At 38.0% G+C, this 132,410-nt stretch overlaps 2 protein-coding genes across 11 annotated transcripts in view; both read right to left on the bottom strand.

The window, feature by feature from the left end:
* Positions 1 to 11,265: 11,265 nt before the first annotated feature.
* RGS12 (regulator of G protein signaling 12) lies at positions 11,266 to 100,210 on the bottom strand. 8 transcript variants are annotated; one of them, XM_061467963.1, is made up of 18 exons: positions 100,012 to 100,206; positions 91,984 to 93,930; positions 75,688 to 75,807; positions 53,947 to 53,968; positions 45,936 to 46,105; positions 43,461 to 43,553; positions 42,124 to 42,267; positions 37,943 to 38,122; positions 36,572 to 36,725; positions 35,519 to 35,595; positions 33,406 to 33,606; positions 32,394 to 32,467; positions 29,079 to 29,205; positions 28,041 to 28,137; positions 26,472 to 26,548; positions 25,805 to 25,958; positions 23,066 to 23,683; positions 11,266 to 11,959 (listed from the first exon to the last, which is right to left on the bottom strand). In XM_061467963.1, the coding sequence occupies exons 2-18, from the start codon at positions 93,838 to 93,840 to the stop codon at positions 11,595 to 11,597; spliced, it is 4,530 nt and encodes a 1,509-aa protein (XP_061323947.1). In that variant the 5' UTR covers positions 93,841 to 93,930; positions 100,012 to 100,206; the 3' UTR covers positions 11,266 to 11,594. The 8 variants fall into 8 exon arrangements, with proteins under 8 accessions (XP_061323947.1, XP_061323891.1, XP_061323938.1 ...); XM_061467907.1 differs by lacking the exon at positions 11,266 to 11,959 and having other exon boundaries at positions 21,564 to 23,683; positions 100,012 to 100,201; XM_061467916.1 differs by lacking the exons at positions 11,266 to 11,959; positions 23,066 to 23,683 and adding an exon at positions 25,045 to 25,225 and having other exon boundaries at positions 100,012 to 100,209.
* Positions 100,211 to 113,157: 12,947 nt separating this feature from the next.
* MSANTD1 (Myb/SANT DNA binding domain containing 1) overlaps positions 113,158 to 132,410 on the bottom strand; it is a 32,509-nt gene continuing 13,256 nt past the window's right edge. For 2 of the 3 annotated variants that reach the window (XM_061467887.1, XM_061467882.1), the window contains 3 exons: positions 131,656 to 131,920; positions 122,750 to 123,034; positions 113,158 to 114,198 (listed from right to left, as the gene is read on the bottom strand). In XM_061467887.1, coding sequence (XP_061323871.1) covers positions 113,958 to 114,198; positions 122,750 to 123,034; positions 131,656 to 131,920 — 791 coding nt within the window. In that variant the 3' untranslated portion in view covers positions 113,158 to 113,957. Of the gene's footprint in view, positions 114,199 to 122,749; positions 123,035 to 131,655; positions 131,921 to 132,038; positions 132,141 to 132,410 lie in introns of those variants that run through there. The other variant, XM_061467895.1, reaches the window with a different exon arrangement.

Genomic DNA, 132,410 nt, shown 5'->3' with positions numbered 1-132,410 from the left:
TGGGGTCCAAGTCTAATGACAGGCATGGAGTGCATGAGGAACTTTTCCACTTCCCTCTAACACCTCCTGCTCAGGGCTGCCCTGACGCTGGAGAACACAGGTCACATCTGTCTCTGGAATCAGGTCACTCACGTCCAAAACCAGAGTATTCACCACTGGCCAAGAAGTGAGCCTTCCACCTCCTTTTCTCTGTTCTGGAGTGCTGCCTAGAGAAAAGCCATTGCATTCCTATTGCTAAAGCCGTGTGCAAAGGAAAAAAGTTGAGACCATTTCACTTGTTTGCTTATTTCAGCAAGAAAAAAGAAAAGCTTTGGCTCAAATCAAACTGAAAAGTGGAGTTACTCATATGGGCCTTAAACACTGTAGCACACAGCTTTCCACATAGCCACACTGCAACCGCAAACACCCCCTCCTCTCCTCTCCATGGTAGCTTCAGAAATCCCAGGGGAATAAATCAGCATGGTTTTGGCTTCCCTCTCCCTCCTCTCCTGCACCAGACTTTGCTGTTAATCTTGGTAGTCCCCAAGCTGCGCATAACCTCTGCCACACCATAGCAGAGCAAATAAATCCTACAAACCATCCTCCCCTCTCCTAGAGGCAGAGGCTGGAGAAGTGCAGCTGCAGGAGGCTGGTTGCGGAGCAGCTGGGATCCAGCAAACATGGGTTTGGCGCTGCTGTGCTTAGCACATAATCCTGGGACAGAAAGATACGCCTTCACCCAAATGTTTACTCCTCCTCCTCACTCCTCTCACCTCCCACACTCCTCCGGCACCTCCAGCAGCTCTCCTGGCTTCCCTCACCCGCAAGCTCACAGCTCTGGGGGTTTCTGCACTGATTTCCTTTCTCTTGTCTCCAGGGACTGAAAGTGTTCTCAGATCTATCGTGTTATTCTTTTCATTTCAATCCCTCATTGCCTCCATCTCTCCCTCCTCCCCTGATAGGTTGGCTGTGGATGCCCCATCCTGGCTCACAGCCTCCACTGCCTCACTACTGCAGAGCAGCAAAATGAATGTCTTCCTTTCAAGCATGAGGCAGTGTGGCTTTATTGGGTCTTCCTCTGCCTTCTGCCTTCTGCAGGGCTCAAGGCCTTCCTTTGGCAGCTCTGCAAACCGTCATGCTACCATCGCAGCTTCCTGTGGAGATGGATCTGTCCCTGGACTCCTGCATTTTCTCTTCCTTGGTGTTAAACATCCTTCTTTACCAACCCTACATTCTGGTGCTTATCTGACACTTCTACCCTCTTCTCTCACTGCTGCCCCTCAGACATGGCCTCTTTGGTCTTGCATCTTCTCTTTCCACACCACCATGTCCACACTCAGACTAACCTGAAAGTATCAGACCTTGTCAGTGCATCCCCATTCAAAGGGTTGCTGTACTTATCTCCTTTCCCTGGCTGAGAGCTTCACAGCCTTTCCTCATGGCCAGTGTCCTGCAGGAGCGGACACAGCACCCTCGATAGTGCAGCATCCTCGATAGTGCAGCGCCCAGAAGGTGCAGCCTTTCAAACAGGCTCTGCAAAAGCAGCAATACCCTGAGGCATCCCCCTCTGATATCAGCACTTTCCCCATTTTTTCTGCACTTTCCATGTAGATATCGTTCCATTTCATCCACTCCTGCACCAGTCTTTCCTGATAACATTTACGTTATACACCAAAGAGGAATGTAACATACTGAGGAGGCTGCAACTCTATGAGCACGACCTCTCATGTACTTCTTCCCATTGGTATGGATGGCTTTGCCCTGTCAGGATGCAGTCATTTTACTCTTTTCAATTGACCACTACTGTGTGCACTGATTTTATAATGGCTTTGTGCTTTCTTCTCTGTGAAATCACATTTTTAGCCAGATGCAGCCACTGCAGTTGCAGGTATATACCTGCAGCTGTACTTACAAATATTTCTTTCATGCATCCAGAGAACTTTAGTTCTGATCTGAAAAATCAAATCATATAAAAATAACAATGAAAGAGCTGGGCTGGAGCTACAGAAGCAAAAACAGATTGTGATTTTATACCCCTAATCACGCAAATCTGTGAGTGGTTTAAAGCTCTGCTACAAGCCACAATGCTCAGAACCTTCATGAATACACCTCAGACATGGATCTAGTTGCAAAAACTACCTGAGATTTTAGAAGTCCGTTTCAAGATTGTACTTAGCTCATATGCCCAGATGTCATGACATATCTAGAATACTATGCCTGCAACCAGTCTAGGATGCGTTTGCATGAAGAGACTGTTCCTCCTACCGTACGAATAAGAGTGGGAAGTAGGTAACTGCATTTCTCAGGGGCTTGGGTATAAACCCTTGCCGATAACCCTGGCTGAAACAGTAGGCCCATATACAGAGGCGTATGACTTCTTTTTTAGCCGTGTACTCACTGAAAACTGACAAGAAGAGGTGTAGAGGCACCCACCTTCCACTGATGCCAACCCATTTAGGTAACTTCAGCACAGGCTGATTTGCAATTGTTAGGCTTGTACATTTTTAGCTGTGCTCAAATTCCTGCTATTCCACCCACTTTCTTCATTAGCATATTAGACGCCCCCATAGCTTACTTTAAAATGGTCTGTAAGTCAGGCAGGTGTGAGGGAAGGTGGCTCCACTGCTGCAGCTGAAGTCGTCCTTTTCAAAGTGGGAAAAAGCACTAACAGGGAAGAGACATCCCCACAGGAAGGACGACAGCCCCACAGCCTGCCTTGACTTCAGGGTTATTTCCAGGGTGCAGAGCAGAGTTTGCAAACAGTGCTGTAATTATTCTGATTGCAGCCCTAATAATATCCTGTTTTGGATATTATACACATATATATATATATATATACACACATACATATATACTTTTTTTTTAATGTGTATATATATGTATGGGAACCAGATATCTCATTAAACATTCACTTTCTGCTTCACAGGTAACCCATATGCCGAGGGTTGAAGTGCCAAGTGACACCCGTTGATCAGCCTTTTGACCATGGTGACCAGGAGAAGACACACAATGAGGTGCCCTCTGCTAAACCTACACCCTGCACATGGAGCACTCCCATCACTTGGTGTCACTGCAGCAGCTGCCCAGGGCAGGCAGGGACGCTTGGACACTGGATGTTACAATATCATCATAAGGATACTCTCCTGAGATTTACCCATCTGTATTGTCAACCTGCTAATCTACCACAGCATCTGCCTAGGCTTTCCCTGGGGTTTTTGCATTACAAATCTGGTGGCAAACCTCTAAGGGACTCCTCAGGCTTCTCCTCTCCATCTCCCTGCTGAAGCAGAAGCAGAACTCTTGGAGCTCAGTCCAGTGTTTGGGAGAGCTGGTAATGTGACCAGTAGGCAGAGAAATAAGTCTGCCTCCTGGATGTAGGAACATGGATGTCCTTTACCAGGGCTCCCCTCTCACTACATACAAAAGCCCTGCTGCTAATGGCCTCCTCTTCTCTGTTACCTCCCTCTGCTCTCATCTGTCCATGGTCTCATCTTGTTGGACACTGCTGCACACTTTTTTCAGCAAATCAATAGGAATTCTGTCCCTGACAAAACCTAAAGGCCCTTTTTCCCACACTCCCAATAGTAAGGCAGACAGAGCTGTCCCAGGAAGAACCTGAGTCCATCCTGGTGAACAGCCCTCTCTCCACTGCACAAATCCTGGCTTCAGAAGTGACCTATGTACCACTCCCTACCTCCCTGCTGGCCTCAAGAGCAGGCTGAAGATTGCACAGTGTGGCCAATTGTATTTCCTTCTCTCTCTTCCCCCCCACTTCCCTGTACCTCCTTGCAATTGCTGCAGAAATGTAATTGCTGCTCTGTGTAATTGCTGCAGAAACAATCTGAGCTGTCATTGACTTACATTGTTCACACATCAGGAGAAACTGGCAGATCAGAGTCACCCCACCTAACTTCAGGGACCTCCTGCATATGTATTTACATCTGAGGTAGGTATCAGGGCTCTCAGTGTAATTAATGGAGACTAGAAAAAACTGAAGAGAGAAATCCAAGGTATGAGTTGCCTGTCCAAAAGTATGTTTCAACTCAAGGATGAAGCAAATCATTCTTTATATGAATGGACAGTATTAAACAATTAACTCTTTATATCCATAGACAGTAGTAACTATATCTCTAACATATATATAAATACCTGTGTTTAGAATACAAAGGCAGCTTTGGAATAGACACCTAAAGTTAGGCAAGAAGATCCAAACTGGGTTCTCCTAAAAGAAAAACCATGATTTTCAGATCAGTTCTGTTAAACACATTTTGAATTAAAGCAGACTTTCTTTTTCTCACTTGAGGACCAATCCTGTTAATTTCACAGCTGTCTAGCAAGGAAAATTACATCTTATTGCACTGCAGAGTAAGTCCTTTCCTGGTATAAGCTGATATCATTGCAATGAGTAACAGCAAAATCTCATCCCTCTGTGTCTGTCCCTTTCCTACAGGAGCATAGAAAATACCCAGGCAAGATGCAATGGGGGAACCAGCATTCTCCAGGAGACTGAAGCAGTGCAGTGTGTTACCCATCTGCACCTTCCAACAGGAAGATGAAGATCTGCCTGCATGTGCTTTCCCCTCCTCACCATGGAGTGAAGCTGCAGCATGTGTTGCTCTGGTTTTTCCAATACACACACACATTTTACTCAACACTCAAATGAGCAAGCACAAGATCACAGATACGTGCCCACCAGCACCGATTATCTCCCTGTTGCAAACAAGTTTCAGCTGTTTTGCATACAGAGGGCTGATCTCAGCCAGGCATTGCCTCATCCTGGCCATAGAATTGACTCTGGAAATTTTTAAAGGATGGAAGAGGTTGCAGGTACATAGATATTATTGATATTTGAGTTCGTGCTGTTTGTATACTGGTAAATACCAGCAAAGAGTTACAGAAAAGGATGTTTGCACATGTCTGTAAATGAGGGACAATAATACTTAAAGGGTAGCTTCCACTCATTACTTGTTTTCATCTTTCCAGGAAAGACTCAAATAATCAAGATAGACCCCAGTTACTTCTCTCAGGAATGGGGAGAGGCATTAGTTTCATTTTTGTGCCCTGGTCGAAGACTATGCAACTCCAAGTCTTTAATTAAATGAACTTCTAGCTGGTCTTTCCTTTCTTTATCAGCCTGATCTGGAACCGAGGCTCAAAGACGTACAGCAACAAAGTCATCTACTGTTTTGAGATTGTGAGCAAATCTTTGCAGGGAGAAACTCAAACAAGGCACAGGTTGGTGCATCCTGCCAAAGCAGACACAAAGTATTCAAGAATCCATTTCCAAAATCGGGATTTCTTGGCCTTCTCCAGTGAGACGGGTGAGTGGCCATTACTGTACTCAGAATCACAGAATAGTTAGGGTTGGAAAGGACCTTAAGATCATCTAGTTCCAACTCTCCTGCCATGGGCAGGGACACCTCACACTAAACCATGCCACCCAAGGCTCTGTCCAACCTGGCCTTGAACACTGCCAGGGATGGAGCATTCACAGCTTCCCTGGGCAACCCATTTCAGAGCCTCATCACCCTCATAGTAAAGAACTTCCTCCTGTATCTGACCTGTAAGTCCCATGTTTAAGTTTTAACCCATTACCCCTTGTCCTATCATTAGAGTCCCTGATGAAGAATCCCTCCCCAGCATCCTTATAGGCCCCCTACTTGTCCTGACGCTGCATACTATGTGCATTTGGAAATGCTCTGGAGTGCCTGCAGAAGTGGGATTCAGCATTATCATTGGGAACTGGTGCAAGATTATCATGGGGAGCAACACAGTGTTGGCAGGGACTTAGAAAAGTTGTTTCATCCCATTCCCTACTATTGGCACTTAAACTTCTGAATGCCCTTTTGCTCTGGCTCAGAGCATTCAAAGAATGGACAAGAGGATGGTGAATGAGAAGGGAATGGTTTCAGGACCATTGTGTTATTGTATTCTGGTTAGTGCCCACAGACACTGAACTACCAGGTCCCTCACTTTTTTCCACTCTCGCTCTTTGCTAGACAGAGCATTTGTATATTTTATCAGCGTCTGCTGCAAAGGCAGAGCAGTTCTGACGCATTTGTCCACTCAGAAACCACAGAACTGGACAACCCACCGAGACTATGCAGAAGGGGAGCCAGAGAGGATTATACTGTACCTGGAAAACATTCAGCTACTGTCTTACCTCAGGTTTGCAATCCCTTTGTGTTGCTAGAATAGAGCAAAAGGAATTAATTAAAGGCTAAAAACCTAACCCACTATTATTAAATTCCAGAGGATAAGCTATTTATGGGTATATAAATATTTGGCAGAAATTAACAATCTTCTTTTTAAAGGAATTCTTTATGTAAGCTAGGTTTAAGGAGACATCTTTGCAAAATCTAATAAAATGCAGGCAAGCTTCACGCTGTCCCATACTTCCATTGAAGCTGTAATGTCCAAATGGCAGCAGGTTCATAGAATCATAGAATCATAGAATAGTCAGGGTTGGAAAGGACCTTAAGATCATCTAGTTCCAACCCCCCTGCCATGGGCAGGGACGTCTCAATCTAGACATCTTTTCCCTACATTGAAATCAGGTATCAATGAAACTTCATCAGTTCCAGTGGTATAAATTATTTACTTACTATATAGACAATTAACATTTTAAATGAGTTTAACACACTTAAGATTCTATAAACATTATTGTGCAGTACAGGATTTCTCAATTGAGACAAGGCATGAGAAATAAACCCAATGTGCATTTTCATATTAGAAAGTCATTATATAGACATCTAAAGACAAGACCACAAATAAAACAAGAATACAAATCAAATTCTGTACAAGAACATTTTAAACTGTACAACAGAATGATCCCTTGAGATGAAAAAATATAAAGTATTTTCTTTCCTTATCTTCCTCACAAACAACTCAGAAAACATGTTGGGTCATGTGTAACGGATTGGATTTGCTAACATTTAGTGTAATGCAGGCAAGATTTGCAGACACCTGATCATCCAGCACTTCTCAGAAGACAAAGGTCTTCTGAAAGAAATCAAGAGTAACCTGGTTAAAAGTGACACTTGGTCTACAGTGAGGAAACATTTCAGTAAGATCAATGAAAGATTTTCCTGTGTTTTAATTGGCATTGGATTAGGGTTCAGTACCCTATGATGCTAAGCTGGGATGCTGTTCCAAGAGCACAGGCAGAGAGAAGTTGAATGTGCCACTTGTTTTTTGCTGCAGGGTAAACACCCACATTATCCACAGAGCAACACCGTTGTCACACAGCCTTGCTACAATCACACAGAGCTTGGAAACCTGCCTGCTGATGCAGAACATACGGTTGTTTCTAAACCAAACACAATGAGCTGCGGTTGGGAGTTAGAAGTGCCTTGGACTGCAAACGGTTTTGGCTTCTCACACCACTTGATAAAGACCTGCCATTGGGCCCTGGCTTTTGCCTTTGTCTAATTAAGCCCTTGGAATCTTTTCAAAACCTTTGAGAAACTGTGCAAAGATGTCTCTGGGTGTTTGCATCACAGATGCTACAGCACGGTACTGCACATCGCCAGGCCTCCCGGTACCGAGTACCTCACGGGAGACCAGTTTAAATGACAACATTCACTGGGCTGCAGAGGTCTGGGATGAGCAGTAGCACCACTGCTGAGAAACAACTACTGGTTTTGTGGGGAAAATCAGGCTACTTCCCAAAATCCAAATAAGTTAAGTCCTGATTGTCTCTGCTACAAGAGAGACAGACTACTCAGACTACTGGCTGAGCCACGTCTTTTAACAGTTTTATGTTAGGAACAGTACATTCCAGCATCAGAGGAGAAGGAGCAATAAAGCAACGCACACTGCAGCAAAGGCAAGAGGCCAAAACTTTTAGGCAGAGAAGTAGTACATGAAGGACCCAGCATCCTTGAATGATGCTAAATATCCCCCAGAAGACTTCAGGGGCATGAGAAAGGACATGGTACAGCCAGGTACTGGCTGCTTCCCACAGAGCAGTAAATCTCTTGCAAAGTCTCTTTGCAAAGCTTGTTTATGTGATTTCAAAAACCACTGGTTATCTGTCACGCAGTCCCCTAGAGCTAAATTGCACAGCGGTTTATTTTGCATGTGTGTAATATCACAGATTTGTTGACAAGGCACACTGCTAGAGTAATACTAAGGGGGAAGTCTCATTGCAAGTTGGCCTATATGCATATATTCTATTCTTCGCAGACCTTTAAAACAAAAACGACAACAAACCTGCAACTTATGTTCTGTAGCCCATGAAGCTGAAACCACTGCCAGTTGAAAATCAGATACCATGACAACAAGGGAAATATAAGACATCTAGCACATTCAGTAAGATTTAGAACTGCAGGTTTTTCTAAGTGTAGGGGTTGGGGTTTTTGTACCACTGGTTGTTACAGTTTCAGATTTGAGGACTGGTATAGGTCAGTGGGTCTCCCTCTTCCACATAAGAGGATGGGGAGACTGAATTCCCCTTCTATTTATCAGCATGGGATTAAGGAGACATAACAGTAATTCTCTGTACAATCAGAGTTTCAACAGGGGAAAACTGGAAAAAGTAAAAGAGAAAGTCACATAAAATCTGCTTATATTTTAGAAGCTAGCTGGCGAGATCAAGGATTAAGCTATTGAGCAGCACTTCAATTGGGCTGCTTTTTAATTGCAAGTAGATTTTATTAGTAGTGGAAATCACAGTATAATGAGGCAACTTAAAATCATATTACGATGTTGAAGTCATACACTGATTAAAACTGGACAACATCCTTAGTAAAATCTTGGAAAACATCAGCCAGAGACAGGCTGTCCACATTCATCTTTATTAACTCCATGATCTGTGACAACTGATTCCAGCAGGTTTAGATACCATATTCTGCCAGATACCGAATAGAAGAGCTAATATTATTAATTATTTCTAGGTCTAGGAAATTAATCTCCATAAGTCCTAGTTAAGAAGTCATTCTTTTAAACAATATGCCAATAACTGCCATGGCAGTGTGGTGGGGAGGGGAACAGCTTTTCCCATGTCCCTTTGTTTACAGGTTTTCCAGGCATTGTGCCAAGATTTTTCCCCATGTTAACGAAAACTCCATTCTTTCACATCCTTCATTTTCCTGCACGCAGCTTGACTCTCCCATGCTGCCAAATTCCCTTTGAACCCTTGAAACAGTCAAATCCACTTTGCTGCACCCAGAATCTAAAAACTAGCATTTTTGTATGCTTTTCTCTCCTGAGCACCACAGCTTGTGGAAAGGAAACAGAAGGTGAAGATCCAGCTCTGTGATTTGAACCTGACTTTTACTAGCTTCACCCGGCGGCCCCTAGTTCTTGTGTTGGAAAAGAATGTGACAGTCAGTCCCTATCCACCCTATCCATGGCACTCAAGGTTGTCCAGCCTTCTTTATCTCCCCTCAGTTGTCTTTTTCAGCTGAAGGACTCTGTATTGCTCACTAAAAGTCTTTTAAGCACACTTGCACAGTGTAAGACAAGCAACCCCATTTCATCTCAAAGACTGACCAGAGATTAATAGAGACTGTAACGATTGTATTCAAATGTCAAGCTTTTATCTGCATGTTAGGATTTTATTTTCCAGGACACACAAAAAGTGCAAAAAGCATCTACCACAGGTCCAAAAGCCCGCTCTTAGTTTGGCTGGTGTAATGGTGGTCTTGATTAGGACAAAGCTATTGATTTTCCAGAAGACAGGAAAAGATTGTGGCCATTTATCTGTTCAAAGAAATACCCTTTTATGGGCAATTAGCAAAATACTACACAAAAAAATAAAAAGTTGGGAAAAGCATTTTAAAAATACACAGATACTTCAATATTTTCATATCGTTGGGCAATGACTGTTTTGCTACATTGTGTCCCACAGAGATGATGTATAGGACAATACAAAACAACATATCCTATGGATCAGTATAGAAGCTTTCTTCCTTTATCCTCACCACAGGCAGAGTCAGAGTGCAGGGGTATACTAGGGCTGTATTTTAACAGTACAGACCCTTACAGCATTTTATGCAGCTACATCAGTCTCCATGCCTGTTTACTCATCCCTAGTTCTGCCTGCTGTGTTTCACCCGGTCGCTGGTATCATTACACCACCTGATTCTAGCATGACTGTCAAATTAGCTTTAATCTTGCAAGTTTTAGGAAGAACAGCTGTTTTCACAGCATACATCCTCATTCAGTCACACACTGAGTTGAGCCCAGTGTTAAAAAGGATTTTCCTTAATATTAAGAGCAAAATCACATATCTGTAAGAAAGAATTAAAGTATTAAAACTAATAGGTCTTGGGTCTATTTAAATCACTGGCGTAGTGGATGTATAATGCTTAAGCTTTAGGAATCTTACTTTAGCGCCACAAAATCATGTAACTTTGGTGTACTTTTCTCTCATCTTACAGATTTGAATTTAAGAAACTGAGTGACCGCCTCTGCCATCTTCAGTTATTCAGGAAATTCATGATTCTTGGTGTGCATGAGGAGCAAAAAAGAGAAGTTAATGAATAGCTACTGTGATGCTTTAAACTTACTGCCTGTGTGGATCTGCAGTCTAGGATCTAGGATGTTTTAATTATTTCAAAGCAGTGAATCACAAGAAGGTCTCAATATATACACTTGGTACTGTTTCACATTGATGAGCAGAGGTCCAGTGCTCTCATTCCTTCATGTCCCCTTTTGCATGTCCAGACCCATAACCTCTCCTGAAGAAACGGAAAAGGAAGAAAAGAGCGGGTGGCAAAAGCAACATGTTCAGTAGTCTTAATGGTTTTTTTCTTTCTCAAAACTCCCCCAGGCTAGAAGGTTAACTGAAACTAGAACTGACAACAAGAATGAGGTGTGCTTAACCACTTTTCAAAAGAGCAACGTCAAAATCCACCTTTCCCCAAAGCTCAAAGACACCAAGAGCAGCGATGAGGAGGGAACCGGTGACCCTCCCACCACTGTGTAATTAGTATATACATTTCTGGTATGGGAACATCACCAGTGTCGGCTACAAAAGCAGCTATTATTTCCAGCAGAGGAAATGCACAGGGGGTTTTTTGCTTCTTGCTGCTTGTATAACAATGGCCTTATTGCACATATCCAACCAGGCAGTACATTAGACAAGACTGAATTCCACCTGGACCTCTTCCCAAATGTGATGAAACAGAGAAGGAGATAGTAAGAAAGTAATCCTAATCTTTTTAGACCAGTAACTGATTTTACTTCAGAAGCCTACGGACACACAGGGAATCCTGCAGACAAGTTAAAAAAGCATTACAAGATCAAAGTGAAATTATCTTAAATAAAAGTTTTGGATAGGGGAATTTAAAGTTAGTTTGCCTTTATTAAAGACAAGAAGGGTAGGGGTGGAAATCATAACTTTAATTGCACTGTGCAGTGGAATCATCCCCAGGAAAATCATATAGAAACCGTAAGAGAACAAAACCAAACAACTCAACACTGTCCTTGAAATACAATTTGTTCATTCTATGCGTTCTGACTCGTGTCAGAAGAGATGGTCTGGCAGGCTGGTTGAAAGCAACTGGGTATTGAAAACAACTTATAACTTGCAGAAACATGTCTCTGAGGCATATCTCTGTTGCTGCCAATGCCAAGGAAAATACCAGAACTCTTAATTAAAACCAGATTTAAACAAAAGTAGCTTTATACTGATTCTCAGTGCCCTTATTCTTCTCACTCTTGACAGTAATCAGAGAGGGAAGGTCTGAGGTCCTATAAACTCCAGTCCTCATCCTCCCTTGGCAAGACCTCAGTTCAGAGATGTAACCTTCAAAGCTGAGGTTCCCTTCAGAATCATCACAGGAGCGTGTGCCAGTGTCTTCCAGTTTGACTCCATCCACATCTATTATCCTGTTCACAGGGAGCTCCATTCCAGAGTTGTCTCTTGCAGCAGGAGGACTAAAGCTTCTGCTGGACTTTGCTTTGTGAGATGTCTGCTCACAAGAGCTTCCTGAAGTCCCTTGTGAATCTTTCTTCTTTCTGTGGTTTGCACCTAACAGAAGAATTAAGAACAAAAAACACAAGACAAAAGTGTTATGTACCCTCTGGTTTTAGCAGTTTTCAATATTGCAACCTCCTCTGAGGTCCCAATGGTAGATAGTCAGCTGGGATATTTCTCCACTCCATCAAGCAGTCCTACTGACGTACGAAGCAGGTAAATAGTTGACCTCAAAGATAAATGTAAAACATTGCTTTGTATCTGTCTTAATTTAGCATTTTTTTCAGAGGTTTCTAAAAAACTGCATTAAAAGTAGCAACTTAGTGAGAATTTGCACATCTCTAAAACAAAACCCTCCCACCATTAAACACAAAGGTGAAAGAGGAGAATATAGGGCTTCCGCTGGGGCAAAACAAGACATGTTCCTTCACTTGAACTGGTTTTTGACTCCTGCTGAGATCTTATTTTCACTTGGCTAGAGATTAATTCTCTATGAGACTAAGAAAGGACAGTTTGAAGTTGCAGTTCACTGTCCTGAACCTCAACCAAGAAATTATGGGCCATGCTTTACAAGACAAGAAGAAAAGAAAAAACTCAATCTGCTGACATTAAACATTAAAGAAATACCAAAGTTATGCACGACTTTTTTAACCTTTAGACTTTTTTTGATACAGTGCCTCTAAAATCACAGTTGTTAGAATTTGGGCAGTCTATTCTCTAGAACTACTCATGCAAACTCATTATGATCCCAAGTTAAACCTAGATTAAAACCTTGAGCTCCACAAAAGCTAGTTTTGCATTAGGTGTGATGCTGCAAACTGCTAGGCACTTGTTACAGCAAATGCGGGTGAAGCTGGTTTGCCTGTTCCAACAGGCAACAAGACAAGAAGACTGAAGCATGAGCCAATGCCATGATCCGCATCAGGTTATCAACATGATTTCTGCAGTTGAAGTGCTCCCTCAACTATATACATTTATATAATGGTATAAAAAGAGGCAAAATTTTTAGGGAGAGAGAACTGCTTTTATTAGGCCAACTGATATCCAAGAAGAAAGAGGCATTTTCAAGGCAGACCTGAGTAAGGGCTTCCATTTAATCTCCTTTTTCCATGTATATCAGCTAGTCTTTTAAAAGACATCATCTTATCCAATACGCCTGACTCGCACATTTAGCCACGCAAATCCCATGGGATTCATGTGGTTAAATGCCATAGCTGGCTTTGAAATGTTTTATTTGCATTTGTTCCACAGAGTGATGTGTACAGATTTTTTTCAAGAAAAATAAATTTCAGTGTGCAATCATCATAATCAAGAACTTTTTGATACAGAGAAGAGGAAAAACACAAACGAAAGGACAAAAAAGCAATTTCAAACTGTTTCAATCAAATTACTCCAGGGTCTTCTCAAGGGTTAAAGCTTTCTATCTAATGAAAATAAGTTAAAATTTTAGTGCTCTGGCTAGACTGCAGCCCCACATTAATAATGTGGATGTTCCACATCAGTAATGCTTGCCTTTTTTCACATCCACGGGAATTAGATCAAACACCAAACCAATCAGCTGAGCAATAGCAGAGGGAAGGCAGAAAGCCCTGCTAGCCCAGCAGGACTCCAACCCACTAAATTACAGCTAACATTTAATGGAGCTATATATTAAGCTTCATGTTTACACCTTCCTCCTGCAGTTGAACATCGGATTAACTTTAACTGCTTTTTGCATGGCTGAAGTGTATAATGCTATTTTTCTATTCCAAATTGTTTATCTTAACATGAATGTACAGAATTATACTCTTGGTCTCTTTAATCTACTATTCTATGCCCTTTGAAGACCAGTGAATCTCTTTCAAGTTGTTTTAAAAGAGATACTGATTTCTAAAAAGCCAAATTAATGATAAATTACAACAAACAGTTTGTACTGATAGAGTGCGAGTCATCCAGTTGTGCCGGTATTGAGAATACGTCCTTCTACTAAATGCAATGTAAAGAAACAACTTTGCTGGTGGTGTCAGGTCTCATAGCTCTGTTGACTTGAACTAAGCTGAAACACTCTCCACAGTCAAAAGAGACAGCCTTCATTAACAGGCTATGACAGATGAAAGAGATGGAAACTCCTACTAAGGAACGCTATGGAAGGTGTAAGTATCGCTGTTTTTATTTGGTTGCTAAGTCTTTATACAGCTAAATATAAGAAATGCCATTAAGTCTTGGAGTTATGTGCCACTGAGTCACGCCATGAAGCATCTGGGCTTGCAAGTTTTCCAATAGGAACAAAGCAAAAACAAAGCCAATGTCAGCTCTACGGCTTCACAAGGCATAAGCCCATCTGAAGACGAATAAATCCATTTTATTTTCTATTAATGCTGTTTTCAGGAGCAATCCCTCTGAAGCACCTTAATAAATTACTACTAGAGGCAGGAGAGCAACAGAGAAGGTCTTATCTAAGATTCTGGTTCAAAAGACTATGGAATTACTAAGGGATGATACCATGAAAATGATTTCTGTTTTCCTGGCAGAGCAGAAAAGATCTTGGCTCATTTACACCAAACAGGAAGATGATTTAAGAGTAGCACTACATTGAAAAAAATACTTTCATGTGCCTTCTTTTCCTCATTTTTGAAAACAAAGCATTTATGAAACAAGGCTGTTTAGCACAAGAAATAGGAGAGATTCCCCCAAATAACTTGTGTATATGTGTATCTCACAAGATTTAAAATGGACTCAAGGTTTTCATGTACTCAGTGGAGCTTTATAATGAGGCTTAAATGATGCTTACACTTCTGCACTGGCTTCTTTCTCATATTCTCTTTTTGAGTAACACTTGAGAAAACTTAGCTATGCAGGGCATCATCTAACATGCTGAGAGCTTTCACTGATAAAATTTCCCTCCACATATTTATGCACTGAAGTGATGAAAACCTCCACGGATACCTTTGTGGATTGCTTTGCCTTGCACAAATCATGTCAGGAACTACATTTTCCCACATCTAATCTGCTAAATGTCCTACCTAACTCCAGAAGGGAAAGGAAACCAGTGCTGAGAGCACTACTTGACCAGATTAACTTTCAGACTGGAATAGCATCATCGCGCCTATTGGTAACCTTCACCTCCCCTGCTCAGCATTCCACAGAGCTCTAAGGGAATTTTCTGTGCATCTGATTCCATTAATATGTTCCAGCTGGTTTAAAGATGGGATGATGCATCTCATCTTCTGTCTTTAAATCAGAGCAGCTAAATGATTGCTTAGGAGGCTAAGTACAGTGGTCTGCACCTTTCATAATGTTAATGATCAGGCATGGTTTTGGCTCATCTCCTGACTTGCTTTACCAATATTTCTCTTCTTCTGATATTTTGCTTTTGTATATCATTCTAAAAGTTGCTGAATTTAACATTATAATTATTCAAAAGTGTCTTCACAGAGGAAGACAAAGAGATTTTTTCTGCTTTTGTATAAAATATTCCTCAAGCTCTAAGTAAGGTCTGAGCACGAGATCAGAAGACTATTTAGGACCAAGGGAGCATTTGGCCATATTCCAGGTAAAGACAAAGCCACCTGGAAATTTCAGGAAGAGCAGTAACTGTCAAATTTAGATGACAGGATCAAATAAACATAACTCTAATGCAGATGTTTGGGATTTAAAAGTCCACCCACCCTATCTTGCAATGTTAATGTTTCTGTACCATAATAGATACTGGATCTAATAATCGATTAATTTTCAATGCGCCAAATCTTAGTTATAATTCACTTCTTAACACATAATTTAAATCTGATCTGAAATTCAGCACCTATAGATTAAAATCATCAATACCCAATATAGCTCCATTCACCATATTTACCATTTTTTTAATCAAAGCAAGTAGATGTTTTTTAACTATCCCTGTAAGAGGTGAGCTCTATATTTCAAAGTCTGTAGTCAGTGGATTTCATATATGACAAAATGTTAAATTCTATTCTGTAATTTTCCAAACACAATTTCGTATGGACAGATACCTCTTCCATATAGATTCAGCACTTCACTGAGCATTCTACCTTTGCTAAAAATCTTACTTTTCTTGTCGAAACCATTTACTGTTTAGGTGGTGCTCAGTTCTACTGAAAGATAATAAAAATGCCCTGCTGACTTCTATACCACTGAACCCAGGCATTCAACTTCCGATGTCAGAAAGGTTCAGTTGAAAAGAATGAGCTCCAGTTAAATCATTTTGTGCTAACTTACAGCAGGTAGGAATCTGAAGTATCCCTGGCAGTGTTCAAGACCAGGCTGGATGGGACTCAGACAAGCCTTGTCTAGTGGAAGGTGTGCCTGCCTGTGGCAGTGGTGTTGGAACGACATGATCTTTAAGGTTCCTTCCAACCCAAACTATTCTATGATTCTATGATCCTATTATTTTATATTACTTAAAATTCTTATGAAAAGAAATCACCAAAGTTTTCATCAGTTCCTGAAATTTGTTATTTGCACTCCCAAATATAACCAGTCATTTTTGGTCTCAAAATTAAACTCCGGTGTATATCGTAATGCGGGATATTGGATAGACACTGTTCTCATCTCCGATTCCATACATCAACATATTCTAAGATGATAATATGCTGCCTGAGAGACCATTTGTTCAGATGAGACTTAAGAAAGAGCTTTGCTGTGGTCACTTCTGGAGTGGGTGTTCAATGTCCTAGAAATAGCACAAATAACTCTTTTCCTTAAGATACATCTACACTGGCAGTTTCATTCTGGAAAAGACACTTCTCCCTTCCTGTCCTAAACTGCTGGGAAACGGTAATTCAAAATCTAAGCCTTCTCAGATGTGGATTCTTTAAAGTGGTGGATGAGTTCCACACTGGCTGACATACTGTTAATCTTTGCAAGTTTGTAAACTGATTTATGCTTCCGAAGGGAAAAGGATGCTTTACATTTCAGATTTAGAATTCTGCAGGTTAAATTTCTTTTAATAGTTTCCTTCCTTTTATCTCTTAACTGATATAACACTGAGGAGAAACAGGATTGAATTAAAGATTCCTACCTACAGTTTATGCTAAATCTTTTCAACGGAAATTTTACTTTATAAGCTGTATTTCACTCGCGTGATGAAATATCAACTGCAGCATATGCTCGGTGCCTTGAAATATGACTCAGTGACAGAGAAGGCATCAAGCTAGGACGTGGATTACTCTACAAAGCAGCAACACTCAGCATTACCGGCCTATTTACTTTTGCCCTGGAAATTTCTGGAATACATTTGCAGCATTAAGTTTAGAAAGGGAGGATAGAAATTCCCTCATCGCACTCATCTCAAAAGCATTCATAAGAAGAACAAAGCACAAAACATCATTCAGAAAGACAAATTCTGAATATTACATAGGAGAGGGAACTGGTAGGACTACTGCTGCTCACCAGTGGCATGTATAGGCAAAAATGGAAACACTGCAAACTGTGTTTGCTGAGGGCAGTGATCTTTTATATACACTGCAACAGCTGCTGAAGGGAACTGCACACAACCTCATTGAAAACCAGGAGCAGCCCAAGAATAGATAAAATGCAAAGTTCTGAATTCTGATCCAGACGGACACGTATGCCCTCAATAACACCAGCCAATTTGCTTAAACTTTGTTTCTCCACTGCTAAAACTGAAACAATTTTTAGACTGCTTTCCAAGCACTGACAGTGACATCTCTGCAAGTCTAAAAGTATTCAGCCCTCAGTGTGACCTTCCAGCATTTCTTGTTAACATTCTGTCCCGGGTTCATTCCACATTCATTTTGTTTTTCCATCAGTAGTGGTAACAACAGGTTTAATTATTCCACAGAGTAGTATGTTGGGAAATAGAGGATTGAATTACTCGAATCAGTTTTAATTTAATCTGCCTTTCGTTATGCTATTTTTCAATTGAGAAATCTGAAAATGTGGTTTAGCAGGGCTACTGGTTACATTTCAACTAATAATTTAACTAAGTTAATTTCATCATCCAAACGCAAGTCATGCGTTTGCATAGATCTGGTTTTAGCCCACATACATTTGGTTCAAAGAGCAGTTGTAATTTTTCTAACATTTTATCTAGTTGTTGATAAAAGTTGTTACTCTTTCTACAACACGTATCTGACCGTTTGACTGAAAGCAGCTTACGCTTCAAGTAATCATTCCTCCAGGCCTTCCTTGCTTCCCGGCTGTCTACTCTTCACATAACTCTCCTTCTCCTTTGTTTATTGTTGATCTCCATCATGTCCTACATGTAATTCTCCCATTTAACCATGCTCTGATTAAAAGAGGATTAACAGATTCCGGCCTCAGTATTACTGAATCCCCACGAGGACTTCTCTATATTGATCTAGAATCCAATTATCTTCTATAAAATTACACAGCACCAGTAAGGATGTAATTAACTGCAGGACAACAGCTTTGTTAAAAAACAATCATTTGCATTAGTTTTACGTCTTTTAAGACATAATCCCTTCTTTTTCTTAACATTTTATTTCATTTGTGTTTTCCTTACTGTTGTTATCTTGATTTACACTGGAAACACCGTTGGACTGTCTCTAAAATATGTTATATGTCTGGTATGATTTTTTTTTTACTATCCACACATGATTATTTTTAATCTCCTCAACTATAACATGGTTTATTGTGCTTGGAATTCATTACCCTGATAAATGAAAAGTACGGCAGCCAAAAAGTGGAAGTCACAGAAATACAGCTGATGTTACGTGCTCTCTATTCCTCGCCTGTAGTGTACTGCATCCTCTCTCTGAATAATGAAAAGAGCAGTCGGGAAATTATTTTTTTGTCTTTGGTAACAATAGGCAGCCCCAGGCTCTGGGAGTCCACCCTGCCTTTTATTTCTGCATAATTTATGTCTCAAAGCAAAACCACCCTAGCACTGGTACTAACTATCCCATTTCTGAAAGGATTCTTTCCAGTAAGAAAGGAAGCAAGTTTATTTTGAGGATACAATTGTACTTCTATTTCAGAAATAAATTGGTGGCTTCAGAAAAAGTTATGTAACTTTAAGTAGTCTAAATTCACCCTTTATCTTCCACAGCCATATTATTGAAGTATAATTCCAGAAGGTTCACCAGGCTTTTATTTTCCCTAGCTGGCTCTCTACTTAACCAATACTATTGCATCCCTATTAGAAAAGAGATTTGAATAAACTCTTTGACTAAATTGCTGTATCTGGTCTATACATGTGGTCAAAAAAATACCTTCTTGGCACGCAATAACTCCATTGACTGTCATTGTACTTTCATTTTAAGAATATTTCTCACCCTAAATGTTAAAAAAAAAGGGGGGGGGGGGGGGAAGAGGATTTTTTCTTTTTTATAATGGAAGAACAGTTTAACGGAACCAAATCTACTGTCTGTGCATTTCAGTCTGGATTGCTGCAATTGCCCTGTCTAAGGGTGAAATGGTACTCCAATCGCTACCAAGCCTAAATGCCCACCAAGTCTGTAGTAGAGGTAACAATCACAGTGCCCCACTGGAATATCACTGAATAAATAACTTGGTGCAAAGCCCCTGGCTTGATATTCACAGCTCTTGATGGGAGTAAAGGTTTGAAAGACTGCCTCTCCCCCTGACAGCTATTTTTCACTTGGGTAATGAACATGCCTAACCCCCTAAGAAAAACTGGACAACATTCAAATTACCTAGACTGTACAGTGCAATTAAAAAAAAAAAAAAGCATAAACCCAGAGATTAAATCAGTATTTATCACTTTCAAAAAGGAATGCATCGCTTCAAGCAAATTGCACCGCAAAATAATTAGGTTATTTCTTTCACAGATGGGTACCAGCAGCATTATCTGTAGAGACATGAAGGACATTTCAGAATTAGTCTTTAGATTCCAGAAACCCCTGATTTTTAAAGTGGGAAGTTTGCCGAGACTAGCAGGCTTAAAATAAAGGCATTTTCTGTTGATGGGAAACACAACCAGAATCAGTAATGATCCTTGTGTGCAAGCTGATTTAATATTTAGTTCACAACCAACTATTACTACAGTATAAACACATTTGACTTCAGAAAGTTAAGATCCGTGTTTGAAAAACTGTTCTCAATAGCTCTGAGCGATGCAAACCTCATTTTGCTGGTTTCCATTATTTGTATTTTGCTGGTTCCCATTATTCGTATTTTGCTTTCTAGACCTTTAAATGAAAAAACAAAAACCTCAAGAATCACCCATTACAAGGATGGATATTGGCCTGGCTTTGCTACACCACATTGTGGTTAGCAAATTGTCCCCTGCAGCTATATCACTCCCCCACCCCTTTTCCCAGTATATATAAACCCGATGTATAAAAGCCTAGTGCACAGTGAAAGCCTTCATGTCATTTGCCCCTATACCAATTTGAAACCAAGACCATAGACCACTTAGAATTATGCAGTCATTAATGTTTCTATCCAAACATTTCAATTCAAGAAACCATTGATAGGAGATTATGAATGGACAACCATTAAAGCACTTAAAAAAGCAACCAGTATTAATGATTTAGTCCTTTGAAATATTGATTCTTGACTGGAGATTACTTCCAGCAGTCTGCACATCTCTGAATAGTTTTTCCATGCATACTCCATGAAATCATGGAAAAAGAAAAGTTTTGCTTCAGCCCACACTTTTTCCATAAAATCACTGGTCTTTTGTGGAATACAGTCCCCATAAAATAGTGCATTGGGAGAGGAGTGTAGAATAGTTACTGTATGCAAAAAGGTTGTAGCAAAACAGGAAAGTGATTTAGATCTTTATTTCAAATTTTTGCTATTCCTCAAAAAGAAAAAAAAAGTTTTAAGGTTTTTAGTTCTGAAAAATCATTTTGTTTGATTACGTAAAGGTCTCTCACAGGTGATTACAACAGAGAAATAAAACAATCACCAGTGAAAGCACAGTAGACCAGTTGGAATACATAAAAATTAGTATCTGTATAAAAACATTAAAGTATGTAGGGTATTAGTTATCTGCTGTGGAAAAGTCTGAATAATTTGACAGGGGAACTGCTACAGGTCTTTCAACTGCTTCATTTTCTTTCATGATGGTCCATGACCATGTGTGAACACAGTGACTTTTGGAAAAACTACAGTTTTAGCCCCCAGAGCACAATGAGACCTAGGTAACAGCACGACAAGCCTCTGCTATGGTTCTTCGATATGGCTTCACAGTACTGTTATGTAGGACCCATTTTTGAGAACGGAAAGGATAACGCAGTCTCCAGCACCCATCCAACCCTTCATTTCTTACCCAAGACTAATAAACAGAGAGGCTGTTATATTGGTTACTTCACATCGAATGAACAGAGATCACCAGCTCTTTCCTTAAAGACCAGGGAAGAATTGCTTTAGTTTAAAATAAGAAGGAAAGTAATGAATGTAAAGTTTAGCCCAAGAACCCAAAGACAGAAGAGATTCTCCTTTCAGGAGTTCCTGTTATGACCCAAACTCCTGTCTTATCTGCCTTGTCAATGCCATGGATTTCACATGTGACCCATCAGCATCTCAAGACAGCATTTGCCCTTTGATATCTGATCATTAATAAACACGTTTGTCAACTTTGTCTCACAGTAATTGCTAGTTCATATCTATTAATCTGTTTGTTATTAGAAGATAATTTCAATCAGAATTCTTAATCCAAGACTGAAAGGACTGTTTTTAAATAAGGAAGAAAATCAGAGCTTAAAACCAGTTTGTGTAACTAGGTCTAGAATTTATTACTCCTGAGAGAACAAAGATACAAAATACATGTGAAAGCTACACAAAGATTTCTACAAAGTAAAAAGTAGAAAGTGGGAAAAGGGAAAGCTACAGTTCAGTGGTTACACAGAAATGTATGGCATGCATTAAAATACTGCAAATTCATGAAGTTTTTTTTAAGTGCAAATGGTTTTTTTTAACAGTTCTTACTGAAAAATATGCAAATTGATACCTATGTTGTACACTTGTCATATTATTAGAAAGATACCAACACAAATCTATGCATTTACACATCAATATGCCTGAAATACATTTTGTGGTTTTGTTATTCATAGGCACTGGTTACAAGTCTGTTCAATACTCAGCCTCAGAAATTAAGTGGTAGCGCTTATAGAACATTTCTCAAATACTACTAATTTGCATTGCCATTTATAAGCATCCAACAACCAAAGAAGTATTTACAAATCATCAACCATACAGATAAAGAACAGTATCAAATACTCTGTGTAAAAAGATAAATAATTAAAATGTATATTCCCACATCACAAAGAAATGTGATCATACAAATTATGGCACCATATGTTTGTGAAACATCAAAAATAAATGTATAGCACATAGATACCTCTTCTTATATTTTACATTAAAATGTACAGTACAGTGACTGTAAAATGTCAATGTCATAACACCCATTGTCTTCAAACTCTTGTTTCTGGCAACGGCAATTATTATTAGAGTCCGTGTTTATAAAGGAATTCCATACTTCAGCCTTGGGCTAATATTGCTCTGTGATATTGCTAGACCATGAAACTTACATCCTAGAAAATGTTACATATTTTCTTTTAAATTTTCTAATAGAAAGAGCTGTTTCACATGTGAATATTCTGGGAGAAAGTGTGATAGAAGCAATCTATTTCTCTGTGTAGAAAAGGATGGGTTAAAAAAAAGCCTGCAACGTTTTTATTTTTAGTCACAAATACTTAATTTATTAGAGAGCTATTTTTTAAATTAAGGTTTATCCATTTCCAATTTCAATCATAAACAGTACTGCAATTTTCAACACATAATTAGGGTTTCTGCTAAAGCACTTAAACTTCCAAACCCCAATCATGTATTTCATTATGATCAATAGATCAGAAAATCAGAAACGCAATAGTGAGATGGAGCTCAAAACACTGATCTCCTGTTTTGTGCTCCAAGGGTAAAGAAGGAGATAGAGTATGGATGTATTTGAAAGGTTTGCCTGCATGTGTCCATTTCTGGCCACATGTCAAATCCAAACAGACGTACTTAGTTAAAGGCAACCAGAAATATTACAGTTAGCACAGACTAAGGCAATGAAAATATTCTTTTTTTTTTCCTTTTTTCTTTTTGTAAAAAAAATTAAGGTGCAGAGAGAATTTCCCTTCTTGTTTTAATGGGTGCCAAATACTGATTAAGAGTGCCAAGGAAAAGTAGTTTTACAGAAAAGGAAACACTATTAAAATCTAGAAATACCTGAATTTGATCTTTGATATCCAGACTTTTCCTGATTACCTGTAAAAGGAGTTGGGGGTGGGTAGTTGGCTTCTGCGAGTTTACTGACGTCTGACGGTGGTGTTGGCGGTGGCGGTGGTAGCAAAGTGCTGTTAGGGCTACTAATATCTCCTTCAGCCACAAGAGTCAAGTCTGCCACATTCTCATCATCTACCATCTGTATGCCTTCAGCTTGTAATTCTCTTGACTGCCTTTTCCATATTGCTGCATTGTTTTCCTGTGCATGCGGAATTGGAGACAATGCAGTATTAAAAGGAACACTGAAAGTCTTCTGACTGTGGAGTGCTGTCAAAGCAGATTTATGTTTATTTTCTGAGTAACCCTTTTTCTTAACTGAATTTTCATTAAAGTTTTGTACGGACTCCTGTTTTCCACTTGGTGATGTACACCCATCCTTGCCATCATTTTTTGAAACTCGCCTGTTGAGGCCTTTAGGGCCTATGGGAGTAGATGAGGATGGTTCTGGTCCAGTGGGCGGTAAACGAAGGAAGTCAGGAAGAATAAGATCTTCTTTCCTTAGCAGTCCACGTTGGTCATCTGCTCTGTTACTTTGAGCTTTGGATATGAGTTCAAAAAATTCTATTGGGGAAAAACCCAAAATTGACAAGTTTTTGTCAGAAAGTGCAATGTCATTAAAACACAAATTTTCAGCACATTTATTTTCCATGAAGATCTTCAATTCTTTCAATGCTGCCTTGAAATAAGATCCCATGTTAATTAGGAACTTTTTCAATTGCAGCAATGTTCGCTAGCATCACTATAATTAAGACCATCAGGATTGCTATTGTAAGAGGTTTGCAGTTTAAAACAGCTGCAATTCACTGAGCCTTGAACACATCTTCTATTTTACTCAGTTAATAAATCTGAACACACACACACACAGAGGAGTTTTTAATTCTTAATACAAAAGGCGGCTCTGGTCTCACTGACAATGGGTGCACATTTTTATATTCTGGATGGTTTTTATCCATCTTAACTCAAAAATAACCATGCCATTTGAAAGTTCAATGATTCAGAATGTTGTAAACTTCCTAGTTATATTGACTTTCTCTCAGTTTAGTAGTATTTATCACAGTTTAAATTCAATTCACGGTGTAGATTTAATCCAGGATGTTATCATCATAGGACATGATCAGATGATGATTTAAGTACCCCCATGTTATTTTGTGCTGCAATGAATCAGTAGCGTACAGGTAGTCAATAACCATTAAAGAAGCCATTACTAAAAGCGATGGGGCAGCTTTTTAATAGAATTTTTAACACAATTACAAGGAATTTTCTGATCACGTCCTTAATGATGTCCCATGGTTTAATATGTTTCTATATATAAATAATACTCACAGTAAATCACCACTGTTCTAGAAAGTCTCAAAACTTGGCAACAAGAAACTTATCAATCATAAGCCAAGAATTATACAACTCCTTAAAAAAGAAGCATCACAACAATTAACAAAATCTTTGTTGCAAAACATATAAATATAAAAATATGTAATTCTTAATACAGGGTCTCTGCACGTCCTAATTTTTCAACAGAGCATTGAAACTACAGATTAAAGATGCTTAAAAGGCCATCTCCAACAGATGCACTAAAATCAATAGCTTCAACCTAGCTTATAAATACTGTTTGAAGCCAAAGCCATTACAAAATAAAGCACAGACTGTTAGTATCAGTTTTAACTTAGCACAATATGAAGTCATACACTTGCACTTGTATGACCGTATTCCTATCCTCTATTCATATTTGGCATTCATAAAAATGACATTTTAACATGCTTTGTCAAATGCCATAAAACCTGAACGTAGCCAAGATGGAAGCTTCAAAATGCTTCTTATTGCCAAAGTTTTGCAAAAATGGCAGTATGCATATTAAAACATGCAACATTTCTAATATGCGTAGTACAAAAAGGTTTTTTTCTGAAATAGCAAACTTCATAGAACAGTTGTCTTTTTTTTTGGTTTTGGGTTTTGTTTTTCTCTTTTTTTTTGTTAGTTTTCCATTAAAGTACGCTCTACAACATTTGATACGCATTTTCCAAACTTGGACAAATTACACAAAAATCAAAATAAAATGTGAAAGCCTCGAATTCTGAAGTTTTCAAATTATGTTACTTTTACTCAGCCCTAGGAAGAAAAATGAAAATATTAAAATATTGAAAACAAGTTAACAAAATAATAAGCAACAGAAAATAAGTTAAAATGCACTAAGGTTTTCTAATAACATTTATATTAACAAACATCTATCCTGCAATAAAAGTTTCAGCCATAGCTTTTTGTTTTAATTCTAGTCAGTGGACATTTATTCACAGATGAACATTCATTCACTATATAACTGTGCATAACCATGCTTTGGATATGCACGCTATGTAACTTCAGCAGTAAATTTTAATCTGTGTGGCTTGCAAAGGGTATCAAATGGGATATTCAACTGCAATTGAGTAATTCCTCTGGATTTTACCTAAATTAGGTAACTTTCACTGTTGAAAATCCCACTAGGCAGCTACATCTACCTTTAGGTATTCTTAAAATCTCATCTGCAGCTTCAAAAACTTCACACTTCAAACACAGTATCAAACGAAAATGTAAGCATCATGACTATGATTTCCACAATACACTATTAAACACATGATATGTTTTGCTACACGTACACAAAATTCTACTTTTTCTAAGACTACTTATGTTAATACTATAAAGTTCACATACCCTCTGCTTCATCCAAATTTATTTTCTGACATTTTTTTTTCCCAATCTTTGCAATAGAGTCTTCTCTCTTTGACAGCCGGACTTCCCTAGCATTTTTTCCATTTTCGCCTTTCATTTTGATAGAATTAGACTTTCCTAGACTTCTTCCCTCTCCCTGCATTAGAAGGAAAGTTAAGGTACTACTTACATTTAGACTATATCATTGTATACATAATATGTTCTAAGTGAATAAAAAGATTAATTTGAAAATACATTTCTCTTTCACCACAACGTTTTAATTTAATCTCGATTATCGTAAAGAACTTTGCCATAGTAGTACCCAAAAATGTATAAATAAACATAATATGATTTACTCTGAAGAATTCACATAACAGGAAGGGCCTTTGAATTTCCAAGTAATTAATAATTTCAAATATAGATAAGCCAACGAAACACAAAACAACAAACACAACACAGTGAAAGAGCTACTTGATTCATCATGAAGACAAAGTTCTCACAAATAAATGCTGTTGACAGTGGGGAAAATATCAAATGAATTACAGCTATACTCAAGCTAGTTACAGAATTTGGCGGATTCAGAATCATGGATGAATGCAGCTTTGAGTATAGAATTACAGAAAGAAGCAAAAGATGATCTAAGGGACAAAAATCATTGCAGAAGACTTACAGTAAATACTTGATTCCTTGAAGTAGTTACAGTTGCAGTCTGTTTTACTGATGCACCTTTTTGTTTATCTGTAAACACTGAACATAAACATACCTTCTGTAACTACAAATTTGTAACTTCCCAATGAAGAAATATTTAAGTGACAATGATGCACAAACCAGATTATTTTGCTTTAAAATTTCCCACAGATGTACTCAGAAAATAAAGAGTGAGCAGAGTTGACATCCCTCATATTTTTCAGTCAAAACCTAACAGAATCTTCCATTCACCTTCAAAGTCTCCTAACACTGGCAATACTTTTAAATTTGAAGATGCTGACATTTCGTTATTCTCCTAAATGTTCAGTTGATTTAGAACAAATAGCTTTTAAAATCTTAGCTAATAATTCAGTTTGCAATTCTCAAATTTAGAATTTAAACAATCAGTCGCAAAGGCCACATAAAGTTCATGTTGAATCTTTTCCAACATGTTTCATGCATTGTTTTGCAGACTTTTCCATATCCTTCTCATCTACTTCTAAGTAATGAAATGGCTCCTTCAAATTACATCTGCCTACAACAAATACACTGTTGCAGACTGAGCTGCAAACACAGAACCATGGCCCTTTTTCACTGGTATATGCCAAAGAATCAGCCTACTGCTGGAATGGTCCTCTATGATTTAGGCTTTTGTAGCAGTTGACAGCACATAGGATGGCAGTTTTACTTGTAATCCTTAAACTAAATATCTGCAAGAGTATTTGGATTTGTATCTTTTATCAAAATGACAACTGGTTCTGTTTCCTAGAAAAATGACAAATCTGATTCTCTTCAATAAATACTTCCATCTTTATTCTCATATTTATTTCTCAAAGAGAATTTCTGCTCTAAGTCAATTTAGTTTAACCACATTGCATTTCATTTTTAAAACTAAGCATTCTATGTTCAGAAAAAGGTCTCCTAATGAAAGCAAACCTTCACCTCAAGGCCTCTTACATTAATCTAGCAAAAAGTCTGTTAGCTGTTATGTTGATCAAATACAGTTTTTCAAAGTACTTTTTTACATAGGGAAATCACAAATTATATCCTTTTTAATATTATCTCCAGAAGTCACTAGTTAAAACTGGAGATGCAGACTCTGCTACTTTACCATGTTAAAGAAGAGTTTTGCCACAGCAGTACATGCAGCTGCTGCAAAAACTGCATCTGTTTTACTTATACAGTATGTTTCTTATGAATAAATTGCCAAATTCACAGAAGCTATTTGGCATTTTATTCTTATCATTATTACTAGGTTCTATATCCCTAAATGGATGTGTGTATCTATGGCAGAACGCCAATAAAACATTCAAGTATTGCTAGTACAAAATTTCATATAGCAACAGTCAAGGACTTGCTATCAACAAATTAATTTATTCTTCCATCCTTAGAAACTGCACTCCATTTTAGTTAAAAAGAATGTATGTTAGATGTGACATATCTAAATTTAATCACAGTTATCTCACCTGTGCATCAACAGAAGAAACTAACCAAAGTCAAGGTTTATGAAACTCAGTTGACATGATAAATAAAAGCTTTTATGCCAACTTACCTCTACCCTTCGATGGCTCTTTTTCATCTAGAACAACCCGCTGACCATCCAGATTAGAAATAGGGACACCAAGATCAAGTGGTTCCTGCTCACCATTCTAAAGTCGGATCACAGTTTGTATATAATAGAGAAAAAGCTGTTTTCAGAGCAAATTTATGCAGTCTGACATTTTTTGAAGGAAAATAGCAAAGCATTTTTAGGTTTCAGTATTACCTCAATAAATCTTTTTATTACCATTCCAAAAATGCTTATTCTGTTTGTGTAAAACTGCCTTGATTACAGTGAGTGTTACCCATTTATGTGAGGAGAATGGTATTTGGGGAAAAGAAGATACAAGTAGAAAAAAACATCCAATTTGCAAAATGGCACAAATACTCTAGGATCATCAGTATGTTCAGGAAAACATATTTTTCAGAGGAAGTTTGAGATTATTTTACATTCTAAATTACTTGCAATTTGTAATTTAGCTAACTTTATACCAATAAGTTTTTCAGCTGTTTTAAAAACATGCCCTGGTTCAGCCAAGACAGTATGCAGCCCAGAAATACCACAAAAGGAGCTTTCCACTTCTTGAATTTCCAAAATAATAGAATAAAGAGAATGCTGGTCATGTTTAGTAGTAGAGAAGTTGAATCAGTTGGCTTCTGCAAAAATTTTCTGCAAGGGAATTTGAGGCAACTTTCATGATTCCCAGGATAATGGAACAATAGCTTGTTAAAGCTATTAATCTCCATCAACTAACTTTCCCTGGCTAATAATGGGAAAAGTTGAGCTCTGGAATAAGCTAAATTCATGCTCTATTATTTAGGATGTTGGATTTATTCTGAAAGAGAATATGAAACAGATGCAGACTGAAGCTTTGAGGTAATTACTATTAAGCATGATGGTTATGACTACTACGCATTTCCATCTCAACATGTAGTTATAAATAAGGATTTTAATACCTAATTATAAGGATAGGAATAATTTCAGGGACTACTTTCTGATCTTCTCCAGACAAAAGATATTGCAGCTTGAATTACATCAAAAGATACTTACTAGTCTTGCCACAAGTTCGTTAAGATTTAAACCATATTTTGCAACCACAGGCCTTAAGACCTCTGTCACTGGTTTAGTGGGTTTAGCCTTCAAACCAACTGATCGATTGATTGGAACAAGATCCAGGCTGAAACACATCAATTGTAATATTAAGTATGAAATATTCCAAGAAACAAAATCTACAGAATATACAAAATTCAATCTACAGCAAAGTTGTACTAGTTTACAGCTAGTGACCCTGAACATTCATTAGCACAAATCTATCCTAACCTGAAGGTATAAAGCACTTTTAACACAAGTAAGACTTCCACCATTTCACTCGCCAGAGCTGAGTGAAGGCATGAGCCAATCTAATTGCAAGGTGATCCTCAGCCCAACTAGATACATTCCATAGCACTTTCATCTTTAAGGTGAGATTGCTCTATTTTGGTCCAGAAGTGCTTCCAAAGTGATTTCATGACTGTACTATACCTTAGATGCAAGAAAGAGATTTCTTTCTATTTCCAGAAGAGACTCACAATGTCCTATTTAATTTCTTGAGGTGAGCTTGGACAGAAATTTTTAGTTTTACTTTAAGCACTGGAACAAATACAAGGTAATGCTGGTTTCTGGCTAGATGACATATCACAAAAATTGTAAGAGAAGCTTTTATGCAAAAGCTGTAAAATCATTCGGTTGGAATTTGAAGGATAAAGACCGTTCAGACTCTATTCTGCAATTTTATGACATCAAAAGAGAAAAAAAAAAGATCAAATAAGAAGAAAATCTTTAAGCCCAAACAACTATTACATTTATGTTTATTTCCCCGCACAGATCCATGGTTAGCTTTGGGCTTAGTTTTCTTTAAATGCTTCTCATCTGTGCCCTGATTCCTGCATAACATACACATTTGACTATGACAGCATTATAGCACAAAACCAAAGGAAAGCTTATTACTAACAAAAATCTATCAAAAAAAAATATTACATCATCAGGAGAAATTAAAGTTATTAGTGATTTTGTCCAACACAATTCAAGGTAAACCCCATCATTTCTTTTACACAAATTAAATAGGAGATGTTTAGTCTTATTGACTTTTCCCTTCAACAAGGGACCTTGATAACTGAAAATCTGTCTTTCATATTTTCTCTAAATACAACTGCTACTAAATAGAAATGATCAATTTCAGTCATGAACTGGTGTGGAGACAGTGTCCTCACAGGAGAATGGATAAATTGGTACATAAACTCTGAATAATCCTGAAAGATACAGCAAGGCCATGAGAGGCCCCAAGAAGCTTAAGCAAGCAAGATAAGAAGAAGCTGGAATTCATTGAGTTAATGAGAACTGTGGACTGTTGGCAAGCTTTTGAGGTCAAGTTCTCACACCTGTGCTTAACCAATTATATGTTAGTCACTAAGGGTCTTCAAGACATGTATCCAATCATAATATGCCAAATCACTGTTAAGTGCGTGTAAGAAAAAGTGTATAAGGAGTTAAGGCTTTGCAATAAATGGCTTTTGTCTGATCATATTGATCTCTGACTGAGTCCATATATTTTCTGTGGCAAACTGCTATTGACACAGAAGTGGCAGACATTCAGGTAACCAGATATACCCACGTAATACTTCTCTTATGTCTGAAAATATTACAAATATTGGAGTGTTTTTGTTTACATAGTGTCTACCCACAGAAGGAAACAATGTAGAACATTTCTACATTTTAATTAGCACACAAGTAACATATGGTGCTGCCTACTTACTGTTCCTTTTTAATTTGAAACCTCAACAAACTAACACCTAATAAAAGACTGCTCAATCTCCATTTCAAAATTGAATATGCTATGCTAATATTCATTAACCTGAAGTACCCATACATAGAAATAGCCCTGCTTCCTAAAGAAAAGTTATATAAGGGCAAGATGAAGAATGCCTGAAAAAATACATTTTATTAACTTCAAAAGCACAACTCAATAATATAACAAACATTCTACTTCCCAACCTTTCCCTCAAATATTTAGTTCAGGTGTTTTCATCAAACTAGTTTGGTTTTTTAGAATTTAGGAACATTAAAACATTTTCTGGCATTTTGGAAAAAATACATTATTGGGAAAAACTGCATGCTATAAAATATTACATAATACTACTATATAATATACTGAATTATATTATACCTGTATCAATAATAATATTATAACATTGACTTAAGATTCAGGGTTAAAAAACTTTACTCAAATGAATTTTTATACAATTAGTCTTACTGTAATCTGCCAGTTAGACACATCACTACAGATGCAACTGAATGGGAATATGTAGTCAATCCATATATCCATTTAATATCAAAACCCTGTTCTTTTATTGTTGCATTTAGGATTAGACTAGGAGACTGGCAGTTTGATTCCCTTTCATTCTTGTGCTGCTTCAAACTGCTAAACATGTTTCTTCCTAATGTGGAAGGGCCCTCTGCGCCTCAGATCTGTCCTTCATGCTTGCGCACAACTGCTTCATCTTGAGACATCGTAATAATAATGTAAATATCCCTATAGTGGAATGCTGGCATCAAAATCCCACTTGTATCCAAGACAGCAGTACAGAAAGCTTCCATTTCCATCATTTTAAAACTCACCATATGTTTCTCTACTCAGTTTGAAACGTTCCTCTAGGACCACATTTCTCCCATTGATCCTTACCCCAGTTGCCCTCATCTGAACTACTTTTTAGAGGTATCTCACCATTTAGAAGTAATCTCACCATTACCTGTAGAGGAAGCATTTAGTAGCTGGCTCTAAAACTAAACAAATCTAAGGGATATCAGTGCCTGTAATCTCACCATTACCTGTAGAGGAAGCATTTAGTAGCTGGCTCTAAAACTAAACAAATCTAAGGGATATCAGTGCCTAAATGTAGGCAAGATACTTAGGCACTTGTGTAACTCAGAGAATCCCCATGCTAAATGCATCTCTTATATGTGTGTTATTGCACACAAATGGATTTTAACAGAAACTCAAACTGTGAGTTAACAGTGGAAGTCAATCGTTTTCAGTAACAAACATTGGTCACCTTCCTTATTCACTGGGACTTTTTGCTTGATATTAAGACCTATTTCTTCTAATGTCCCTATACAATGAATAAGAACCTTAGCTCCCTTAATGGTGGATTACAATCTAAGATGCTGCATTACATGGCTAATTGGATTTTTTTACTGGATTCAGACAACTTCTTCTCTGCATTAACTACTGTTTTGTTGCACAGGTAACTGACAATATACTTCAGTGTGCTTAAAAAGAGTAAAATGGAGTGGAAAATGACAGAGGAAGACAGTAATTTTGACTTTTACCGAAATAAAGTGCGTTTTTCTAAACGTAGGTCCCGAGACTCCAGGATGCTACTGTCTTGGTGCAATACAAGTGGCTACAGAGCACATGTCAGGAACAAAAGGAGACAGAGCAAATTAATGTTAAAATATGTTAAAAAAGAACAGCTAAGTGGTTAAAAATTTATTTCAAATAACTCTGAAAATTATTAACATAGGCTGTATGCATTCTAGAGGATATTCATTTACAATATGCAACCTGATTAAAGTGTATTTTACTTTATATCATATAGTTGTGAGACAATGACCAAACTTCAATTTCCACTGGAGTCAGCAGGTATTCAGGAACTCAATGTTTTAAACCAAGCCCAGGTCCTTCAACTTAAATAAACTACTGCATAGAATGATGCATTAGAAAATGTGGCAAGTTAACAATCTTTAAGAGATTTAAAAGAACAGGCACATAACTATGCACATTCATTGATTTATGTGATTGCAATAACCTAGATTGACCGTAAGTACAAATTTAAATTCATAAATGTTTCACATCCACAGCTTCTTTTAATTGGAGATAACTTCTGCTGGAATAAGAGCTATCACACACCACTTTTCCCAACACAGACTGCTGTCTTGGAAAATTTCTTCAATATTAAAAAACATACCTTACTTCTAGCATGAATTCCTCTCATTCAGCTTTGAACTATTGAATTTCCTTATGCTTCTTTACTTTAATAAAGTTTCATCTACTATGACACATTTGTTTTCTTTGTGGATACCTTCAATTAAGTACAAGCTAACCATTCCCCTGGACAAGCCACATGGGCTAGATACCTAAATTAACTTCTTATTATAAGGAAATCTTTGTCATCAGCTGCCTTCTGCTTTCTGCAGTGTAGATACCACAACCAATCACAATGACCCACCAGTCCTAGTTTTACTAAAGTTCTTCTTCAATTAACTAGGATTGCCAATGTAACAGGTAGAACCATGAGACATGTATTACAATTGAGAGAACAAACTCAGGAATATGTGATACCTTATCACCTCCAACTAAAAAGAGGTCCACTGCAGCTATGTTAATGCCATGTTTCTCGCAGACCCCAGAGAGCATCTCTTTGATAGAGAATCCGGATTTAACAGCCATTTTGCTAGATGAACCATCCGGAAGGTTTACACAGCAGTATTTGGGAGATTTCTCTTTATCTGGTACAAATGCAGGTACTCTTGAGGGTTCAGACTTGACAGGAAAAAGGAAAAAAATGTCAGTGCCCAATGGGAAATTTAGGTATATGCATAAACCTTAAGAGTCTGTACAAAGCAACCAAGCCAAGAAGCATACTTTCTACTGTGTATATAGTTTAGAAATCCTTCTAAATATCTTAATTATCAGATAAATTTAAATTCTGGAGGAAAAAGTATTTAGGTAAAGGTAACAGCACTACACAAGTCTAAATTTATTTTAAGAAGAGATGAAGTTCTAGACAAAGAGTGTGTAAAACAGGTTACAAGACTCTCAAACTATAGTACAGAACTCTTAATCCAAAAGTGCAAGTAAATAAGATCTTATTTAGATTCCAATCTAATCTGAAGCGTCTATAGTTAATAATGACCTTCTGGCGTAAAAATTACTATTGGCACATTGTGAATCAACATTTAAGGAGATGAGGAACACCTTTAAACATCAGGCTCCCCAAACAAATTTCCTCTTCTTTTAACACAACCCGAGCGCTACACATACAAATACACTACAGAGAAATTAAAATATTAAACAATTTACTTAATGACCGTGCACCTTTGTTATTAAAGGGAACGAGTATGGGGTTATGGGTAAAGGCTAAAGATCACAGCATTAACCTTTACTCTAGAGTAACAGTAGAATAATAATACTACTACAAAATATCAAAAGTATCTTTGAAGTGAATTTCTGTTCCATTTTTATAACTTAAAAGGACACTACAGGTTAGATATAAGGAAGAAAATCTTTACTATAAGGGTGGTGAGGAACTGGAACAGGTTGCCCAGAGAAGCTGTGGCTGCCCCATCCCGGTCCGTCTTCAAGGCCTGGCTGAACGGGCCTTGGAGCAACCTGGTCTAGTGAGAGGTATCCCTGCCCATGGCAGGGGGATTGGAACTGGCTGATCTTTAAGGTCACTTCTAACACAAACCATTCTATGATTCTATGATTGTTGCTTTAGGAAGGTTTTCCATTTTCTGGTTTTTAGGATAAGACTTTTCTGCAAACGAAATAAACATCACTTTGCCATGCTTGCTTCCCTCATCAATATTTGTAACATAGGCAGAATTACATAGTTGATGAAATCTAGTTTACTAGAGGGATATCAAGACTAAGAAAATACTTTTAAAAATTTCAATTTTATAGCCTTTCTCTATATCAACACAGAGAAATTCAAAATATTGCACTTATGTTCTACTTTTAATATTGTTTTAATTTTGCATTTCATTAATTTTACACTGTAAAGTTAGAACTTGATAGTTAGAAATCATGTTATACTGGTTAGAAATGGTTAGTGTCTTCATCCGTTATTTTCCTACCTACTATGACAAAATCAGTGTTTGCAATGAAATCCCCTACTTCTCTTTTCTCATATTTTAGGAGTAGAGTTAAGTCATAACAATAAGAATTAAAATTCATAACTTTAAAAGAAACAGAAAGCAAAGAAGCACAACATATGCAAGTACCACAGAAATGAGCCTAATACGACTCGTTTACAGGCAAAGTAGAGGGAAAGCTTATCCAACCCTAACTATTCTATGATTCTATGATGTCCTTCAGAATAGAATCTCAAAGCTCTAGTAGGTGGACGAAACTCTTTATAAAGAGCTACAGTAGCTCGCTTTGAAAAGTAAAGTTTTATTCTGGAATTCTACTGGTGCCCAAAGTTAAGACAAACAAGATGAAATGGATACCTTTTCTATAAGCACACAGTAAGAAGCAGTATATAAACACAACCTCTGTTACATTTCTAGTATTCTAAAATTGCTTAATGTTAAACCATTCCCTCCCCCTGTATCACTTAAAAATCCTTTCTCAAAGTATTACTTCAAAGAAATTACTTCACACTACTTAAAGAATAAGTAATTCGCTGTTTTCACCACTTCCCCCCTTTTTATTAAGAGCCAGCCATTACCAAGTCAAGACTAGCAGTTGATGACATGGAGCCTTGTGATTCCCGTCTGTATGATAATCCATTGGACTGAAGGGAATCTGTGGAAAGAATCAGCAATCAGTAAAAAGGCTTGGTTTTATTATTTATTGTAATACAGAAAGCTATTTCAAATATGCTCCTCTGCTCAGAAAAAAAAGCTTTGTATCAAAGGAAATATTACCCAATCTTCATACTGTGCAATAAAACAAATGCCTCTGATGTCTTTTCACATGTGAGTATAATGAGAAAACTTAAACTATCCATACTATCAATGTCATCTTGTGGGTCTGGCCTGCACTAGAAAATAGAGAAGAAACACAGTAACAATATGGTCCAAATCTAGTGCTTCAGTGGAATTTCTCTATTATTTTTAACTCAATGGAAAGAGTTTATGCAAAACTTTCAGTTCTTCCTTTAGAGGCCATGTACAGGTGCTTTCATAGAGGAACTCTTCCTTAAACTCTCACAAACAGATAAGTAACAATACAGCAGATTACAAGGGTTTTCCCAACTCTGACTCTTTGATCATTTTAATCAGGAAAGGTGGAAAACAGGTAGTGAATGTGTTCAAAGTGAACATACCAGTGTGGTACTAATAAAAGAAAGAAACAGAGGGTAATGAAGGTGGAGGAATTTTCAAATAGCTGTAACTATGGCACTATTTACATATAGAACTCCTCAACACCTCTGTAAAGAGCTGAAATTATCTTACTATGAAAACAGTAGCTCTCTGTTTGAAAAAGCATTTTCCAGCACAAAGAAAAGCAGAGTCTACTGAAAAGCAATGGAAAAAAAAACAACTCTTGAAAGTCAATAAAAATGAATTTAAATATTTTCATACTTTTATCTATTTATTTGTACAACTGCTTCCACAAAACTTCCAGTGATACTAGCCACACTATGGCCTTCTGACTTGACAGTTTCTTTTTCCTGTGTCACACCCAAGGATGCACTTAGACTGAAACTAACCATGATGAGATTAGTCACATCTACTGCTGAAACACCTTTGAAACAAAGTGGAACATGATTACTCACCATTTGGATAATCACCATTTTCTCTTCTCTTCTGTGATTTCCCCAAACTCTTACTTCTTGACCATGAGAAAAATGTTCCCCTTTTTTTCTTCTCAGTGTCCTCCTCTCCTGACTCTTCATTTAAAGATCTTCCTGACTTCGATTTACCACTTAACTACCACCAAAACAAAATTAAATCATTGGTTGGATCACAGTTGTAAGTATATTATCTAAAATAAACCTTCCCACGCTTCTTCCCAAAAGAAGAGTGTGATGGTCAGGTTAGCTGTCGTCTTTACCCCACTCACAAGCGTATGTGCCAGCAACCCCCTCAGCAGCAAAAAAACAAAGCTCAAAAAAACCCTCAGTGGAAATAAAAGGAAATACATAGATGGAAATGTGCTACTTGGTAGGGAGCAGAAAACAGTAGCTGGAAACAAGCCATATGAAAGAACTCTCCACAGCTCACCAGAATGCCTAAGTTAATGTGGAAAGACCATTTGCCTTGCTTTTAAAACAAAGAATTTCATTTCAGTATTTCACATAGTTTTCTTAGGCTGGGCTTGAACATGAACTGCATTTAAAGGCAATGAAAAAGTTTGGTTTAATATTTACATGTATAGTCACAGTATTTATTAGTGCTGAAGACTACAAATGTCAGGAATGTTTGATATTAGAGTAAACTTGCTTTTAACAAGCTATTCCTGTTAGATTATACAAGTATTCCTTAAAATACTACTTTTAAAAAGGTTCCTAGTCATAAAAATGTGTGATAGCAGATGGGCTAATGTGTAGTGATTGACATGAAAAATGCAAAGTTATAATTTACCCATGCAGTTATGTAATACTATGGTGGTATTATCTACATGAAGAAAAAATAAACTCTAAATAACTTCAGGAGATCAGTAATACTACTTGTCTAATTTTAAGCAACTGTATCTGGTTTACACAGAATTATCTTAGTGCAGTGAAGGCTAAGAAATTAAAAAACTATCCTTTCCAAAGGTGAGTTAGATTAGGTTAAGCCTTTCCCCAATACCTTCTGATAAAATATCTGCTCTCAGCAAAGGTTAAAATATTACATCTTAAGCTCACTTTCAATCAAAATTATCTTCTAAACTAATGTATTAAAATAATCCTCATTTTTTATTTTATTTAAATAATAACAAAGATCTAAAATTATATTCAGGAAGTCCATAGCTAGAAATGCAATTCAAAAGTGTGGATTAAAAGACCTCAATATTTTCCTAAGTACATAAAGGTTTTGTAATTCTATTTGCCAGCACCGCTAAACTAACATTCTTAATGGTTTTTATACTTTATCTTTGATCTTCCAAAGAACTTTAAAAACATTACTTAACAGTTTTCAGATAAGAACAACAAAAAAGTAACCTTTTTTGGCGTTGTGACACTGGACTTCTCTGAACTGATGCTGTGTTTAGAGGTGGGGCTGCTGGGAACATGCTGCGGATCTGGAAGAGGGCGACCTTCGACTTCAGCTAAGATGCATTCTTGGTAAAGTGGGGATTTGAGAAAGCGAGTATAGCTATCAAACTTCATCAGGTTAAATATCTGAAATGAAAATGCAGTGGATAATGGTTACATAAGCTAACCTAACATCAAGAAAATGAAGCTATTTCGCAACAGCAAACTCCCACAAAATTAGGACATAACAATTCTGCTGTAAACAGCAGTAGGCGTGACTTTGTTTAGACCTGGTTAAATACACCGCACCAGTTTAAAGTGAAACATAATTTGATCTATTCCCTTAGCACAGGTTCAGAAAAATGTTATGTTTTGTGCAAAGTGCATGAGAAGCTGAGAGCTGTATTAATGTAAAGTTCATGTGCCCAATCATAAGGAAAACAAGATCAACATCTTTGGAAGATTCAATAATCAAGATGCTGTAAAATCAAGACCCTGCAAAAGAACATTTTACATAACATAGCTGCTCTGGGCAAAACCAACATTTGTCTTTAACTACATAGGAAGGAAGCAGCACTACACCAGTCCTGGAGCAAATGTCTGAGGCTAATTCAACCAAAGCTAACTTCATGAAAGTAAAGGAAGAAAAGTTCTCTCTTAAATGCTAAAGAGTGTTTAAATTTCTTGTTCCAGTTTTGCAAACCTGTTATTTTAAGTGAATCCATAGTTCTACCTTTATATGCTCTCCAATGATTCACTTGATCTGAAAAAACAGTATGAATGCTACCTTCTTTAGACATGACAAATTCCCTAAAATCAAATAAAGGTATAGGCAACACAACGGTTTATGGCATTCCCAAGAGTCTACAGGGAAGTCACAGTAGCCCAGTTGCTGATGGAAATCATTATTCAGATTGTGCAAAGACACTGTTCTCAACAAGCACAGCCCAAAACTTTTCTGGCAAATAGCAAGATGGAACAGAGATAATTTGATCCTGCAGCATCACAGAAACCTAATTCAAACTGAATGCTGACTTCCACAGTCTTGCCTTCCCCCTATATATTCCCATTTCCTGTCATGTTTGTTGGGCTTTTTAATGCACTGTTTTCTGCATGGTAAGCTATGGAAAAAAATACTTCTGTAGAGTTAGTTTTACCAGCATAACCTGCTGGAACAGGTCAGCACAAAGTCTGATGTGTCCTCAGTGAAGTGTCAAATTGATAATCCAGTGTCAAAGATGTCTCACTTAAAAAACTGCTCACAAAGGGGAATTGCTCTCTCATGCTATGAAAACTAAAATCTTTCTCTGACTACAGGTACATAGGCAGAGCTGAAAAAGGCAATGACAGAACACAAGCAGTCTTTGGGCCACAGCTCAACAAATTATTCAGTACACAACACATATAGATTTGAAAAATTTCTTGTGTTCTGCTGAGTTGAAAGACTAATACTGTGGTGCATTGCCAAAACAACATTAAATACAGAGGGGCAACTACAAGGCATCCAAATGCTTCAATCTCAAGGACCCACAGATGTGCTGCAGATGCAAGGTTATTGGGGAAAAATGGTACGAAAAATGCAAACACTAAAACAGATGCAAAACGCAGGGTAAATGAAGAATACAAAAGACTTCACCTTTTTTGAGGTTTTAAGAAAATTAAACTTACAGAGGTTAACACTCCTTGACAAATAATTGTATTTTAAGCTAAATGAAATTTGTGACACCAAAATATGACATGATTCCACAGTACAGCTGTGGAACAAATATCTTAAATTAAATACAATTTCAGGATGAAAACCAAGTCTTTTCAGAGTTGCTTCCTGTCACAGAATCTACCACCAGAAGATGATAAAATTATTATTCCATGTTAGGTCAGAAGAATAAAGGAAAACAATTGCAGAGAACCAAGAGAGAGTTACTGCAGAGATGAAGTCTGCAGAGTAAGCATACGTAATACAGTAAAAACATTCCAACCTTTGAACTTTCCTGGATGGATTGATGACAGGTTAACTATATCACCTTGAGCTGATCATAATCCGCCCTACTATGTTGCTAGCCCACACTACATCCCCAATTTCCTTTATTTAGCACTACTATTAGGATTATTTGGAAAAAAAAAAAAAATCTAGCAGATGCTATTTCTTGTTCTTAGAAATGAGAAAAAGAAATATATCTTAAAAAATCATTATTTGAACTTTATACATAAGCAAGGGTAGAAAAGCATACATATACACCTATGCAACTCTACATGAAGTAAATGATTTTTATTCTTATTTTTATTTTAGTATCTTCCAGTGACCTACACTGTCTTGCATCCAGCAACACTCAAAATGCTTGTTCTTGTCCTCAGAAACTGTGAAATCCTAACCAGGTGTTTTGGCTGCATCCACACGGTCATATTACAACACTGCTGATAGGATCAAGAGCAAATTTGTCGGGCTATGGACAGAAAGCAGCTTCTAGCAACATTTCCAACAGGCAGAGCTTGAAAGATAACAGCCTCAGCAACGCTTTCCAAAGCACTTTCCCACACACACTTCTGTAAATCCACAACAGCCTTACAGCAACACTCCCTATTCTCAAGCATCATGAACACCCGACAACCAGCACAGACCACTCTATGCTCACTACTGAAATCTAAAAGCTCTTGTCAAAGATCACAAATGCAGAGCTTTTGCATTATGAAGATGGTGTCACCACCATGACTTCTTTCCCTTAGTGAAACCAAGATACTAAGGGCCATCAAGATTGCTGATGACTCAGCACTGACCTCAGCCAGGCCACACACCACTAGTAAATCAGCTGGCACACATAGCTCCAAGTCCACTTTGACAGAAATAACTCTCATTCTACTTCACCTAATTTTACGCTGTGAGGAACAGGTTTGACTGAGGGCTCTGATGGGAGAACTAGAGAGGCATTGACAATTTGAGATAAGCAGGTCAGGTCCACACAAGCCACGTGGCTGGGATTAGACCCACAGCAGCACTCCACATCAGCATTTTCACCCACCGCATGAGCCCTCCAACCTAAGGACAAGGTGTTTTCAAAGAAGGAAGAAAATGTGCCTCAGCCCAGCCACCATGCTCATAAGAACACTTTCTTCTCCACCAAACAATTCAGGTACGGGCTCCATAAAACCAAGATGAAGAGTGCACAAAAAAAAGTCTGTAAAGATTGCGGCTGGTAATTCACACAGAAGCCTCAGGCTTTGGTAGGGGAACTGGGGGTAGCTGTAGTGCTAGAAGCTACTAAACCAGCAATTAGACCTACCTTTCTATCTCCACTTCACACATGTAGAGAGGTACTATACCCACCTGCTCAGATTGCCTCAAAAGCATGTGATCTGATGCTGCACAAAGACTAAGATTGTGACCTGCTTCATTTATGCAGATTTATCTGCATAACTGAATTATAATTTATAGATTTATATAATCTATAATTATAAAATTATAGATTTATGTAGTTAAATCTATATTCTAGATGTCTAAATAACATGATCTCAAAATTATTTCTGCTAATAAAATGTTAGGGTGGGAGAGTTACCAAAGAGATTACTTAGGAGAATAAAGCAGAAACTTAAATTCTACAGAATATGTACAATTTATCCTGTTGTTACATAACTGTTCTCTTCTGAACATTAATATACATCCACTTCAGAGGTCTTTAGACACCAGCAGTTTTAACAAGCTCTTTGTCTAACAGTTCTATTAAAGCTTATGGGAAGGACTCCCTTAACACAACAGACATATTTTACAAACCACTTTGACCAAAATTAGACACTATTTGTGTAAACAACTGTCCACTACAGAAAAGAATAAGTAACCATATGCAAACACCATATGCAATGGTGTTGCAACACATGGAATTATTTACTTGCACTAAACCTTCATTTCAATAACAGCATTTTTCTGTTATTTTTCTGTTAACAGCAATTTTCTACACATATACAAAAACAAGTCAAGCAGCTTTCCATTATATAGCCTTTTTCTATTCTCCTAACAGGACCTATATCGTCTTCACTACAATGCCTTTTTATACACAGTAAAAAACACAGCATCTGAAACTACTTTTATTGATTTTAAAGTACTTCAAAAGAAAAGATAATTGACATAACTGTACAGCAGTCACATTATGTATGGTTACCTGAAGTTGCTGTTCCTTGAACATATCAGGATGTGGAGAATTGAGAATATCATCTGCCAACTGTGCCTGGCTATCGATATTAACGGGGGTTGTAGCTTTGCTACACAAGAACTTACTGAAGATCTCCCGAGCTCTGTAAGAAAGCTACAGAAAAGAAATGTTAAATGTATGTTTGCTTTAAAACCATATTTTTAGACAGCCATTTCTTACACTGATATATTCCACCCCAAATATACACAGCCATTCCAGTTTCCTTCATACACAAGCATTTTTTTCTTAACAGCTTTTGTTAGTTTAGGCATACAAATAGGGTTTTCCCTTTAAAATTACAAATATTCATTAAATATTTCTTAAGCAGTAAAAATTGCCATCTAAATAAAAATTCGAATTTTCAAACTATGAAAATAATAAAAGTGAAGCACATCAAATGCTGTCTGAGCAGGGAGAACAGATTTTTTTAGATTTTAGACCTTTTACATAACAGTTATTATTTAAATAAATCCTCTCAGCTTCAAATTCTTGAAGTTAGAAAGAGGTAAGTATACAGAAGAATGTTTATGGCAAAAAACATTCATGTTCTATCTTTACCTTGTTTACTTTGAAACACCCACATTCTGGATATAGTGAGAAAAAAACCCCACCAAACCTAGCTCAGAGTGCTTAAGGGTGGTGTTCAGAAAATACAGTTCGAAGACAGAAGAAAGTAGGGGAAAAGCCTCAGTGGGACACAGGAGAGCAAAGAGGGACATGAAAAATTCAAGTGTTTCCACAGTGTAAACCTGACTAGATTTGGGTGTGGTGTAGATAGAATCGTTGCCAACCTGCACACGATATAAACTGCACTAAAACTGCCTGACCAATGTAGGACTATCTTAAAAGGATAAGATGAAGATTCTCATAACTTGTGAACAAATATGATTACACTTACGACAGCAGGTATAGCTAAGTTAGTTATAAACACAGTATATTGGCTACTAAAGACAGTCTAGCTGAAAAAGCACAAGAGGCTAATTTTTACCTCTTTGAGACGTTAAATTAACTTGCCTTGCAGTCCCTTGGGCTGGGCAACTGCAGCTAGCCATTTTTCAATACCCAGTAAATCTTAGCTCATTTTTACAGAGCTAACTCCACACTGCACTGCAGTCTAAACATATCAAACATCTTCAGCTTGGGACAGTACTCCCAGGGGACTGAGAAAAGGAAACTGAGGCTCCAACCTTATTTTAGTGAAGGCACAGTACAAAGACCAAGCAGAGCTCCAATAATTTCAATAACCTTGAAGAAGTAACAGTTTTTGAAGAAGCAACACCACGTACTGAGATACAACACTGACTTACCTCTTTTTTATCATGTGCAGGTACATGGTTAAAATATTCACAGGCCTGCCAAAATAAAATATTTTCTTCGCTAAATTCTTTCCGTAGAAATTCCTAGAGGAAAAAAGTGAACAAATAGATGTCTCAGAGGAAAGTTCCTTGCCATTTCAAGTAACTTATTTATAATGCTTGGTAAGTTTGCATAAAAGTGACATTTCAGTCAGTATCACACTCCAGTTTTCTTCAACACAGGGTTTTAAATCTACTAGCAAGCTCTCAATTTATACTGAAAGCTCTTCATGTACCTAACCTGAGACACCAAATGTATTAAAGACAATCCAGAGTAGTCAGGGGACATTTCTTCATTTTGCATAAAATTACAGATTAAAAGAGAATTAAATTTGTGAGCAGGAACTGGAACTCAACTGCCTACCTCCTCACTCAGCGCCTTCACTATGAAACTACAATCTCCTGCTTGCTTTCTTTAAGGCCACATGATTTGAGCACAGCTGGCTGTACAATTCTGCTTCATCAAGAAGACTGAGTGGTGCCCCTGTTGGAACATTATGTAGTAGCCTAGCAGTTGTCACACATGGCTGGGAAGCTGGAGACGTTGTTGTGAACCACTTGAGGAGGGAACTTGCAATCAGGTCTCTCACTTCCCGGATGACTGCTCTAATCACCAAACTATTATGCAAAATGCGAGTATTTGCAAAACATGCAAAATCTCTTCTTCTTAGAGAGTATTTCCTGCTCTTTGACAAAGCTGTCCTCAGGAAAGGCCTATGCTGAATCCCAAATGCACCAAGATGCTTGCTATGCAATTGTGAATTAAATGCTGATGCTTCAATGTTCTTGAATATTGGCAGAAATCTGTAACTGCGCAGTGTTACAATAGTCAGGTTGCAAGCGAATCTAAGCAATGGCTCTGGATTTCCCCCCAGCCTTAAGAAAATGTTGGTGCACACAACAAATTTCAACATTCCCTAACTGTTCTTTAAATTGGGTATTTAGCACATGCAGTTTTGCGATGTTTATAATTTCTAGTTAGAATAAATTAGGGTAAAAAAGTTAAACTTCCTGAATATCTGAGGCTGCCTTCTGCTGAAATGAAATGTAACTTTATTTAATCAAACGACATTAGCTACTTTCTCATTTTTTAATACAAGTTTTGAACTTCCATAGGACTGAAAAATTACTGCAGCTATTTCTAAAGTGCACATAAGTAAGTTTACTGATGGCTTAAAAGTAATTAGAAAAGACAACTAAATTTTCAGTAGTGCTGCCACAAACCACATCATTTATCAGGTGGACTCTAACATCAGATCAGAATTGGAATTTTTCTTTCAGTCTGATGAGAAGTCTCAGTATCTAAGCAAAAATACTAATAATTCTTGGGCTACTCTGCTAAGAAAAATGAAGAGACAGGAAATATAATATCCACGACATATTATTTGCTTTCATCATCTCTGTTTTCTCAAACAGATGTTCACTGTTAATGTGTCCTTTGGGTCCCCACGACAGTAATGATGGAAGTCTGCTTATTAATCATTTTGATATTGTAATACTTTTATATCAAGTAAAGGAGTCCTTCTGCACTACTGCAGGTTCCAATAATCTACATCTACACCACAGGTTTCTTTACATTGTCTGTGAAAACCATTTTGGCAGCACAAGCTGTCCTTGTGCAATACATTTGGGACCTACAATGCAAAAATATACAACAATTTGGTACAACAATGCAAAAATATATACACCTTAATTGCCTTACATATCATAGAATCATAGAATAGTTAGGGTTGGAAAGGACCTTAAGATCAACTAGTTCCAACCCCCCTGCATGGGCAGGGACACCTCCCACTAAACCATGCCACCCAATATAAAACAGATCATGGTATTTACAACTTCATAAACGTGCTGTGAAGAAGCCTAATTTATACTTTGCAAACACTCAGCACTATCCTGCAAGCTGCAGCTTTAACAATGCTTTTAGCTACCATGACTGTTTCCAGAAAATATTTCTAAAAGCATTTTGAAGTAACACAAGCAACTGTATCACTGAAAAAAATCTTCTATCTGGCTTCTGAGATTTCAGTAGGTAAATGTAAATATATTACCAATTCTTGGGAAACTACTGAAACTGCTGCCTTTTCTTTTTTTGTACAAAGGCTATACATACAAATACAACAAAATGTAACTGCCTTACAAAACAGAGAAGCTTTCTAAAAGCTTAGGTACAAAGCAAAATATAGTTTCCATTTTCATATGACTTTCACCATTCAGAAATGTATGGCAACATGTGTATTGCTATGAACTCTTATTTAACTGTGAATGAGTTCAAACGTCGAAATATGCTCAGATAACAATTATGTAAGAATGAACTCCTATCTCTTGTCCTATGTAAGGATAGTGCCCGGAAAGAAGAAAAAATACAGGAAGATTACTGCAGCAGTATCAGGTATTTTGAAAGGCATCTTATGGTCTCTCAAAACTTACTGAGAAATACTTAACACCAATAGGATCCTGAAGAAGACGCTCAAATGAAACAGCCCAGCTTGCAACTCTTCTTTCTTGAAGTCGTCGACAGCTCTGTACACTGGGAAGACTAGCATTGCTACTGAGGCTGTTTTCACTGATGCAGTCTTTTAGATCAGTACTATTCAGCTCTGTTAGAAAGAATGAACAAATCTGTCAATAAAGGATTACTCACTTTTACTCTTCAGCATTGTTTACTGGATTTATTACACCTCCTGCTCAAGCTCACAGTAGTGCAGACTTCAAAATATCCCTCCCCTCTTTTATTAGTCGCATCAGCATAGAAAAAACAAAGCCAAACATCTCTCAATTTTCTTCTGTTCCACTGCAAAGAAAATCAAACAAGTGTCTTCAAAGCAATCCCCTGCCAGAAGCAAAAGGGGCAGGCACGAAAGGAAACCTTTTTTTTCTTGCTTTGCAAAACAAATTTGTGCTTACATTCCTCACCCTGTGGACTGCTCCAAGGAAGGTAGACCTTCCCTTAAACAGGAACTCCGAACTTCTTCATGGAAATGAAAAACTTCTGTTAAATACTGAAAATTTAGGAAAAAAGTCAACTACAGAAAAGGACACAAAGGAAAATGAGGTAGTAATAGCTGCCTTCCTCATCCACAGGAAGTAGAGGTATCAATTTATAATGGTTTCTGATAAGAACAGGAATCTGTGACTCCCTTCCAGACTCAAGCTAACATAGTGCAATGATCTAGGGGTCGGAAGCTGAGAAACAACCAGAGTCTTTAGATCTTGACAAAAACAAAAGTGCTTTTTTTATTCTGAAAACAAATTAACAAGAACCCACAGAGAATTCAGGAAAAGACAACCTTGTGCAGCAGCCTAACAAATAATTTCAAGTGTTAATCCCAGATCATCTTTATCACATACCAGTAGACAGAATATGCACAAAGGTATTCTCAAAGTGACCACCTGCTCATGAAAGTGCAAAAGAAACAGCTGCTCTAAGTAGAAGGATCTGTAGATAACATGCTCCTATTCACAAATTTGCTACTTGTTTGTTGCATGACCTTTTACAAACCACCATTCTCCCATCTCTTGGTAAACACAAGTTTAAAACTTCTATAGTTGTACTCACACACAGAGGTAAATTGAGGTTTAATTAATTGTGAAGACACAATTAAATAAAGCCCTGAGCTATCTACTGTAAAGGTGGTGGGGCACTGGAATGGGTTGCATAGGGAAGCTGTGAACGCTCCATCCCTGGCAGTGCTCAAGGCCAGGTTGGACAGAGCCTTGGGTTCCATGGTTTAGTGTGAGGTGTCCCTGCCCATGGCAGTTGGGGTGGAACTGGATGATCTTAAGGTCCTTTCCAACCCAGACTATTCTATGATTCTATGTTTTGATCTCATAATGGACCCTGCTTTGAGCAGGAGAGGTTGCACTAGAGAGATGCCAAACTGGATGCGATTCTGTGATGATGGGATAAAAAAATGCAGACATTAAATTATTTGAAAAATTAGTAGTAATTGATGTGAGAAAATAATACTCTCAAGTAAATTAGGTGGTATCTTCAATTGTTCTATGCCAAATGGAAAAGCAAATGTATAGCTCGCTATAAATGTAAACTGATTGAGAAAGCTGAATTCACAACCAGTAAAAAATGGCCTATTATTCACAGGGACATTTTTATTGGTATTAATTAATTGGGGTTAATTACCTGGACTAACTAAAGCAAGGAGTAATTTCACTAAAATTATTACTTTATAAGACCTCCTGAGATCTCATTTTCTTTTATATATATAGTTACATACATATATTCAAAGCACTTCGCGTTTCCAACTTCTATGTTACAAAGCATTACTGCATAGAATGTTTTGTATACCTCCCTAGAAGTGTAAACTTTGATGAAAGGACCATTCAAAGATATAAGATTAGGGAAAAAGTTATAAAATAGTTGTAAAGGTAAGATTTAAAAAAAAAAAAAGTTCTGAAATTTCATTTTTAAATTTACACCATAGCTCGGAAATATCTACTAAGAGTAAGAGTCAACTACTGAGAATTTCTATGAGCAAAGCTGTTGTTTAAGACAAAGATACAGAATTAGATTAGGCAAGAATGAAAACGCAACTTTGTATTTTCAATAAGGATAACATTTAAGGACCATAATAACACATAAGATTTATAAATATTTTTCTTTGCCTAATCATCATATAAATTCAAACTAATTAAAAGCACTCAGCAAATAATGCCAAATTTTCTTATAGCAAATACTTTTTCCTTTAACACATATGAAAGACTATAACAAAATCAACTCTTAGCTTCATTAGAGAATACCTGTCACCACAGCGAAACTATTGTGAAAGAAGCTAATGTGAATCTGAAGAGAATGATATCTAAATTTATTATCTGAAGTATTTTGCTTTAACTCTGCAGGGGGATACATTTTATTTTACACTCCAGAATATAAATAGACACCAACTTCTTGATAGATCTGAAACAGTTTCAGATACTGCCTCACTCCTAGAGGGTTCAATCCCCAGTGCTCTCCAATGATGAATGATGAACATTTCCTAGTTCCTCTCGGGCAAAATGAGAGGTAAACTCATCCCACAACCCAAACCATTTAAACCTACTTGGCTGAAAGAGGGAAATTAGGGAGTAGCCACACAAAGTGGTCAATGGTAAATCCACAAGTGACAGCACCCTAGGACTCAGAAGGGATTTCATACAGTTGTATGCCCAGCAGTTATTAACAGGTCAACTTCGCCTTCCTCCCTCTAAGTGGTGGCTGTTCAATTTCCCTGTGGCACACAGGAAGGCCAAGCTGCAATTACAGTCTGAGTGTTGACACCAGTGGGTGACTGCTAACTACCTTTAACGGCTAGCAGCTGCTTGCTCTCTACCTTGTCAGAGTTACACTTCCTCTTAACTACCTTGGGTTCTTACTCCCCTGTTACGCTGCCCACTCTGGAGATCCCATGAAAACAAATGAACCAAAATCAGGCTGCATTTTCAACAACTTTGAGAGCTACCAGCACAGGTCCTCCCAGTGTGTTACAGCAGCATTAAAGGATTACTCATTCACGGTACACTGTGTCTGCTCGAGTGAATTTTATTCAGCTAATTCAGATTTTTTTCAGAAAGAACTGTTCGAGTTCATACTTAACCCTGACACTACTTTGTTTCCCCTTTAAGCAAAAATGTGATCAGTTTGCTTTTAAAATTCATACAGATTTCTGCTGGAGTACCTGTCAACCTGAAAACAATGCAGAAAAAGGTTGTTTCCCAGAAAAGGCTTAGTTATTCTAATTTCTTATCACATAAGATAACTATTGCAATTAAAACCTAGTGCAGATACACCAGTTAGAATCTGAGAAAAAGAAAGGTCAGATAGGAAGAAAAACTCACCAACACTAATATACAATTTATCTAATTTATGCTTAAATGAAGACTGTATAAGCTGTAACTCCTGCTCCACTCCTCTTGCAGAGGAATGTTTCCAGCGTAAGACTTCAGTATCAGGTTTCCTGACTCTCACAACTCCTGTGTTCCTAGGTATACACAGACAACCTTGGAAAGCAGGAAAGGAGAAACTTTCCAACCGAGTCACATATTTTGTCTAATGAGCACTGTGATAACCATTAGAGGAAACTAAGAGCTCTGATTCCCACACGCAAACATTTTAACCACAAGGCTGCTGTGCAAAGTGACCTCCTGCTTCTTGTAAAGCATTTAAAAAGAGAAAATCAGCTATCAGGAACCACAGGATGCCAGAGAAATGTACTATAAAAATCCCAGCTTAGGTTCATGGACAACTTAGCAGTGCTGTGAAGTTTCCTAATGCCTGCCTTCCTTTCTCCTTGCTGTGTATAAACACCAACTGATCTTACAGCACGTGTTAAAGGAGGCTCCTTACTCAAGCATCCCAAATCCCAGGGACCTAAATTTATTTCTGTTCTGTTTGAGAACCACCATACCTAGCAAGGAAGTATTACTTTCTGTGCTAACTTTTTAATTTATTGCCTTCTTCAAATACAGGATTGATGCAGAATGCTTTCTAAAAGTCCTCAAGACCCCATACTTTACACATTTTGTATTTACATATTCAGTGCATAAATTATTACCTTTATTTCACAAAAATAGCAGTAGGTAAGAAAATGTAGGCCTTTAATGAACTAAATTCTTGAAAGTATTCAGGATAAGATGGCTCTGAAGGTTTTTATTTAAATCATATAAAGAAGTAAATCCAAATATTAGATTAAGGATATTAGGATTAAGGATATTTTTGTATGGATTTGTTTATAATATACATATATATTTTTCAACCCTCTAAGACCTTTTATTATTGTGAGAAGCTACACATATCACTTGTAATCATCAGAATGTGTACATTCATATAATTAAGATAATCCAGTTAATCACTCAATACGTTACCTGGATAAAGCTGATAAGAACCACTGTGGTGCCACTTAATCAAATACTTCAAGGCATTCACTGAAAGCCATCCTTCTGAATCCATACCAAGTTCAGCTGTAACATCCCGGAACCCATTGGGTGCAGATTATCCTTATTGTATGGCACATCGCTCCTCTGCAACTTTGGGATAAGGGAAGCTAATGCATCCCCCCTCAGCAATTCCTGGTAGCCTCTAACACCGTTCTAAACAAATTGATTCTTTACCCTCATGGCTTCAAGCAGAAGAAAGCAATAGTATACTTAACACAAAGCATTATAAAATGCTACATAAATAATTTAAAGAAAAGACCTTTTGCCACTGCTGCTAAAGGAACTTGAATTATTTATGTTACGGTGGAACACAGCTACAGAAGCATGCGCTGACAACGTAATTGACAAATAAGTCATATACCTGTTGGAGGAGACAATCCTTCTGTATTTGTAGTGTAAAAAAGTATAAATAGTGTTTTGTTTTATTTTGAGCTTCATTGTGGATATTTTGCTCTACCTTCTTGAGTTACTTGTCAGAATAGAGTTTTACATTATTTATTATTGTAAACATCAGATTCCTACCAAAAAAAAAAAATCTTTAAGAATGCTTTTTCTTCTGAAAATTCCTTCCAGGTGATGAATATTAAAAACCAAAAGCAGCAGAAACTACAGCAAAGTAGTATCTTCAGAAAAAGACAGGTTTTGTAACGTGTCTGTTATGCTTAAGCATTTGGAAATAATAGATCAGTTTTGTGGAACTGATCTCTGTAGGGAATAGCAGGTAAGAGCTGACTTAGGAATTCTCAGTAGCTCAAATACCTCACCACATGTCTATCTGGGAAATGAATGATCATGTAGTTCTATCATATGTCCTTTGACCTTCAGGTTTTCCCTTAAGATCAATGTAAAAGTGCCATCTAGGTATCAATAGCCAAAGTCAGACATTAACTGGGGACTACTGACCATCCCTGTGATGGTTTAGATGGCACAGTGCTCAAAACATCAGCCACACAGCCATAGCCTGTATGCTGTGTACACACTCACTATTACTACAGGCAGCAGGAACGGACAGCTTCCAAAATGGGAAGTAGGAGAAATCAACTAATTAGAGGTTGTTGTAGTAACATAAAATGGTTTCTGTGATTCTAGAGCACAGGTGCTGCAGATTAGTTGATGCATAGCAGTTATCCTGCCCCTAAACAGTATCACAGCTTGCATTCTGACTTTCCGCAATTTATTAAGCAAATCAATTACAGTTAAGAGTTGCTACTGGTCAGCATCTCTGGAAACAACACTAATTCAAGAACCTGTATCGTTTACATGTTACCTATCTTGCAAAGCCCAAGCACACAGTTTTGTCATCGCAGGCTTGTGCAAGCTTAATTACCATGTAAAGTAAATGCATCAAGAGGTAGATGGTTCCCAGTGCCTGGCTGTAATGAAATCAAAGCCATATGACATGAAGCTTTATTGACCTTCAAAATAAAATGTACAGGGAGCTGTTGTGCCTCCTATTATACTGAAGGGATGCATATAAACACACAATAATTACTTTTTACACTTAAATTTCCCTTCCCAGACTAAAGCTTAACAACAGTATCAGCCTTCCAGTATCTGAAGGGGGCCTACAAGTATGCTGGAGAGACTCATCAGGGACTGTAGTGATAGGACAATGGGTGATGGGTTTAAACAGGGGAAGTTTAAGTTAGAGGTAAGGAAGAAATTCTTTACTGTGACAGTGGTGAGGCACTGGAACAGGTAGCTCAGGAAGTTGTGGCTGCCCCATCCCTGGCAGTGCTCAAGGCCAGGTTGGACAGGACCTTGAGCAACCTTGTCAGTTGGAAGGTGTCCCTGTCAATGGCAGGAGGTTAGAACAAGAGGACCTTAAGGTCCTTTCTAACCCAAACCATTCTATGATTTTATATGTACAAATACTAACATTAGAATTTAGTCTAGGAAGGGAATTATGGGCTACTATACTAATAGTTGCACTAGTGAAAATTTCTCTAATCTAGACATGCCCTAACAAGTGTAAATCTGTGGATCTACTAATGAATTAGTGAGATTAGAGAAGATTGAAAAAAATTCAGTGCTGTGACATATTCAATAAATGTGAAAGCCTGAAAATGTAATTCAGAAATTAATCAGAGCTTTTCACTCAATGCAGCTTTAAATGAAACTAGTAAGGATTTTATTTCATTTCACTTTTCCAGGTTGCAGTCTCTCCGGTTCTTATTTTGTGAATCCACTTTCTAAGTACTTAAGCATTGATTTAATATTACTCAGTATAGTTCAACTACCAGTTTTTATACAAATTACATCCCTCCTCTTTTATAGCATTCAACAATGAAGAGAGAGTCCACGTAAAATCTTCAACACTAGCTGAACAAAATAGGTCATACAACTCAGCAGAAAAATGCATATAACTTACTGCCTGTTCTTTCACATCTGCAACCTACATGGCCTTCAGATCCATTACTTCAGAAAACTGTATAAAATTTATTGTGAAAACATGGAAATTGAATTGGAATGACATACAAAACTCATATCGGAAGAACTGAAAATAAGTCAGTAAAAACTACAGGTTTTGTAGTTTAAGTTTTGCAAGGAATCAGAAATTAGGGCATAATGGAGTTTTGTGAATAGTATTTCTAATTTTGCGTTTACATAGAAAAAAAATTATCTTTACCTTTCAAAATATTTCATCAATTTCATTGCACTGGGGCAACACAGATTGTCCCCTTTTTATACCACAAAACTGTTTTGTACTGTTGTGAAAGAACAGCAAACATAAAAATATGCATGTGAGTTTCTTTGCAGGATCTAGTAAACCAACTCCTGCCAAGCAAGAAAAGTGAGAAAAGCCATCTCCTGTATACCCTAAACAGATTCCTTTATTACATTAAGGAAGCATACTTAACTGTTTCAATTAACTTTAAAGGTTCAGAGAAATCATCTTCTAATGTTTAACAAAGAGTGGATGTCCTTTAAAACATTAAAGCCATGTGAAAATCAAAACAAACAAGGTTATGTGACATAAAGAGGAGTTTATTTAGGAAGTACTCCAGAACTGCAAAACCTCCATACTGGGATTTTCCAAGTATCAAATTACTTACCCCCTTCTCAAAATGCATCACTCCGTAAAGAAATTTCAACCTCATCACGTGCACCAATACAGCTTATAACTTAGGAGCTAGAGCATTATCTCTTCAAAAGGAAACAGTATATGTAAAGGACAATAAAATAGAGTCCAAGATTTTATCTACCATCCTATTATACAGAAGTCTACCAGCTCTGCCTCTTTATTAGTATGAATGAAGAAGCCTAGTTACAATAAAAACATGCATATAGAGATGTGTCACCAAAAAATTATGCAAATAAATCAGTGAAAGGATGTGAACACAATCCTGCAGTATTTTCATTAGCACAATTCCCAAAGAAGGCACAGAGTTCTGCACCACTTTGGACAACCATCCTGTAATATGTCACCTTATTTACCGTATATTGTATTGTTCAATGTGGAAAATTGATTTTTTTTTCATTATAAAAGTAAAAATAAGCTTCAGCTTACCTCCATCAGAAACAGTTGCTGACTGCAATAAGAAAGAGAAAAATAAGTGTTACTTAAGTTTCATGGTATTAGAAATCTCCGAGCTTCACATAGTATTTGAAATGTTAGCTACTTTTATCATCTTACTAACAACAGATAACACAAGAGAGGAAAATCTAAAGAAACCAACTGTTACTTTCTCATAGATGTTTCCTCCCAACCATGAAATTCATCCCAGGCCTTTTAACCACTGTCCTGGAATTTGATCTCACTAGTATTTATTGCACAAAGTACTTCCTGCTGTGAATAGACACACTGCTTTCAGCAGTCCTTCTTAGATGAATAGTGTCAATCAGTTGGTGTATGTGAGAAAGCAGGTATCTTAAAACTGAACTGCAAAGACTTAAAATGAAAACACCTCATTAACTTTATTTTGCTGCAGATGGGAATCAAAATTAAAATTCAATACTTTGTCAGTCAGGTGACTCTGAAAACTTGCCCTGCTGATCATTTCTGACTTCCACAGAGCCAAGACGTTAAGAGTGTTTCCAATAAGCCAGGCAAGAACTCCTCACCTCCTCTACTAGTACATCAAGTTTTCAAGAACAAATAGTCTTCTAGTGACATGGCAAAGTTTATGTGCTTATCTGCCCTAAACTTCTCATCTTTGATCTCAAATCACCTCAAGGCAGCTAATATTTCTACGCCACCATATAGGTGACCACTTCCCAAACATGCAACCCCAGCTGAGTGAAAGACTGGAAGGACAGCTCATTTTTTAATTGATTTCTAATGGCTATTAAAAATTACTATTTTCTATTTCACTGCAAGATCTTGCACTGTTGTTAACACTATCTGAAGAACATCACACGTTATGAACTGCTGTGTCCTCACACCGTTCACAGCAGCAGATCTACTATTTAATGCAAGTCTAAATTAGTTCCTATTGACATCATTCGTCTTGGGCTACTTCAAATGAACACAAATACATCTTTCATGGGTAAGATTAAAAAAATGAGGGCTCTTCTTTAACTGCACTAAAATGAATGCTTCTGAATCTGTGAAGCATATTAATATATTCAAAAGTGTAGCCAGGCCTCTCACTATTTTTAATAGCACTGTTTCAGGTATCAAAAAAGTGTTTCTGCTTTGGGTACAGTTCTTCAGTGAGGCTTTGGACATCTTTCCTACTACTTTGCATGTAAGTCTAGTAGCATACTATGCATTCAGAAGCTGTAACTTAATTCATGTTTGTAATTTAGAAAATCTAATTTACATTACTGAAATCTGTATTATAAATATGATTGTTTCTAATTTCTTATTCACATACTGTACAGAGCAGCTGATGAATAAACAATCTCAATGTCATTACTCAAACAATGAAAAGAAGGATGACTCAAAGTCAAGTAATGGTATCAGTTTGCACATTAGATAGAAAAAAAGTAAAAATACTTTCAAACTATGTACATTTTAGGAATGGTCATTTACTTTTGCGGTTGGCATGAATCTGTTCAAATATCAACTTCTTGTTGAAAGTTATGAAGTAAAAAGGATTGTCATGATGTAAAAAGTTACACTACTTTTTTCAAAAACTGGGAAGTTAACAATTATAAAATATCATTTTTAAAGGAAAAACAATGTGATTTCATAGAAAAGTTCAAACACTACACTAATAGTACCGCTTAATTAAGTTCTATGGACAATGAGATACAGTTTTACCTCAATCCATTCGGCATAACTTAATACAGTGAGCTCTCTACACACCATGGGTTGGGTTTGTGTGTTTGTGTTAAATGCTGTAGCTAATATGCATCACATTACATGTATCAACATCTTAAAATCTCTCCTTGCAAGGTCTAAGTAATTATCACTTTTAAACCTTTTTTAAAAGTTGTACCCATACGAAGAAAAGAACTTAGTATCAAAATATCAACCACCTACTTCTGTTCTATTTAGATATTTCAAATACTACACTTCTGTAGATTACAGAATAATTTAAGAACATTTCTTTAAATTCATCTATGTAACTGATTTAAATCTACTTAATTCAACAAAACAGCGAGAAACTAAAGCTTGCAATTACTCTGTAAGAATTCACAGTACTATGTTCACAACATGTTTGTGAGTACTTAGAAAGCTTAGAACTATAAACCTGTCAGAAACTGCATGCAATCCATAATTAGACAAAGCAGTTTCTGTTCTAAACTCTTCAGCTGAAACTTGTCTAGATTTGTCCAAAGGTATAAGTTGCAAGACCAGATTTTTTTAAATACTATGATGATCTCATTTTAAAAATTCACCGTGTGTTGGGGGCTGTTTTTGTTCTTCAGTGCTCACGCTTAACCACCACTGGAGGCTCTTCAGGACAAAATCTGAGCTACTATGCCTATAATGTCTGATTATTTGATGAAATTTAACACCACATACATACTAATAACTATCTATTAAAAACTATATGTATTAAAAAGCTATAAAATCAAACAGATCCTGTGTGTAGCCATTTCTGAAAGACAAGAAAGGGCAGGGTATGACCCCATGCAAGTTAGGGCTAATGTGAATGCTAAAGGAAAAGTATTTTAGTATTTCATTCCAAATGAAAGGACATGTATCTATTCATTTTATGAATGTACATGTGAACTATAACCAAGAGATAAAATCTAATTGCATTCCATGATCAAATCTTTCATAACCAGGTAAGTACTGAAATTAATTCTTCAAATTACCCTGACTTCCATATTGGCTTAGGAAAGGGCCCATGGTAGATGTCTGATGGTAACAAATTACCAAAATTTAAAAAATAAACCTAGTTTAGGAAGACTAAAATGTCTTCAAGTGTATCTCTTCATGGGGACTTTGCTTGCTCATCTAGCTGGATTAGCAGCTGAGGCATACAGGCACACACACAGCCTGCAAGACTGGAGGATGCAACTCTCTCCCTCCAGACTTCAGGGCAAGATCATAATCCCTGTGATCCCAGTGAGGAGCTCAGTGTCAGGGCCAGCAAGATGAACAGCGGCTTCCCAGTTATCAAACACCCTAAAAGATGTCTCAGGTCTCTGTAAACTGGCAAATGCACCGGCATATATTAGATAGCATAAAGTTCTGTTTAAGAGAAAACATGATAATTTCTCTTTGTATCATCTCTTTGCTAGGCAGAAAAACCAGAAGGGCCCATGAGTTTTTTGATGTTGTGTTCAGAATCTGCTTGCAACAAATCTGAAAAAGTATTAGCTTACAATAATTAGCAACAAGAAAACTACTTTGTGAGTACATTAATTCATCTTCCAGAATAGAAATAGACAACATAGTATCTTGCACCAACAACATGGTACAAAAGGAGATAGAACACAAAGGAGAATAATTCATAAGGTTGAACCACCCTGTATCTTCTAGCTTTCATGGTCTATAACCTGCTACATGTGTACACCACTGCACGAAACCAGTCTGATGACATATTTCAGTTGACAGAAACTCTTATCCAGAAAATCCACTTAGTTCCCTTTTATAGAGACCAGGTCCCAAGAAAGTAACTAAGTACTGTCAGTCTGCCATAACAACATCACACCGAAAAACCAAAGAATACCCTACCTATATCCCAGATATTACACAGAGCAAATAAATCCATGTGTACAGAATGCCCAGATAACACAAAACAAAAATATCCTTTTTCTCCACCTCAAGATTTGTCATTCAAGTCAAAGTCATGCTCAAGTACTTGAGTAGAACAAAAGGAAATATGCGGACACTGGGAGGGGTGACACATACTAGGAAATGCCAGGCCTTAGCAATAAATGAAGCAACATGAAATCATCTGTGCTAATCGAATGTGGGCGAGTGCCTTCCTGAGGCAAAAAAAGACTTATCTATTTCCAACTCCTTCTGAGATGTGGAGGGATAAAATCTATTAGGAGAGTGAAGACGTATTCCTTTCTCCTAGCCTAAGAGTGACAAAATCACAAAATAAACAGAAACACCTATTTATTTCCTGGGCATCCAAGAAGATACAGAGAAAAAGGGATTCAAAATGACCTTTCTCTGTGCCCTTTTAAAAGTACAGTTCCTTCTAACACAGGCATCGACCTTTTGCTGCATGCAAAGGATTCTCCAACTGCTGCCTTCAGAATCTGTTAGACTCGCCTAGCACAATATTATACTACACACACTCTTTTACAAAAGCCCCTCTAATTAAGCCTTTCCCCTTGGAATAGCATACCTCGCTTCCCCAGCCTTCTAAACTGATTCTCCCATATGATTTCAACATACAGAGTAAGTTTGGGAAACTTGTGTTCTTTAAGGGATGAAGCACTGAGCATTTACAGACTGAATACAAATAGCCAACTTTCAAACATTCTGACATTTAGCTCAGGGAAAGCCTATCATTCAGTCAACTGTCTGCTTCCATCCTGCTGTGTTCAAACTCCTTATTAAATCACCTGAAGCAACTTCTCCTTTTGCCAAGGTATGAATTGTGAGCAAGTCCCTAGATCTTCAGTTACATTACTCCAGGACTTACATTACATGCACGTACTTTTATCCTTTTAAATACATTGCAGCATGAGCATTGTACAAATGCCATGAACTCAGATGATCTCTGGGAGGGAGATCATGTCTCAAAATATGATAGGCACTGTTCTAACATTTTAAATAAAAAATAAAGCCATAAGACTTCTAAACTATTGCTAGATTTTCCTCCTAATAAATGTTCTCAGATGTACTTCTCACCAAAATCTTAGAGTAATATTATTTTATCCTCATTTCAAAATACTATTGTGATTAATTTCATGACTTAGAATTCTATGAGAAGGGTGCCCTTTCAGAATGCCACTTCAAGGAGGGCTATTACATAATTTGCCTTTTCAATTCTCTACCACTAAAGAAGTGCATTTATAAGAATTAAGACAAAAGTATTATAGATGGACGAATTCACAAGTTAAGAAGAAATACAGTACAACTACTGCACAAGAATTTTGTTGAATACATTCTTCTCTGAAGGTTACAGGTTTTGTCAAATATTTGAGTCTATAAAAACAATATATGAACTGTAAACAGTGAGACATTTCGAATTCCTTTAAGAAATAAATGTTCAACTTTCTAACCAAAACAAAACCAACCTTATCACTTATAAACGTAGTGCTTTAAATGCCAAAAACATTCCTAAAATGATCTTGAGAGACATATACAACACACATACAGTTTCACCTAAAGATATAATATTGATATAATGGTACAGAGAGCATATACACAATACACTGCACAGAACTGAAAGACAGGCACAGATTATAAATATACTGATTTTTTTTAGCTTCACATATATTGGGCACACTTCATAAATACATCTCAAAATCTGACTGCTGGTTGGTACAATAAGCTTCCCTTTTCTCTGATAATGAAACACAATGTCTGCATTTACAAAGGAATTTTAACTAAATTACTTTAAAGTTAAAAAGCTTAAAGACTAAGCAAAAAGCATTCTGAAGCTGATAAGATTCTTCTCCGATTTCTTGCCAATAACAATAGCCTCTTCTAATTTCTCACTGCAACGATGCCTTGCTTTAGCTAAATATAATTCGTATCACTTACCCGCTCTTCATAAGAAACGGCAGTTATTTTTCCTAACAGTACTTTTCCTAAATTCATCTTCACTTAATAAGGAAAAAACATTTCCTCAACACAGCAGCTTCTCAAAGATTAAACTAAAAAATTCAGTCCTGTTCCATGCCTGTACATGCCAGTAAAGTTTAAAGGCATTTCATATGAAGTTCTATTTTACTCCCTTTATGTTACCCATAGCAACAGGCCAATGCAGGAAGCTGTGGTTCGTCAGGGATTCAGATTAGATCTCAATTATCTCTCACAAGAAAATCTAGATCATTTTATATAAATCATTCCAATCATATCTTAAAACGTCTCCTATTACAAATCAGGAAAATAAAATGACGACGAATTGTGTGATAGTCCTGTATCCGATAAAACTGATTTCCAAGACAGTTTTCAGGAAAACATTAGTTAATCACCCTAACATTAGTTATAGAAATATTTACATAGTAAACCACTATTTTCAGAGGTTTACATAATGCAAGCCAGAATAAAGTAAGACCTCAAACGGTCTATTCTGCTTAACTTTCCAGTGGTTATCACTAGAAATTGCTTGTAAAAATCCACAGCACAAGGAAACCTGGCATATTTGGCTAAAGCCAGGAGCAGCCCGTTGTCACTAAAGACAAAATTCTCCTTCCAGAAACCAAGTGATATTCTCCCTTCCTTCCTTGCTTCCTGAGCCTGTGCTCAACTGATGTTAATGCAGTTCTGTGCACAGCCCCTTAGGAACAGAGAGCAAAATAGGCTACTTGTAATGCAAGAGGGAAGTGCTATTAACTTGCCTGTGACAGCAGTGTCTTCAAAAGACTGTATATGGAAAGTATAAGATTTCATGAAGTTTACTGCTATTCACAAGTAAGTAGCAATAGCATCTAAACCATTCATTGCTGTTATTACTTTTAAGCAATCAGAATACAATTTTCTGCTAAAAATAAACACCAGAATTGCAAACTGGGAATTATTAGTGGGCATTTTTATGCTAGAGGGATCTCCTTGAAGCCAAGGTGGACTTAATAGTAGCAGCTTAGGAAAGAGGAAACTTCTCCCTTTCTCAGTGCAGCACTTCCATACAGTTCCTAGGTTGAACCCCTAATATAAAATCAGCCCTAAGAAGAAGGCATATATTACTCTGAACTTGTATAGAGAGAAACGAGGCAAAAGAGCCAAGAACTTTTACTCCAGATCTCACATTAACACCGGTTTGCAAAAGACAGTCCAAGTCTGCACACATTCCTACTTTTGGGCTTAGGATGAAGAGAGTTAACAGAAAAATTCAATCTTCTCAATTTAATTTGGAGTGATCAGAGAAGAAATTTTAAGCTAATTGCATAAGCATACTTTAACAAGCATTCCAGAGACATAAGCAAATTGCTGCAGTGGACAAAGTTCATTTTATGATTGATGACTTGTTTGAGTAGGCACACCGCTGCACTTTTGAATGCTGTCTTCTACAAGTATATAATACAGTGAAGAAATACAATGGAAACAAATGGGTGGTTAGACAGGAAGGAGTGTGTTTTACAAATTATACCCTCCATTATTTTACGACTTAAGAAGCTAATACGCTGTGATATTTCCACAGAAGAACTCTGCAGAGAAGTAGTCAAAATATATAATTTTGTAAAGGAAAAATGCCAGAGCTGTTTATATACTGCATTTTGCTGGACACCAAACAAGTGGGATGCAGAATGTATTTTCACTGTCAATACCTTAACGAAACAGCAACACCATTACAAATATGCAGGTAACCAGGTGAATAATAATCCTTCCGTTGGGTAAGTGAAAAGCATAAATGGATCAGGAATGCCTAGAGAACTTCCCAGTGAACACCTCTTCGGGGTAACACAAAAAAGGACTCTTATCAATACTTTTTACTATTTGAGTGTTAACCTAAATCCGCTAGGAATCAGCTAGAAAGACCAAATGTACTAGCAGAGTTTTAACAGGTGAAAATGTCCCCCATAAGAGCAAAAGAATGACTCGGAGGAAAAAACCCTCCTAAAAACGTAATGGGATTTAGCTGCAAGAGTAGCAGTTCAACGGAGCAACTGCAATGAACATTGTTAGGAACGCTGTGGGTGGGCAATGTTTTATACATTCTAGGCACATGTTCTTGGCATTATAAACCTAATAATCCTTTCATTTAAACAGACCTTTCGAGTTGTTGATTTTATTCCATTGAACTAAGCATTGCACATCCACATTTTTTCCATACAGTGACTCTACCAGCACCACAAACAAGCTCTACCAATTAGACAGTAGCAGTTAATGGTAATGGCTATGAAATGTCATGTGACTCTGAAAGGCCTTTAAAAACCTCACATCCCTCTACACTTTCGTTTTCACTAGTTATTTCGGCAGCTGCCAAATTCAAAATCTTGTGATTTTGTGTACCATATTTGCAAACCAGGCAGGCAACTCAAAGTTCAAAGGTCAAAAGCAGAAGGAACGTTAATTTGCAAAGTTATTAATGGGAAGTGTTAAAATGTAACACAACAGCTTTAAAAGCCTTGTTCAGATAAACCAAAGATGACATTTGTAAACCCACATCCATCTGCTTATAGAAGCTAAACTGTGGAAAGGGGTAGAGACCCCAGATACTGCTGATCTGTTTTTCTCTTCTAGCCTCCCTCCACTTCCTGCTCATATTTTCTTTTCTACATTTGTTTTCAGAGCAGAAAAAAAACTGAAGAGAAAGACAGAATGACAGGAAGCCTGGATAAGTTTTAACTTGTCAAAAGATGAATAGGATCTCATCTATCCCTGACTCCTAAAGAAGAACACACACACCAAACCCACCAGGCAACTAGAAAGAGGCAATCCCTTTGACCAGCTCCCAGTCTCTCAGATTCCTACAGTAAAATTAACACTGGTAGAATGCACCATCAAAAACCTTGTGTCTCAACAAGTATTTCTTTTCTTATCCTGTATTAAAGAAAGTAACAACTGCTTGCATGAAAGCCAGAGAAAAAAAATATCTGTTAAGAGTGTGATTTATCTCACTGACCAGCAGCAGTATCAAAAAGCCCCACACAATTTAAGAAAACTTTGCTATAACATAAAATGGGAGGGGGGAATTTTCCTAATTCTCCAAATTTTATATAATCTGTCTAGCTATATTAGATATATTTTTGTCAATGATTTGTCAGCTACTCAATAATAAACAGATCCCATATATGCTACTGATTAAGAGGGAAGATTCTGTTATTTACAATGCTGCAGTTTCTTTCCATGTATTTTAAAGATAAGAGTCCTTCCTATTCCAGGGAGATTATAATGAAAAATGTTTTCAAGACAAACCATTTGAAATCTGCTTGTGTACAAATAACCGGAATACAAGCTTCCTTGTCAAACACGAAGAATTCCCATACAATAAATTCAGTGAAGGGAATGGAAGCAAACTGCTGTTCCGGGTGCCCCCTGCTGTCTGCCTGCACCTCTGAGAGTGATGGACGCATTTTAAAGTGACGTTCAGGAAGATTTGCCATCCATAAATCTACTCTAAAACCAAGCATTTGGCTTTTAAAGCAGTACTGTAAACTTTGAAAAACGCCTGATTGTAAACGGATAATAAAAAATACACCTTTTCCAAAATGTTTTTGAAATAATTACTATTTTTATCCTTCTGTTGATCAACATCTTAAGGCAAATGAATTTTCTCTACTAATAAAAACATGCAGAAACAGTATAACTTGCACATCCAGATGGAAGGTGATTTGCAGCCCAATAGTAAATTAAAATCAAATTACATATGGGTAAGTCAAAGGTAACTGAAACACATTAAGCCACTTGTGAATTTCTTACTACTGCAGGCAGAACCTTTAAGAATCAATAGATTTGAAGGAAAGCAATGTAAAACTAAGCATAAAACCTACTAATGTTTAAGTAAACAATGCATATATGTCTTCCTGAGCCTTTCAACTGTTTCTTTCCCTTTTCATTTTAAAAAATGATAGTTTTGCTGCTATACTTGTAGCATTAAAGATGTTTATACTCGGAGGCATATACACATAAAGATAAGGACTATAATGCAAAAAACTGATAATACAGCCAGTACCTTTACTTAAAAAATATGCGTTTTCTGAGCAACAAAAAGCTAAAACTCATCTGAAGTTTTGTATAAAAAATTTCGTATTTTGTACTTTTCATCTATTTTCAGTTATTTTAATAACTCCTACCCTCTGGATTTGGGTTTATTGGATAAAAATCCAGCTGGAGGAAAATTAAAAAATCACCGCAACTGCACAACATAGGAAACACTGTAACAATTAAAAGGTTAACATAGCTATAACATGACACTCTTGCTTTACAGAAATACGTGCACGTGTAGTGAAAATTAAGTGAAAGATTAATAAGAATCTTCGTTAGAGGAGTATCTGTATATCTACTATACTCACTCCACATTTAAAAACAATACAGTGCTAAAGAAAGATCTAAAACATGTCTATAAAAATGGTGTGTTAATTTAATAATAAAGCTTATATAGAAAGTCAACTTAAATACTTATACTTACAAACTTTGTCTCTTTAAAACCTCATTGAATCCTTAGAAGCATTATTTATCACATTTCACTGCAAGATCTCTTAGCTCAGAAGACCACTCATTAAACCATATTCCTGTTTTCTGTTCGCTTTAGACAAACAAAACTTTATACTTACAGACACTTGACTATCAGTAAAAGTTTTCTCCATGTATAAATAGTTTAACAGCTCATTGTTAAGAAACAGTCCCTTCAACTTTGTTATTACGTTCTTTCTGAACACATATTTACTTCTTCCAGAGTCCAGTAAAAAATGAGGCTTCTCTGTCTGTTGCCCTATCAACACCTCTCCCATTCTCCTCCCTCCCCAGCATATTCTCCGCCCTCAATACTGGTTCTGTATCTTCTCATCAAAAGGAACAGGCAGCTTTTAAAATGGTGTTTAGGCAGGTCCTGTGTAACAATAAAGCTTCTGTGAAGACAACAGCATGCTGCTGAGGAATCTGCTAATGCAAAATGCATTTGCTAAGGGCCTACAGGACTCTGTCTTAAACGTTTGTCCAAACTTGTTTTAAGCACTGAGTCAACATCGTTTACTCCTCAAAAGTATTCTGTTTCTTAATACATTCCCCTTTGATGAGTATATTAGGTCATCAATCCGTATTAAAAATACTTACAATATAAACTAAAAATATCTTTAAAAAAATTGTTAAAACTTGTAAGACTCACAGCGAATTTCTTTCAGTTTCTGGCATGCAGGTACGTGTCTCGGTATGATTACAATCACATGCATGCATATTGTGCAATCTACCTCATCCTACCAAAACGCTCCGCGTTCCTTTGAGTAAGCAGGGCATTGGCATTTACAAGGATTGCATTCCAAGTGAAACACGATTCTCCTAATTTTGAGTACCACACCTACCCTCCAGACAGAGCACCAAAAGCTGTCTATTTTCAGAAAGAAACACACACACTTTCTGCCCAGCAAATAATGCTTAAATACCATCCTTGTGCAGTTCCTCCGTCCAAATGGAAGTAGAGGAAGGGATTTTTACTGTATTTCTTTAAGTATCAGAAGAACAGATGAAATGTTCTGATGATTTAATACTGCAGAAGCTCCATAAGTGACTTTGTTTTTTAAACTTCTCTGGACTGATAAATCCATGAAAATTAAATGGTAACAACTCGTAGCCAAAATCACAGCGTTTAAAGCATAGATATGGGGTGGGAAACAATCTGTGCAGAGCTACAGTGCTATCATTTTTGCCATATGTATTCTGTGTTTATATCCTAGAAATACCAATTCAGTTCATTCAATAACTCCTTAATTCATTCCCTAACACTGACCAGGTCTCTCTCCTTACCCCCCATTAACACACGACACAACAAAAAGACATACCAGGTAACAGGAAGAGCAGCCAAGGGAGGGCAGGAACAGCGAGCCATGAAAACAGTCACCCAGTTCCTCATTGCCATCAGGGAATCGCATGGGCACGCCGTGTTGCAGCAGAAGCTCTAACCCGGAAAGCTGCAGATGCCCTCTCCCTCCAACAGCTCAAGCATGAACAGTAAATGCACTCAGAGCCCACGGCAGTTACACTGCATTATGAGGTATTATGGTCTGTGAGCCCTTTACTTTACAAGCAAACTAGTTTACACCAAGTGGAAGGTAACTGAGCTTCCTGTGCTGAGAGGATGATCCATAATCCCACAGTTAAAGAGAAGCTATGTCCATCCTTGACTCTAAGAATATAATCAGTTCAGAGCATGGGTTTATCAAACCCAGTATTAAGTTTCCAGCAGTGGCCACACATGGATGTCTACCTACGAGTAGCACAGGGCAACATATAGGACATTTCCCTGATTACATTCTCCCAGACTCCAGGTATTTTTAGTTCAGATCTGAACCCGGCATGGCTTGTCTCCTTAATGATCCCCAGTGGCTCTCTTTTCCAAATACCTGTCCACTTTCCCCCCAGGACATGCAAATTCCTTGCATCCACAGCACTCAGGGCTGAGGTGTCCCACAGACCGACTCACTTCCGGCATGAACAATCGCGTTCCTCTGCTGTTTGTTTTGCTCCTGGCTCCAGCTACCTTTAATTAATGGGGTGACTTCTTATCCCAAAGGAGACAGGGAGAAGTCAATCCCAACTCCTTTTCCATGCCACCCATGATTTTGTACTCTTTCTGACACCTTTCTGAACATTTTCTACTTCTAATATATCATAATATATTTGAAATAAAGAAAGCAGGTGTGGGCAAATCAGAGATGTTTACAATGGAGTCATTATGGTTTTTTTTACCTCTATTCCTTCCCTAGTTATTCATAACGCAGGATTTTGTTTCACTGATACTGTACTAAGCTGATGTTTTCATGCAACTCTCCCTTATAACTCAAAAGACCTCCCTTATGAGAAGAAGCAACTCAGAGACATACCTATCATTTGATATAGGAAGCTAGGGTTATTTTGCCTCATTTGCATTGTTTTACATTTCTCTGCATAGATTTTCATCTGCCATTTTGTTGTCCAGTCATTCAGTCTTAAAAGAGCAGCCTGCTCTCATCTTCAGAGAATGTTGTTGTCCTTATTACCTTGAGTAACTTCACCTCACTGCTCACCTTCTTGGGAGGAGCCTTAAAAGATGCTCTTGAAGGAACAAGTGTAACATAAGGAACTAAAGCGAGGGCCAGCCTCAAATGGCAAATAATGGTGTGTTTCAGTAACAGACCCCAGTGCAGTAAGCTCCTATTCTGCCTTAATGTCATGTGCCTCATGAATTAGACCCAGAAGAGCAAACAGTTTCAGTTAAAAGAGAGTAAGCCCAATTTTAAAAGAATGCTGGGTACCAAAGGTTACAGAGAAAGACGCTCCTGAGACATTGCCCACCTACCAGAAGTCCCAGCTCTGTGAGTATTGACTGTTTTGTCACTATACAAGGAAACCAGAACCAAAAGGCTAAAGCCAAAAGCAAGGTCTGATACTTATATTGCTGAATTAAGGGATATGACCCCTCTGCAGCTTCAGGTAGTTACTTTAACTTGTTCACCATGGCTGATCCTTGCAGTTCCACAAAAGTGGCTGCAGCAGAGATGTTGACAACTTAAGAATTCACCTGTATCCATTTAATCACACATCTTAAGAATGGCAGTACTGCTGCTGACAAGAAGTAATGCCTGCTGCCTGAAGATTTATGCAGAATACAAGTTCATATCTAGTCCCCGAAAACATATACTGTGCCTCTTGTTCTATGACAGAAATCAGCTTGCGTTGGAGAGCCAAGCCCAGAGGCTATAACGCTTGGACAGCACTTGAGTGGCAGGGTCAGACAATGTACTGACTGCTTCCTCAGGAAAAAATTTCTCCATACAATGCCAACTGTCTTTTCACAGAGGGGGACTGAATTCCCTATGGAATCCATCCTAGGCAATGCTGTTGGCTGCTTCTCAGGCACCAAAGTAAGGGATGAGCTCTGCCATATGCACCTCACAAAGAAAGCAGAGACCAGATCCAGCTCTCAGCACATTCTCTGACTACTCCACATTTTATATGCGTATTTGCATGGCAGATTTCTCCAGAACCTGAAATAAAGAAAATAACCCAAAGGCAGAATAAAAGACTAAACAGTAAAATTATCAAAGTATGGTCATTTTACCAAATGCAATAACAGAAAACAAATCCCGTTATTCTCAAGGTTTAGAAAAAAACCCACACACTTTAACATTCTGGATTGTATCTAGAAATAAGTATCTCCAATTCACAATAGATTGCACACAACTGTACTCATCTGTTGACCAAACTACCTTCATCAGATACTTTATAAATCAATGTGAAAAGCATAAGAATTTTCCAGGATAAAGCCTACAAGTGCAGGGAAGACTTAGGAACATATATTGGTAATCTCTTAAAAATTATGGTACCATACAGAATAACAGCAAAGGCCTAACATTATTGCTACTGCCCAGTCTGTAGAAAAAATACATGTATACTGCTAGCATTTTGTTTCATTCTTTAGGGAGTAACAATGGATATAACTAAAGTATCTGGTAAGATCACACATGCCAAAGTAAAAGCCTGAAGATCCTCTACAGTATGCTGAAGAGTTTGAAATTCTTAATAGAGCAGCCTAGAGAACCAAATGTGGATAAAATATGCTGTTGGAAGTCTTTAAGTCGTACTAAGAATGATGACACCAAATAAAAATTTCTAAGGGATAACACAGGCACCATCCAGAATGAGATGATAACCCACAGACATAGTGGCTGCATCTGTATTAGTCATATAAATAGCACCATAAGCTTCTGTTGTAGTTCCAAAGACAGCCATTATTTTCTGGTCCTTATCATACCACCAAGCTCTCCGAATTTCCTATCAATCAAGTTGTTTGCATCCAAACTGCCTGCTGGGCACAGTGATGCTAGCTATTAGGGCCAACCTCTAAACCAGGACAAAGCCACATAAATGACAACTCTAAAAGTATGACAGTACAACCATTGCAATCCCCTGCCTCATCCATGTCCTGACACTGTTTCACTTACCAGCACAGAAGGCAAACAACTCCAGGAGGACTGTAACAGCCAAAGGTCTGAACAGAGCAGAATGCCTGGCAGAAGCCACTGGATTCTTTCAAAACCTTATACTTATCAGCTGCATGACCACATATGCTACAGTAATTCAAGGTAAAGAAATCAATGTTTATTGTCATAACTCACTTTCATTATTTAAAGCTAGATATTGTAGTTTAAAAGGGCTTGAGCTATTATAGGAAGTGGCTATAAAATCATTAGGCACGTATCTTACACTTTGCACTGTCCAAAAAGGTGACCCCTGATGGCACACTCTAAGAAGAAGGATCTGTCATTCACGGCTACTGCACCCACCAACACCAGACAAGTTCTAGCAAAAGGAAAACAGAAACAAAGTCTCTAGACTGTGGTCACAGATCCATAGGGCATCCAAATCAGCAGTGACAGGAATTCAACTTGAGAATATCCATATAGGAGACAGGAGTAGCCCTTTAACACCCCTATTATTAGCGTGCTAGAAATACAGAGCTACCTTTTGCATACAGAAACGGAGATCTCATTCTTGCACACAGTTTTATTTCACACTTGGCCTTTTCAACATGTTCATGAAAGCAAACAGCAAAACTGTCAATTGATCAGTTACATCTTAGATAAAAAATAGAACAAGATACATGCAAAAGACCCAATGCTTAAAGGTAGGACATGGTAGAACCTGGGTGTACTGGAAGCCCATGGCAAATTATCATGGCTTAAAAAAAGCAATGAAAACTAAGACAAAATTCATGCTTTTAAATTCACAATTATAAGCTGAGAATGAGCAGGCCTCCTGATTTAAATCACATAATTATAGTGGCCAGTGGTGGCCTTATGGCTGTGGAGACGATCTAAGAACATGAGCAAAGCAAGCTCTGCAGGGAGAGTTAAATACATAAATAGTTTTTATCAGACCAACCAGGGTCAGAAAAGTTAGGAGCATGTTTAGCTCTTCTTATCAGATTCTCCCAGTGTACTAGTTGGTCTAATGCAAGCTATTATCTCCCTGTGTAAGCTTTGTCTGATTATTTAAATCAGTCAAACAAAGACAGGTACCTACTTAAAAACACATTATTAAGTCAAATGAGCATTTAGGGGGTTTTGCCACCCACAGATGCCAAAGCTAATATCCAGCAGAGACATGTCATTCATTAGTATAAAACCCTCATACCAAAGAGATGTGTTGTGTGCTTTCAATTAGCAGATGAAATGTAAAAAAAAAAGTTGCTTCAGTGAAATTAAAAAAAAAAGGAAAAAAAAAATAAATCAAGCATTATCATCTGTAATAACAGCTAATAACACTACATTATTAATGGCATTATTAAGATAGAATATTCTACCAGAAGTCCTCACACTAATTTTTAAAAGGAATATGTGATACACTCCAACTTTGAAAACAGTACCAAACTCTACAAATTTTCTCCAACAAATGTTCTTCTTCATACAGGATATAACTTTAAGGTTTCCAAAACAGGGTGAAGACAAGAAGAAAAGCATCAACAGCCATCTCTTTTGTCCTGGTATTTAGTTAAAAGAATTAAATGGTCTTTAACTTTAAAAAGATCCCTACATTGAAAGAGTATTTAACAATATTCAAAGACTGTGACACTTGTTTGCCGAAGATATTATGTCTCTCAAGATGCTATTTTGCCTTATTTTTAAGCACAGAGTAATACCAAATGCACAAGTGCCACAAAGATTTTCAGGAAAAACTGCAGCTTTGAATGTTCTCCTTGTGAAGGAGGAACCTAAATTTGTTGACTTTGTGGGAATACTGCAAAGGTCCCCTATTTTTACAGACCTCAAGAGAAATTAAAATATGAACAGAATGACCTATAGTTGAAAGTGTTCGGGAATCTGGTTTCAAAATTATTAAAGAGTAAAAGGCTTATTCTGTTTAATGTAATTTTTTTACAAAGGCAATGTCCTAGTCTCTACAGTCTCACAAATTCACCTTTAATGCGTTTATAAATCCATAAATAATGTCTTGCCCAGATAGAATAATGCAAGAGGAGAGCATTGGCACTTAACCTAGAGGGAATAAAAGTAGGAAGAAAGATAGGATCATGCCCAGAAACTTAAAAAATCCTAAATCATGGCAAGTTTCAACTTAAGCTACACCTTGCAAATATGAACCAGCAAACATACTATAAAGTAAAACTGGTGGAAATCACAGAATTTCAATGTGGCTGTTAATGGACACTATTTCGTAACAACAAATGAGCCACATGCGAAAATGTACTACTACACAGAAAACAGGAATCTGTTGTTAATGAAACCAGATTTCTTGTGATCTAATAAAAAGTTTTAAATGCATTTCTTGTGAAAACAACATAATTAAGGTATATACTAGACATGCTGATTTTCTGAATGTAATTCCAACTTACAAGATAGACATATTCAGCCCTGGTGTGAAAAAGCACAACTTCCACAGCTCAGAAATAAAATTGCATGTTTTATGAGACATTTTCTTTACCATTGTCACAGTATAACTGCACCCATTGACTTTGCACTCTCATCCTATTTCAATCAATGCAAATTTAAAATAATCTTGTATACAGGTTCTATTAGTAAAAACAGTACCTAGAGGTTAAGCCTACAAACTTGTCTGTTTTCTTTTATGTATAATACAGCTTCTGCAGGTAAGAGGAAAATGCTTAAGGTGAAGGCAACAATCATCAGAGCTAATTCTAACCTGATAAGAATATTGTCTGGGAATGTATAGCCAGCCATAATCTAACAGTTTAAAAGAAAAATCAAATGTTTTCTTTCGATCATTTGTTTTATTTATTAAAATAATATATATTAATATGCTTTATTCTTGCATAGATTAAATAAAACGAAACTGCAAAGAAATCACGCCACCTTATGGCAGAAAACAGCAGAACCGACGGCTGGTATTTCACACACCACGGCTCCCAGAATGAGAAGAGGAAGTTCATACTTTCACAAAAAATCCAAATACAGCCTTCTTCAGACCAGTAAGCAAATGAAAAGTGTTCAGCATATGCCCATAAAAGAAACTGCACGGAACCTACTTATACTGCTCAATTTAGAAGACTAAGTTAGATGCCAGCAGGAATCAAACCCACAAGCTAAGACAAGCATATTAATTTCCCAAGTTCACGCTTGGGTTAGTACTTTATCCATTCTGCTAAGATAACTAGGAAGAACACAAAAGCAAACAAGTAGCCTATATAATACTCTCATAATCATTATTCCAAAGGTGGAGTCTCTAAGAATTTCCTGGTATTGTTATTTCTTCTTCCAGCAACTCTAAATAGATGGCCTGAAATAATCTAAACATGTACTAACAACATTGTGTTCTAGTACACTTAGTATAACAGTACTTGGGGGAAAGTGCTGCAGTAGCAATGTTAAAGTTAGAACCAAAATCAAAGCACCTTAAAACTATTTGATTTGTGGAGTTTTTTTAATTCTTCTCTGGATTGATATTTCGCCTGGTGGCTAGGATATCAGTCCCTTATGGCATGCAGAGGGAAAAAAGGAGACTTCAAAGTCAAAAGAAGCTACTGACAGAGAGCAGTCCACACCCAAATAGTTACATGTAGTAAGGGCAATCATCCAAATAGAGATTTTAATACAAATTGCTTCTTGTCCGATTCGCATCCTGACTTAGAATGTAAGTTTCCCCATCCAAAGTAACAGCTTTAAGAACTAGGACACTGCAAAACAGAGAGAGCCTCTCAATCCCTCTTGTTCATGCTATTCAATTTATATACATTGCTGAATACTAACTAAAACATAATGGAGAAAAATTGACTTTTTAGGCCAGTAACTATAACACATCTTTGAAATTAATGGAAAATATCAAGTCCTTATTATAATGAATATTTATATATGTAAAACAGCTCCAACAACAGAAATTAAATTATATCCTTGGTATTTAAAACACTTTCTCAAATATGAGATGCGCACATAAATCTGTATGAAATTTTAATCTGGAAGAACATGGTATGAACTGGTTTTCCTATTGCACATGAATTACTAGCACTAGGCTATTAGATATTCTGAGAGGATTCTCTCCTACTGTGATCAGAAATTCTGTCAAAACTAGTAATATATAGTAACAAGCTTTTTTAATTTAGAAGAATCACCATTTTCTGATTAAGAAAGATGTAGCTAGACAGGTAGGTCCCAAACAGCTTTATCCAGAGGATCTTGCTCTGTTAAAGTTATGCACTTACTGCACTGAAGTTATGAGTGCAAAGAAATGACAAAGTATTTTCCATGACTAGAAAAAAAGCAAGACACTTAAAAGCTTCAGACAAGAAGATAGACCACAATGAAAAACATTCCTTAAAACATGAGAAATAAGTAATTACAGTTCCTACCTGCATTCCCTAAGCACGCCAGAAGCTCCTTCCATATATTGTCTTCCCTAAAAATTCAGTGCCCTGAGCTCCCCTTTAGTTCAGTGTCAGTGAAATGCCGTTCTTCCTACATTTTCCCACAGCAGGAAACTCAGAATATCTCCTTCTTCCCTCCACCCATCACAAACACTTTTTAAACACCTCCTTCCCATGTAGAGGGCTTACTGTGCCACATTCCCTCCCATGCTGAAGAGAGGTATAATCTGTACTACATGGTTCCTATGCCAAGAGCTCTGCATATATTTTTGTTTCTCCCCAGCCACAAACCTCCTTTCAAGATAAGCGTGACAAAGGGGTAAGGGTAAAATTCCTCCATTCACCTTCACATCACTACAGGTCAGGTTTTTCCAAGGAAGCACACCGGAGAAGAAGATATAAAGAAGCCATATTCTTACAGCTGGTTGAACAAGGCTCTTAGCAGAACAGCTTTTTAAATTCAGACGGCTTTTCATTCCTTGTTTTTACCAAAATTGACAAGGTTTGGCCACTAAGGCTAAGGCATCAGCTGATGTTATACCAGATGTGAAATAGCATCATTATATTACATCAGAGGCCAAAAATCACCATAACCAATGACCAACATCAAATAGATTAGGAATTCCCTTTTATTAACTGCTGACATATAAGAAGGACAAACATATTTAAGTATTTTTAAAAACTTTTCCATACTCAGTAGATAACATTCTTAGGAAGTTATATGAAAAGCCTGGTCCAAAAAAAAATTTAACCCCCCAAAATTACCTCAATGCAATGATCATCAGCTGAATGAAAAACTTAGAACATAGAATCATAGAATAGAATCATAGAATAGTCAGGGTTGGAAAGGACCTTAAGATCATCTAGTTCCAACCCCCCTGCCCTGCCGTGGGCAGGGACACCTTACGCTAAATCATATCACCCAAGGCCTCGTCCAACCTGGTCTTGGACACTGCCAGGGATGGAGCATTCACAACCTCCCTGGGCAACCCATTCCAGTGCCTCACCACCCTTACAGGAAAGAATTTCCTTCTTATATCCAACCTAAACTTCTCCTGTTTAAGTTGTAACCCATTACCCCTTGTCCTATCACTACAGTCCCTAATGAAGAGTCCCTCCCCAGCATCCCTATAGGCCCCTTTCAGACACTGGAAGGCTGCTATGAGGTCTCCACGCAGCCTTCTCTTCTCCAGGCTGAACAGCCCCAACTTCCTCAGCCTGTCTTCATACGGGAGGTGCTCCAGTCCCCTGATCATCCTCGTGGCCCTCCTCTGGACTTGTTCCAACAGTTCCATGTCCTTTTTATGTTGAGGACACCAGAACTGCACACAATACTCCAGGTGAGGTCTCACAAGAGCAGAGTAGAGGGGCAGGATCACCTCCTTCAACCTGCTGGTCACGGTCCTTTTGAAGCAGCCCAGGATACGGGTGGCTTTCTGGGCTGCAAGCACACACTGAAGCCGGCTCATGTTCATTTTCTCATCAACCAACACCCCCAAGTCCTCCTCCACAGGGCTGCTCTGAATCTCTTCTCTGCCCAACCTGTCGCTGTGCCTGGGATTGCTCCCACCCAGGTGTAGGACGTTGCACTTGGCATGGTTAAACTTCATGAGGTTGGCATCAGCCCACCTCACAAGTGTGTCGAAGTCCCTCTGGATGGCATTCCTTCCCTCCAGGGTTATCAACCGAACCACACAGCTTGGTGTCATCAGCAAACTTGCTGAGGGCGCACTCAACCCCACTGTCCATGTCGGTGACAAAGAAGATTTTCCCCTTCTTGAAAATGGGGTTATATTTCCCTTTTTCCAGTCATCGGGAACTTCACCTGACTGCCATGATTTCTCAAGTATGATGGCCAGCGGCTTCACAACTCCATTCACCAGCTCCTTCAGGACCCACAGATGGATCTCATCAGGACTCACGGACTTGTGCATGTTCAGATTTTTAAGATGGTCTCGAACCAGTTCCTCTCCTACAGTGGGTGCAAGGTCTTCATTCTCACAGTCCCTGCATCTGCCTTCCAAGACTTGGGTGGTTTGGTCAGAGCCTTTGCCAGTGAAGACTGAGGCAAAGAAGTCATTCAGAACCTCAGCCTTCTCCAAATCCTGTGTAGCCTGTTCTCCCGAGAGCTTCCTGAGGGGGCCTACATTCTCCCTTGTCTGTTTTTTATTTGCTATGTACCTGTAGAATCCCTTCCTGTTATCTTTAATACCTCTAGCTAAGTTTAATTCTAACATTATAAGGCATGACGAGCATTTGATTTTTTTATATGATACCATGATATGATTTCTAAGATATGAACATTTTGATCAGCAAAACTGTATTGTTTTGCTTTAAATGACCAGCTGTGATCACAGAATCATAGAATAGTTAGGGTTGGAAAGGACCTTAAAATCATCTAGTTCCAACCCCACTGCCACGGGGATGGACACCTCACACTAGACCATGTCACCCAAGACTACATCCAAGCCGGCCTTGAACACTGCCAGGGATGGAGCACTTATCACTTCTTTGGTAAACTAAAGTCAAAATTCCCCACAGAAAGAACAGCTATTGCTGGCACTAAGTTAAACTATTAAAGAAAAACTGTAAAAGTCAGGTGATACATGAAATCTGTATTCCCCTCACCTAAACACCATATGATGATTAGTAACTTACACTATAGATAATAGTTTCTCTCATTACTTATCAGCATTAACTACTGTAGGTTCCTCTCTAAGATTTACTGTAAGTTTTAAGTGAAAGTTATTTACCTCAAGGTCATCCAGTGAGCGAGTAATACTAAATCGCTTAGATCTTCCAAATGATCTTCGAACAGAAGAACGTGGGGGAGGAGCCTGATTTAATCCCATTGGATGTCCAAATTTTGCACCCTAAATGAAACAGAAAATATGTATCATTATTTTACTTATTCAGCTTTAGTACACTGCTGATCATAGACAGCACCTGAATTGTGAGCATTGGTAGGTACAGAATTCCAAGGAGATGGATTTGCAAACCTGTAACAGGACCACAATTTCAACACAAGCTGGTCGGTCACTTCCCATGCCCCTGCAAAATCATGTATTGACTTTTCTAGTACCAAGTCAAATATCATAAATATTCAGCATTAAGTTACTGTATAAACATCAGTCACCGGCTAGGTGGCTAAAGTGTACATATGCTACATGCCCGTATTAATAGACAGGGCTTAATTAAAAACAAGACAATCCTAGCTCTTCACTGTCTTAACTGAAAAACATGCACAATGACAAAATATGTGTCTTTCTATAGGAAACTACCATCCTAGAGACCATCTCACCCAGCTGCTGTTAGAATCTTTTTCCACACCTCTAAAAATCTTACTTTTACTACTTTTTCTGTCTGTTAAAAAAGCTTGCTAGTGTGAAGTGCAACACTTTAAATCACACAGTACAAAATGCGGGAACTTTTGTTCTGAAGAAAGAAAATACTTTACTTGGATGTTCTACGACTAGAGCTGGTGCTGCAATAAGTACGTCTAATGGCTTTCTCTTTTCCCCGTAATAATACTCTTCCTCTTTAAAGAGTCACCAGATGTCAGTTAAGCTATGACAGCTCAGCATGTACATATTTGGCTTATGCCAAATGGCAAAGCGTAAGCTTAAACTGAAGAGTAGGCACATGGTGACTGGTGCTAAGCAGATGTACATAAACTCACTGCATTATGAAAACTTGTGATTATGTGCCTGAAATTTTGGATTCCTTTCACTGTAACTCTCAATGTAAAGAAAATTCCTTCCTGTCTTCTGATGCTTTTTTGCTTTAGAAAGTAAAGGCTTTTAATTCAGAGTAAATTTTCTTCTATTTCATTTCAGCATCTTTATCACAGTAAGCTTAAAAATGTATGCATTTGTCCTTTTATAATTGCTTATTAAATTTTACATTTGCATTTTATTAAATTTTATATTCGTATTTATTTCTTCCTTTGGGCAGGTTGCTGTGCTCTCAATTCTGAAATACTTTGGTATCCCTTTGATCATTTGTTTGAAAGTCTATATACACCACGTTAACCAAAAGGACAATCATAAATTTCATATTCTTCTAATCTCATGCAAATGATGAGTAGGGAAGAGCACTGAAAATATAATACAGCTATACAGCAATTAAAAAAAAGGGATCCAGCAGAAGGTATCTGCTTGTTTGCTTATTCCCATGGAGTAAACACTACTCTTTAGCAACAGGGCTCTGACTGCCACCAGTATTCACAACACATTCTGTTGACAAGCTCCCAGAAATGTCAAGACATAGCACAGCATAGAGGAATCTGGATCCCAAGTATGTAGCAGGGTTCAGCACTGCAACAGGCTGAGACTCCAACTTCTTCATGCAGTATTAAAAGTGATATATTTTTATGTGAAATCTCAAAACCTCCTTCCCTTCCAATTTTCAGTTTACTAAGGGTTTTTTTTTTAATTGGTTGAGAAGAAAACTGGGCAGTTTCTGTGATGAAAAACTCAGAATCTGGCAACTGGAGATTAGCTTCTAAGGTTTTTAAGAAAATATTTTAAAAGTACAGTATAAACAAGGAAAGATGTTTTTTGCTAAAATTATCAGCCACACATGTGGTAAGGGAAGATTCTGCCAATGTTCACAGATAGCACCCACGGGAATGAGGACAGTTCCTGGGTTTTTGAGCAACATTTCAAAGTTCATCCAGGCAGATACCACTGAGGTGGCTCACACTTGGCTCAAACCTTACAGTCACAGCAGTCTTTCCTGTCTGAACTGAAAGCTTATACCTAATGCAGTAATCTGTGTCCAACAGTGAACTCCACATCAACTCCTGACTAATTTCAGCAGTATCCATTACTATTACAGCATAACATACCAAAACACTAACATGGTTCCTCCTGGTATATTCCTGTTAAAACAGCATTAATACATGTGTATTAATGTGTATTCATCACTAGATTTCACTCGTCAAGTATGACCACACTAGTTTTGCATTCTTTAAGTTTTTAATCTATGAATTAGTAAAAAAAACCCTATCAGACTGCAAACAGCTCAGCAAATTCTAAGACCAGTGAAATTAATGGCATCGTTAGTGCAAGTACAACTGCTGTCTTGAAACTAATGAACTGGTGTAATTATTACTGGCTTGATTGTCTTTCATGTATTTCTCAAAATAAGATGCACCCCTCAGAGGACTTCATCTTTCATAAAAGAAAAATGGTGAAAGGAAACAAAGGCAAAACACTATCAATAGCAGTCAGATCTATTTTGAATAACAAATAGACTTTCACTTTTCTTTCTCATTCAGCTCAAGAAGAATACAAACAGTCCAGTGTATGTTTGAACAGTGGAGATTGCTGTATACAATTCTGGAACATTAAAACATACAACCAGAGAACACACACTCAAAAAAATCTTGAAACAGTAACGTTACAAATTGGAGGAAGAGGAGCAAACTGCCTGAAGACAAATCTAATTAGATTCCACTGAGAAGCAGATTCTAGATAAGATTATCACCAGATGCCCCACTTCAGAAGCAAATGCTGCTTACCTATTTGTGGTCAGAAACATAACAACGAGAAAGAGTGGACAAAAATACTTGCAAATTGTGTGGTAATAGAAAAAAAAATAGGAAATTAGTATCCAATCAAAGTTTTTATTTACAGTTTTTGATATTCTCATACAAAACTCACTACTAAGCTCTGTATTTAATGGTGAAGATAAGACCAGGGAAGAAGAAACCCTGAGAATAAAACAGTGCTTCAGAAACACAAAATACAAAAATTCACTGAACTAACCATTTCCCCAACCCAACTTTGTTTTCCCCCACAACTGCAATGAGGAAAGCGCTTTCAGCTGACAAAAATCTCACTCTTGCTCTGAAGAATCAAATTAATAATCTAGAAAATTAAGGAAGACATTGCTAAAAAAAAAAAAAAAAAAAAAGGAAAAGACTGCAGTTCACAACGTATTTAATTTCCTGGTAATGGTGCTGAGAAGTCTCCCTTTTCATCTTTTCTTGACTCTGTTCCAGACATTCAGACTGGAAGGTTTGCCTATGAAGGCAAACCTCCTTCTGCAGATCAATCTGAAAAAGTGCCTTGCACACACACATGCACACAAATAAAGAATTGTGTAGCTTAAGCAAATAACAGCATCATTTTGGCAAATGGTTTTCATGGGACTCTGAAGAGCTGGAAATAAAAGCTTCTAAGACTTGAAGACAGAACAACCACTGCAACTGTAATGTACTAATCAGCATGGCTAAAGAGATACAAAGTATTTGACCAAAAAGATACTGCTTGTGCAAGGACTGATATTAATATAAATTTTTCAGTTTATTAGCTATAAGAAAGCATACTTCTAAAAGCCTTTATTACACTATTAAACAGATACTAAAAAACATTAAATGAACCTAAAAAGATTTCAAAACACTGCACTACAGGACCAACAAAAAGCTGTTCTGTTCATTGTTATCTGCCAAACTAAAACACTGAAATTTGTTACATCAACATTGGGCTGTGGGATTTTTAAACACAGATTGCCTGTAAACCTTAGAACTACTTACTATCATATCAAGATTCTATTCTGGAAAAAACTGTGTTGCTGAATCTATAAAATAAAACTCTAAAAATATCTAGATATTCAAGAAAATCTATGTCCTTTCCCAGAACCGTATTAGAAACTAAAGTCCATCTGACATTTCACTAAGTCTCTTTATTTTAAGAATCCAGAAACAAACAGAAAAGCACAGAAACTTGTGAAAACAAGTTGATTAGTGAAAAGCACATGCTACAGCAATACATCCTTTGAATTTTGCAATACGAAACTGCTTACAACCCTGCTACTACTATTATGGTGAAAGTACAAAAGAGCGTATCTAAAAGCCTTTATCCTGTTATGACTTGGCAGATGGAGAGGAAAAACAACAAAGGATTAAAGGAATTAACACACTGATGATCTAAAAAACAACATTCCTCTTTCTATTCTTGTAACAAAGTAAAAATTATGAACTAGCTTGGACTGAAATACCAGTTAGACATATAAATCATAAGAGAAAAGCAGGACAATGAATGGGTCTGCATGATTTTAACATATGTCTAGATCACCCTTTTTCCTCTAGGCTAACAGGAGATGGCAAGTGCAAATACATTTCCCTAAATTAACAATCAATCACTTACCAAACTGTAGTCTTTCCTTTCAAATGCATATTTTTAATTTTTTTTTAACTTTTAACCTGCTTATTTGGCCTTGTAGATGAGCTACTTCCTAATCTACTTGACAAGTAAAGCATTGAAAACAAAAGTCCCCACAGGGGGACGGACATAGCAGCAGTTTGTGAATGTGTCCAAATGAGAACAGTTTATGTCTGGTAACAGGAAAGGTTTATAAGAAAAGTACAAATGAGAGAGTGGAAAACGTACTTCATGTACTAGCAAGACGGAGTGAAGAAGCATATGGGCTTATGATAGACTGCAAACAGTGGGAGAGAAAGTACAAAAATATTACAATACAAGGTGACTTGCATAAATCTAGTTATTTAAAGACAGAAAGAAAAAGGATGAGCTCGTAAAAGTTAATTCTGATAAACAGGTTAGGTTGAAGTTCCAGATAGTATTCTTTTGAGCAGTTGTGCAAGCTTTTTGCATGTACCTCTGACCACCCTTGCAGCTCCCAAATTGCAGCAGGCTCCCCTCTGACCTTCACTAACAATAAACTGTAGTTTACAAAATGAAATAATCCTCTTTGTAAAACAGATCCACAGACAGTCATGCCAACACAACTGATGATGCTCCCTGCCAATCCAGCCTGAGCATGACAGGAACTCTTTAAATTGGTACTACCAAGGAATCATAGAATGGTAGAATAGTTAGGCTTGGAAAGAACCTTAAGATCACCTACTTACACGTACCCCCCACACCCCCCCTCCATGGGCAGGGACACCTCACACTAGACCATGTCACCCAATGCTCTGTCCAACCTGGCCTTGAACTCCAAGGGATGGAGCAGTTACCACTTCTTTGGGCAACCCGTTCCACTGCCTCACCACCCTCACAGCAAAGAACTTCTTCCTTGTATCTAACCTGATCTTCCCCTGTTGATGTTTTGATGTTTGAACCCATTACCCTTGTCCTACTACTACAGTCCCTCTCTGGCACCCAAAGAAATGCAATGTGAAACTATGATAGTCAACACGATACTCTAACCTGAGCATGAGTGCACAGAAGCAAGCTGATGAAACCTTATCAATTATTCAGAAGCCAAAGAAACCAAACACCTTTAGAAAGCATCTTCAACTACCTTAAAGAAATTCCCAGCTATAGACATAAGCTCTATCATGCTCTTTCTTATTCTAGCAAATGCACTTATCAAGTATTTCAGCTTTTTTAACAAATTGTCATACTTAACAACTTAAAATTTCCATTTTGCGCTACATAGTCTTTGGGTCTTTCTACAGTCAAACGTATAATGTCCTCTCATTCAAATACCTGGATGTAACTAATAAAACAATTATATTCCTCTCCTCTGTTTTAAAGCTACAGGAGCAGGATGGAGGTAGCAAGGAAAGGATACTCGCAGCTCTGAGATTACAAGAGGCTAAGGAAGTGGGAGATTTTTGCTAGGTGCTCAAGCATCCCTAACAATGACAAAACGCAGGAAGCTGGCAGAAAGAACCAAGAAAGGGGGAAAAAAGGAGAAAAACTGTGAGGCTTAGGCCAGCTTTATAACATCTAACAAATTTAATCTCTTCATGGAAAACACATTACAGTTTGTGACCTTGAGAGGAAACTAAAGGGACTGAATTTTATGGGATTTTGGCTGCTGTTTGGAAAAGCAGGAAGAGGGAAAGATAAAATACACAAGGAGGGGGGACTAATCTTAAAGAGTTAGAAAAACATTAACAAGCCCGATCACCTGCTTTTACAAAAGGATGCTTTCAAATGCTTTCACAACTGTTTCACAATGAAATCTAATCTGACAAGATTCACAGGCATGAGTGAAATAATTGTTTTAAATGTTTGTGGAAAAAAGAAATAAAAAAGTGATTGAATGACATGAACAAACTTATAAGGGCTCTAAAACAAATTAGAGAAACCCTAGTGACTGATATCTAGTAATTTGGATAGAAATTGTTTTCTCCTGTGTGGGTAGAACAGGTCTATTATTCTGTGCCCTGAGCATTTAAGAGAATACAAAAGCACCAAGCACATGTCAGAATGGTCTCATAGGACCACTTGCCAGCTGGATTAGAAAAACTCACTAGAACAACAGTTTGGGGAGTCTTATACAACCCAGCTAAACCCTGCTTAAAAGTGAAACAACCATCACTACTCAGACAGCAACTGGCCATCCTGCTCCAGAGAGTCAAATCCCCAGGTAAGCATCGCCCTATACTAAAAGGTCAAAGAAATTAGATTCTTTTAACAAAAAAAAAAACTGTTTGTGAGTGTCTGTACAAAAAGTGTCAATTTAAGCACTGATTTCTGATTAATTGCCTCTAAAAGCATGCAACAAAAGGAGGGTGCTTTTATTAACAGATTTTATTGGGGAAAAAAGGAAGGAACAGCATCATTTAAAAGGCTTCAATTTAAGGAGCTCAACTAATACAGAATTTTCTACTTTCTATGTGTCACAGAGCTTAATCATACTAACCATAAAATTATCAAATAATAATTTGTCCTACTCCTATTTCATCTTTAGGGACTGTAGTGACAGGACAAGGGTAATGGGTTTAAACTAAGACTGGAGAAGTTCAGATTAGGCTAAGAAGTTCAGATAAGGAAGAAGCTCTTTACTGTGAGGGTGGTGAGGCACTGGAACAGGTTGCCCAAAGAAGTGGTAAATGCGCTATCCCTGGCAGTGTTCAAGACCAGGCTGGACAGAGCCTTGGGCAACATGATTTAGCGTGAGGTGTCCCTGCCCATGGCAGGGGGGTTGGAACTGGATGATCTTAAGGTCCTTTCCAACCCTAACTATTCTATTATCCTATGATTCTATTTCCAGCTATTAAAGCTTTTAAAAACTCTCACTGTTTTTAGGTTTAGACTCTATGACTTTGTATGGTAAAGCGCATAACAGTTCAGAACCCAGACAAACAGATCACATAATTTGAAACTTCTGCGGCTATTCAAAACTTGCCAAATTTACTCTCGGATGATAAACAGCAGAAGGGTCAGTCTGGAGCAGCAGTTCATCTTTACCAAAAAATGCAGGTCTAGGACTTCAGAAAGAAAAGTTCCTAATTTAGACCCTTCTGAAAAGAGATGGGGAACAGGGATGCCACAGTAATGCCAATATAGTCAGAGCACAAGATCTAAAAAGCACTGAAAGTCTTGAAGCAAAGTAGTTGATACAAACATTATTCGGTCATCAATATTGGTCCCAAATCCTGCTCTGGACCATTTGGCTTAGTCTTCCTCTGCTGTTCACTACCATCCGTAAGTGCCCGTTCTTCCATTTACCAGTGCAGTCAGCTGACTGCCCCACTATAGTAGTGAGAGCAGGCAAGACTGCAGGCCAGACCTCCCTTTGCTCCTCATCCCATCAGCCAGCATCAAATGCTCCTCCACCCAAGAACTGAGAGTGCAGAATTGTACGACTTGTAAAGTGAGGGTCTAAGGGCCTGAGAATGGCATGGATTGAATTGCAGGGTATTCTGGGTTAGGGCCTCTCATACCCTGAAAGTGATTAAAAAAAAATACATGAGGGAAATAGGAAAAGAGCTTGCTGTGGTCATCCCCTGGACCACAACAGGAACAGAAGCACTAAGTCCTGGGGTACGGGTAGGCATGCTGCTAGGCAGAGCTCCGTATGCTATGGATCAAAACAAGAACGAAGTAACACTCTCCAGCTGTCATGCACTGCTGCCATCACCATGGATCGGCATCGCCTCACAAAGCTGGATTACATGGGTGAGGGTTAATTAAAAAAGCTCTAACATCATGCAAATTTTACTGACAGCTTTTCCACAGGCTTTAATTACACTGCAATTCCTAAAATCAGAGAATGGTTTGGGCTGGAAGGGACCTTAAAGCTCATCCAGTTCCAAGCCCCTGCCACGGGCAGGGACACCTTCCACTAGAGCAGGTTGCTCCAAGCCCTGTCCAACCTGGCCTTGAACACTGCCAGGGATGGGGCAGCCACAGCTTCTCCAAGCACCCTGTGATAGCACCTCAGCACCTTCATAGTGAAGATTTTTTTCCTAAAATGTAATCTAAATCTCCCCTTTTTCAGTTTAAGGCCATCCCCCCCTTGTTCTGTGGCTTCATGCCCTTGTAAAAGTCCCTGTCCAGATTTCTTGTAGGCCCGTTTAGGTACTGGGAGGCTGCTCTAATGTCTCCCTGGAGCCTTCTCTTCTCCAGGTTGAACAACTTAATGATTGTTTAATCATTATATATCTTTATAATGGGTTTGGTTGGGTTGGGGTTTGGGGTTTTTTTTGGCACCATTATGACAAGGGATTCAAATAGCATTCACTATTATTGGTCAATAGATTTGATCACTTTTAAGAATACCTCTTTATTAACCAGATGATAATGACACATTTGACTGTGTTATAACCATTACAGAAGGATTTTGGCCCATAATATCATCAAGAACGGTGTACAATGTAAGATCTTTACGTACTCCAGGAAGACATAGAAAAGAGGCTGTCCTGCCACATTAGACATCCAAGTAAATTAAATTTCTTGCTTTTCTTGCGTAGTAAGGATAGCAGGCACAAAATACTGACCACCTGCACTTCAGCACTATCCTAATCCTTTTTCAAACAAGAAAACACATGTGAATGGTATTAATGCAGATGGAATAGTAAGATTGTTTTCTCAGTATAACTAGATAACAGTATCTTTTATAAGCTGGAAGCCTATTAGTTGGAAATTGCAGAGGAACAGAAAGACCTGAGTACACTAGGGAAAAACGTGAAGAAAATAACAAGTACAAGCATTACAATTGGTTCCAAATCATCCTGAACATTAGGTTAGCATTAGCTGGGAACATTAAGTCAGTATGGGCTAGTAATCAGTAACAAACAAAAAGGCAAATGAATAATCAACATAAAAGCAAAAGTAATCAAGAAATAAGCTTCATGAATACATTGCCTGCTTACACATTTTAAAAACTGCTTATAGTTCTGGTCAAATCTCCTCCAAAGTAATATAGTACAACTGAGGAATACTACAGTCATGAAAAAGCTTTTGTATGGCAGAAGACTAAGTTGACTTCTGCTTGGAAAGTAAGTGATTGGTGTTTGAGACTTAAAACAAAATGACTAAGAAAATAAAGTGAGTTAGATTGTTTGGTATTTCTCATAACAAACATTAGCAAGTATGAAATGAAACTATATACAAATTACAATTATGCACCATTTTCTTTCTATACTATTAAACTGCAAAATATATAATTCAAGCGATACCAAGAATGCCAAAAGTACAACAGAGTTTAAGAAAAAACAAATTCAAGAACAAAGGTTCACAAAAGTTATTATGCACAATGATGTGGATGGTATCTTTACCAGAGGAAAGTCTATAAATCACATGCTGCTGAAAATTAGAATACATTTTTCACACCTTTTCTGTGATTTTTCTAAGCAGCTATTCCTGGACAATGTCTAAAATAGGATATTGACCTCAATATTGGATATCTCATCTGATATATGTGGATGTTTTTACTGATTGATTACAAAATAAGTATTAACCACCAGTGGTATGTGCTATGAAAAAAACATAAGGGGAGGCAGGCTGCAAACACACTGTTTTTTCGAAGGTACAGCTGCTAGGGGTGTGTGGAAAGTGTAACACTACAAGTTTGCCAAAAAGAGCTGAAATTTGGTTTGCTGATGCAGAATATCATTCTCTGGTACCATCTTTGCATACTTACTGATGTCTTAATGGCCATTTTTTAATAGGAATAATTTTCAGGTCTTTGTCTCAAGGCTTCATTTTTTCATGTTTCTGTTTAGACACTTCAGATGAGTTTTAGCAATTCCATATTTATTTTTGTTAATGAAAGACCTTTATTCCATATTGATCTATTTCTTCTCTGGTGAAGAGCTGGTATTTTACAGCTCCTTTTCTTTCCTAAATCTTCTCAACTGCAAGGAACTGAGGTCTATCTATGTACAACTGAACATTCAGACAATAATTTTATAATCTCTTATCTCAAAGCTTCTACATTCAAAACTTAAAGCCATTTTTCATTATTTCAACTCATTCTGTGCTAATTACGTTTCTCCACACTATTTTCTTCATTGATTCTCTTTGTTTTTCAAGACATTTTTCTCCTGTGACTCTGCAATTCAGAACTAGCTCAGAAATACTTAAGATGCCTTCATCTCCCCTTAACTGTCATGATGTTAATTGGAGTCCAAGCCTATGCTTGATTTAGAAAACATTTAAAGTCAGGTGTAATGAAAAAAATCTAGCTCTCTAGGATGTAAATTTGAATTGAGAAAGTTCCACAAAATCAGTACTGCCCTACAGACATTTACTGTCCAGATGTTATCCAATTTCTTTTTCACAGAAAAGTACCCAGCATTATTTTCTTTTTTACAGACATAATTAAAAATCCTAGAACTGATTTTTTAAATCATTATTTTAGAAGATTACAATACATATGAAAAGGCTGTATGAAATTACTAAACTTTTAACTGCTTTTCATTTCCTTCCAGCAAAATCTATTAGAGCACCTATTTCATATAAATGCATCCTTGCATATTAATTCACATTAGCACATTCCCAGATCTAGCTTGGTGTCTGGCATTTCACTTCAGTTCTCTTTAAGGTAGATATGTACATCTCAAATCAGACCAAAGCCTATAATTCCAAATGTTAGCATTAAATTGTACTGTGTAAGAATAGCAATCCAGCTGCCATTAATTCTGCTTTATAAACAGCTGGGGTGGAACAATTTAAGCTAGTGAGCAAACAGAATTGTAGAGAAAAGGGAAAAAAAACATGTAATTATACAACAAAAAACAAATATGGGAACGACACAGCTTTGCCAACATTGTCTTTGCATCTAAAATATCTGCCTTCAGTTGGCTCACCATCCAGTTACCAACATTAAAAACTGAAACTCTTGGATTTGAAGCAAATTACAAATTTTCACTAAAACATCAATTCCATTTTTAACTTGAACAGTGTATCTTTTTCAGTAATACTTGCTTTGGAAACAAAGAGAACTCTGAAGTAGTTAAACTAATCTAAAGAGAGTAATAATCATCGCAACCCAAAAAACATAATAGCAATGAGAGATGTAGTAGTGAACCCCACAGTATTGCTTACCTGGCTCCTCTCTTCTACCATTTTTACAATACTTTCTGTACCTTAAGCCATGAAGATTACAAAGCATTAGCTTTTGGTTTAAAAAAAAAAAAACAAAACAACAAAACAAACACACAAAAAAGTATTTGCAATACCATTCCCCAGGGAGTCTCAGACAATAAGATTATCTAGATTTTTATTCCTCTAAGTTCTGCAAATAAATCTACAAATTCAGTCTTCAAGACAACAAACAATAAAGCCATCAAGATAGAAGTCCTACAACAAATATGAAGCAGAAAAGAGTTTCTAAAAAATCAATACCTAAAATTTTAAACAGCTTCTTAATTACTTTCTAATGGATTTATTATTTTGGAATAAACCTAGTACCCAAATACTGTGTATTAAGATCAGGCTGTAAAACCTCCTGTGATCTTAAATGTTACACTTACCTCCACAATATTAAAACAGACTTTCTTTCAAAAAGAAAAAAAGAATGGTCAGAAGTCAATGCCTACAATTCTGTCTTCATGAAGAGGAAACTCAAAGACTAAACTGTCTGTTCCAAAGCTTTTTAGTGGAAAAAGGAGTATTTTCACAGTAAAACTTAATTTAAAACAGTAACGGGTAGACACATTTTTGGCCAGGCACTAGCCCAGAAACAGAGCGAGGGCTGAACAAAATCAAATGTATTATATTAATTTAGTCTAGGGGGAAAGGAATGCTTCCCTGTTCAGCAATTTCTCAAGTCCCTTGCCAATCCTAACATCCCCTGATGTTTTCATATTGCTTATGATGCTTTTCATTTGCGCAACCCAAAATCACACAAAAGGGTGAGTAGGTAAGTGTCTGGAACTTAGTGAAATGCTGAAGAGGTGGAAGTAACAGTGCAACAGCAAAGTTAATACGGTACAAAAGGAATAACAAACAAAAAAGCAGAAATTATTCCATTCCCACCGAAACCATAACCAGACTCTTCACCTGCTAGTCCTTATGAGACCACACACCCCTTCCTACCCAGTATCAGTCTTACAGCAATTCACCTTCCTGAGTCATTCTGAGACTGGAAGCCATCTTACCTCCCACTATTTGTTTTAGTCTAAGGACTATAGAAGTCAAGGAGATCCCCCAGACAGTCTCATGAGATGCTTCAGTGGAAAACTGCTTACATGAAGCTTTTAAGAAATACAGGAACTGTGAAGTTCAGCACAGCAGATCATTTTAGAGGTGCATAGAGACAGAGATACCTCCCAGTGAATCTCAGTCAGAAGAGAGGTAATAGAACAAAAATTTCCCTGATGTAGTTCTCCTCTTCCCAAATTCATCAACAATGTTAAAAGCAAAGACTAGATAAATAAAAAATAAATAAAACACAGCAATTGTGAAAGTATGAGTTCAGTAATTTAGGGATAAATGTCTTACACTTTAAAGTAAAACAAAACTCCTCATGCTATCCAGTAACATTTAATCAAATTAAGTGTTTTTAAATTTTTTCAGCTATTCACACACTGAAGTTTAAAATGCAGTGGTGTCAAGAACATTAATATTTTTAAAATGCTTTTTGCTAATCATTACAAAATTAACCACAATTTTAATTTGTGAAATGAACAAATCATCATTGAAGAAACTCCAACACTAAAGGGAAGACAAAGCTCAGTAAACATGTTTAGTTCCTTGTAACCCAAAGTCTGGAACACCGTATCTATTCCTACCCACAAGAAACACTTCCAAAGTCCAGTTCTGAAAGTGCCATTTTAAACAGCTATATTCCCTCATGCTTTCTCACATCTGCTCTTGCACTGTGTACAATTCACAAATGTCTTATCAGTGCAGCTATAAAATCAGTTTATGTCCCTCTTACTCCCCACTAGCACCGTACAGTACAGCATATTTTCCTGAATTACATGCTGTGATCATCACTGTTTAGCTGCACAGCAGTTCTGCTACATCAGAGCTGCATCCAGGAACTCATGCTCTTTCCCCAGGTGTAATGAAAGCTCCAAGGAAGACAATATGCAATATGGATGTGCAGAGTCCGTCACAAAAAAACTGTAGCTTTGGTAACCTTTCCTCCCTCTAGTGACTTCTCCATATTCCCACTTGTAGGATATATTACCCTTCAGTATTAATGTAAAAGACAAAAGAAAAAAAACCACCTTAATTAAAAAGCAATTTGAGGACTGCTCTGCCAAACGAAGCATTAGACTCAGCCACTACATTGTAAAAATAAGAATGCAATCCCATGTGACCACTTAATATACTTTATTCTATAACTGGAATGTGTCTGAGCATGCTGTGTAAAATCAGTCCTTACCACTTAAAAAGGTCACAGGACGCTGAGGTTGTATAGTTTTATAGAACACAGCATCTAATCGATCTGAATAATGTTTTGCAATAGACAATCTTACCTCTTCATGCAAAGCAAAGAGTCTGGATTTCTGAACATCATTCTCTAACGGATGCAAATTAGTGCTCTAATATGGGAAAGCATAGATTTTTCCCTATTTCTGTAGTACCTAAAGAAGTACAGAGGTACGATCATCAATAATGACATCCCCTGACTGTTTTCATGAAAGATTTAAGATGAGAACATAGCACTGCTTCATCTGTGTGAATTACTCTGAATAATGCTAAGTGCTTGCAACTCATGCTTGCAAACTGTTTTAAGACTTTCATGAGCTTTTCTTATCAGTTTCAACAGACTTCAATAATACTGAAAAACAAAATTAAAATATAAAAGAGGTTCTAGAGCCTTAATGAGGAGAAGAAATGCTAAAGCCATGCAGGAAAGTTTTAAATGTGTCTTACAAACAAATTTGTTATTAATTAAACAACATAATGCCTATTTTATTAGTAAGTAGACTTAAAAGGAAAGATTAACTGAGACATTGAGCGTTGGAACATATATTCTGGCATAGACTGATCTGACTGATACAGTAGGTAAAATATTACTACTGTTTACCCAGATATAGGACATCTTTAAGTGTAAAATTTTCTATGAGATTTTCATTACTATATTCTTAAATTCCATGAAATAAAGGTCTCAAACATTTCTGAAACTGTTTTTATAATTTTAAATCTCGGGGCAGGGGAGGGAGTTGGGGTGTGGAGAAAACAATCCATATTACTATCTTGGACAACACTACGGACACAAATTTGTTGCAGAGTCTGAAGGAATTTCAACAGCACTCCATGCAGTTGGTCCAGTTCCCAAAGAGCATCTGGGACCAACATCCATCTGCACCAGGTGGCCTTTTCCTTGGTCCATAAGCAAAGAGATCATAAAGCATGTAGTCGTCAGGGTAGTGGACAGAATTGATTGTTTTGCATGGGCAATACTTATGAATTTAGAGTTTCTGCTTGGACAACTTCTATTTGTTTTTTGAAAAGTGTTAACTTGTATTTAAGATCACTTGAAGTATAATACATTATTGTGGGTCTGGAAAGCGTTGCTGCCTGTAGCAGTCATTTCACCTTAAAATACACCAGTGTATTTCAGCACAAAAAGTATATAAAAGAATGTATGTGAGAACTGTTGGCTTCACAGTGCAAGAAAAGCAATAAAAAATAATTTCTGCTTCCACATCAAAACCAAAATGTTCTAAAGTTCTTCATTCTAATACCCAAAAAGTCAGTGCCTGACTGTTACACCAACGCAAGGATTTTATTATAGTATAAAACACCTAAATAATCTCTACTGTCATCCACCTGAGCAGTAGTTGGATATTTATAATCGGGTGAAAAAACAACATTTCAAAGCCAGATTTGGATATCATGATGGACACTTAAATCAATCTTATAAGCAATACTTCTGCATGGAAGGACAACCCTTCTTAAAGACTGATGTGGAATATAAGGTTCTGTCTCTCCCTGGAGTCAGCAGGTTTCAGATACAACACTGCTACTATCTCTTTTAGTACAGGATCAATGACTTCCACCTCACTAGAATCCCAGTTGTCAACAGCAGACTCCCATGAGATTAGTTCCCTCAGCAGCAAAATATGTACGTGACAAAGGGAACAGTATGCCATTATCTCAGATACTCCTCCCATACTTTTTTTTTCATATATCTTCTCTATTTGGTTTATAGAAGCCTAATAGTAGACAAAACAAGTAGATGAAACAGTAATTTGGAATAAAACTTTAATTATATCTTACTGGCAGAATGTTAGCTTTGCAACCTTATACTGAACATTATAATCACCATGAACAACTATCCTTTTAAACAGATAGTAGTGTTAAATAGAGGTTTAACACTACTTGTACTGAGATATTTGCTGGAGTGAATTTTTTTTATAAAATTGTCTTATTTGGTTAAAGTTAAAAGTTTATAACACAGGTTTTTGAATAATGATTAGAGTACATCTCTATAAAAATAGGTATCACTAAAATAATAACATTTGCAAGCCAGCCTTCAATAAAAAAGGAACCAGGCTGTAGATCCAGACTGTTCCCATTCTTTTGCTGCTGGAGGTCAGAAGAAACTGAAGTTACTAGAATGTCATGTCTCCTTTTATTGCAATGCCACTGCAACATTTGGAAACAATGAAGAGACAAGAAGAAATGTGAGAAAGCTCTAACAGACAACACTTCCAGCAGAAGTACAATTCCAGAGCTGCACTCAATTAAACAGGAATATACATAAGCCTCTGCAAAGGAGAGTGAACCATATTACTTTCTTAATCTGAAACTTTGTAAATGACATAATACATGCTTTAATTTTAGTATGCAAATATCATGTTGTAAAAATATCATAGGCTGATGGGTTTGGGGTTTGTTTGGTTTTCAGAACCAGTATTAGCATATCCTTCTTACCTTTTTATCTTCTTTAGACTTCCGAATGCTGTGTGGAGGGCCAAATTTGTTCTGTATGCAAAACATCTTCTTAGACCATTCATTTTTATGTGATTTTAACTGTGGCTGACCAAAGTTGCCATCGACTCTGTATCTGTCAGCTGGAATCTTATTCATTGGCGGAGGAAGAGTTCCACAATTAACACTCGACCAGCCATCCGTAGAATCAGTGTATGACTCCTGGTCACTCACATTCCCATGCTGCCATTCCTGTAAAACATGCACAGGCAACCACCTTTGATTGCCCATGCCAGCAGTGTTTTTCTTTGATGGGGGTACTGAATTCCGGGAGGAAACCAGTGGAACTTCAATACGAGCAGAAGGACTTAAATGTTTGCTTACATTTTGGGACTTATCATTCTGAATTACTTCTAAAGGAATGTTTCCTTCTTGTTCATGACAGAAGCCATTCCAGTGGGAAGCAGGCTGATTTGGTCCCCTTCCCACTGGATTTTCCCATATGCTGTTAGGAATGTGCTTACTCGGATTGCTTCCTAAATCAACTACCAGAACTCTGTTATTCTTCTCTTCTTGGTTAAAATTTCCAATTCCACTATCACTGTTGCTGCTTGTGCTATTATTCTGGTGAGCATCTTGATCACCATCAAGAAAAGCCCTTGCACGCATTCCCTCAATCAATTCTCCCATATCCCTGTACAGGACAGAAATAAACTGAAGAACAGGTAGAGATGATGTTGGAAACTCCAGACACCCATTTGTGTCTGGATCTGCTGTACATTCCAGTCCAAAGCGTCTTGCTATGCCCTGGTGAATTTTATGATGAAATAATTCAGGATCCACCATAAAAACATGACAAGATGTCCTCAGAACCCCTTCATCCTCCTGAGCCAAGCTTGCATCGTCATTTGTCTGCATCGTAACTAGTCCAAAGAACCTTCTATCATCTGGGCAAACAGCACTGAATGCCAGTTTCTCTGCAGGGTATTCTGCCAGTATACCTGATTTGTCACTGCAGAGCTGAATACAGTCATGCATTATCTTCATCATCACCAGTGAATGGATTTTTTGTTCTGCCCGCAGACGTCTCATGCACCCACGAATAGCCTGCAAACTCTCATTTTCCAAATTCAAGGTTGTCGAAGGAAGCTCAATTGAGCCCAGGTAACCTACAATCATGGCAACATTTAAAATGCTTGCATCTAATCCAAATTCTTCTGCGCTCTCCAGCCCAATTCTAAAAACTGAATCATCATTCAGGGGTTTGAATATTTCTTCCTTTGACAGTAGGTTTGGATTGCTTACACTTTCATTGCCAGTATCAAATCTGATAGCAGCAGAAGCGGAAAACGATCTTTGTTTTGGTCCGGACTTATCTGAGTTACCAGCACAAAGAGTAGGATTCTCAAAGATCATGTTGAAAATGCCACCAGACTGCATTTCTTCAACAACTTTCTCTGCTCTGTTTATACCCAGAGCTTTAGAGTCAGGTTTGGGTTTCAGCCACCCCTTCCCATCATAGAAACCAACTTCTTCATCACTTGAACATGAATCTATGTGACTAACCCCTTCAGCAATAACCATGTGTAGGACTCCAGAACATTTTCCTATAAGTTTCACTACATCTTCATGAGAGGCTTTTTTCACATTGATTTCATTAACTGCAAATATCTGATCTCCTGCTTTAAGTCCAACATAATCTGCAGGGCTTCCTTTCATAACACAACTAAGAATACAAGGAGCTTGTCCAGAAAGGGTAAACCCATAACCTGCTCTTCCTCTAGCAACTTCCACACTTCTTATCCGAGGAGGAGCATGCATGTTGAGTCGACGTTTGACTGTTTCCCCTGGTCTAAACATTTTGGTTGGTTTTCCAAACAAAAGAAAACTTTTAATTAGCCCATTTTTTGGTCATGTTGCAAGAGTATCACTCCTTCATCTGATGGAGCTCTAAAGAAAAAAAAAAAAGAGAGAAAAAAAAGAAAGAAAAAAAAAAAGATAATTTAATTCTCACTCATATTTCAGGTTTTTTAGTACCCAGTTTCCCTTTACTGTTCAGAAATATTGCTAGTCAACTATACCAAAACCTATCGCTAGAGAATTAACATAATACTCAAAGCAACTTGAAAAGAATAGGTACCACAGTCATAAATTTATTGATAAGAAAGCAATAGGAAATGCAAACAAAATGTCTGTCCAAAATGACAAAGTAGGTGAATGGCAAAGCATCAAAACCAGAACCAAAGTCTTCTGATGGACAGACAGTGTTTTTATACTACAGCATGTTTCACCTTACCCAACTCCACCACATAACATTCTATTCATTTAACTTCTGGCTTACAGCACCACTGAAATACCACGACATTTCACAGCACAGCTCATCTATCCTTTCCCAGCAACATACAAATTAGGGCTCAAGTGTATCTACTCAGCTGTAGCCTACCCCCTTTTATACTCAATGTATAGAAACAGGTACCAAATGTAAACATGTAAAACAGGTTAGAGAAATTACCCCTAGTTGCCTGCATTTCTCCATTGACCAACTACAAAAGCAACTTAAAACAAGTATCTCAAACTTCAACTCTGGCATATATGTTTCAGTTACATATGCAACAACAAATGGGCATTCAGTCATGTATTTGACCAAAGGGATCCAAAATCATATTTACTCTTAAACCAAGAAATTAACCTACTCAAAAATAATTTATCAGAAGGCAAACACTGTAGAAAATACATTCAAGTCATTCCAACATCCATGTGTTTTAGTTTAGCTTAAAATTTAAAAAAGAGGAAAAAAAGGGGAGCTCCACATGCTGCAAGTATTAATCTAGTAATGAATTTACAATTAAGATAAAGCAGCTTTATATGAACAGCAAGAAATATTAGATTTCATTACATTTTGGTGTTGATTCTGAATCTGGATGTCTTGTTCTAATTATACCCAGGTGAATTCCATTGTTTTAGAGAGGTTTGCTCCACTAAGCAAGTTAAAATGCGTAAAAAAGTTTCAACACAAAGAAGAGAAAGAGAAACAATAACTTGTTCAACTTTTGAAACTATTCCCTTGTGGCATGATACGACCTCTTACTTCCACAGGTCTGGAGGAAGACTGACTAAACAACTGGAGGACTACAGCTACATAAAACCGCAATAAACTCAGCCTGAGCAAGTGAGAACTAATCTGAAAGTAATTACTGCTTTGAGCTGGTCCCTCGGCTTACTTGTAACTCTGCCACATTGTAACATATTTAAAGTGTACAAGGTACTTGAAAGCAAGTATCTGGTGTATGTGGGCAAAGAACAGGCAGCATTTTAGATAGATACCCATACAAATGTACACACACAGGAAGACGCACATTGTTTATTGTATCTAAAGTGTTAAATTAGTAGCGTCCAACCCAGCGCTTGCATGAAAGAAAAATGACCAAGCAATCTTTCTGACATTGGTCTCAGCTACAGAAATAACAAAGTACCCCACACTCAAAGTGTGCTGCAATTCACAGCACTCAACTGTCACAGTATTTCTGCCTGGAACACAACGAACTGAAGTTCCACACTACAAAAAAACATCTAAAATACAGTTTGTCTTGACTACTTTACTACATATGAGCTGTTTGATTACCAAATATCTTGGACACTCTAATATCTTGAATATTCTGCTAAACACTCAACTACAGGATATAATTCCCTTAGGATCCTTCCAAATCCTAAACAGGACAGTCTTCAACATACTGGAAGACATCTACTTGGCTTTACTTTTGGCTTTTAATTTGTATTTTTTATGAACAAAGGGACATCAGGTTTTTATATCTCCATGGTGCAGCTGTGACTGTTCAGTGTAATACGGTTTTTGCAAATTGTTTTAATATAGCAATTATCTAGCTTCAATAACAGTTCCCCTATAATTTGGGGAAAGAAACTTAGTTTTCAGAAGTAATGAAACTTCACACTTAACCTTTGAATGGAAATCATAACATAAAAAATGCTTTGCAAACATTTAACCAAACTCACATGTTGCCGTATAAGACCCCTGCCAACTCGCATCCAATCTCATGCCTTAAACACAGATTGACCTTTTCCTGATGAGGCTAAACTTGTGAACCAAGAGATCACTGTGCATTCAGCTATCTCAAATTAGGTCTGGTACTTTCTGAGAACAATCATTTCAAACATTTCAAGATACAGTTCTCCAGCCAAAAAAACCCAACACAACAAATGCCCAACAATAAATAAAAGTCTATGAGCATGAATATATACATGGTTTAGCTTGCTTCACAGTGAATATTTCTATTCTTGATTGTCAGGAGAATGTGTCCCACAGGTATCCTCCAAAACTGTGCTGCTGACTTGGTCAACATAAAGCACTGCAGTATGTGGCACCAGAAAGTGTGGTCCCAGCTTGCAAGAGGAAAGGAAGCAATTAGGAATATTAAATTATAAATAATCTGATTTTTTAAAAATATAATAAAAAGCAGTCATTAAAAAAAATAACATTAACTATTCTAATTTTGAAGTGGTTCATAAGAAGAACAGATTTTTCCAGCTACATTTCTAATCTATAACAAAAATACCCTAAATGTAACTATAAAAAACACAATGAAAATGTAGTTAGACTGCTCTAGGGAAGAAGCAAACCCCAGAGCTGTCTTAACTCATGATTCCACATTTGCTACTTCAACTCTATTCACAAGTCAATTTATTTACTTGCCTTCCTAACCTACACCCCTTACACATCAAGCATTATTCCACATGATAACCACTGATAAGGGAATTTCATATCAAAACCTGACCATTATGAAACCAACCCAGCAGCTGCTAACACATTACCTTTCTCAAATGTGAGTTCCAGAGACTTGAAGACTTCCAGATATATTAATGTATTTGTGTGATTTTGTAAGTGCTAAGTTAGGAAGTAATTCGACATTAGAAGTTTTTTTGCTATTAAAGTGTATTTAGACTAAAAATAAAGGAAGAAAAAATTGTGGTTTATCACTGGAAAAGTGATTTCCTCCCTCCCTCACTGAATATTCTTGTGCAATTTTTGTGCCAACTACATTCATGACAAATAACAGCCCACTGAAATTATCTAGGAAACTTTAAGACACAGGACAAATGCAGCTCCTCTGCAAGAACCCTCAGCATTCAAATACACTTTACTCAACAGCAGTATGTCAGGCAAATGGAAAAATCATGAAAATAACATTTCTCATGATCAGAGAGGTTCCAACAGAGATTAGTTGAGTGACAAACTGTTAAAAAGAACATCATATTGTCTAATTGCCTTCATTGCTTTGCAGATTTGAAACCTGGAGCTAAAGAGATATGGCACAAAAATGGCACAAACCTCCTGTTTCAAAGTAACACACAACTGAATACCCTTTTCCTGCAATAAATTACAAAATGTGCAGTGCATCCAGTGAAAGAAAGGCATCATTTAGTTGCACTGTTGCAGGTGTCTGCATGTTTACTAATCCATGGAATTGTTAGTGAACTATATAACCTGCAGTAACTGTCACAAGTAACCAAAGAGAAAATTGAGCTGTTTTCAGTTCAAAATACTGACTCTTACTCAGCCTACCAATAATACACTGTTGTAATTACTCCTAATAATTATAGCACTGAATTTTATTAATTTGATAGCATAACCATATTCAGTCACACCCAGTAGGTCAGAGAAAAGGTTACACCACAATACTACACATGGCCAAGCTTACTTTGACCTTCTGCTATCGCCAAGTATGATAAAGTAAGTCCTAAAGAAAAAAGCCTGTACAATACCAAAACACATTAGTGATTATTAGTCAGGAGGATATGAGCATTTAATAGGAGAAAACAGGCCTATAAAGGCAGAATAATTTGTAACACATAATAACTAAATTTTAAAGAAATAACACAGTTTTGTGACATTCAATATATACAAACATTGAAAATATGGAAACCCTACTACCATTTGAAGCACAGTGCAAACATAAAAAACTATGATATCAGAAAGTTCATCAAAATTTTAATCAACACAGGTTAGTAATATTACACAGAACAAATACAGTTTAATACTTCAAAATATTTCCCAAGGTATTTCAGACAGAAGCACTAACATCTACAAATTAAGAGTCTAGTATGTGAACATTCTAGTATGTGAAATAACATAATTTGTCCTATACATCAATTTTGTCACAGAACTGCAAAACAAAAAGACTAAAATGAATGCTGGCAGGAAACTGGAGTCTTTCTAACATTTCAATTGTTTTGTATGAAACACCAAAAAATACTGGTTACATCTGAACAGCACTTTATCCCACAAACACTGAATTTCTTTATGTAGTCTTTTTACATACCCATGCTAGCATTCCATGTCATATTCAAACCCTATACTCCATAGAAAATAATACTTATTTGCTTACTTTCAAGGGAGAGAGGTGGTTTGTTTCCTGCTTCTGCTCTTACTAACTCATAGCAACAAAACTAACAGACACAGGAGGAGGCATTCTCCTGTGTTAGACTCTAACCTTAACAGTTACAGAGGGCAGTGAGGGAGCATGCGAAGTTAAAGAGCACGTTAGTGACCACCAGTTCATTTTGTGAAAATGAGCTGATACTCAGCACTACAGGATCCATGTCAGTGTGCTTCACTTCGGTTTTCAATAGCGAGACTGTAAGAGGATAAAACGTGCAAAGTGGAAGCACACAGAGAAGACTGTTCCCTCACTCCTCGCTTACATCTCAAAGTACCGCAGGAGACTCTTCAGCATGGGTGCCACCCATTAAGGACTGACTTTTGCAAATGATGCCACTACAAAGCTCAATCGAAGCTATAAAATTTGAATTCCACTCACTATTCAAATGTGGTACACGTTTATAGACAAGTTACACGAGAACTATAACAGCACAACCCATTGAAGACAGCTACCAGTTGTTTGAGAACTTGGGCGGGACAGTATTTTACTAAAAAACCTTATCAGCCCAATTGGCAAAACATACCATTATGCTTCCTGTATAAGCAGCAACTGCTCTGCCAGAAAACAATTAGGTGTACCTACTGCAATCATTCAAAAGCTACTGACTTTAATTAGTAACAGTAGGCTAAAACGACTCTTCTCACACCGAAGCACTTGTACAAAGTGTAAAGAACAGAGGATATTCGCTGTTTTGTCTGACTAGACTAAGCACCTGAAGACAAAATTTTCTGAAGCTACCCTATAAAGTCGTGTGTTTACAATTCAGATTAAACTTTCTGAGTGTATTTAAAGTGGTGAAAAGGTTTTGGGTAGTTTGGCATGTTTTTCCCCATCTTCTCTTGCAAACACGTTCCAAAACGGCGAAAAGGGGCAGCACTTCAGGCTGAAGCAGCGACACGCGAGGTCTGCTCGGGGATAAAAGCGCTCGGGAACAGGCTCGGGATGGTCCGCACTCCACGGCGCTCACAGGAGAGCGAGGAGCCAGCAGAGGGGCACCTGGTGCAGCCGCTCTCCGAGTTACGCTGCGGGCTCCGGCCGCGCCGGCGTGGCCGCGTCCCGGGAGGGTTCGCACCTGGCGGCGGCGGGAGCACCGCCGGCACTGGAAGCGGCAGGCCGCGGAGGGGGGCGAGGAGAGCGGGGTCAGCGCCATCCCGAGCAACGGTCCGCGGGGTTACGCATTAACAGCCGCTTCCCGGGAGGGTGGAGCTGCGGGGAGGGGACAGGCGGCACCTGAGCCCGCAGGGGCGGTTTGAAAACTCAAGCGGTAAAAGGACGGGTGCGAGGAGTGCCCGAGACCCCCCCTCCCCGCCGCTCCCCGCTCCAGTCGTGCCGTCGGGGGTCGCGGGCAGCGCCGCAGCCGAGGGGCGCGCAGAGAGGGCGGCGCGGGCGCTGCCCTCTCCCGGCTCCGTCCGCGGAGCTCCGCTCCCCTCCCCCCGGCTCCCCTCAGGCCGCCCCTCGGCTGCCCCCCTCCTCTCGCCACTCCCCGAGCGGGGTCCCAGGCCAGGCGCTCGGCGGCGAGGGGCCAGGGAGAGCCTGGCGGGCGTTCCACGCCCCCCCACGCCCCGGACCCACTCACCTCCGTGTCCCGGGACTCCGGCCACTCCACTGAGGCACCAGCTCCCCTGGTCACCGAGGAGACGGGCGTCGGGCTGCGCCGCAGAGCGCTCCGGCCACTGGCTGCGCGGAGCTGTCAGTCACCGCGCTCGCCCGGCAGGGGTGGCGGTCGGGTTCCCGGACAGAGAAAGGGGAGAGACAATACCCAGCGCTAAAGAACTACAACTCCCGGCGCGCTCTGCGAGGGCCGCGCTCACTGCGGCCGTGGGGAGCGGCCTCGCGGGGGATGCCGGGACTCGTAGTTCCTCCGTCTACCCCGAGCCTCCTCGGCGGGGCGCGGTGGGCAGCGGGCGCTCCGCCTCTCCGCTTCGCGCCGAGTGGAGGCAGTGCGCAAGCGCATGTTGCCGGCGCCCTTTCGAATGGGGCTGGGGGGGGCGTGAGGAGCGGTCGAAACCGGGATGAAGGGAGGGATTAAATGGTCAATATCACTCATCAGCGAGAGCTTGCTCGGTTTTGTTGGAGCTGGGAGAACAAGGTGGAGCCGGTACTCACCTCAACAGCACGGTGGCGTTAGGTCTTAGGGGAGAGTTCGGTTAGAATAACCCTCAGTTCTGTGGCGACGCTGAGGAGACAGGGCAGGTTGGTCAGGGAGGATGGGCCGGGAGGCGTTCAGAAGTGCACCAAACAGGTATGCCGTGCCTTTGAAGGCCGGGAAGAAAGTGAGACAGAGCTTACAAGGTAAAGGTAGAAGGGGGAGGGCGCAGGGTGGCACTAGGCTCAACAATCCCATGAGGGTGAGGGGGTAGGTGAGGCGTTTCGTAGTAATTGAGTGTCCAAAGGGCAAGAGTATGTGTAAAGGGGAAGTTTTACCACCTATATAGAGCAGAGCACAAGCGCCAAGTTCTCAAAGTACACTGGGAACAGCTCTATTTCTAAAGGGAAATACTAGAAAACCTTATTTTAAATAGAACAAATAGAAAGAAGGGAAGATAGTACACATAAAGTGAACATCAGTTCGGAGATTTGTGAGGAATAGTGTCCAGAAAAAGGGAACAAAAACCTCTTTGGCTTTCCTACAGAACCTGAAAAAAAAAAAAAAAATCATTATCTTTGCTGAAAATTGCAATCTTCAATTGTTTGCAAGGACTTGTAGAACTCCTTTATAAGTGGGGGTTTTCCTCATTTAAGTGTCTGTGCACTGGAAACCTGAAATAGAACTGAGCCTACCAGTCGCTATGTGAAGGAGTATGCACTTGCCTTTTCCGTCTGGTTTGGCTTTGGGTTTGTTTTGGTTTGGGGTTTTTTTAGTCTCCAGAGTAAGATATTTATCCTACAACTCACTGTTGCTGTTATACCTGTAAGGTAACTTTTAAACTGCAAAACTGTGGCTTGATGGTTTCAGTTCAGTAAGTTGTCTGATTTTTATCCAGTCAAGGCAATTGTTTCTTAGTATCTCCTCCCCCTTTCTGAAACACAGTATACTGGAGTCTTCAAGCAAAATGAAAACACAGGCCAAGAGGAAGAGCTCTTTGGAGAAATAGAGGATCCTGCTCTTTTACTCTAACCTCTGCCTTCTTATTCTGCTGTTTTTGTCAGTCCATCCCAAGGAGATTTCTACCAACATGAAACATTGCAGATCATTTTAGATCCCAGTTTTGTTATCTCTCTTACCAGGTTTTATAGAAAAAGCTTCTGAAGGGGAAAATAACCAAATTAAAAAAAAAAAAAGCACTATCTTTTCCTCATCCTTACAGAAGACATCTTGGCAGATGAATGTAAAATTGCAAGGTGGTAGACCTCCTAACTTATGCAGCCACACTGGGCCCTATAAAGGTAGTTAGTGATCCTTTAGAGAGGCTAAAATTCAAAATGAATAAAGAAGAAAATTGACTGTTTAATTTTAAGCCTCACATGATTGATCCTTCCAGGTGTGATGCTGTAATTTAAACAAATACTGCAGAGATCTAGATTTGCCCAAAGAAGCAACACTTCTTTATCCCTTTGACTGGGAGGAAGTTGCAGGGGCAAGAATTGCATTGCACAAACAAAAGGTGGTGTTTTGGGTTGTCATCACTTAACAGTCTAATTATTTCTACATGAGGCTGCTAAGGCTGTATGTCATTTGCCACTGTTTCTGTTGCCTGTGCTGCCCCACCAGATCTAGTATTGGCTTGCACTACCTCCTTGCCTACAAGGAGATAAGATCGGTCAATGAGGTATTTCTAACATCCTGACCTTGTATACAACTGTAACAGAAGAAAACCTTTCAAAGTGACAAGTAGTTAAGTGATATTGTAACTATTCCACAGAGGTATCTGCAGGTCTCCCTTTGAGTCTTCATGAAGTTAACAGAAAGAAATGCCTTAGTTTGTTTTCATGCTAAGAAGTGGCATCAGCATCTTGTAACTATAAAATAATTACTCCATGGCAGTGTCAGATTACCTCTTTCACAGATACTAAAGCCCTTCTATTTGTGATAGCCAACAGAGTTGATTGGACTTTTGTAATAGCATAGAAGTATGTAATTTGTCTTTGCAGGCAGCTTTCTGTAGTAGAGCAGAATTTCCTACACGAGTACTGCCCAGCAAGGAAGAAGTGAGCACAGAAGACGGAAGTGGAAAGAGGTGTGCTCACACAGCCCACTTGCAGTCAGAAATACCCATCTCATCACTAATTAATTTAGTACTTTTCTTAAGTGTTTTTGGAAATGGTGATTAAGACTTTATGTTATGCTCTTGAGCAAGGTGATTAATGGTCCCTGAAAAATCCACACAACGTCTCAGCTGTAACTTTTCTTACTGTTTTCATCTCTGTTGGAGACAAAGGAAGAAAGAGTGTGAAACAAAGTGATAAGGATTTATGGCTTTTAGGCTGTAACAGCTTTGGCTTATAAGCCTTAAGGAGCTTAACACTGGGTGTACAGACATCTCAATCACACCAAGGGTGGCTGTCACAAAACAGCTCGTCAGATTTGATCTGGAGGGGTTTACAATGCATCCTGTAATGAAGTGTGGTTATTGCTGTCACAAACCCTAGATGAGAAGTCAGAAAATAAACTTGGTCCAAGTACTTGTTGTATACAAAAATTGGAAATATTTGCATACAGTGGAGCTCCTTGAGCTCCATTTTTCTTCCCTTACCTGTAATTACGTATGGTTAAAGTTGGTGTCATGTTAAACCTCCAGTGCTGATGAGCATCCGTAAATGTATGTAACCAAAACATGTACCCCATGATGCAAAGTCCGTGATTTTAATCACCATTGTTTAATTACCTTGGTTAAAGGAATGAAAGTGTTGGTTGCTCCTAGAAGGTTTTACTTTAGACAAACAAAAATATAATCATGTAAATGACAATTTTCTTATTTAATGTTAGCAACATGTTCAAAACAATAAAATTGCATAGAATTGTCAGCATTAAATGCTTCTTCAATATACAAACTTTATTTCCGTCTTCCTAGCTTAATTTTGTTCTGAACATCAAGGAAGATGGTATGTCATATACATTATCATTAGCTTGCGTTGGTCAGCTAAAACATGGTTGGGAGCAGAAATCTTATTAGAGAACTTCTTAAATTCCAAAACCTTATCCTCCTTCAGTTAACTGTCAGAATCCAACCCAAGGGATCAGTGACGATTGTGTTTTCCACACTGAGGACTGCATATGAGCAGCTAGCCATCAATATCTACCTTGGCTTACTAGTTAATCTGATCTTTAGAAATATCTTTTCCTTTATTTTAACCATAGTCTTCTCCCTAGTAGGAGACGCTTGTGGCAGTGGGAAAAGGAAGAGTAAATGTACTTTGGTTTGGAGGATGGTGTCTCCCACCCTAGCATACAGTTGTAAAGAAAACTTTACAAGGAACTGTGAAGTAGTAGAACAAAGATACTGATCTTGTTAAACCTGGACTGGCCAATAGAGAACATATCCTCTTAAATCCTGCTTAGACTTAGAAGGATCTATCTATATATCTTGTGCATCTACTTGGCTTTGTAATTGTGTCCTTACCTACTGTTTATTTAATTAAATATGATAAAACAGCCTGGAACATCTTTCTCAGTGTGAAAGCAGGCACAGCTAGGCCATGGTCATGACTGCACCTTTGCATAGCACTGCAATATGAATACATTTTTTCATATCTTCAGAAAAGTTATCTCCCTGCAATACAGTATGCTGTATTTATTTTCCCAAATTGAGCAACATAAATCAAATTAAGCATTTTGGTTTATGCAAAAGCTGGAAATACTATTGCTCTTTGACCTCCATTTTTCTTCCCTTACCTATGATTACATATGGTTAAAGGTGGTGTCATGTTAAACCTCCAATGCTGATGAGCACTGTATATATGTATATATACAAATATATGTACATATACATATACAAATATATGTATATATACAATGTATATAACCAAAGCTTCTACTTCAAGTGCTCAAGCTTACCTAATTACTGCTGCCAAGAACTGGAGACCCAAGAATTAGGTTTGGCCCTAGTGATGTCAGTGAAAGCACAGAAACCTCTACCCAACCATTTCTTGTGGGCAAATAGCATATGTCCTAAATTCCTAATTTTCTGAAGAATACCTTGCTGAGCCAGAATGATGTTAAAATTTCAATTTCATATTGTGTCACAAACACCATCTAGTATTGTTAAAACACATACACTAGACTTTTTTATTTCTGGGGTTGTTGTTCTTTTTTTTGCTCTGAAGGAATATTTGAGACATTACTGAAGCGTTTGTTGGTTTTGTGATTTGGTTTTCTTTTTCTTTAAGCCTTAGAGCTTTAACCTTATAGTTCAACATTGCCTAATTAACCTGCCATGGCCTTGCTACTCCATTTAAGCTGTGCCTTCTGTCACATTGGACTCATTTAAGCAGAGTGTCTTCAGTCCCACTGGGCTTAAAAATGTGTTATTTAGCAGCTACATGTACTAAAGAAGTGCTGTGTAATTTTGTGCTGTAAGGAAAAGGGATATCTCAGGCAGGTGTTCCTTGTGGCTCTAAGGAAATGCCAAAAAAAAGATATTACCATCATATTCAGCAAAGCTCCTCACAGGGCAAGCAAGCTCTATCCTTGCATCTAAACAGCAAGCAGAATTAGGATCATGAGTGATATATCCCAGTGCTCTGCCCATCTCCCCTTTTTTCATCTTTAAAGCCACTTTCAGCATGGCTGTGACAAACACCATACAAGGGTGACATATCTGGACTCTGATGGCTAAGTTCATTGCTAAGCATATTTCCTAAATGCTGACATGCAAGTGTCAGTACAAAAGTGCCACTCATATTCCTAACCCTTAGGAAAAACATGCTAAGAGCTCTCCAAGTTCACACATGATAAGCAACAGAGAAGGTGACTTTGCATACTCATTTTAACGTAGTCCCCTGGTAAAGGACCCTGGCTCCAGGAAAAACTATGAAGCATTAAACAGAGGTGGAGGGATCCTCTACTCCCAGTAAGCTCTGGTATCAGAGAATGCATTTTACCTCTCTCCATTTGGGATGTGACAAGTCAAATCCAAGTCCTAGTTTCATCCAAGCTTTTTATCTATCTCCAAACTTTGAAGAAAACAGAGGGTCCTTTTGGACCAAGTTCAGACTGTCTTCAGGATCCCTGCTAGAGAGGCACTGCATTGCTTGTGGTAACCTATTCTCCTGAAATTCAGCTGAAAAGGCATGACAGGTCTGCAGCAATGCTTTGGTCCACCTTGGAAGAGGCATTTTTGGTGCTAACAGCTTCCATGCCTAATAAAGCAGAATGATAGGATTCCCCTGGCTCTCAAATCTGATTTCTGATTTTCTGAACCTGAGGCTGACTTCATCTTCCTCTACCTCATAACTGGATTCTGAATGGCTTTTAAGATTAGAAGATACCTGTTCATTCTGGTGAAAAATCATCATGATTATGAGCATAAAAACTCTTCTTGATACAAACAAGATGTAGATTTAAACCCTATGTGGACAGGTTTATTTTCGTGAAAGATTTAACAGTGGTGCATTTCATCTTCATCTAGTGAAGTGCCAAGTTAAGCTAACTGTAAAAGAAGAATATGAGATCTTATTCATATAAATTCAAAGAAAATACAGTGTTATAGTTAACATCACACAAGTTCATGTGAGCAAGGTTTTATGCATCCATAAAGGAGACTGCATTTGATCTAATTATAATGAATTAAAGATAAATTATAGTTAAATCTGTAGGGGGAAGGATGAGGATTGTGGAGAGTTTTTAAAGTAGTTTTAATTAATTTTCTAAATATGTTTACTTTGCAGTTCATAGAAAATTGATAGTCCTATCCCTTCCCTCAGCGAAACAAGACTTCCTCAAGCTGTGATAAGTACTTCTCAACATTTAAGTATGTAGCATATTTTATACCTTTAGTAGTATGCACCAATTCATTTTTTTCTTGCAATGTGTAGCAATCCAGAACTTACCCATAAGATAACAATTTACAGTCAGGAAGTTAGACTTGCATTGAAAATGTTACCAACACATTTACAAATCCAAATTCAGATATGTATGGTTTAACATCTTAAACATTTTAGGAGTTATTTGCCAAATTCTTAGAATGTGATGGAGAAAAAACACTGTTTAAGAAAGCAGAATTATAAAAGGATTCATTTTCAGATGACTAAAGGCAGCTACTTTGAAAGACACTTTTAGATGAGCTACTTTCTTTAAAGAAATATTTTAACTGACAAGAGATTTGGAATACAAGCAACACCCTTCACCACACTGAAAATATTTTACAGACATGGTTCTGATGGGTGACTTCAGCTACCCAGACATTTGTTGGAAGAACAACACAGCAACTCACATATCATCCATCAAGCTCCTGGAATGTGTAGAGGACTGCTTCCTCATACAAATATTAGATGTGCCAACCAGGAATGAGGCACTGCTGGACCTGCTTCTCACAAACCAAGAAAACCTGCTTTGTGATATCTCAGTGATAGCCTTGGCTGCAGTGATTGCAATATTGTGGAGTTTCCTGCTGAGCATGCTGAAGGCTAGTACTGAGACAAAGGCTTTGGATTTTAGAAGAGCAAACTTCAGTTTGGGGCTGGGGGAGATTCTATGTGAAGCTTCCATAGAGGGTAAAGGAGTTAGAAAACAGAGTTTTTCAAGTAACATTCTCGTGGAATTACAAAAGCAGTTCATCCCCTTTAAAGACAAGGGACATAGGCAGGGAAGAGACCCTCTTGGCTTAAGTGTGAGCTCCTGAGTCTTCTCAAAGCCAAGACGAGTGTCCAGAGATAGAAGAGCGGACAAACACCCACTGAGAACTGCAAGGACATTGCCAGGGTGCACAGAGATGCAGTTAGAAAAGCAAAAGCTCAGCTCAAATTGAAATTGGCCAGAGATGTCAAAAACTACAAGAAAGAGTTCTTCATATGTCAACAAGCAGAAATAAAGCATTGGTCTACTGTTAAACATGAGAGGTGAATTAGTCCCCACAACACTGAAAAGGCAGAGGTTCTCAACAGTTTCTTCACCTCTGCCTCCACCAGCACTGTTGAGTCCCAGGCACTGTGAACAAAAGTCCAGGTTGATGCAAATACAAACCCACTGTCAGTGGAGGAATAGTTGGTACATGAACTAGTACAGGAGCGTGGCTCCTATAAATCGATGGGCCCTGAAGTTTTCCACTTGAAGGTAAGAGAGCTGGCTGACAGTGTTGCAAGGTGCTCTCTATGTTTGAGACATCATGGGGATGTCTCAGAAGACTGGAAGAAGGCTTATGTCGCCCCCATCTACAAGAAGGGCTTAAATGAGGATCCGGGAAATTAAGGCCTATCAGTCTTATCTTAGACTCTGGGAAGGTTATGGAAGTAATCCTCCTGGCGGCTATCACAAATCAAATAAATCACATGATTAGGAAAAGCCAGCACGGATTCACCAGGAGCGAATCGTGCTTGACAAACTTGATTGACAAAGTAACCTGCTTCGTTGATGGAGGGCGAGCAGAGGACATTTTCTACTTGGATACAGTTTCCCACAGCCCCCTCCTCAAGAAACTGATGTGCTATGGTCTTGACAAGTGGTCTGTGCAGTGGGTGGGGGACTGTCTGATCAGCTGCATCCAGAGGGTGGTGGTAAATGGCTCCTTTTCCAGCTGGCAACCTGTCACAAATGGGGTTTGCCAGGGATTGACAGGGCCCAATGCTGTTGAATGTCCTTATAAGTGACCCGGATGATCAAGTGTACCATGGTAAAACTTGCTGATGATACCAAACTCAGTGGGGAAGTGGACATTTAGGAAGGGAGAGCCACCCTGCAGGATGACATGGTACAGCTGGAAGAGTGGGCTAACAAGTACCTTACAGAGTTCAACAAGGATAAGCATAAGGTCTTGTGCTTGGGAAAACATAATCCAGGAGTGCAGCACAGGCTGGGATCTACTCAGCTCGGGAGCAGAACTGTGGAAAGGGACCATGGGGTCCCAGTGGACAACAGGCTCAATATGAGTGAGCAGCGACAGCAAACAGCCAAGAGAATGCTGGGTTGCAGCAACAAGGGCATCACCAACAGAGAGAAAGATGTCATTGTCCCAGTCTACTTAGCACCTGGAATACTATGTTCATTTTTGGTGCTCACTAAACAAAATCGATGTGGACAGGCTGGAGAGAGCTCAGGCCCCAGGGAAGGGCCACAAAGATGATTAAAGGACTGGAAAGCCGCCTGAGGAAAATTTGAGAGAACTGGGTTTGTTTGGCTTTGAGAAAAGAAGGCTCAGGTGAGACTTTAACACCATGTTCCTTAACACCATTTAAAGGATAGCTGCAAAGATGGAGACTGCCTTTTTATAAGGAATCAAATTGAAAAGAAGAGGGGTGACGGGCACAAGTTACTCCTAAGGAGATCCCTGTTGGACACAACAGGAAAATTTTTCACAATGAGAACATCAGTGATTGGAATAATCCCCCCAGTGAGTGGTGGATTCTCTAACGTTCAACACTTCTAAGATTCAGCTGGACAGGTTGCTGGGCCACCTTGCCTAGGCTGTCCTTCTGCCAAGAAAGGTTGGAGCAGATGATCCTTGAGGTCCCTTCCAACCTGGTGTTCTATGGTTCTATGACATAACTTCCAACCAGGATCAAACTGAGATCTTATCTGTAGTAATTAGTCAACTCTATATAACTGCACATCTTTTACTATGGATGTCTGGTCTCTTTTTCAAAGAACATACTTGAAATTATTCGTCTTTATATAAAACATCTTAAAATAACATGTAGGAAAATGAAGAATTTCCATCAAGAAAATTTATGCATAGGAACAAAATTCTCCCCCTCTCCAAAATGGCAAAGTAAGTTAAATATTTCTGTTAAAACACTAAAAAAAAAGATCAACACAAAAGTTTAACGATGTAGTCTCAAGCTTGCACACACAGGAAGTATGCTACCCATAAAATCAGGGGAAATAGATTAGCAATCTAGAGACCAGATGGTTAGTATTTACTTGCTGCATAACACCACCAAATGTTCCTAAATTTCTTTTTCAAATTTGCCTTTCACATTACGTTATCAGCATAGGAACTGATCCTGCAAACATATACATACTGAGTTCAATAAATTTATTCATTTGAGTAGTCCCATTTACTGTAATACAAGAGACTGTTCACAGAACCAGGCTGCCAATTTAGGGTAAGGCTACAGAGTTATAAACTCTTCTTGCCTCTGCTGAATTGGGCAGATTAAATCTGGAAAAATAAGTTAGGAATTCTGGACATGTGTTTTTCTGCTGATTTTGTACTTTCCAAGAGAGATAGCCGTTTACGGAGAACATCATAAAAGACATTCCATGTCCATAAATTATGGCCTGGTTTTGTGGATAACTGTTAACCTTGGCAGGGCCTGAAATAAAATGAAATCTTAAAATGCTTCTCCCATTTGAATTCAAGGAATAAAAGTCAAAAACTATTTTAAGCATCAGATTGTTAATACCAACATGAAAAAAACACAGTTTAATTATAATGGGATCTTTATAAAAATTACTTAACTGCTCTTTGTGAGTTTCTGAAAAATATTTTTGCTTCCAAATATTTGTCCAGAGGCTTATTTTTCTCTGGTGGGGTCACTCTTCATTGTATCCTACTTATAACTTGTCTAAGCTATCTTTTGGAGTTATCTGTTCAAAATACACAGAATTTCACTAGTGTTAGCTCTTCATAATGGAACTTTTCCCCTTCATGTTTTTCCTTCCATTTTCACTTTTCCTTCCAAAATGTCTTGTTTCTTCTCATCCCTGTTATTACCAGCTTTTTTGTGGAGGCATTTACTTTGCCCCTTTGCCCAACATATTTTTTCCTATCTTTCCTTTTATCACAATCCTACTCTCAATTGCTCGCATGTTTCGCAATGTCTCGTTTTCTCATCTGCCTCCTCAGGTTCTTTTTTATTCTATTTTTACATCACTCACAAAGTCACCTTCCTCCAGGCAGTGCATTTCCTCCCCTATTTATTTTTTTCCATTTGCACCATCTGTGTGTGTTTATGTAATACAGGAGCTCCATTTAGTGAAAGTGATATCGTGCTGTGCTGACCCCGTTACTACCCTGAAAATAAAGAATTTATTTTCCTATGCAACAGTTTATTTGTTGATCACACTTTGAGAAGGCACGAGGGAGTTCCTTTAATGTCATAGTTACAGTGATAAACTTCAGTAACCCCTGATGTGCTCTGCTTGAATACTTATTATACTCTAAACTCCCTACACATATAAACACAGCAGCAGTGTCTCAGTTTTGCCAAACTAGGAACTGTACCAAGTGTTTTAATTCTAGGCAGGTCTTTCAAGTTATAATTAGTCATAATATTTCAGACATTTAAGTTATCTTTACCTGCAGCTAACAGTCCCAGATAGATGAGAAATCTCTGCCTAACTTATAAAACAATATAACAAAAAATACCCAAAACCTCCAAACACACAGGAAAATCATTCAAATTATTTGTTCAATTAAATGCTTAGTCTTTACTAAAACTAACAAAACAGCAGCAAAAAAAAGAAACTATGGGTAGGGAGGGAATTTTCAAACTGTTGCCAGAAGGAGTCTTAGAAAAATCCTGTCATATATGAAACTAGTTCTATTTGCCTAAAGCAGTGCTGTGCTCACTCTCTGGATAAAAACAGGGCTAGAAAACAGATAACCCAGAAGGATGGAAATAAAGCCTTTTGTTAAAGAGATGAGGTTTTAAACTCCTAAATTTAACTACTACAAAATTGATGTTTTATAGAGAAACATAATCTCACAACCTCCAGAAAACACTACTTCCTTTAATGCAGTTATGTAAGACAATGTTCAAAGTCTCATCTAGAATGCTATATATCATCTCAGTCATTCACCTTTAGAAAGGATGAACTCAAAGAGTAAAATCAGCAAAACAGTCATCAGAATAATCCCTACCTTACAAAAGAGTGTTATTCTTCTGAGGAAGGGCTGCATGGGACTCAACCTGTGGTTCTCAAGAGTAAACACTACAGAAAGCAGCAAAATCACAGTGTTCATACAAGAATAAATTAGTATACATTGACCAGAATAATCCTAGAAGCAATCTGCTAAATTGCAGCTCACCCAGCTGTAATGCAGCTCTTCATATAATTCTTGGAACAAAACATGTAATTCATTTTAAGGTACAGGTCCACAGATTTACAAAAGGATTATATGATATCGTTGCTTGTGCTAGCAGGGAAGGAATCAGTGGATTTCCTTCATTCCTGTATTTCTACAGCACCAGAATTATAATTCTCATAGCATGCAAGGAGAGAGGCTATCTACTCTAAGGTGCAAGGTTCAAATCTGCTGCCATTGTTATTGCTTATTAATCGGATTTAATTGCTATAAGATTCAAGTAGATAATATCAGTAAATATTTTTAATTCCCATGGAGTTAGGGAAGAGTTTCTTTATATCTTACTGTAGACAAATTGAAGTGTCAGGAACACTGTGACATGGATATATCAGCCTACCCAATAGATCGACATCTGGAATGTATCAAACTATGACAAAGCACACAACATATATGCCCTCTTTCTTATATGCCTACATGACAGTGCTCTGGCAAGTGTTCTAGTCACCCATATGACATTAGGAATAGTCCTGCTTTTAAGAGTAGTTCTGCAGAGAGAGATATAATTTCATGATTCTCTTTCAGATATGACATTCAGTTTCCATACAAAAAAAGTATTTGGAACTTCACTTTTGCTAAGTGTCAGCTATGACCCTACCTTTGCAGAATCACACCAGACAATTGCCCTTTTCCCAGTCACCCAATCACCAGAGTAAAGATGGAGTGAAGGAAAGTTACTTAAAAGCTTTTCCTTCAGCAGCCACCATTTTTCTGCAGGTTCAGTCTTCTACATTTGCATTATCCTGTTATCATGAATTAAACTGTAGGAACTGGACCACATTTACATCCTTAATCATTCTTAATCTTCATACCTGCAGGATCTTCTAAGAAATATTTCCACATATTATTAATTTGCTTGGTGAGTATAACCTTTATCCTGTTCACCAACCGTAATTACAAATTGGTTGGATCTGGGGTTTAAACTAGTTTAGCTAACATTCGCTTAGGCACCAGTGCATTAAATTATATAGCAAAATGCAAACACCTTCAAAAACAAGTTTCAAGAGTGGTTATTATTTAACAGTGAGAATGCAAAATGGCCTGAGTTCCTAGTACTAACATTAATTGTACACTTTCTAGACCTGGATCTGAACTTCAGTCTTGAAATACAGTGAAAGCAGCAGAAATACGATTTTCAAGAAGGACGCAAAAATAAATGGTATATAGAAAATTCAGCCAACGAATTTCTGAATTTATATTAAAGGTTATTTCAATGTCATATTTCATTAAAGAGCTGAATACTTGCTGGGACTTCAACAATTTAAATACAATCCTTTATGCCTCCGGCTCCCTCTTGTGGTGTATCAATGTTGATCTGCCTTGCAGACCACACCTTAGAACATCTAATTGCACACCAAAGCTGTGCCGCAGCAAATACCACTGCAGGGGTGTTGAATGTTCTTCTTTACTTCCGTCTCTACATTTTGGGCATCAGTATAGGAGATATTTACACTGCAAATAAGAATTAAAAGCCTTTGACTATGGTTACCTCTCCCAGTATTTTTCACTGTCCCAAAGCATATCTGCCCAGCAATAATAAATAAGTTTCTTCTTTTTCTTTATTTCATTTGATAGATTATATATATATATGTATATACACACAGTACAATAGTTTTCTTTTGTGATAGAGAATAAATGAGAATTTTCATTGCTGGTTGTTCTTTAAGTCAACAGATTCCAGTTAATAATGAAAAAAAAATTAAACATTTAATATCAAAAGCAATTTCAAGTATCTTCTATACATTTTAGTATTCAGTATATAGTTAGGTGGTTTGAGGGGTTTCTTTTTATATCAAAAGTGTATTTGAATAGACTATTTTTAACCTAATACTTTACTATTAATATCAGGCAGGGAGTTTAAAATTATGTATCTCATGGTCCCAACTAGCTCTTCACAAGAGCCATAGGTCACTTGTACAATGTATGTTTCAAAATAGGGTTTAATCATCAGCAAAGTCAAGATGCAATCACCATGTTTAGAAATGCACTATTTTGTTCTACAACAGGTCAAACTATAGTCCTTGATGTGAAGCAATGTACAGCACCACTGTCTGTATAACAGTACCTGACCTAGGCATAAATAGTACTGAAGTTCCCAGAGCTATTCATCCCTTAACCTTTCTGTATAAAAATAATTCAACTTATGCATATATTGCACTAATTTTATCATACTGGATAGCTCTCATTCTGCATTATCTGTTCTCTCTGCTTAACTAAGATTACACTAGGGTTTTAATTTCCATGGAAAAATCTGGGAATAGGGCAACAGACACACATACGGTGTGCAGTAAGGGGATATCTATTATATCAATAGTAATCTCAGAGGCATTCACAAAGCAAACTACACATTGGATTTGGAGATCATTTTTTCCAGTAGATTCATCATTCTCTCCTGTAACTGTAAGCTTTGAACTTGAATGATGTTTTGCTGATCCAGAATCCTGCGCACTTCTCTACAGGTTTCTTCCATAGCTCTACTCAACTTCTTCTGTTCTTCCAACATGGCCTCCATTAATTTTAGCTTCTTCTTTTGGAAACTGCAGCTTTGCATTTTTCTTTTCTTAACTGGTCTTTCTTCAGCTCTGAAATGTGAATATTTGTTAATTAAACTCATTTATATAAAAAGAAACCTATGTTAGAACCTAGAATTCTATACTACATTCTTGGCCTAGCTACAGCCTAGTCCTATTTTTAAACCCCTCTGTGCTCTCCAATAAATCCCCTCTCAAGTTTGTGCCAAAACATAAGTATTTAATGTGACTGGCTTAGTTACTTGCATAGTCTTACAGGCTGAAAAAACAAAAGAAAATAATAATAATTAAAAAAAAAAAAAAACAACACCAAGATAAAAAACACAATTTGTAAATGTCATTGGTTTTAATAAGAATTTTCCATGGAGAAAACAAGGCATCATTTCAGGGGGAGGTGGCTTTTTTCAATCTTGATTTCCCTTACACATTGAATTTATAAACTGTATTTGGAGAGGCCAAATTTTGCTTATTTGGCCATTAAAACTCTAATTTTAAAGCTGCAACAACCATCCCACACAGAGAAAGTGCTGCGCTCTTACGTGTGGTGTAAGTTAAAGTTTGTTTTTTAAAGCATCACATAAGTAAGGCTGGTCCCACTACAGAATACTATTCTCAGAACTAGCCCTTGCACTGAACACTTATTTCTATATTTCATCACAGACCATTATAAAGAACATAAAAATTTAGGAAGATAAGGCTTACAAGATTCCTTCTTTTCTTAGTGGATGAGAGAAAGTCTGTGGATGTTGTCTACCTGGACTCCAACTAAGCCTTTGACACCATTTCCCACAGCATTCTCCTGGAGAAACTGGCTGCTCATGGCTTGGAGAGGTGTACTGTTTGCTGGGTAAAAACCTGCCTAGACAGCTGGCCCCAAAAAGTGGTGTTGGATGGAGTTAGATCCAGTTGGTGGCCAGTCACAAGTGGTGTTCCCCAGGGGTCAGTACTGCTCAGTTCTGTTTGATGTATCTACCAGTGATCTAGATGAGGGGATTGAGTGTGCCTTCAATAAGTCTGTAGATGACACAAAGTTAGGCAGGAGTGTTGATCTGCTGGAGGGTAGGAAGGCTCTGCAGAGGGATCTGGACAGGCTGGGTTGATGGACTGGGGCCATTTTTGTGTGAGGTTCAACGAGGTTCAGGCCCAGGTCCTACATTTGGGCCACAACCCCATGCAATGCTACAGGCTTGGGGAAGAGCAGCTGGAAAAGGACCTGCAGGTGCTGATTAATGGAGCTGAACATGAGCCAGGCAGCCAAGAAGTGCAACAGCATCCTGGCCTATATCACCAATAGTGTGGCCAGCAGGGCCAGGGCAGTGATCATCCCTCTGTACTGGGCACCTTGAACACTGTGTTCAGTTCTGGGCCCCTCACTACAAGAAAGACATTGAGGTGCTGAAGCAGGTCCAGAGAAGAACAACGAAGCTCATGAAGGGTTTGGAGCACAAGTCTCATGAGGAGTGGCTGAGGGAACAGGGGTTATTTAGCCTCGAGAAAAGGAGGTTCAGGGGGAACCTTACAGATATCTAAAAATACCTGAAAGGAGGTGGTAGTGAGGTGGAGGTCAGTTTCTTTGCCCTATAACAAGTGAAAGTGGAAGTGTACTGCACATTTTCAAATCCTTAGTTACAGCCGGATAACTTCTTTCCTAACTTAAATAATAGTCCACATGTTCATTCACACCTTTTCTAACTCCAGACTGGATTCCCCAGCATCATAGTTATCTGATGATAGGCCTTTTATGTCCCTTCATACAAAAAGCAATCTCGGCCATGTTCTGCAAAATGCAGTATCCTTTCTAAGTAGGATGCAGTAATGAGATGGCACAGTTGTGAGTCGTATGCCAAGTCAACACCTTGCAGATTTCAAGACATCCTTGAACAAGGATAACTTGAACTCTTGAGGAATGTGTTTTATTAATGTGAAGAAAGGAAGGGAGGTCATTGAGCTGTGGCAGATTTGTATCATGGTTTCATTCACATTTTTATCCTACTTGACAGGCTTTGTACAACGACTGTGACATTCAGATCTCTCAGGAAGAGAAATAAACAATCCTAAGCACCTGAAAGACTTAATGCAAATATAACAAAAAGACACAAGCCCCTTGACATTCAAGAGTGCAATTACCCCAAAAGGGTGAGGTCTATGAAAAGAAACAAGTGGATTAAATTAAATGGTATTAAAATCTTAGAGGGAAAAAAATAGAATTGCTCGTGAGGGAAACTGTGAGTACTCTTTAGACATTCAAATATGCTGTCTCCTTATGCACAGGTAAGAAAAAACATCAATCTTGTTTAAATGTATTTTAAATGTACACTAACGTAGTGAACAAAGACCACTGGCTTTCGGATTATCCAAGACTTTAAATTTACTTGTACAATTCAAAGAGTTTTATCACCATTTATACCACTGCTATAATAATACTAAGGGAAAGGAGAAGTCATCATCTTTATGCTAAACAAAACTTTGGAAGTTATACAATATAAACTCACATTTGTAGATTCTATATATCATATTTGATTCTGAGCATCAAATAAATGTGCATAAAATAAATACATGCTGCTCTGCTCAAACTGTGAGTCAAACTTGCAGCTGATCACTGAGATTATCACAGCCAGACAATCCTGAAAGAGTGAGTCTTGGCTGACTGCAAATTCTGTTTGCCCCCGTTACCTCTAAGGGCTGGAATGATTTGAAATGTGATTCTCAGAGAGGTCAGGCAAGTGGAAAAGGTCTACAGTAGCCTAAGGACAACACTGAATCTGTTATTCCAAGGCTCCCATCACTGCACTCCCATTCACAAAGAACGCATGCTTTCTGATAGGCTGAGCAAGAAACATTTTGAAATGATGGTATTAGTTTAGCAAAAGTCACCTTTTGAATTTAAACCTGTCTTCCCAGAGGATTTAAATGTTGAAAACACAGTCGATCTCTATCCTCTTCCCTATACAGTACTAGAAAGCAGCTATGGTAAGACATCCTGCCTGAAACATGTAAGAACTGGCTCCTAGAGCCACAAGAGGGCTTGTGTCTTGTCAAAGTAAGCCCTGGTGAGAACGGTCCTTAATAAAGAATGAGAGAGAAAATCTGGGGCATGTCAGTGGTACTGAGCTGCACTGAGCATTGCGGGACTTTCTTGGCAATTGTGGCTGCCATGTGGGTTTTAATTTCAATGGAGACCAAAAACTAAAAGAAAATAAAAAAGGAAATGTAGTGATTTGAATGGAAAGATCTAAAATGAGCCTTATTTTTAAGGGAAGGTAAAATAAAATCTTTGAAATGTTTTCCTAGGGTCTGTGCAGGATTTTATCTGTTTTTCAGTTAAATTTGGTTCATAAAAAGCCTATAAGATGTATAACTATACATCCAATGCAATAACTGCCTTGGGCAGCTACAGAGAGAAGAGAGAGGCAAAATGTCTGGTGGTGATGGCAGCTACCTGGGGAATTGTGTCAGCAATATATGTATTCTGCCAGTAGCTGAGAAAGCACTCACTGACAAGTGCTTGCTCACATCAGGTTTCAGCACAGAAAAGTCCCCCCAAAAGCCAGGGCACAAGATTCTTCAAGGTCTGCTAAGTACTCTTTCTGTTTCTTTACAATTAACAAACACAACTCAGTAATTAGTCTTCATTGAAAAGAAATTTCAGATATCCCTGGCTTTGGTGGTGTTCCAAATCTCCTTTTCTCCCCAGCCATAGTGACTAGTAATGAGAGTTTTATGATCACTCACAAGTACATAGACTTGGAATTTACAATACTCTCTTTGCAGAATAGCTCTTGAAGGAGAGCCCTTGAGAAGAGGTCTACAAAAGAAGGATCTAAGGAATCTAATTTAAAAATAAAGAACCCTCAGCACTAGGGAACAATGTAAAATGTCCAGTGATGCCTGAAGGAGTTACTTGAATACTGAAGTGTTTCCTCAGACACTGAGCCATCTTTCTTGAGAAGTTCTAGGTCTCCTGAGCAGCACGCCAGAGACAACACTCCAGTGTCAATAAATTTGTACAACAGAAAGTCAAGAGGAAAACAGAAATAGGAACACGGGTTCAGCACTGAGTAACCCACCAGCATCAGTATCCTCGAATGGTTTCAGCTACGAGTATGTCTAGTTTGGTAATCTATAGGCATGAGCATAAGAAATGATCAGTATTTGCTGCAGCAAACACCCATCATTTCCTGTTGCTGATTCTCCATGTTGCATTCCATGATTCTATGATTCCTTTGCAGCTAACGCCTCTGAGACAATAGGGGTGCAACAGATCCTGACAGCATCCACAGCCTCTGTCAAGCCTGGTCTCTGAAGGCGGATTTTCAGATCTGGAGGAAAGAGGGGTCTAGGAAATCCGGGACCTCAGATACAATCCTCTGATACTCTTGGGCCTCTAGTGTCTATGGCAAAGGGCCTTCAAGAGAACTGGCACGGGCATTCCCCTGACTGCACAAATGAAGAGTGGAAGAGCTTTGTCATTGGGACCATGTTCCAAGCAGAACCTTGCTGAGTTATTTACACATTATGCTCCAAAACAGGCAATGCAGGGTTCAAAAGAAGGAAATGAACCAAGGGAATTCCATCTCATCTAGGATCCTGAACAGAAATGAATGTGTACTGGAGACCAGGGGGAACAAAGCAAAACCTCCAGATGTAACTAGGCAAGGTATTAGGCAAGTCTCAAGTGAATTTATTGTCTACCTATCTAAGATCAATTTAATTCACTGTTCAATTAAAAGTTCCTTGGTAGATTGCTTACACTCACATAAGGCTCATTTCAGGAGTGTGTGTGAATAACTAATGAAGCAAGAGTTGAATACAAAAAGTAATCTCTCTACCAAAATGTATCACCTCCACAAAACCATAAAACCAGTTCTTCCTTTCTGGCTACTTCATGGCAAATGGGTCTCCAGTTCCATCAGTTTCTGGAATCTATGGCTTTCAACAGCTAACAGCTGTTTCTGGCTCGTTTGTGCTTTTCTAGCTATGTACAAATCTGACTAGTCCTCCATAATCCATATCTTCATGGAAAACAATTAACAGTTATTTGGAAATAAGCAATTATTAATGTTAGAGATGGCACAACAATCCTCAGAGTTTGAGGACTGAAGATCAGGTAACCTGGATCTTCTGGTACACTAGGCTCATTCAAATACAGCCAAATGCATTTAGGAATTAACGAGGCTCATCCTTGAAGTCAGGTTTAGAAAAAAACCACAGAAATGGCTTAGAGCCTGGGCAAAGCATCTTGCTATCATAACTCTGCATAATGAGTTAAGATGCATGACATAATAATGCGCATAGCCTAAAGCTCAAACTTCTTTGTAGATGCTGCCCATTCAGATTTTAAACAGCTATGGCATAATTTTAGAAAGATTAAAGGCTTTGCCAAAACTGTTATTTCCTGAATTAGAATCCTCACCAAGTTTTAATGCGCTTCTTTTAAACAATTCATGTCTTGGTTAATTTATGTTACCGATTCTTACTGTTTCTCTGTGGGTAAACCTTCTGTACTAAATTATTCAACCTACATTTAAAAATTAAAGAATATCAAAGATGGTATGATCATGGCACACAACTAGCTTGGGGCAAAAAGTGAAAAATACTGAAAGGGTCTCAAGTATAGTGAAAAGAAAGATAAAGAAAAGTAACATCTGAAAGTTTAATTCACTATATTCACATTAGAAACAAGACACCGGTTCAAGCAAGGGTTTAATCACTGGAACAGATCCCTATAAGGAAAAGTGAATTCTCCATCTTCTGAATATATCAGTTCTAAGCTGGATATCTAATAAAAAAGTTCCAAGAGTCAAATGAATCACAGAAACAAAGAAGTAGAGGACAACAGAGACATGCTGCTGTCCTCTGCTAAGGGAAGTGTGCCACAGAACTCCCTCCATAATTTTTCTGGGCTCCAGAACAGAATAACTGAATTTAAATACATGGATGGTATTTAACAAGGAGTCAGACTAGGGGTTTTCTTATGGTCTATCATTCTACAAAAGTAACTCTTTCACCCCCATCTTCAGTACAATAGACATGGCAGAAGAGATGAAGTCTGAGCCACGCTCTCAGTCTGTGTAATTACATTCTGTCATTACTTTAACAATGAAAACAGAGACTATAAATTAGCCCGCAGGGTGAAAAAAACAGTTTTCAATTAGGTAAAAAGTCATTTACAGTGGTGTCAGGAATTTTGATTTTAAAAATGTAAGCTGCAGTACAAGACTCCAACACGTTGCATTCTATTATCTGACAATAACAGAATGATTCTATTATTGTCAGCTGCTGTATGGACACTGCAGTACAATACTAGCTTTGTTGAAGCCCAAGAGCTGTGGTAGAACAATACTAAACAAATTCCCATTAAAGGAAAACGGGGATTCCAAATGTTTTCTTCATCTGAAAATTGCAACAAAAATAAAAATTAATTTTATTCCACAATGGTTGTATTGCCACTAACTAGCAAAATTCTATCCCAAAGTCAAAGAATTTAAAATAAAACACAAAGAAACACAGTTTCAATTTTTTTAGCTTGACAGTGTGTATGTATTCATTGAAGTCTAAATCTTGACATATTTCTCTATCATAAATTAAATTCAGTAATTTTTTTAAGTCATAATTTCTGTAGCCAAGTAGCATCCTTCTATGGTCGAGGATACTGTGGCAAACAGGAAGCTCAGACTCAAATGCCGTATTTGAGATTTTAAAGGAATAGTACCAAAGTTTTCAGAAGTTTAAAAGCTGGCTTAAAAAAGAGTATTGATTGAGGTTTTCTTGACTATCCACTGTTGTCATAACATTATGATTTTTATTACTGAAGAAAAAATCCCGTAGCATAAGCTTACTTTGCACAGTTGACTGAACTGCACAGAAAAATAAGGCATATACAGTTTTAAAATATACAGCTGTAAAATGCCTCTATATTTCACATACATATATGTGTGTGTTTTTCAAAATACGTTTCAAAATAATTGGCTTGCATAGCTGTAAAGTACAAAAATTGAGAGAGAAATTAAGGACCTGAAATGTTCTTTCGATTTCAAATCCCAATATTATCTTTAGTTCCTCTTTTGAATCTGTCAGATCATCTGTGTACCATTTAGGGCCAAGAGCATTTACAAAAATTCCAAGATGGACCCAGGTTTTGTATGGGAGTTCTTTTCTCTCTTGTTCACTATTTCAAAGTATTTTTCAACTACGGGATGACACACTAATTGCAGAAGCTGAAAATTGCCTCTCAGTTCATGATTTACCATTAGTAACCCTAAAAGAACTATCTGCCTTTCCCTTAGTACCTCTAAGTGATTTTAACCCAGCTGATACCATTAGCAAGCACTGTATTTCCTTCTGGTCAAGAAAGAGTTCTCTACTCTTCTCTCATTCACCAGGGTAAATTAAACAGGTCAAAGCTGTACAAGCTTTTCAAACCCCCCCCCCACAGGAATACCACTTCTCTTCCCACATACTCACCCCATTAATATCACAAGTGCCTTCTAATTTTCAATCTGATCACAATGCTCACCTGAAATGTTATATTAATCTCTGAAGTGGTATCTACTGCTCAACTTTGAACTAGGATGAAAAACAATTGCTGACTGTGAACAAAAAGGTTGCTACAGTTCAAGAATTATAAACCCTAATATATATTATTCAGTCGCCAAAAAAATAAGTTTTAAATAATAATCAGCTATTCGAGGGCTATTTGGTTGAGTGATTGAATGAATTTACCCTAGTTTCATTCATCCAAGAGTAGGCCTGGAATCAATAATCCATTCTTGTTAGGTTGGCTCTTCTTCCAGCTCAACACCTTCTCAGTTGCATGACTGACAGATAGTTTCACTGTTTTAGTAAAAGCCTCACAGGCTCACGATAAGGATCTCTAGGACCAACTGTTTTTCCTGCCAGAAAACAGTAATGAGCTCTTATTTCACACCACTCTGGGTGAAAAATGACACCAGTAAAGTCTAAAAAATTGTATCAAGTGTACAACCCTGCCTTTTGTTAAAACGCTGCCTTCCAGAGAACTCCAATCTTATCAAGAAAAGGGAACACATGTTTGCATTCTCTAACTAGCATTTACTTTGAAAAAGTGACAGTCTCAATTGTATTTAAAATGTTGCAATGCACTTTCTAACGGCGCGAGTAGCACTTTGGTGTCCACAGAAATATTTACTTGGCATCTTTTCACTGTTTTAATAATAGGTGAAGCCAAAGACATTTCATACTCATACCAAAAGCAAAAGTAGAGCATGCCAAAAATCATCTAAACTGTATGTTATATCTCAGCTCACACTGCAGGGCTCTCTTGAACATGCCTATACCCCTATAATAAACACTCCACCTCATGTGAGCCATGACATGCATGCTGAGTTTTGGCTATATTATACAACTTTTTCCCCAGTCCTCCTACTCCCTTCCAGTCTCTCGTAAAGGAATAAAGAAAATGCCTTAATTCAATGAAGTGGCTGAGACTGGGGAACAGATCTCATTTGTGATTTACAGAAAAGATACAGAAGCCGTTAGAGAAAAAGATGCTAGGGTGTCCCCTTTACATAGCAGACTCGGTTCATTCTGTGGAACACAAGAAAGGGGGGAAAATAGATACTACCTCAGCTTGTAAGAAAGTAAGCTTGACGAACTCTCTGAGTGTTCATCTTCAAAGCACTCTTCCCTTCCTTCATATGTAAACTGGTTATATGGCAAATACAGAGGTGTAGACTTGGCTGATGGAGACTGTGAGGCCTCCGTCTGTGATGTGGAAGGACCTGGTTGCTGGTTTTCATGCATTTTCACATCGCTGTGGTCTGTCACTTTGGATAAGATCCTATCGATGGTTTTGTAGTAAGGCCAGTCAGGTGCAACAGTTTCACTGTCAGTCATGCATTTTAATTTCCTGTAAGAAAAGGCGTACAACATTAAAGCTTGTTTTCTTATGAAGGTACTTTTCTTACAGATCTTCTGTCTCAAAACATTTGTTCTGGTCACATTTAGGAGTTAAACTGTATACTTTCCATGAGAACAAAATCAGACACTTTTTTCTTTTAATCTCCAATGACGCCTTTCAGTTTCTCTTCCTAGTTTTGCCCTGTGACTAAAAGTTGCATGTAAACCCCAAATGAAATTCAATACAAATAAAGATCATTACAGCTTATAATGGAAAGTGTACTTTTGGTTGTAGAATATTTTTTCTTCCCCTTACAGAGTGCCAGACTAATCAATCTGACAGCAGTCCCTGACAACTAGAGTAGGCAACACATCACAGCCTTATCCAAACTCTGGGCAACCCTGTCCTTCCATGCTTTCAAGAATAAATATTACTTTTCCATGATGAATACGAGTGACTATAAGTATAATCCATATCCTTTTCCTAATACTGCCTAAAAGCTCTGGATTGCCTAGGTAAACATCCCAATAACAACCATGAGATGGTGGATGTCTGTTCATCTGTTACAGAATAATGATCAGCGTAGGAAGAAGTATAGAATTTAATTAATTTACAGAAATAACCCTAACAAAACCAGTTAATATTGCATTATAAACAGCATGCACAAAACAATTACAATGACAGCGAAAGGAGTATCGACCATGAACTTGTCTTTCACATGCATCTTAGTATGAGATCTATTAATCACTCCTAACCCAATGTTCACTTCTATACCACTCAGTGCCCACTCTTCTTTTATTTATTTTTACTGAGTAATATAAAACTGAGGTATACAAATGAATTGTACATCTCAAGTAAACTCCAGTGCCCAGCTAAAGTCCCAAACTTTCTTTCTATTTCCCTTTCCCAGCTTGGATCTTGCTACTCTAAATCAAGATGCAGCAAGGTTACACGACAGGAAAGGCAAGACCAGTGACAAATGCTCCATTTTCATAAACCAGATTTAATTTAAATTAACAAAAAGCTGAACCAAATCTAATTGTCGCAACTTTCCACATGCAGAAAAAAGGATAAAAACTATTCCTGGACACCTGGCCCACCCCCTTTTCTTGAAGCCTTTCAGGTTTTTCATCCTCAGAATCCATCCTGCCCACACCGGTCCTGCAAAGGATAGAATTAAATAACATGTAAACACGATAAAAATGGTGCCAAACTTAAAAGTGAGAACTTCAAGTTCTTCCTTTTAGACAGCGTTTAGCCTAGGGTAAGGGGAAATCCACCAGTGAGTGAAAAAAGCAGTAAGATTTGCTTAGATTTTAAAGCCATTTAAGGATTCTTTTCTCCTTGTTCTTGCAAGGTCTGGTGAGCTTTTCCAGCTACTTAGAAATGCACATCACAGACCTGCACAGCAAAGCCTCCTCAGCCATCCAGATTTTTATGCCCTCTATGCATTCAAAATTTTAATTTCATACATGTTTGCAACCTACTGCTGCGACTTCATAGTCAGAGAATATTTAGCACAACCTACAAATACCCGTGTATCCATCCAGCACAGAAACAAAACAGCTAAATACAAGGCTGACAGCAACCATCATTTGATATTGATTATTTTTAGTTCAATTATTTAGGCTATTTGCATGAAAAGCGTATCAATTAAACCATTATAAGCTACTAGCCAAGTCCATGTTCCACATTTGTTTGCCCATCTTGAAACAAATGCATTCAAGCAATGGGGTTTAAAACATTACTACCCTCAACTGCTAGTTTCAACACATTCACCATGGTTGGTCATCTCCATGGGCCAGACAGCGAAAAGCCATGTGTGCGCACATCTCAGCCATGCCATGATTTGGTGGTAGATGCCCCAATCTCGAAACATTCGAAGTCAAGTTGGATGGGGCTCTTAGCAGCCTGACCTAGTAGACGATGTCCCTGCCCATGGCATGAGGGTTGGACTATGTGACCTTTTTTAAAGGTTCCTGCCAGCCCAAACCATTCTATGTTTCCATGAAGTTTTCAGGAGCAGGTATTTTGCCTGAGCAAGTCAGTACTGTGGTTTCTGTGTTTGAACTCAGCTGTGTACCCCAGATCCCATTTCTTTACAAAACTATCCTGATTTTGAAGGAATAGTTGTTATTTATCATCAGCCCACACAGCTGTAGAATTGCAGCTATATAAAACCAGGTATTTCTCTGCCTCTGAATACATTGAATGAATACTAATTCTTCCACTTCTGACTGTTTACCATAGCTCTGGGCTAAAAAAGGGGATCACTACCAGGAGGTAGGCAAGACGGTTTTGTTAGCTTAAAAGCAGCACCAGAAGCAACAATCTACCTGTATAGTGTCTGGCTCATACATAAAGAAAAAAGGATGAAATAGATGGAGAGATGTGAAGATAAGGGGGGAGGGAGTGCCAGTCCTTTGGAAAAGAATTAGGAACACTGCAGGTGGAGGAAAAGAGGAAGAACATTCACCGCAATAGTGGTGACGGTTTAGCCTTCTGGTAAAAAGAAGCCTGGAGAAGAGAAGGCTGCATGGAGATCTCATAGCAGACTTCCAGTACCTGAAGGGGGCCTATAGGGATGCTGGGGAGGGACTCTTCATTAGAGACTGTAGTGATAGGACAAGGGGTAATGGGTTCAAACTTTAACAGGGGAAGTTTAGATTGGATATAAGGAGGAAGTTCTTTACTGTAAGAGTGGTGAGGCACTGGAATGGGTTGCCCAGGGAGGTTGTGAATGCTCCATCCCTAGCGGTGTTCAAGGCCAGGTTGGACGAAGCCTTGGGTGGCATGGTTTAGTGTGAGGTGTCCCTGCCCATGGTAGGGGGGTGGAACTAGACGATCTTAAGGTCCTCTCCAACCCTAACTATTCTATGATTCAGAAAACAAAGCAAATGGCTAACTTTGTAATATTAATATCAATGTCATAACTGATCATAGCAGGTCTTAGTTGCATTCACAGTGTAAAGTTGGGGGTTTTGTTTGTTTTGATTGTCTGTGTTTTGGTCTGTTTTAATGAAAAATAAAGACCTTAAAAAGAAACAGGACAATGGGATGCAACAGTCCGGAAACGAGAAAGGAAGATGAGCCGAACATTCAACACTTTGAAATTGGGCAAATTGCTGCCTGTGTGAGCAAGCCAGGCAGAAAGATTAGGTAGGAGACAGCAGCAACTGAGAAAGTCAGCAGAGCTCACAAACTAAATCCACACTGAGTTTATCTAGACCTGTTGCTGTTTCATGAGGCTCTATAAAAAACCAGCTGAGAGCAGAGGCAACTGAGAACTCCCTCCCAAAACTCAAGGATCAAAGTCAAATTGCCAGGGGACAAATATCTGAAGCATGAAAAACAGTCAACCCAGGTAATCTGAAAGGTGGATACTTTTCTTATTGCAGGGAAGTGAATGAATTTATGGGCTTTGAGATCCTGCTGCCAAAACGCACCACTGAATGGACTGAGACAACAGTTGAGTAATTCCTGCTGCCACTGACCTTTCTTCAGACTTTGTTCTATGTCTATTAATCCACCATCTAAAATAAGTTTATGACGATATTATGTTCTAAAGTATTTTTTAAATCACCACTATTTAGTCAGTAAAAGCACACAATCTCTAACATGCCACCTTTTTTTAGGCTTTGCTCAAACCAGTATTGCTTTTTTATTATTATTACGGTGTTTGATATTACTACTTGCCTTAAGGAATGGATACAAGATCCATCTCCTGGGGTTTCTGAAAAAAGCTTTCAAAATAAATAATAAATAGCGACTGTTTGTGAACCAATCAATGGTGAGGAAAAGAAAGATGTATTAAAGTACAGTCCTAAATTGTGCATCTGCTAGAAATTATTGAAATTAAAGAGGAAGATAGTAGAATATTCAAATTCAACTTTCTGCAGTAACTTGGCTGTGCTTATATTTTATCACTTGCTGTAACAGAGGTCAAATATTCCACTTGTTTAATGTCACAGTAGAGCAACCGATTACACAAGCAGCAACATTTAATTGCTATCATGTACACATGAAAATAAAAAATTAGACTAATCTTTTATTCAAATCATGAGACTGATTCAAATTTACCAATCATTAACATTAATTGACTGTGATTCAAATCAAAAAGCAACAGCTGCATCCTGATTTCGAGGCTTTGGGGAGGGTGATGGTTTTGAAAGTAATAAATTCACGTTCACACAGTTCTTATTTTTAAACATCAGAAGGAGTCAGTCAAAACTGTGGCCCCCTGTGCAGGCTTTACAAACCCTTTTCCTTTCTATAAACCAGTGTGCATTATGTCAGTGGAAAAACAACAGATACAGTGCACTGTTACACACTGAGATCAGCATATTAGCTGTGACAGGACAGCTTCCTTCAGAAGGACTAATTACAGGTCCATATGTGCTGAATGCCCCAAGTAGCCTACATAATAGCAAGAATTCAGCACATACTCTTAAGTAATGCTAAACTGCAAGAGCTGGCTTGCTAATCTCAGCAAAACTTTTGATGACCAGCACATCAGAAAGCTTAACTTTGAATTCCAGCAGGAATTGACTCAGCCCTTCCTCCTTCCAAGGTGGATAAATAGGGAGGTTCACACAGCTCGCTACACAGATGTCTATAAAACCGAACGTTAAAATCCTGGTGGCTGACCTTTCCACAGCAGATATTTTGGATATCACAGCAATTCTTAAAAGCAGAATTTTCTTCAAATGCACCTGCAAAAAAGTTTTCCTTCCACCTATGGTGCTGTGCAGAATTTTCCACCCAGGCACACTTCCATGGTGGATGAAATGGTTCTTTAATACACTGAGACTCCAGTAAAAATTATTTCAGGTTGTGGTATATTTTTCCCTGAGTAGTTTCCTCCAAGTGCACCTGGACTACAGTAATGCAGAGGAATAAAGGAATTGCTCCCAGGTCAGCCCATTGTCCTGCTGCCTCACCTCTGACAAGGGTCAGTGCTAAATACTTCAATCATTTTGATGGACAGGTTTTGGGGGCACATTTGCCTGTAAAGACACTTGAATACTTTTCCATCGACAGCCAATAATATCCTGAAACTCGTTGTCTTTTATAACTCTCTCTAATCTGAAGACAAACAGCATCTGTATTTTAGTTTAATAAACCTGATCTTTAGTAAAAATAATAATAAAACAACCTACCACTCTCTTGGTGTCAATGATTTTCAGTGGTAATGAGTTCCATGTGCTTATTATGTGGTGTTATACACATTTATATGATTAACTATTTTATATGACTAACTTCTTGCCTTGCAATTCAAATAAATAACTTCTTGTATTACAGTAGAAGAAATACCTGCTCTATACTCTGAAAACAGTACTGTATATTTTTTACGCACCTCCAGAACTCCTTTATATTTCTTTACCTTCTTTCCAAGTGAGTCACAAACTTTTCCATTTCTCTTAATAAAGAAAGCTTTCCACATCTCAGCCTAATTGTGTTTTCTAAACATCTTCTCATTCTCCTGTCACCTTGTTGAAATATAGGGCAGTCAGAAATAAACACAAGAATTCAAGACAGAAATAATGCCATAGAATAGATTTCTACAATGGCATTTTAACATCCAAGTAATGTTTTTACCTCTGATGTAGAGGAATGGGATGTGATCACCCTAGAATTGCTTTGTGACAGATGCTCACACACACCAAACTACACCTGAACTAACTTTATCTGGCAGCACAACATTACACATAGGATCCAAACACACCCAGACACAGTGTGAATACTTGGGCTGTGAGCCCATACTGAGCTCTGAGCCACCATAAGCATGCCCGTAGTTGCATTAGCTCCAGCAACTGCACTGATTAATTACTGGCTAAGATACACTCCTCCTTACACCTATGAATGTTTGTCTGACTTTTCTGGACAATGAGTAATGGCTTTTCCTGAGCAACATAAGCAAAACAGTAACTTATAGAGCTTTATCTTAAAATGCTCTGGGATCCTCAAACTGGAAAACACCATTATAAATGTGTTCACTGCTTTCTACTTTAGATCCTTTAATGTTTCAGATCATTAGCATCTGTTTCAAGAGATGTCCCAAGATAAGACATGCCAGTGATAACACTTTTAACACTGAATGGGCTAGTAGAAATATTCAATTACTGCTTTTCCTTGTATAAAAAGAAATATAAATGTATGTACATATGCTTATACATATATATAGCAATTTCTGGGCCAGCAATTTCATTTTTCTTTATAAAATTGTGGCACATAGCTAAATAATAATAGGATCTTATTAAATATTCTAATTCATTTCATTTAGGGTTATTAAAGTAAGATTAGACATCATAGCAGCTTTGCAACGCTGTGAAGAGTTGCCTAAGAAAGTAAAGGACCCTGAAGTGGTGGGAAGAAATAACCCCTCGGTGCAGAACAACCTCCTCATTCCTGCTACTGGCACTAACATTCTCCCAGGTCATGCTTACAAGCCCTATGTAATCACTACAAAGTATCTCAAAATAGAGCATTCCCCACTCTCAGGATCTTCCTTTTTCAGTTTATATCACAGTGCAGCAATGAAGCCCAGAAATACAGTGAGGTAAAGCATCTTCCTCAAGTATCCTGCAGGCACGAAAACATGGATTAAAACTCAGCTGCCTCACAGCAAAGCCAGCACTCGGTGGCAACTCACATCATTTCCAGTTTCATCACAACGTTTCCTAGCCTCACACACCAACAAAAAGTGCCCAGAAAATGAGAAATCATAAGCCATAGCTTTTGTTCTTCACTGTTCTCTCTCCCACCTCACCTTGAAAGCAAAGCACACAGGCGTGTTTTGGATAAGAACAAACAATAAGAAAGATGCATTTCATATTCAAGATTACAAAATGAAACAGCACCGTGACAGTGCACGGCAGTTTCCTAACTCTCCTAAATTAGCATCTGAATCAATAAGGAGGGAGCTGCAATGCACTGCAAAATAGAAAAGCAGCATGACAACATGCCACAGAAGCAATCTTAGAAGTTCACAGAAACATAAGAAGGATTAAAAACAAAAAGTGCTGTTTACACACATACACACACAGAGTGCATGGGAGTGATTTTGTTTCCTCCCTTCCTCCAATGCAACTTTAAAGTATATTAATTAGAAGAGCTAAGATGGTCTGACTGATGACAACGCTGAAAATTTAGAACAAAGCCAGACAGAAATAGCCTGTTCCACTTGGCAATTACAGCACTTAAATATCATGCAGTATTGCTAGACACCTGTAAAACCTCGGTGCTGTGAAATACATTTCCCATCAGGGAGGACAGCAGATTTAGCAGACTAAGCAAAGGCCTGGTAACCAGCAACTCCCGACTTCTAAATCTGCATCTGAGTCTGAATTTCTGGGTGATGCTGGGCAAAAATTCATCTTACTTCCAGCTGTCTCCTCTACAATCTGGGTGAAGAAAATTGCAAAGGATTACAGCAGGGTCAGTGAAATATTTCGGAGACATTACCATTTGCTGCAAAACATCAAGTTTAATATTATGGGAAATGACGTTAACGATTATGCTTGCGGATCATACAAATGCAGAAGGAGGACATTCAAAGTTAAGGGGTTTACAGGATTTTCCCTAGTTTTCTATTTGATGAGTAGTCTCTGCATTAAATACAGCAAGGGTGCCTTACAGAAAAGCGAGCAGTTTTAACATGGTTGCCTGCTGTAATAACCTTTTTTATTATTAATACAAGCTTTGAGGAGAGATTAAATGAAAGAGTCACATATTTGATTTTCCTGCATTACAAGCACACAGCTGAAATCACCACTCAGGATTTCCAGTGTGAGGCAGTTTGTGCCTCACAGAGATAAGAATTCAAGAAAAAAAAAAGGGGGGGGGGGGAAGATATGCAAATATTTCTGTTAAGTTCTAATTATCTTGCCCCCCTGCAAACAACAAATGCACAACTGCCTCGCGTTTTCTAAAGCCAACTTCTCCTCCTGACTAACACTGCCTGTTCTTTATCATCCCCTTGTAGACACCTCCGCCCTCCCCCCGGCTCCTTTGGAGCAGTATTGACAGTGCACATTGATTCTCTCTCTGCAGATATAATAGTTCTTTCACTGCTGCTGCTGCTGCTTATAATTATAGCAATATGTGTCACTCAGTAATAAGACGTTCAATTATTCTTGGCCCCGTGAAGCACAACCCTTCAACTCACAAGACCAAAACCCAGGCGCTTCAGCCCCCCCCCCAAAAGCATGATTTTCTTTGCAGTTATTTTTTTAAACTTTGCCTTGCATTCCCGATTCTCACTGGCCACTTCAAACTGCAGGAGTTTCACTGCAAGGAACTGCTGCCAGGCTACCACCACCAGTCCCCTCAGCAAAGAGAAAAAAACCATAAAGCTCTTCCCCCACTAAATGCATTTCCATCCCTCTGCATCATTACAACGGTAGCTGATTATAAAGAAACAAAGTTGTCCCGGAGTTTGACATGAAATGGGGGAAAAAAATTAACAATGACGTAACAGCAGTGGCAAGAGAGAATTTTAAAAGCGATATGAACAATCTTTAATCTTTTATCGACAGATTTCCTCTAGGAGACTTCTTTCTGAAAGGCAAAAATCACTGCGTTGTCCCTGCTAAAATCTCTTAAAATAAAAAGAATTAACTGAAGCTTACCTGTACTGGAATGTCATATTTGTAATTTTTATCTTTATTTCCTCTCCGTGGCGAATTTCTCCAGTCATTTCAAAGAGTTTGTTAGCCATTTTCTCATAAACTTTGGCATTCCTTTTAGTTTGTTTCAGCTCATCAAAAAATTCTTCCCAAACCAGCATTAAACCTCTCATTTCTGCATCAGTCCAGTTTCTGGCCCTCCTGTGTTTCTCAGTCTGAGAAGAGACAATGTAACTGGGAATTTCTGCTGCAGCCATTGCTGACTGACCTAAAAGGGTTTTAAAAGAGGACACTTAATATAGATTGAGTTTTTAGTTTAGGTTTTTTGTAGTGCAAGACATGCATATGTGGATAAAGAATTTGAATGACAACAGAACATATGAAACCTTTTTGCAACAGCTTGAAGCTTGAGTGCACAAAATGGGGCCTACATCTGACAGGCAGGAATTTAGTTAAAAGCTTTTAAACAGAGAAACGTCATTTTGATGTCACGTTTCCATAGCAACAGAGCAACTGCATAAGCTACAACAACAAAAACCTTTTAACTGAAAGCCAAAGAATCAGGACAAAGTTGACAGGCCATCAATATTAAAGCTTTTAAACACTTTAGGTTTAACAAAAAAAAAAAAAAAAAAAAAAAGATCTATGCAGCCTTTGAGAAGCTACTTTTAAGTTTCTACTTCTTTTTTAGCTTTCCCTTACCTTTTAGGCAGACAATCTGCTAGCAGGGGGTCATGGTCGCCTGAACGAGCTTTTAA

The sequence above is a fragment of the Pezoporus flaviventris genome, unplaced genomic scaffold, assembly GCF_033815535.1.
Source record: "Pezoporus flaviventris isolate CSIRO_AGI_PZ_B2104156 unplaced genomic scaffold, CSIRO_AGI_Pfla_v1 ptg000002l, whole genome shotgun sequence".
NCBI classification, from domain to species: domain Eukaryota; kingdom Metazoa; phylum Chordata; class Aves; order Psittaciformes; family Psittacidae; genus Pezoporus; species Pezoporus flaviventris.
Note: the sequence above shows the minus strand (reverse complement) of the source record. Positions and strands in the feature narration are given on the sequence as shown.

What these genes read in the sequence shown, in the direction of transcription:
- RGS12 (XM_061467963.1), bottom strand. Translation starts at nt 93,840, where the DNA reads ATGTTTAGACCAGGGGAAACAGTCAAACGTCGACTCAACATGCATGCT. An exon ending in TCAAGGAACAGCAACTTCAG is followed by an intron (nt 38,123 to 42,123) that starts GTAACCATACAT and finishes TTTTCATTTCAG; the next exon opens with ATATTTAACCTGATGAAGTT. An exon ending in ACGAACTTGTGGCAAGACTA is followed by an intron (nt 28,138 to 29,078) that starts GTAAGTATCTTT and finishes ATCCGACTTTAG; the next exon opens with AATGGTGAGCAGGAACCACT.